The sequence below is a fragment of the Ambystoma mexicanum genome, chromosome 1q (genome assembly GCF_040938575.1).
Source record: "Ambystoma mexicanum isolate Mex_15411 chromosome 1q, UKY_AmexF1_1, whole genome shotgun sequence".
In the NCBI taxonomy this organism is placed as follows: domain Eukaryota; kingdom Metazoa; phylum Chordata; class Amphibia; order Caudata; family Ambystomatidae; genus Ambystoma; species Ambystoma mexicanum.
The window spans coordinates 1,035,579,271-1,035,723,449 of NC_090922.1; the positions used below are offsets into that span (position 1 = coordinate 1,035,579,271).

Genomic DNA, 144,179 nt, shown 5'->3' on the forward strand with positions numbered 1-144,179 from the left:
ATAGGAGCAGCAGGAAGCTTCGAGGCCGGAAAGGTAGAGTTATAAAAAGCCAGCCGAGTTAGTTAACAGCGATAGGTGTATATGTAAGGTTGGAGAGAAGGTGAAGGATGACCAAAAGTCCATAGAGGAGGGTGACGGAGCTGGGGGAGGACCTAGATTTGGGGAATTCCTGGCCTATTTCAGAGCTTCCATTTCTTGTCAACCATTTGGAATGGTTGGTAGTCAATCAACTGACAAAATCATTGGAATATGTGAAGTTGTTGGAATGAGCCCAGATGGGCTTTAAACCTGGCTGCAGCAGAGAAACCACAGTAACCAACTCTCTGTTAAAGCAAGTAAAAGTAAAAGAAGCACTATACAGTGATAGTGCTGGAGCCTTTTTTTATGTTTCCATTGAATTCATCACAGTAGACAATCAAATTTTGCCAAATCATTTATTATTGGCTGCTGTTCCCGGAACATTGTAGAAATTGATTACCTTCTTCTTAGCATGTACTCAATCAGTGAATTGCAGACCCTTTTTATTGCCTCAGTCCCTTGCCAGTCAGTCAATCATTAAAGCTTTATTCGGTGTAAACCTTTAAGCACATATAAATACAACAATACAGAAAAAAAATCAAATGTATACATTTCTGGTAAAATTCCTTAAAATGTCCACAGTGTTAAAGATTAAGAGGCCGATTCATGGAATGAATGTGCGCTGAAAATTCCCGCGCAAGCATGCGAATGCGTGCAAATCGCAGCGCAAATGTAAAAATCGCAGCGAAACCAGCGCACAGCGATTCATGGAAGTCTGTGCGCGTGTAAATCCATGGATGAGCGCTAAAATCCCGCGTGGCGCATGCTGGCGCACACGTCTTCAAACAGCATGCGCTTCGCGCACAGCGAAAGCGCACATAGCGAAGCGCACACAACAAAAGTAGGCGTAACATGGGGCGTAATATGCGCAATGGGGAACAACGTGTGAAAATGTGGGCGTAACGGGGGAAGTACAGGAGGCAAATGCGCGGATAGCCCACACGCGCGCCTACAACACGTATTCATGGAATCAAACGGGGCTAACGCATGCCCCAAAAAAGACGCGCTAATCCAGAAACACGTACGCCAGCCAGGAAGCAGGCGTACGTGGACCCGCGCAGCATAAAAGTGCGCGCAAACAACAAACAAGCTCAGACATCAAGATGAATATACCGTTCCTCGCAGCAGTGGTCGTGGGATACCGCAGGAGGAGGATAGTCAGGTCCAGAATTTTAACACCCAGAACCAGCCTTTTTGGGATGCCTGATGACCAGGTGTATGTGAGGTACAGGTTTCCACCTCACATAATACTCGACCTGGCGAGTGAGTGGGAGGATGACCTCACATCACCCACCCTGTGCTCCCAAGCACTGAGCCCCTTGGAAAAGGTGCTCAATGTACTGCACTTCTTGGCCACTTGTTCATTTCAGCGGACAACTGCCATAGTCGGGGGGGGGTTCACAGGCCACGCAGTCACGCTGCCTGCACCAGGTGTTGGCCATCATGACTGCATGCCCATCAGTCCGCAGGCACATATACCTGCCCAGAACACCTGCAGAAAGGCAGGCTGTCGTCCAGGATTGTTACGGGGTGGCACACTTCCCCAAAGTGCTAGGTGCCATTGACTGCACCCATGTGGCTCAACGTCCTCCGAGGGCAACTGAGCACATCTACAGAAACCGCAAGCACTGGCATTCCATCAACGTGCAGGTAGTATTTGATGCCAAGGGAATAATTACCTCAGTATATGCCAACTATCCAGGGTCCACCCATGACAGTTTCATTTACAGAATGTCAACCCTAAACCGGGACCTAGAAGCTGGGTGGCATGGCGATACATGGCTGCTTGGTGAGTATAAATGCTCCTGCACATGCATGCATGTCAGATACTGAGTAATGTCACAACCCCACTAATGATACCCATCATCACCTCCAGAGGAGACAGTGCCTACCCACTGAGCACCCACATGATGACGCCAATTCGGAACCCCACCACACCACCCGAGGTAAGATACAACACAGCCCATATTGCAACCCAGGGCATAGTGGAGTGCACATGCGGAGTGCTCAAGTCACGCTTTCGCTCCCTTGACCCCTCTGGTGGGCAGCTGCTATACGCGCCCCCAGTAGTGTGCAGGATCATAGTGGCAGCATGTGTCCTGCACAACGTTGCAACACGCCGGGACCTGCCGGTGGACATTGTGGTGCACCCACATCCCCAACCACAAGCACGGCCGCTGCCCATGGGAGGGTAAAGGGCACGTGGTGAGGCAGCCCGTACGCAGCTGGTGGCTAATTACTTCACCTAAAATCACACCCCTGTGGAGTGCACACAGCCCTGGAACATACCAGCTGACAATCAATGATGATGACATAAGGGACAGTCAACTGTCACAACCATACCAGCCTGAGATTGGTCACCTGGATTTGTTACATTGTGTGCATCCCTACCTGCCGAAAGACAACCAATGCTGTGTCACAAAAAAAACACACATTTATGCTGCATGAATGACTACCCCCTTGCAAAATACAACATGAAAATAGCACCATGTCACCCAACGCCTCCCCAGATCTGCCACTCAACACACCGTGGCATGTCATGCAATGTGAAAGCAAACAAAGCAATGCACAAGACCTGACACAAGTGTCACAAAGTGCACTGTCCCAAATGGAAACTGCCCACAGACAATATGCTCCCAGTTATCAATAACAAACAGCACACATGAACAAATACATACCACCAACACAAAACAGCAACACGCCATGAAACATTGCAAAAACATTACAGTACTAAGTCAAAGTAGTGGCAGTCTTATAACCTGAATAAGCCAGCACATCGACCCCTTCCAACTGTAGAGTGTTGCTGCCACGCAAACGTGTCAGTGTACTGCATACAACATGAACTCCTTCTGCAAAGGAGACGGCCTTGTGAAGACATGAGGAAGGAACCTGCAAATTAGGTGGAAGACATGGATGCACAAGCACATATCAATACACCATGCAGTGTACAATACAACAACAATACCCACTAGGGATGTACACACAGTATTGACTACAGACTGCCCACACAGCTCATGGGAGCCCAATGTCACTGTGTAAGTCACTGACACTTGGTCACACCCTTTGCAAGCCCATGGAAACGGGAAGCAGGATGGGTGTGTGTGTGTCACAAACCCAAGCATCTAACCCAAACTCAGGACAAGCCTGCATGTGCCCAGCCGGAATACAGTGGATGCCCACAGGAGCCACACAAGGCAACACATTGTAAAACAAAAAAAAGAAAATAATCAAAAATGGCCATTTGGGGGCTGGTGGGGATGCCACCCAGGAGGTTCGAGGACAGGGTACACACCAACACCCACCTGCGTGGATGTTGCAGAAAAAAAAATACCTCCATGGACTCATGGCCTGCACAGCTATGCCATTGTGGGAGAACTGCTGTCGCTCTCTTCACCCTCTGCTGCTGCATCAGGAGATGGTGGCACTATGGGAGGCAGCCCACGCAAAGCCCTGGTATGGTCCTCCATGGCAGCATGCATGCGGGTCTGGAAGGTCTGATTCTGGAGGATTAAAGTGCGGAGATCCCCATGCAGCACGTCACGGGTTGCCTGCACTTCTGCACTCATGGCCTTGCAGGATGCCCGGATCTCCTCACGTGTTGCCTGCAGCACAGCTGAGAGCGAACGTGTGAGCTTCTCCAGCTTCTGTTCTGCCCTAACAAGCCTCAAGTTCAAGCAGACTCTGCCTGAGGTTATGGAGTTCCACCCTCAGGGCTTCCCTGTGGCCCTGTGACTCTATTGATATGGATTCGCGCAGTCTCCAGTGCAGCCCGTCGGTACCTGTTGGACGCCAACATGTCTTCCCTGTGTGATTGGCGAATGGAGTCTGTTGCCTGCTCTTGTTGCTCCATCTGCCTTTCAGGGGGGATAATGGAAGTGGCCACCCTCTCCATTGCCTGAGCCATCATTTCTACTGATGCTGCCTGTTGGGTTGCCATACCGTACATGGAGTTTTCCCATACAGTATTGCCTGGTGGCGCACGGCCACCGCGTCGGCGTGCACCACACCTGTTTGGGGCAAGGCAATCTGCACCTTGCTGTGCTGGCACTACCTGAGGCTGCAGGACTGCATTCCCCCTCTGATCTGCTGGCCCAGGAACAGGATCAGATGCTGTGGAGTGTGACCCTGCACCCGTAACCTCCAAAGGCAGACCTACCAACACTGACATCCCCATAGAGGTTCTACCCCTGGTGCAGGTGGGTTGGACAGAACAGAATCCCTGCCAGAAGCACTGACCTGCGACTGCACATAAGTCTCATCATCCAACTCAGCACCTGAATAGAGGTCTGGGGAGCTGCACCCAGAGGCACCCCTCGACAGTATGGTCTGCAGTACCAAAGTGTTTTCACCCACCACCACACCACGTCCCCCACTGGTGCCTGGTCGTGGCTGAGAATCGTCCTGGGTCTGCACCATCTCATGACCCTCACCCCGGCATCAAGTGCGTCGTCACCTGCAAAAACATGAAATACAAGAAATTGAAACAGGCATAAGAACCGTAGCACACACATAGGCCTGACAAGACAGATATCCTGTACATGGTTTACACATGTACCACATGACTATAACCCTGGCATGCATGCACTATCAATGATTTTGAAGGGGAGTCAAAAAGGCAGACAATGAGGACACCAAGATGGAAAAGCAACACATTTGCAGCATGTCGTGTAGCACTGGCATCACACATCAGCCTGTGAGTGGCATGTCCAATACACATACATGACACATGCCAGCACACAGATGTCATGTAGCATAGGCATGGTAAATTAGATAACTACAGTGATATGACAGTGAATGAGTACTGTCACACATCCATGTCACATGGACATAATGAGAAGATTAATGCAGAATAGTGTTGCAAAATATGCATGTGCCGCACACTGCAACACATCCAGTGTACAATTAGACAGTGATTGTTGGCAGATGTACACATCAATGGTTGGTCACTTCACATGACAGGACACAACTATCATGTTTCACATGCAAACAGGCCCTAAAAATAAATTTCAGCAGGCCAATACTCCCTCGCCCTGAATGGTTTAATCATTCACATAACCAGGTAACTAAAGTGGCACAATGTGGGGTGTAAACAATGACAGAAGCATGTCACATATGTGGCATTAGGGATGAAAAAAGCATATGAAAAATTGGATAATCTAAACAATCAACCTGAATGAACACAGAAAAAATCAGAACAATGTTGTTGCAAGATGATAGTTCAAGTGCAACAGCAGTAATGTGGGGCTAATTGGCTACTGTGGGCAGAAGGGATACTGTCATACCCAAATCAAAGGCACGTGAATGTATTGGAGGAAGCACATGGGTGACCCATAACACTCAGTAGTACACACCCTCACCTGGCACTCAATCAGAACCCATCACCCAAACAACATACACATGGATTACACACACATGCATGGGCACTCACCGGACAATGCGTCGTAATCAGGTAGCTCTCCCACGCCTTGGATCTGTTCCTCTGTGACGAAGGTCCAGCAACAGACTCATGTTCAGTGAGTTCGTTGTCCTCTGGTGGAGACCCACCGCCAGTCACCAGAGTAGTGGCATGATTTGAGGCCAGCTTGTTCTTTGCTCTGCATTTCAGGTCATTCCACCACTTGTAGCAATCATCAGGTGTGCGCCTTACAAATCCAAGGGCACTTATGCGGTCCGCGATGGTCTGCCAGTGTGCCCTACGTTGACCAGGTGTGGTCTTACACCCTGCAGTGACCACCATTTCGCGGCTACGTGCCGACACATAGGTCACAAGTGCATCAAATTCGGCGTCATTAAAGCTAGGCTTCCTTGACGTGCCGGACTGTGTAGCCGTGTCTGGGGTCTCAGCCTGTAGTGCCAGAGCACCCTTCTTCCTCTTTTTCAAAGGTGGAGCGGAGCCTGAGTGGCTTGCGCCGCTCTGGTCAGTAGGGGCAGAAGCGCAGGTGGACTGGGTACTGAGAGTGTGCGAAGTGACCACGACCGACACTGTCCCGGCTACGAGGCTCAGAGCTGGGGTGGATAGAGCTGCAGCTGCCCCTGCAGCCTCCCCACCCTGCCTACCTGGGGCAGCAGATGACATTGCTGCCCCAGATCCATGTGGCCTGGTGACATTATCTTGCACCGGCACATGTGGCTTAGACTTGCTGACCTGGAAGTCAGCTTGGGAGTCATCCTGTGCCGTGTCAGGTGCCACAATGGGCTGGTCCAACAAGGGCTGAGCTGGGATGGTGTCAGCCACGTTTCCCTCAACCATGTGGGGGGGGGAGCATGGGCGTCCTTGATTGGTCCTCCACACATGGGGGTCTAGGGGCACCCTGCAAATCCTGCCCACGTCCCCTACCGTGCCCACCACGCCCACCTTTCAGAGGTCGGCCACCTTTGCCTCCCTTACCGCTTGGTCGCCTCCCAACCATGGCACTGATGTTGTTATGCGTATGGGAGTTGCAGTAAACAATTGTCCTGGGCAATTGGGGGTGAAAGGGGTAGGGTACTAGATGGAATTCGTACCCTAGTGCTCTAGCAAGGCTGTCTGTGACCCCTGGGGGAAGATGACGGGTCACGCAACGCACAGGCACCCCGAAAACAAAAAGTAACGTGCATGCAACACCTCGTAGATCACGTGCGTGGGAAAATGAACCCGCACTACGCTGTGGCACCCAGAAACACAAAAATAAGCGTACGCGTGTTACACGCGGCCTACAATGACCTCTGAAGGGGTACGCAACACACGGGGCAAGCACAGTTGGTAAATGCGTGCGCAACTCACCGTCTGCCTGGAAAAAGACGTGAAAAAAATGCCCGTGTGCGAGTTGGCAACACCCCAGCCAAAAGAAGAAGTGAACGCTGTTTGAGGAAACAGGCCCAACAAAAAAAATGAACGCTGTCAGAGGTAACAGGGAGTACGAACTTGAAACGCTGTGAAGTAATCGCGTGTGAACCGACAAGAAGTACAGAATTCACCCACTCGCTCTCCATGAAAAGCACGTACAAGGAAATGGGGTCCTACACGTACCTTTTAAAGCGGCCCACACGTACAACGTCATTTACGCGTGTACACGCTAAGGCCCTTTCCTCCAATTACACAAGCTGACACTTGGACATGCAGTTTTTGGACGTGTACGATGAACATGCACCCGTGTTGATGGAAACGCCCGCGCGCGTTACGTCACTTACGCGCGTAGGCCCTTTCCTCGGATTACACGCATTCACACGCGGAAGTGCAGTTTTTTCACGTGCGCTGAACCATTATGCCCACGTCATGAGGGAAACGCCCGCGTTTGTCACGTCACAGAAGCGCTTATGCGCTAAGGGCCTTTGGTCCAATGAAACCGCGTACGTGTGCTGACGAGCTTACGCACAAAGGGCCTTTCCTCGAATTACACGCTGACGTGCAAGATTTTGACATGCCAAATGTCTCTGTATCAAGCTGGCCACGCAACAACACACGGAAGACCACGCTCCTGCCCAGAAGGCCGAATTACTGCCCCCCAGAGCCCCGAGCATTCTCCCACCTGCCATCTGCTGCTGCCTGCCTACTGTCCACGTGCCCTGGTATTTGGTGCCTGCACATCAGCCAGGGTTCCAGTTGATGTGCCCACCCCTGCTGGAACAGAAGACTCCCGACTAGGATACCATCGCTCCACAGCCCAGCCCCAGAACCCAGTTGCCCACCCACGCCTGCCTCGGGGGTCGCCATGTCGGGGCAAACACCATCTGAGACCACTGGCGACCCCCAGCCAGAGAGGCAGAGGGCCACCAGCTTCAGTGTGAAGGAAGTTGGTGTCCTGGTGGAGCATGTCCTGGGGCAGTATGATGCCCTCTTCGGAACATCACGCGCCAACAAGGAAGGACGGGAGAGGATCTGGGACGACGTAGTGGTTGCCATCAACGCGGAGGGGGTGGCAACCTGCGACATCAAGCACATCAAGAAGCGCTGGGAGGACTTCAGGTCCAGGACCCTCCACAACGCCCGGCGCCTCGCGGAGGGGGGCCAGGTCAGCATGAGTGACATCCAGATGAGGGTCCTGGAACACGTATGCAGATCCTTCGGAGGGAGACCCGTCTGGAGTTGAGCGGTAAGTGGCCAAGCATTTTTGTGTCAGACAGGGCATGTTGCAGTGTGCTGGTAGTCTGATACTTGCCTGTATGTGTGACATGGGCCATGTATGGATGTGTATGGATGTGTGTGTGCAGGGACATCACGGTCATGCATGTGAGACCAGTAATGTGTGAACCACAAGGTTGGTGCATGAGTTCCAATGCAATATGGGGAGCTGTATGGCAAATGCACACATGAAAGCATGCCAGTGTCTGTTCTTGAACATGGTGGGGGTGTGAGGGATGGGTGCTGCTGTTATGTACATGTATGGTGCACATGTGTGTGTGTCTGAGAAGTGTGTCTGTGACTTTGATACACCATGAATTCATGACACATGTCCGTGATGATGTGCACATTCACACATGCAGTGCGGTCACCGTTGTATGCACTGTGTCTATCCAATGTGTCTGTGGTGTACAAGGCATGATGCATGACCCTCCGGTGATGTGTGTGTGCATGGGATCAGTGTGAGCCATGATGCATGTGAGTTTGAAGGCAACATTTGGATTAATAGAGGCCCTTGTACATGGATGCTGATGTTGATTGCAGGCGCCGTGCCTGTTCATGCATGTGTGTTGCGTGCATTCACCCATGTGTTGTGGAGGGACAGGATGGAAGTGACGTTAGACACTGCCACTCATGTGTTATTGCTTCCTGTCTAGGCAATATCATACTGTACCCTGATGCTTGTGTTCTATGTCTCCCTCTACCCAGCGTCAAGTGAAGAAGAGGGCGGAGACAGCGCTGTGGAGCCAAGCGCGGGGATGCCTCCACTGGGCGGCGAAGCAAGGCCCAGCCACCCTCCCAGGACTTGCCATCATCCGGGAGCGAGGGGGCTGGTGCCCCGTCTGCCACTAGGGGGGGGACATGAGTGGGGGCCTGCTGGCAGGTGCCCCTCACTGATGGGGGGTGGGGGTGCAAGGGGACATGTGTGGGACATGAGTGGGGGCCTGCTGGCAGGTGCCCCTCACTGATGGGGGTGGGGGTACAGGGGGACATGTGTGGGGGCCTGCTGGCAGGTGCCCCTCACTGATGGGGGGTGGGGGTGCAGGGTGATATGAGTAGGGGCCTGCTGGCAGGTGCCCCTCACTGATGGGGGGTGGGGGTGCAGGGGGACATGTGTGGGACATGAGTGGGGGCCTGCTGGCAGGTGCCCCTCACTGATGGGGGGTGGGGGTGCAGGGGGACATGTGTGGGACATGAGTGGGGGCCTGCTGGCAGGTGCCCCTGACTGATGGGGGTGGGGGTGCAGGAGGACATGTGTGGGGGCCTGCTGGCAGGTGCCCCTCACTGATGGGGGGGGTGCAGGGGGACATGAGTTGGTGATCACTAGTGCAACGTGACACATGGCCTGGCTGGAGGGCATGGCCATGGTGGACGGGCTGCCTGCGGCACATGTCCAGGGGTGCAGGTTAGTCCCCTGTGGTGTGGGCTGCCTGCGGGGGGCGTGGAGGGGGTAGAGAGGACACCTGGGAGGACCCACACTGCCAATTCACGTGTAGGACTCCCCCGGCACCACACTGGATACACGTAACCCGCTCTGACAGCAAATTCGCGTGTGAAAGTTCCCGCGCACCCCAGTAATACACATACCCCGCTCGCACAGGGCCAATCGCGTGTGAAAGTTCCTGCGCACCCCAGTAACACACGTACCCTGCTCGCACAGGGCCAATCGCGTGTGAAAGTTCCTGCACACCCCAGTAACACACGTACCCCGCTCACACAGGGCCAATCGCGTGTGAAAGTTCCCGCACACCCCAGCACCACACGTACCCTGCTCGCACAGGGCCAATCGCATGTGAAAGTTCCCGCGCACCCCAGTAATACACGTACCCCGCTCACACAGGGCCAATCGCGTGTGAAAGTTCCCGCACACCCCAGCACCACACGTACCCTGCTCGCACAGGGCCAATCGCATGTGAAAGTTCCCGCGCACCCCAGTAATACACGTACCCCGCTCGTACAGGGCCAATTGCGTGTGAAAGTTCCAAGCACCCCAGTAACACGTACCCCGCTCTCACAGGGCCAATTGTATGTGAAAGTTCCCACGCACCCCAGTAACACACGTACCCCGCTCGCACAGGGCCAATCGCGTGTGAAAGTTCCTGCGCACCCCAGTAACACACGTACCCCACTCGCACAGGGCCAATCACGTGTGAAAGTTCCCGCGCACCCCAGTAACACACGTGCCCCACTCGCACAAGGCCAATCGCGTGTGAAAGTTCCCGCGCACCCCAGTAACACACATACCCCGCTCGCACAGGGCCAATCGCGTGTGAAAGTTCCCGCGCACGCCAGTAACACACCTACCCCACTCGCACAGGGCCAATCGCGTGTGAAAGTTCCCACAAACCCCAGTAATAACCGTACCCCGCTCGCACAGGGCCGATCGCGTGTGTAAGTTCCCGTGCACCCCAGTAACACAAGTACCCCGCTCGCACAGGGCCAATCGCGTGTGAGAGTTCCCGCGCACCCCAGTAATGCACGTACCCTGCTCGCACAGGGCCAATCGTGTGTGAAAGTTCCCGCGCACCACAGTAACACACGTACCCCGCTTGCACAGGGCCAATCGCGTGTGAAAATTCCCGCGCACCCCAGTAACACACGTACCCCGCTTGCACAGGGCCAATCGCATGTGAAAGATCCCGCGCACCCCAGTAATGCAACTACCCCGCTCGCACAGGGCCAATCGCGTGTGAAGGTTCCTGCGCACCCCAGTAACACACGTACCCCGCTCGCACAGGGCCAATCGCGTGTGAAAGTTCCTGCGCACCCCAGTAATACACGTACCCCACTCGCACAGGGCCAGTCGCGTGTGAAGGTTCCTGCGCACCCCAGTAACACAAGTACCCCACTCGCACAGGGCCAATCGCGTGTGAAAGTTCCAAGCACCCCAGTAACACGTACCCCGCTCTCACAGGGCCAATTGCATGTGAAAGTTCCCATGCACCCCAGTAACACACGTACCCCGCTCGCACAGGGCCAATTGCGTGTGAAAGTTCCTGCGCACCCCAGTAACACACGTACCCCACTCGCACAGGGCCAATCACGTGTGAAAGTTCCCGCGCACCCCAGTAACATACGTGCCCCACTCGCACAGGGCCAATCGCGTGTGAAAGTTCCCGTGCACCCCAGTAACACACGTACCCCGCTCGCACAGGGCCAATTGCAAGTGAAAGTTCCCGCGCACGCCAGTAACACACGTACCCCACTCGCACAGGGCCAATTGCGTGTGAAAGTTCCCACAAACCCCAGTAATACACGTACCCCGCTCGCACAGGGCCAATCGCGTGTGTAAGTTCCTGTGCACCCCGGTAACACAAGTACCCTGCTCGCACAGGGCCAATCACGTGTGAGAGTTCCCGCGCACCCCAGTAATACACGTACCCCGCTCGCACAGTGCCAATCGCGTGTGAAAGTTCCCGCGCACCCCAGTAACACACGTACCCCGCTTGCACAGGGCCAATCGCGTGTGAAAGTTCCTGCGCACCCCAGTAATGCAACTACCCCGCTCGCACAGGGCCAATCGCATGTGAAAGTTCCTGCGCACCCCAGTAATACACGTACCCCACTCGCACAGGGCCAGTCATGTGTGAAGGTTCCCGCGCACCCCAGTAACACACGTACCCCGCTCGCACAGGGCCAATCGCGTGTGAAAGTTCCTGCGCACCCCAGTAATACACGTACCCCACTCGGACAGGGCCAGTCACGTGTGAAGGTTCCCGCGCACCCCAGTAACACACGTACCCCACTCGCACAGGGCCAATCGCGTATGAAAGTTCCCGTGCACCCCAGTAATACATGTACCCTGCTCGCACAGGGCCAATCGCGTGTGAAAGTACCCGCGCACCCCAGTAACACGCACCCCAGTAACACACGTACCCCGCTCGAACAGGGCCAACCGCCTGTGAAAGTACCCGCACACCCCAGTAACACACGTACCCCGCTCGCACAGGGCCAATCGCTTGTGAAAGTTCCTGCGCACCCCAGTAACACACGTACCCCGTTCGCACAGGGCCAATCGTGTGTGAAAGTTCCCACGCACCCCAGTAATACACGTACCCCGCTCACACAGGGCCAATCGCATGTGAAAGTACCCGCGCACCCCAGTAACACACATACCCTGCTCGCACAGGGCCAATCGCGTTTGAAACTCCCCGCGCCGGGGTGTACATGTATTCGGAGGGGTGCGCAGGGAGTTTTACTGGCGTTTTCGAGGTTCGGGGCCTGTGCACCATGTACGGGATTTGTGCGCTGTGCATGGCGCACGGGGAGGGGTTGGAGGCGTAACTGGCGCTGCTGCAGAGTCGCTGCATCACTCTGCGCCACGGCTGGTTTTGGATGCTAAAATCCATGAATACGCTGTGCGCGGAATTGGATTTTAGCGCACGCAGCTGGCACAGAAAGTCGCACGCGCACACTGTGCGCCAGCCGCGTGCAACACTTGTGCGCTGCATTCTATGAATTACCCTGTAAATAACTAGCACCTAAATATTACTACTCTAAAATCCAATACAAATTGATTCTCAGAGGAGAGCAAGCTTGCAGCCTCTTTATTTTAAATTTCAGCCAGGTGTCTCGTATAACTAATAACAGAGTCTAGACTCACTTCTCCCACAGACGGGGTCCCCAACTATTGGATCTTCCCACTGAGTACCACCAAGGGGACTATTGGGTAGCTTCCTCTCCTCCCTGGCCCCATGGCAAGGATCCCCCTCCCGGTGAGAAGTGACGACATCAAGGGATTCTTCACATCACGTAATTGATAAGAATCTAGGTCTAGTTGTTAATCACATCCAGTGAGAGTGTTTACAACCTACCAGGCTTTGAAAAGACTAGATTATGTTTGCCTGCTCATTAGTCCAAGACCATGATAATCAAGTTAAGATAAATTATGTCTGATGCTTCAACAGGACTTCATTACAATTCTTAAGTTTTAAGAAGCCTGACATATAGCCCTAATAATGAGATGGACGGGATGGGTAGTCCTGCATTACCAGGGGAATGAAGATTCTTAGCTTGAAAGAAACAGACATGTAACTTGTGTCATTAAATATGCATTCCAGCTATAAATCTGAAGTGTGCTGAAAAAAGGAAAAATACAGAATGTCTGAAACAAACATGTTAAACTTGATAGTTTCAAGAGTTGGAGAGGTATATATTTAAACCAATGTAACTAGAGAAAAATGAAGATATGGTAGTCAACTGCAGTATGAGGATTTTCAAAATGTGTTCGGCGTATATAGATTTGAGTATATTTTTGATTCATAAGAAGCATCTTGATAACTATATTCCTGCCAATTTTAGCTGAATATAAATCACATGTCAGAAAACAGCTCACTTTGATCATGACGCTTGTACTTTTTGGAATTTTAAGTGCATGTCAATGCATGTTTAGTCATATAATATGTATTGCAAGAAAATATCATCTTGGTAATGTCATTTTACTGAGAAGAGGGACACATTGAACCTTTGATCTTTTCCACAGGAAGACAAGGGCCCTCATTAGGACCCTGGCGTTAAGGGGTTAACAGCGCCGTAAAAGGTTGCAGCGCCGTTTACCCCTTAACGCCTTTCTACGAGGTGGCTTTGCGGCTCCCGACCTGAACGGCTGGTCTGGACCAGCCGTTAAAGTAGGGACCCGCAAAGGGACCTTGATGGCAATTACAGTACCGCAATTTGCGGTACCGTAATTGCCGCCTTCCCCATTCCCATTGAGCCCTATGGGGCAAAAATGGGAATGGGGAAGGGCCATGGAGAAATGGGGAATTACCGCCCTGCCAACCTTGGAATGGGGTGGTAATTCCCCCTTTCTCCATTTCTCCATGGCGGACTCCGGCATGAACCATGGTACTAATAACACCATGGTTTAGCGCCGGAGTCCTAATGAGGGCCAAGGTGGGAATCTGAGTAAAAATACACCCACTTTGAAAATGCACATTGTGGTATGAAATTAGATGTTAGGTTGTCATTTTTCATATGTATCATAATTCAATGAGCCAACCAATAGGGCATACTTACTTCCCCAGTGACATGTAGGAGGAGACAGAATAATTCCAATGATTTTTAGTTAATTTGCTTTTCAGGTTCTCCTTTCTAAACTACTAAACTACTAAATGAAAAACGCATCGGTTGTATACAACCATCTGCTCCATCATACCTAAGCATACCTATACACCTGTTACAATAAATCTCTTCATTGTTTTATCTGCTCAATGTTTGGTAACAGTATATGAGTCCTCAAAGTTTCTCACCTCTAATTTTGGGTGTCAGCGATTCAGTTGGCTCATATAAAAAACGAATCTTGGTTTTAATTGCACTTTTAAAGTGCTTTGCCTTACCCTTTGCAAAGTTAAATTAATAAACTTTGTCTCCATCATTATATTGCCTGGCTGACACCTTCATATCTTAAAGGTTCTTGGCACTGTCAGGTGATTTCTCCTTGTTATTTTGTGCAAATGAAAATGCATGCTGCCGATGCTTCCTGAGTTTATGTGTGTACTTTCTGACTGTAGAAATGCTAAAAAGCTACAAAAACAGAAAAGAGCAGGAAAACTCTAAACTCTGGACCAGAGTATTATAGTGTCACAGGAATCCGGAAAAATTTGTCCAGAGAACACAACTGTGTTACTTACAGATTGTATCAACTTTAAGAAACATATTATTACATATCACAGCAAATAGGGGGTACATATAAATAAAAACATGACTAAAATTAGTCCATCAATCAAACCATTCGTAGTGCAGCATTCAATCCATACAGCATTCATTGTGACATTCATCCAATCAACACTAGCTAAAAACAGCAAAAATTACTTCATGTGGGGAGTGAGCACAATCACAGCCCAGCTACTAATTTTAATATGTATTATTTGATTTTATAGAAGTAGAGAAACATACAGTAGAAGAAAAGTTATTAAACCAATCTATCTGAAGGGCAGATCTGAAGATGACCCTGTAGTGTAGATCACATCCCTTGAAAACAAAACTCAACCGGTTTCGACGTAGTATGTCTAATGTACAACGTCTTCATCAGGAGGTATGGAACAGAAGACTGCAAGAGAAGAGCAGAACTGCGTAACTAATTGGCAGTGCCCCTTCTCCCAAAGACAAACAAAGTGAGGAAAATAATATACAAACTGTACCCACTAGATACAACCAATAAGCAGCCAATTGTGTAGAGAGGAAAGAATAATATGGTGCTAGAAGATGAAGAGAAATCAAATCAACATCCCTGGTGCGGAGATAGAGAATACTAGAAGGGTATATTGAGCTACCCAACCACAAGAGTGCCAACTACATGCATCATGCGAAAGTGCTATTAAAGGGACGCCCCGAACGAGTCAGGAGAGATGAAGCCAGTGTAGCAGGTAGATGGATCATACCGGGCAACCTGCAGGAGGGAAAATATGTCCCATGTGAGAAAAGTAATCAAAAGTAATAAGCGAAAACTGACCTCACACAGTAAACCGAGCACTAATGTGAGGATGGAACAATATGTATGTTCTGAAGGAGTGGGCCCTGCCGGGGGCTAGGGTGGTTCTTATGCTGAAAAAATAAAATAAATAAACAGTAAATAACAAAGAAAACCAGGGAGCAAAACCACGAAAACTAATTGAAGAACAGCTACCTGTGAGACCAGAGGTCCTGTATACCGTAGTAGCCATCTTCGAAGGATCTGATGAAGGACCCAGCTGGGAACAGGATACGAACAGAAAAATCAGTTCGATACAACAAGCCTGGGTGAGCTGTGGATCCAAAGATAATGTGCATCTCATACCATGTTAGCGGAGGAGGAGGTGAACAAAATAAATTGAAACAAAATGACACGGGGGACAACACATGCAAAACTACTAGGGCTAGGCCACCTAACAATATAATGGGCTCTACAGATAATAAATGTGCATATGAGCCGACACTGGCACAATGCTCAGTGTTGGAAGCCCTAGAAATAGGGTCATAGAAAAAAGAAATGTGCACGTAGAGTGCTAGGACCAACAATATCTAGAGTCAGGAAAACTACTCGGTATAAAAGAGAAGTGCTGTAAGCCCTCAAAGGATGTATGTAATGATTAGTGGGGCACGAAGGTGTCCATGTAGTAAGAAACATCTAAGCTGACCCAAGGGTAAAATAACAGCATGAGCTGACATAAATAGTCGTAATTGGCAACAGCAGCCCCACACGTCCTGCCAGCATTAATAAGCGCAATGTTGTACGGAGGATCCGACTCACCTGATATGCAGCCAGGGTGAGCCGGTGAAAGCGACCATCAATCCGCTAGCTTGCGGGCGACGTTAATGCGTACTGCAGATGGTGCTGAGCGCGGGATCCACTAGATGTAGAACTAAGCGCAGCGTAAGTCACGTGACCAGAGCAGGTCACGTGAGGAGGCTGGTTCACAGAATAAAGCGGAACCAAAACATCCGTACGGCAACCCGTAACGCATAAAAACAAAGAAGGGACAATCCACCCACCCGATGCGAAGCCAGGGTGAGCCGGTAAAAAGCGACCAACAGTCCGCTGGCTTGAAGGCAACACTCCTGCGTACTGCGGATGCTGCCGAGCGCGGGATCCACCAAATGTAGAACTATGCGCAGCGTAGGTCACGTGACCGGGGCAGGTCACGTGAAGAGGCTGGTTTGCAAAATAAAGCGGAGCCAAACCATACGTACGGCAACCTGTAACGCATGAAAGCAAGAGTGGACGATGAATGACAATAAAAAAGGAAGCCGACTAAGGAAATGAATAAATAAATAAAGCCCAATAGGTGAATGGATAATTTATTTAAAAAACAAAGTGAAACAGAGCAAAATGCCCCCATCCTGCCAAGCAGGAAAAACAAAACCCAAAACCCAATATAAATGGACACATAAGTATCTGTAAAAGTTGGGACAATAAGAGACTCAGATGTATGAGCTGAATTACATAATAGGCTATACCAAATTGAACTCCCATATTTCCATAGAATTAAGCCCTTTTTGTAAGGTCCTGAGGTTGAAAATCCACATTTGCTCTTTGTAAGCCAATTTATTGGCAGTTTGTACCGCGCCACGGGCAAAACATTTTTCAAGGCAAAACCATCTAAGTGAGTCTGCATCATGGCCCTTCTCCAAAAAGTGGGACACCATAGGGGCAGTAGAGCAAAGCATCCTGATCTTAGAGTGATGCTCATTAATCCGTATGCCTATCTCCCTAGAGGTCTTGCCTATATAAAACAAGTTACACGGACATTGTATGGCATACACCACATTCTTGCTTTTGCAAGTAGTGAAAGTACAAAGGTCCCATTGTCTACCTTCATTCACAAAAGATGTGATTTTTTTGGAGAATCTACAGGCCATACATGTGGTGCACGGGTAGTGCCCTACCACAGGTTGTAAATTGACGTCCCTAACTGCGTGAAGTTGAGACGGCAGTCTACTAGCTCGAGTAAGCTTCTGAGCTAGACTCTTCCCTTTTCTAAATGCAAACAAAGGTTTTTTTAGGTTGATATCCGCGGAGTTCAAAATCCTCCAATTCTTAAGAATAATGCCCTTGATGGATTCACTAAACCTACAGAAAGTAGAGACGCAAACAATCTGCTCATTATCAGGGTTTTTGGGTTGAGCAATAAGCAAGGCGTCACGGTTGATATAACGCACTCTTTTTCTGGAGTGTTTGATACGTTTTTTAGGGTACCCACGAAGTTGCAACCTTGCTTGTAATATATCTGCATGTTTGTTAAACTGGCAAATAGTGGTACAGTTACGCCGTAATCGTAGGAACATGCCATACGGTAAGTTGCGTAATAAGCTCTTAGGATGTTGGCTCTTAAATTGCAGGGTGGTATTGCGTTCAGTGGGTTTTCTATATAGTTCTGTGTGGAGAACACCTTCCTCGACATAGATGGATAAGTCGAGGAAGGCAAGTCTGGAGGTAGAGTATTCAATTGTGAATTTTAAATTAGAATCCACCTGATTAAGCCAAGACATAAAGTTGTCCAATGTCACAAGATCTCCTTCCCAAACCATCAGGATGTCATCTATGTACCGACGGTACAATTTGATATGTTGAACAAATGGGTTAGTAATATTAAGTATATGATGTTCTTCAAACAAAAACATGAAAACAATGGCCAAATTGGGGGCAAAAGTACAGCCCATGGCTGTACCCTTGGTTTGCAAATAAAAAGTGTCTTTAAACTTAAAGAAACTATTAGACAAAACCAATGCAGCACAGTCAGTAAGAAATTCTGTGGGAACAATATGAGGAAGAGTCCTTCTGTCTAGCATAGTACGTAGACTAGAGACGGCTTTATCTTGAGGAATATTAGTATAAAGCGCCTCTATGTCCAAAGAGACCAAAATTTGAGTAGAGGCGTCAAAGGGTCGTGCTTCGACCAGATTGATCACATCCCTAGAGTCCAGGAGAAACGTAGACGTGGCCATGGCTAGGGGCTTAATGAAGGTATCAATGTATTTGGACATAGGTTCCAGAATGGAGCTACATCCAGACACAATTGGGCGGCCGGGTGGTCTAGAGGCATCCTTATGTACTTTCGGAGTGAAATAAAAGAGAGGGATTCTCTCCTCCGAAAAATTTATAAAGTCATATTCCTTGGAGGAAAGGAAGCCTGCATAGAGTCCAATTTCACTGAGAGTAAGTATTTTCTTTTTTATAGATGAAGTAGGGTCACTCGTGATAATCTGATAGTGGCCTGGTATGCTGAGAAGACGAAGGGCCTCCTGGTCGTATGAGTCTGCATCCCAGATAACTATCCCACCACCCTTATCAGCTGCCTTTATTACTATGGTGGAATCCTGAGCTAAAGAATTAATCGCTTTGAATTCTGCAAGATCCAAATTGGGTCTAGTTGTGTTTCTGGAATGTAGCAAACATTTGTCCAGCTCCTTCAATATTAAGGTTTCAAAAGTGAGGACTTCTGGTGGAAGTTCAGTAACACTGGGTGTAAAGGTCGAGGGTTTAGATAAGCCTGAGATGTTGTTATCATCAGTAGTATTTTCTTTGGCTGCAAAGAAAACCCTCAATCTAATTTTTCTTAAAAACTGCTGGATCTCACTAGTGAGTTGCATGGCACTAGGCGTCTGTGTGGGGACGAATGATAAGCCTCTTTTAAGCACGGCCACTTCTGATTCTGTCAAAATCCGAGAGGATAAATTAAAAATCGGTAATACCTCATTTGCTAATACCTCATTTACCACCTGTAGGACCGGTTGCGGGTTTGAAAATCCCGATGTCCTTGGCCTTGTGGTGGAGCATTCTGTGTCTGCATATGTACTTGTCTGTAGAAGCCCCTGTTCTGCTGGAAATTTCTGCGACCTCTGGGGCAGCCCCTTCCTCGAAAAGGGTGGGTCCCTGAGTTGGGGTTAGTCAAATTGTCATTATCTGAACTATTAGAAGAGGTGTCTGAAAAAGTGACCACCCGCCTCCTACCTGGCCCTCCATGTTGGTTACCATGTTGTTTCCAAAAAGTTTGGGGATTGAAATCTTCGGCCAAGTACGGGTATACAATTTCTTTTTTGAACATAGAGATGTCTTTTTTTAATTTGGTAGTTTTTTTATTAATTGTAAGGTTTTTGAACTCCAAAAAAGATTTTTCAATAAGATCAAGTTTCTGTTTGGCTTCAGTGATAGCGGAGTTAGTCAAACATGCCTTTTCTTGCTCAAGTACAGTCTCCATGATCTTCTGACTAACTCTTTGAGCGGTAGTAATAGTAAGAACTAGTAGGTCACGGCTGCACTTGGTAGCTACTTGGCTGAAGGCTACTTTATATTCTGTATCATCCAGGAATAAACAGGGAATGATCTTGACCTGTAAACCTTGTGGGATGATACTAGACTTAAGATATTCTTTTAGCACATGACCGTGCATCTCAGTACGGAATTGTTTCTTTTTAAGTCTGAGAACAGCATCGCCCGAGGTATTATTATCCTGAGTGGGCAACTGAAGATTGTCAAAAAACGACGGACCCTCAATCAAATCTGCTATTTGAGCCTCAGTAAACGAAATAGTATCTGACTCTGCCATGGTACATCTACACACAAAACAAAGAGGCACCCCTGTGTAGGGAAAAGAATCCGCAGTCACCAAAGAATGAAAAGAAAAAAAGAAGAAAAATCGGTTCCAGAGAGGAAGGATACCAGTAAAATCACAAGCAGGACCAACCTGCACAGCCAAGGGCTGAATTACTACAAAAACAGAAAAGAGCAGGAAAACTCTAAACTCTGGACCAGAGTATTATAGTGTCACAGGAATCTGGAAAAATTTGTCCAGAGAACACAACTGTGTTACTTACAGATTGTATCAATTTTATTTAATCGTGTTACAGAAACTTAGAAAATAATCAATTAATGACACAATACTTTAAGAAACATATTATTACATATCACAGCAAATAGGGGGTACATATAAATAAAAACATGACTAAAATTAGTCCATCAATCAAACCATTCGTAGTGCAGCATTCAATCCATACAGCATTCATTGTGACATTCATCCAATCAACACTAGCTAAAAACAGCAAAAATTACTTCATGTGGGGAGTGAGCACAATCACAGCCCAGCTACTAATTTTAATATGTATTATTTGATTTTATAGAAGTAGAGAAACATACAGTAGAAGAAAAGTTATTAAACCAATCTATCTGAAGGGCAGATCTGAAGATGACCCTGTAGTGTAGATCACATCCCTTGAAAACAAAACTCAACCGGTTTCGACGTAGTATGTCTAATGTACAACGTCTTCATCAGGAGGTATGGAACAGAAGACTGCAAGAGAAGAGCAGAACTGCGTAACTAATTGGCAGTGCCCCTTCTCCCAAAGACAAACAAAGTGAGGAAAATAATATACAAACTGTACCCACTAGATACAACCAATAAGCAGCCAATTGTGTAGAGAGGAAAGAAATTGATACAATCTGTAAGTAACACAGTTGTGTTCTCTGGACAAATTTTTCCGGATTCCTGAAATGCTAAAAAGCACCAGTTCATCATGTAAAATAAGTGTTGTGGCAACGCCATCAGTATGCCAGTACTCAATTACAGTGGGCTGAGATTCATGGGCTTTAGGTGCTTGGCTTATATTGCCATGAGCGCTAATGGGTAGCATAAATCCATCCTAGGCCCAGCCTGTACCACAAATATTTATACTATATCAACAATGGTTTTATTATATCCTTCATCACTAACAGTTGATGCCACTCAATAGGCAATGTGAAAACACCTCATCACACCAGAAATCTGATACATCTTCATCATTACTGCACTGGTAAAGGGACTACCATGGTAAAATTCAATTCTTTGGATTATACCAAATATGGAGAAAATGTGATTGATCATCAGTGTTGCCGCTCTCTTGAACCCAGAAACCATCCAATCCATCACATTATCAAACAGATAATAGTTCACGTTATCTTATTCCCATGTGATGACAATAATATTCACTTGTAGGTAAGGCCAGAGCAAGATCAAACCTCACTTTAAAAGTGGTATCTGTGCGTAATGATATGATATATGATATGATAGGATATGTTATTTATAACATGCTTAATACCCAGAGGTTTCTAAGAGTGGACCTGTTCAAATTCAGAATGTCAACAGTCTATTGAACAGCAGGAAGAATATGCTCCTTCCTAGTGTGAAATTGTGTCATTTCTCACAACTGTTTTTCACCCAATAAATGTTAAATCAGGAAGTAATCTGCTGTCACTAATCCTATATTCACTAGTTGGTTCGCTTTACTGTTTGCATATTTGTCATTACCATGCACTTCGGAATGCCCCCTGATCTTCTTCCAATAGTTGGCCATCTGATTCCTAGTAACAAAATCATGAATAATATGAAGAAAGATGACAGAATCTGCCTTATGGATGTGAGTAGCTGTGCCTTCCATGTGAACAAAGAAGGATACACATAGGAGGAAATTATGGCTTATTTATCCTCCATATCTGATGTCTGACTTTGTGGTTAGTGCACAGTCATGGATCACTGGTAAGACTTGATCTGTCAAGTTCTTTTTGTTTCTACTACATTTGATCTCTACTCTAGTTTGAAACCTTGCATGGGTTAAGCCATTACCTTATTCTAGACTAAGACAGGTTAGCTATTCGATTACCACTTTGGCACATGTGGGATCTTAATAGTTACTCATTGAACCTTTACTGTATGGTGTGAATGTTGTAACAACCAGACAGTGGTCTGCTATGCCTTTTCAGATTCATTGAACCTCCTCTCCACTTGTGAAAGTGCCTTGCTAGCATAACCTATTACTTAGTTGTCAGTCATGTTTTTGCTATAGTGATGTGGATATGGATGTCTCAGAAAATGCATTCCCCATCTTCTGACCTATGATGGTATGGCTCAGGCTAAGGTTTTTGGCCAGACTCAGTTTGAGTTTTGCTGCTACCTCACTTGTTTCCAGCCCCAATTCCAAGGTACCCCCCTGATACAAAATTGTCATCACTGGTCCTGCAATCTCAGCTTGTCAACCCAGCATATTTCTCAAATGTCTCTGATTTGTGGGATCCTTCAATTTTTTTAAAGTATTCAGTGGACCTACTGTGACCTAATACCCCAAGGCACTGGATGTATCTGAACATCATTGACATTTTGCAAACTTTGGCCTTTTGAAGTCTGGTTAGTACATGATGCTCTTGTGAACGTTAATAGTATGTTCCCTGCCTTTGAGTAGCATATTAGCCACATAGATGAATACCCTGTGCTCTGTTCCATTGGGCATAGCCTTATGAAGGGAAATCTCAAACTTAATTGCACTACTTGCAAACCCAAATGGCATGCAAGTCTATGAAAATTGACAACCTTTGAAGGTGAACATGAACACATGTTGAAAATCTGTGGATAACAAGACATCAATATGCTGGTTGCATGACGAATGTGGTGAAGAACTAGGCCTTTTGGATTTCTAGTAATCTCTGCTCAGTGAATCACAGAGGCATCATAACACTCTTAGTTAGCTCTCTCAAAATGACCCACAGATGTGAAAGATCATTGGATTTCATTTCCCCAATATATCAGTGTTGGAAGTGCTATGCAAAGGTCTAATAATCCCGCTAGACCCCAGGTTATTGTATAACCTCTGACAATGGGTCCAGACAAGCGAATTGGATGTTTTCACTGTCAAACAAAAGTACAACCTCATAATCTTCAGGCAATGTAGTAACATGTGAATCTTTCTGCCCACAATCATAAGCATAATAGGCAAATATGCTTTTAAAATCTATGAATATTTTCCTAGTTACTTATTCAATTTCTCACTCAGTAGAACAAGCATTCACCAGCTGAACCTGCTCTTCTACCAATTGTGAAAACTCCTGTAAGTATTCTCGTGATGATATTTCTGCATTCTCTAGTGATTGGGTGGGGGTGACTTAATGAAATATCCCTCCTTATCATTTTTGTATTGAAATACCATGTTACTATTCCATGGATGACATATCACATACATGGCCTCATTTGGCTATCAAGAGATGTGATGTAAACACCTCTTCTTGTTTGGAATTGCTCAACTCAGGGACATTGTCCTCTTTGACACAAAGTGCTTCAGGCATTTTGCGTATGGCAGCATTGCTTATTTTCGATTGGTCATGTGATTCATGGTTCGGCATTCCAACTGGAGCTCCTTCATCCCTCCTCATCATGGCACCATCTCTTGTCTACAAGGATTCGAATGAAATGTTCTTTGTTTTCAATCATTAGTCTGTAGTCACAACCTTGGTCTGGCTGTCCAATGTCCTCATTGAAACTCTCAAATGCTCCAGGGCCATTTTAACAATATTTCACATTCAAGAAAATATGTACAATCATCAAAGTCAACAGGGTTGAAAAATGGGCCTTTGTGCTACATAAATGATCCTGCACTACGCCCCTAGTGAAAACCGCGGCAACTCCACAGTGATCTATCAAAACTATCTCCAGATCATCAAAGCAAAGGAGAAAGATGGCCTGAGTGCAGGATTGAGACTCTGGACTTAATTGAGAGTCCTTCAGCCTTATCCAACATGACCAGAGTTAGGAAAGGCTTAGAAAGCGCCCTGTTCACAGAGAACTTTACCACACACCAGAGCTGGCTTGGGACTGACTCAACCCTGCTGCCCAACCAATTAATGTGGTTTCTTCAATAACCCCCACATAGAGCGTGATACCAGGAAAGAACCTGGGACACCCGATACAGTGAAGCGCTATATGGACAAGATTCCAAATTACTTTTTCATAGTGTAACTCTGCCAAAAAGCAACATGTTGATATATTGCACAAATCAAATAAATAGATAAATAAAAGCCAGAGTAATGAAAAGGGTTGTAGTTAATAAAAACACCACATAGTTTGTGTGGGTGTACATCTTCATCATTACTGTACTGGTAAAGGGACTACCATGGTAAATTCAATTCTTTGGATTATACCAAATATGGAGAAAATGTGATTGATCATCAGTGTTGCCACTCTCTCGGATCCAGAAAGCATCCAATCCATCACATTATCAAACAGATAACAGCTCACGTTATCTTATTCCCATGTGATGACAATAATATTCACTTGTAGGTCAGGCCAGAGCAAGATCAAACCTCACTTTAAAAGTGGTATCTGTGTGTAATGATATGATATATGATATGATAGGATAGGTCATTTATAACATGCTTCATACCTAGAGGTTTCTAAGAGCGGACCTGTTCAAATCCAGAATGTCAACAGTCTATTGAACAGCAGGAAGAATATGCTCCTTCCTAGTGTGAAATTGTGTCATTTCTCACACCTGTTTTTCTCCCAATAAATGTTAAATCAGGAAGTACTCTGCCGTCACTAATCCTATCTTCACTACTTGGTTCGCTTTATTTTTTGCATCTTTCTCATTACCATACACTTCGGAATGCCCCCCGATCTTCTTCCAATAGTTGGCCATCAGATTCCTAGTAACAAAATCATGAATAATATGAAGAAAGATGACAGAATCTGCCATATGGATGTGAGTAGCTGTGCCTTCCATGTGAACAAAGAAGGATTCACATAGGAGGAAATTATGGCTTATTTATCCTCTATATCTGATGTCTGACTTTGTGGTTAGTGCACATTCGTGGATCACTGGTAAGACTTGATCTTTTTGTTTCTGCTACATTTGATCTCTACCCTACTTTGAAACCTTGCATGGGTTGAGCCATTACCTTATTCTAGACTAAGACAGGTTAGCTATTGAATTACTTCTTTGGCATGTGTGCGATCTTAATGATTACCCATTTAACTTTTACTGTACGGTGTGAATGTTATAACACCCAGACAGTGGTCTGCTATGCCTTTTCATATTCATTGAACCTCCTCTCCACTTGTGAAAGTGCTTTGCTATCATAACCTATTACTTAGTTGTCGGTCATGTTTTTGATATAGTGATGTGGATATAAATGTCTCAAAAAATGCATTCCCCTATGATGGTATGGCTCAGGCTAAGGTTTTTGGCCAGACTCTGTTTGAGTTTTGCTGCTACCTCACTTGTTTCCAGCCCCAATTGCAAGGTACCCCCCTGATACAAAAATGTCATCACTGGTCCTGCAATCTCAGCTTGTCCACCCAGCATATTTCTCAAATGTCTCTGATTTGTGGGATCCTTCAATTTCTTATAAGTATTCGTTGGACCTACTGTGACCTAATACCCCAAGGCACTGGATGTATCTGAACATGATTGACATTTTGCAAACTTTGGCCTTTTGAAGTCTGGTTAGTACATGATGCTCTTGTGAACGTTAATAGTAAGTTCCCTGCCTTTGAGTAGCATATTAGCCACATAGATGAATACCCTGTGCTCTGTTCCATTGGGCATAGCCTTATGAAGGGAAATCTCAAACTTAATTGCACTACTTGCAAACCCAAATGGCATGCAAATCTATGAAAATTGACAACCTTTGAAGGTGAACATGAACACATGTTGAAAATCTGTGGATAACAAGACATCAATATGCTGGTTGCATGACGAATGTGGTGAAGAACTATGACTTTTGGATGTCTAGTAATCTCTGATCAGTGAATCACAGAGGCATCATAGCACTCTTAATTAGCTCTCTCAAAATGACCCACAGATGTGAAAGATCATTGGATTTCATTTCCCCAATATATCAGTGTTGGAAGTGCTATGCAAAGGTCTAATAATCCCGCTAGACCCCACGTTATTGTATAACCTCTGACAATGGGTCCAGACAAGCGAATTGGATGTTTTCACTGTCAAACAAAAGTACAACCTCATAATCTTCAGGCAATGTAGTAACATGTGAATCTTTCTGCCCACAATCATAAGCATAATAGGCAAATATGCTTTTCAAATCTATGAATATTTTCCTAGTTAGTTGTTCAATTGCTCACTCAGTAGAACAAGCATTCACCAGCTGAACCTGCTCTTCTACCAATTGTTAAAACTCCAGTAAGTATTCTAGTGATGATATTTCTGCATTCTCTAGTGATTGGGTGGGTGTGACTTAATGAAATATCCCTCCTTATCATTTTTGTATTGAAATACCATGTTGATATTCCATGGATGACATATCACATACGTTGCCTCATTTGGCTATCAAGAGATGTGATGTAAACACCTCTTCTGGTTTGGAATTTCTAAACTCAGGGACATTGTCCTCTTTGACACATGGTGCTTCAGGCATGTTGCATATAGCAGCATTGCTTATTTTCAATTGGTCATGTGATTCATGGTTCGGCATTCCAACTGGAGCTCTCTAAGCTTTACGAGTTAGAACACACAATGCTAAATATTTAGAGGTATGTGTTACTTAGCAATGTTGGGACATTTCATTGTTGTATGTTTGTTAGATCTATATCCCAGTCCCATACAGAATAGGGATCTACCCTCCAGTTACTTATAACATAAAGAGAATGGCAGATTAGCATGTTTAGGACAAGTTATTGTAAATATGGCATTAGTAGAGGTTTAGAGGATATGTCTCTGATGGGATGGATTTGTCCCTGTTTTCAGGTTCTCACCAATTTGTCTACAACAAAATACATCAACAAAATTGTTATATGCATGAAAATACTATTTATTGAACACATTAATATCAAGTGTTTTCAATTTCTCAATTTACAGCTAATGGTTCGGAAGAACAATCTGGATGTTGCATTGGTTTAGTAGGAGTATTAGGAATCTGTGCTTCACGATGCGCACGGCAATGCTCCACAGGAGCATGCAGTGTGTGCATCAACCGTTTCCACAACATCTTCAGCTTTCTCCAGCTTCACCTGCCCTTCAGCCAGGTCCAGAGAGGCATCTGTAAACGAAGAGAGCAATGCATTACAGAATGGAATTCGAAATCAGTTTTGAAATTCATTAAAACGTGTCATTCAATTAGCCTTAAAGATACTGTCTCAAATCAGTAAAAGCAATTTTTAGTTGAAGCAAGATGAGATAATTTAGAAAGATTAAAAGAAAAGTTGTCATTCAAAGTGCATTTATGATTGTTTATTAAACAAGCCAAATATCTTAAAGTTACGATGCGTATTGAGCCATGGAACCGTTCCAGCATGATGGGTGAATATACAAATCACCAATACATAATTACCACTATTGTTTTAACAGAGAATTACATTTTCTAAACTTCTCTATAACTTTAATAACTATGACTTTGTGGAAGTCTATGTTACGGGAAGTATGAATGAAGCTCTTCAGGTGAGATTGACTGATTCCTGCTTTGCCATTTCAACTTTGAAGCAGGATTTCTTTCAGGAGGAATCCTACATGCCATTCTTTGGAAGTGTCATTCACCCCTCACCTAGCTGCCCTGTGTTGTTGATACATTTCTTTTGATGAAATTACAACATACATCCATAAAAAGGTATACAGTTATATACTCAACGGAAAATCTATAGTTAAGGAACAGTTAAGGTGATCAGACGTAATGCAACAAATCGACATAATACAAATGTAAATAACAAAACAAATGAATAGATAAATATAAAAAACCCTTGAAATTCAGCGGGTGTGGGAAGTGATGATTACCTTAAATTGGTGTCCCCCATTGAGGAGCACTTGGATCTAATAATGTGTTATATATAGCGCTTATGGCCAAGCACTTTCCATAGAACAAATCTAGATACAAAGTTACCCAACCAGAGTTGGTACTTATTTATCGACCTTGGACGGATGAAAGGTTCAGTTGTATCTGTTGGGATTCAAACCTGCAACCTGTATATCACACACAGATCGCAGCAGCGAGCGCTCAACCCATTGGGCTATCTTGTTCCCCTCAAATTTTGTGTGTCATTATGAATCCAATCTGTTATGTATGTACTCATGAGCTTTTCAACAGGGTGAATGGCGAGTTAAGATGATCATCGCTTCGCACATCGGTTGAATTCGAAGGGTTACGTTGCTTTAAATCTTATCACCTTAACTGTCCCTTAACTAAATTTCTATTCAATGAATTGAATTTCAAGGGTTTTGTTATACAGTAGTTTAATCAAGGGCCTTTAGCCATGGTTCTCAGTCATGGCCACTGTATATGTTGACCAAACAGTTTTCTGTAGGGCCCACTAGCCGTGCTTCCGGCCATGCCCAATGTATATTTTAAGACACTAGGTTTCTTTCAAGCTGGCCTTCAGCCATGGCCGCTGAACATGTTACACTTTTGGTCCCACTGGACAGGGCCACTGGCACAAGGCCCCATTTCGCTCTACATTGTAGATGTGATCACAACAGATGTCCCCCATTTATTTATTTTTCCTCAGTTTCCATTCCCCCGATAATACGTTCCTTCCTTTTCCCTAGGTCCCCCATCCACCTTACTTGATTTTTACCTCCCTGTCCCCCTTCCATTATTCCATTTCGCTCTTTGCTTTGTGTGACCCATTTTTGTTTTTGAGCGCGTCATGCGTTAATACCAGAGTAATCTCGTGAGATTCCCCTGGGATTTCATTGATAATGCGAAAACCTCTGAACTGTAAATGGCTCCACAGACCACCTCCAACTCCCTAACTTCACATGATGTCCTCGTTCTCCCCCGCCCCCTAGCCTGATGAGATTTCATCCTTTCTCTTCCTCCAAATAGGTTTTTTGTACTTGCTTGCATCGAGCAAAAATAATAGCGAATTTTTATTTCTGAAAATCGTCACTGCAACTAAGTAAAATGGGAGAAATAGCTATATTTTTGGGAGAAGGGTGCCCACCTTTCCCTCAAATATTTTCAAATCTACTGGACAGAATAACCCAAAACCTGTCCCAGAAATTAACTCAACACTTCGTGCCTAAATTGTTTCTAATTTGTCCAATTCCCTCAAGCAGTTTTTGTGCTTCTACGTGATACAAATTTCGATGTTTTCCTCTATGGGAAAATTAATGGTAATGGGCCAAAAACAGCGTTTTGCTGCTTTCTTAATAACCTTTTCATTTTTTGACGAATCTTTACCAAGATTTCCAGTCTGGGGATGAGATGACAAACGTTTTGTTTGGAAAATGTCAGCCAAATCCTTCAACAGTTATTTGCAATCTAATTTTCGGATTTCCTAATGCTCATGTCATACACCTTAACTATAGTTAGAAAATCATGTGTCCTGCACTGTGAATAAAGTATTTCAGATGAAATGTAAGCTAATCAACTTAAAGCTGGCAATTCAAGTGAATTGATCGACATGGGTCAACTACTAATGCACCAGGCTACCTAGAATTCTTACAACTGCATGACTGTAAACTCACAGACTTTGCCTCAAGGAAACCCTGAGACCTTCATCAATCAAGTATAGATTACCAGTGGTCCATTTACAGGGTAGCACTCTTATAAATTAGGCAAACTATAAACTTACCAGAATTTAGGCAGTGGAAACCAACAGATACCGGTGCAGTTCTGATTGGAGAGCATCCTTTCATGCAGCGCATAACTGGGTTAATTGAGTAGCACTTAGAATTCTCTCCATTAATGACAATGGGTTTTTCAAGTTTGACAAGCGTGCGCTGTAGTTTACAAGCTGAAAATAAAAAGCAGAGTATTAGTCATATGTTAAATGTAAGGGGACACTTTATCAGACACTGATCTATGTTCATGCCTCATATTGGGAGCAAAGGATCATTAAAGTGCACCAGACTGAATTAAAATGAAACATTTGTGTTTATGGAATGTATTCTGTGACAGAGTGCATTTCCTGCCATATTGAATAATAAAGTGTGTAATTGGCTTCCATAAATTTACCGTAATAAGGCCTATGCTGCGTTCCCTCTATAGATGTCAGCGGGATTGACCTTGAAATTGATGACTGTGTGCATGAAGTTCTTACATACATTCAAGTACCAAAAGTGAAGAACGTGTGCTGGAAATGTGGGTTCTAGGGGTACTTCATAAGAAAAGTTGCAATGCATTATACCTCCAGAGCAGGACTCATCTGAAAGAATCCACGCATGGCCGAAGCTCTCCTCATCTTTCGCAACAACACCATCAGGCATCTGATATTCCTGTTCCGTCTCATCGTCGTGGTGACCACAAATTCCACATGTCTTTCCCTTCATCCACAGAGCTGTGGCAACCTTCATTAGGACAAAGCAAAGAGAGATCCAAGATATACATGTCTGTTTATCATCATGTGAACATGGCTGACCTGTGGGTGTTGATAAAGCATTAGAGTACCTTGGCTGTGAGTCCGTCGTAGTACAGCTTCTCAATGCCATAGTCTTTTGCTATTAGTGACAGGGCATCGCCTTCCTTTTCAATCATCACATGAGGCTCTGCAGTTGAAAGAAGAGGTGATGTCCTCTTTTACCAGAAAGAAATTGCTCATGCAGCCCATGTTGGAGTCGGCATAATGTACATATGATTGCATATCATATATGCATGTAATTATGTAGCTATTTGTTTGTGTATGTTATTGTGCTTACCTAAAGTAGGGTATACAATCCAATTCAATTCAAATTAGCTTTATTTCAGCACTAGGCCATAAAAGCATACAGTTCAAAAACATCATTTAAGGGTTAATACACACAATAATTTTAATTAATTTACAGCTGATAAACATTTAAAACAGTATTGGTAGTATGTGGCCACCACTTTTTAAAGTGCGATTGTTACCGTGCAGTTCAAATCATTTAATCATTTTCCCCTGCAGGCCTTTTGTTACCCATAGATACGAGTGGAATTTTGTTTATCAGTAATCATTTGGCAAACACATAAGGCACATCACATTTCATGGGTCGTCAGATTTTAGGTGGGCGTGGTAGGGGAATTATGCTTATTGGGTTTCAAGGGCCCCTCCTTTCTTGCCTCCCCCAGCCTTCATAACCCATAACCGTGTACACCATGCTTGGAACAGATAGGTTGACATGAAGTATACAATGTGAATATTTTGCCAACAACAAAATAACAGCAAAACGTCCCTTGTGCGACGTGTGCCATCATTATTGCACAACAACTTTAGGTACTTGTTCTTCTGCTTGGCATACCTCCGGCAGAAGAACAGGAAATGGGACTGAGTCTTCTTTGCCAAGACACAAACTTGATAATTGTCATTTCGCGCTGCATCCTATTTGCATGTACGATAGATTTATTTGTCCCTTCCTACATTTCGTATACACATAATGTGCATATTTGGGGATAACCACATCGAAATAGCTCTCAATCCCTGGGAGCAATTTACCTTCCAGGTAGAAAGCCGGCATGGCCAGCCTGCTACAAGCATTCCATATTTGATTCTGTATCCTTCCGCACCATGCTTTTCAACCTAGTAGCTAGGCCCGCTGGGAAATCTGCATGGTTATCCCAGCAGGCCTCTAGGTGGTATTTCGCCAGGAAAGTTTTGATGTGGGCAAACCACGGCAGAGATTTGCTGCCCTGGTGCTCCAACACAAGTATTATAGTGCTGCAATATATCTTGAGCTCTGGGGTTGTCCATACCGTGACGCAAAACTGGCCTTAGGGCAACATCCGCACTTATTGGCCTGCAGCCCAACTCTAGGTAAGTTTGTATACCCAGACTCGAAGATGGCAAGCCAAGCAGGCGTTTGAGAGACCCTCTCTCTACCAACCCTAAATTGTTAGCAGCTACATATCCCCAAATCTCTGCGCTGTACTTTGCCGTAGACTTAACTTGGACAGTCTACATGGTAAGGGAAGGTGTAATAGCCCCCCGACCTTGTGCACAGTAAAGTCTCCATGTTGTGCCACTGTATTTATCTATGGTTGCACTAGATTTAGCCAAATGTGATGTCCAGCCACCTCTGTCATAGAATCTAACACCAAGGTAATCAAAACTGAGCACTTGTTCTATCGGAATGTTGTTAATATAGAGTTTGACCGTGGTGAATTTTTTTAATTTGGGTTGCAAGACTAGTGTTTTTGTTTTCTCTCAGTTAACCTCCAGTTGGAGTTCTGTGCACTTTTCGACAAAGGATCCCAAGGTAACTTCCAGGCCCCTGATGGACGTGGACGAGAGGACTGCTCTTGGATCTGACATGGCGTATGACTTTGTCAATATACAGCAGAAACAACAAGTGGGCATGGACACACCCCTGCCTCACCCCTCTTGTTACTGCAAATGGTTGAGACAGTTCCCCTCCCAGGCCCCATCGCACTGTTGCTGTTTTACTTGAATTCAATTGAAAGATAATTTGCAGGAGATTTTATGGGATCCCGCTATCAGCCATGATGAACCACAGCGTGTCCCGTGACAAGTAGTCAAAAGCGGTCCGGAGGTCTGCAAAGACAGAATACAGATTCATGTTCCTCAAGGCCATATACTTCTGCGTGACCAGGGAACGGAGCAGGACCTGATTTGTAGTACTTATTTTAGTGATCAATAAAACCCTCCTGAACAACTCCTGTTTGGAGATGCTCATATACATGTATCATGGGGAGGTCTGTGGAATCTGGTATATGTCTAAGTGAGTGGGAGATTTTTGTAGCAAAATAGTGAGTGAGTGAAACCATGAACGAGTGAGTGAACAAAAGATCAAGACAAAGACACATTGAGATAACAAGTAAATGATTGAGTACACACCTTGCTGTAGAACACTACATAGCTCAAGGTTCTATGTCATTTCATCACCGTATATTTCAATGGCATTTAAACGTGTACATTGTAACGAAAATGTTCATCTAATAGTTTTTTTGGGGGGTGTCCCCCCCACGGCCCACCTTTGCCCACCGATTTTTACCTTTTCACTAACCACTCAAACCCTTATCTGCCCTTTCCCACCCCCCTAATAAACTTGAAAGACATTTTCATTATAATGTGCACATTTAAATACCAAACTTTGAAATATACAGCGATGAAAGGACGACATACTGTGGTCTTAAAAGCAGTGATATTTAGTTCTGTTGGGGTGATTAAAGGACATTTTATGAGATTACAGACACCAAACTACTGTTAACAATGTTTGCTTAGGCTATGCTGAGTGGGCTTTGTTGCCCATTACTTTTTTACTCTCTTTAATGATCATGTTATGTAATTATAATGACACTTTACTTTACAATATTAAAAGTAAAGTACAGGACTTGGGATCAGGTGATTCTAAAAGCTTTTCAGTATGAAATTAATGATTTCTCAAAAAAACAATCCTTTTGCAACTCTTAATACAGTGATGGTATTACAGTATATTTCTTTTCATCTATATTGCTACTGTGACAACATATCATGTTTGAGGTTAGAAGATGGGACAGAGGAAGCCATGGAGGGTGCTGATCAACAACCGCTATGTCAATTACATCCTGGAGGATGTAAAACAGGGTCTCCCAGTCCATGACTAACCTTTTATGTTATGTGGATGTGCTGAAACAGACAACCTATTGCTAATTTCAGAGGGACCCTTTACCCAAAGATGTGCTAGTGATCATGTCCTAAATGTGCATAGCAAGGTGGACGTATTTCCCTGTGACCGCCAGCACAAGAAGGCATATGAAACCTGGAAACACAAACCAAATACCAAAGACTTTGATTGGAAATTGCTTTGGCAAGACTTTCTTAAGGAGAAACAAATGTGAGTTCCTGCTCCTCGGAGACTGTACTTGTGTGAGCATCAGGAGCAGCGAAACAGACTGGCAGCGATGAAAGGAAGGTACAGGACATCAACATGGTGGATAGCAATAATGAGAGATACATCAGGGGATCTGGGCGCAGCCATGGAGGAAAGTAAAAACAGCTTCAGACGAAAAATGGGGAACCAGTCCCTGGGCTTAGATCAAAGAGGAGAACAGCTGTATAGAAGTCTTCTATTTCAGGAAGGTATAAGAGCTCTGAAGGAGCAACAGTGAGTAAGGAAGAAAGGTTTTGAGGTTCAGTGGGAGAGAGGTTGCAAATCAGTGCAGTGAGGAGGTAGAAAAGCAGTGAAAGAAGTAGGAGGTCGAGCAGGAGGAGAGAGAGAGAGAGAGAGAGAGAGAGCAGAACTGGTAGCGTACACTGAGGTGACGAAAGGAGAGCAGAAGCAAAAAAGGAGTTCAGAGCAGGTAGAAGAGATCAGGAGGAAATGGAAAAAAATGAGGACGATGGTAAGCAGAAAGGCAGATAAAGAGTGGAGGAGTTTGGAAAGGATCAGTTAATACTGTAGAAGAATTAGGGGCAAAAAGGAGCTGGAGGGGAGAGGAAAATTGAGAATGTTGTAGGTGGCAAAGAGGTGTAGGAATTTGATGAGGTCTAGGAGAGGTAGCTGAAGCAAGCAGTGGATTTGATGGATGGCAAACTAACAGGGAAAGTGTAGGAGAAGAGATGTTTGGAGAGGAGAAGCAGGTGGTAGGAGAGAGGAGGGAGAGTTACAAACAGATGAAGAGAGCTAAATCATTGTGGTGCTTCACGGAGGAAGAAGTACAGAGCAAGAGACTGGATGAGGAGAGAAAGAGTACATGGTTGAGTAGATGGTGGTAGCACTCAACTGGTGGAATACCTATCACCCGGTGCTGGTGAGTCTGTTATAGCATCTGTCAATAACACAAACTGGGTTCCACATTGTGAAATTCGCCTGCCCCAAGATGTCCAGTCCAATGTGTTCCGAGTCTGGAGGTTTGTCCCACGATCCATGGGCCTCATGAATACAAGATGGTGGAACCAGCTACTAAGAAGAGCAATAGCCTGACAAGTGTGGCAAAAGAACAGCCTAAAACACATGAGAGGAAATAAGGGTCATGGGCACTTAACAGCCCCAAAGACTGACTCGCAGAGCAAAAGGGGAGAGAGGGATGAACTGACAAACTATAGTCAGCAAGCAAGTTAGAATGGTTCTTTTTTGTTTTCATGAGTTCCCTATAACTTTGGTTCCAGTCTACCTAGAACCCTTCGCCAGTTTTTATTTGTAAAATACCTTCTTTGAACTTTATATTTTGTTGATATGAGTTGTCTGTTAATCCAATAGCCACGACAGTACCAAATTTCCTTCTAATAAAGGTTGGTTGCCATAACAACACACAGTCTCAGACGGATTGGACTTTCCTTCTAGTGGGTAAATACAAATTGGAGCCTCAGCTTGAAGCAAACCTTGTGCAAGACATTTCATATGGTACTAAATGTCTAAATGTGCATGTGTACAATTAAATAGAAATTAAAGTTTAGTATGTTGTTGCTATATATCTAATTCAACAAACTGGATGTTATGAGCCTGTAAACAGTTGCAAATGTTCCATATTTTTCACCTGGCTCTGGAGACCTTATTATTTATAATACATTGCATAAAACAGGGGGCCTGCTACAGCTCCATGAATTACCAAGTCACTTTTTGCTAATATAAACAAACATGTTTAGCTGTTAATCATGAGAGATATACAAATGTATTGTCCAAATTTAAACACACACATTGTAATAAATATAAAGCTAGTTGGACACATATCTTTATATCATAGCACATTTGTTAACAGTTTCCTGCCATAACAACTGCTGTTTTCAGACATTGGGGCTCATTATATGTTTGGTGGTATCCCACCAGTAAATCCGGTATGATACCACCAAACGGAATTACTGTTACCGGCACTTGGTCTGCCAGAATTACCGGCGGATTACAAGTGCCAGTAAGGGTAAATTAAATCCCCATTCCGTAGAGCCCCATATGACTCTATTGGGGGATTGCTGGTATTACCAGAACAGGTAATCCCGGTGTCAGTAATACCAGCTGCTTTTTGTCAGTGGGGTGCCTGACTTGCCTCCGGCTCTTGTCAGGAGGTAAATCAGGATCGCCACTGGCAAACTCGGAGTATGCTGGTGTGGTAACGTGCCAATAAAAGGAAATACCGGAACGTTAACACTGCAGTGGCATTCTCCCAATGAGGCCCAATTTTCATTGGAATTAACTAAACCCTTTTGTAGCTATGCATGCTTGACAGTTTTACTGGAAATGGTGGTATTTAATATAATTGTGTGCAATCAATGTGATACATGGGTGTAGTACAAGGCATGTGCCGTTCAGGTTCTCATTTAACTTACGTTTTATTAGATTTTTAAATAATATTTTTAACCAACAGTGAACTTGGTCCGTATCATGTATTCACGTACCTGAATGAGACTGATAGGGCAAACTTGTGACTTCAATTCCATTAATCGTCACCTTCTGGGAGTCACCGGATGGCGACATGGTGATGTCACTTAAAAATGAGGAATTCACAATTGTGTTAAGCATTGTCTTTGAGTTTGAGATACAAGACACCCGAATGACTCAAGCCCTGACATGGTGAGCTAATCAGGAGAAAGAACTATGGAAACTTATCAGGGCTACGAGCGAGGAAACGTGTTCTCCAGTGATGCTAGGGAAGGCAAAGCAAAGAAGAAGAAGAGGACAGAGAGATTGAGGTTTGTGGATGGCTCATATCTGTTAAGATGTTCCACATATCAGAGAGTGGATAACAAAAAAGGACAGAGAATTTAAGACATGCCCTGAAGGAATAAATATTAGATGCCAGAAAACATAGGATGACAATGAGCCCTCAAACCACTGCAAACATCTGTATGCATAGTACATTGTGTGCTAGCTGGAGCCCTTTGCCTCCTGTGAAATTAGGCTGTGAGTTATTACTCTGATGATAACACTGACCACCAGGATGATGTGAACATTTGGTCTCCCATTTAGAAGACAACAGGCAGTAGGTACAATAAGTAGGTACAATAATCTGCCTACTCTCACACATTTTGGGTGGTGTTATGTCCTGCACATTTTTTAAAACTTTTCCAGAGGTTCAGCCAAGGGTATAACATCAAGGCCCTGAGTGGAATGGAAGCAGAGCACACAACACCTTTTTTTTCAATCTTATGCACTCCTGTGTTGGCAATGTGGAAGTTTCTGAAGAAATGTATATTCCACTTGCCAGAGGAATGCTGAAGGCATTACTGGCAAGATTGGAGAGAAATTGCTTGTCTACAGGGAATATTTCCCCTATAGCACTGCTATGAAATAGACATAGTAATTTTAGCATTTAAAATAGAAATATAGTATAATGTCCAACAATGTACTTACACAAATCCCACAATAAACATCAACTTTATCCGCCTAGCGCCTCTAGTCTTCCCAGAGTAAACACATTATTGTATGTTCATATTCACATGTCTGTTTATAAGGGCACTTAGACTCACACAATCAAATAATTATTCCTTTTAAGTCCACCTTCACATTAGTAAACACAGAATGTTATAAACCTCTGTCTTTCGTATGAGGGAAACCAGATACAAAATAGCCTGAGCCACATCATACGACAATACATTATATATTTCATGTTATGTTAAGGTGTGTATTAAACTGTTTGGCCAAATAGAGTTTCTTGATCTCTTAGCATATGATGTAATCCCACTCTAAAAATATCTAGGAAATGTGTTGCTTGATCCATTTGGGAAGGTCATATATAAACCAAATTTAAAGAAATCAATGCATTAGATGCAATGGCATTCTAAAGTCTACAAAGCCAGAGTTCCATCTTGCAAGTGAGGTGCACTGAAACTATTTACTGCTAAAAGCCGGCTTAACTAGGATCTGTATTTACCAACCTCTCCAGGAGGGGGTCAGAAAATGGTGACTCCCTGGATGTTCTTGACTATGACTCCTGCGTTCCCTCACCATTGACTATGCTGGCTAGTGTTGATGAGAGTTATAGTCCAAAATATCTGGAGAGACAAAGATTCCTGACCCCCCATGCCCAGGGTGCGGCCGACTCTTTGATGACTCCTTCAATAAGTGAAATATGTAAGGTAATGTAAAAAGCTCAGATATTTTCAGAAAGATAGAGCCAGAGATAACAAGTTTACACTAGCAGACAGAGACGGGGCTGGCCATTGAGCAAGGTTCGTGGATATAATTATGCACAGGCATTTGCTAAACAGGCGCTGACATATAGTGATAAATGCTGCTGCACAAAATAATTGGAGCATGTACTGGACTCCGGTGAAACTGTATAATGTAAACCAATCATGCATGGCTGGAGCTGTGCTGGGGCACTTGCAAGATATGTGCACATGCTCCTTCTTGACTGAGTGATTTGAGAGAAAATGTAATAACTCTTAATCTAAATATTCAATTATCTCTTGCTGTGGAGCATTGTTTGATCATCTCTATTGATTTATCAGAATGTAAGATGTGAAACAAATTGGCAAAGCTCTACTTAATTGACGCAATTATGATTAGGACGACAATAGCACTGAGCAATCAGAAGGGTAATAAATCACTAAAATGTACATATACATCTATGAATTACACCAACTAACATTGCTTAAGTGTACATTATTAAGCCAGAGGAGTTCAGGACCTATTTGACAAACATTGATGCCCCTTTATGGAAATTTATGATTTAGATTCCTGACACCAGCACATTGATTTCTTAAGAAACATCAGTATAAGCCCCATTAATGTTATTTTCTATAAGAAAGGTTGTTTGATCTTATGGTACACTGCCTTCATTGCTTAAAATTGTGTGTGACATTGTTGCTTCTCAAAAAACTATTAAATGTTAGGAAAAGGCATACAGTCTTGCCTCAAGAATATTCCCCGGAAATTGATCTTTCTTTTGAATTAATTTGGTAGTTCCTACACCAAAAGAAGTAAAGAAATGTTCTACCAATGTTGATACATTGAATATTAAATAGGATACATTTGTGCTGTCTTGCATTTATGCATAGGTGATTTCTACTGCTTGAAAAAGCATTACCCATGTGCTGAGAATTTAAAGGCTTATTAGGAGATATACAATGTGAACATCTTACTCAATGGCAGTGATCTTAAAATTGTGGGGAAGGACCCGAAAGATGGCAAGGGGAGTGCAATGCTCTTCCAAAAGGGAATTGATTTCAATAGAAAACATGAGCAGATATGGCATCTGAGGTCCGGCAACACTATTTTTCATCAAGGGAGTGTTTGACATCAAAATGTTTGAATACTACTGCTCTATGGTATTGCTAAGATCATGGCCCCCTCAAAAAGAATGTACATATCAAGCAAGATGCTGGGCATGCTACCACTGCAGACATTTATGCACTGTATGATAGCTGTGGCAACGGACATAGAACTGTCATCACTTACTAGCTGCCAAGCATGACATTGATGGACTTATGTTCTGGGGACTCTTCCGCTGTCTTCATCATTACCAAGAAGTTCAGCTCAGGGCTACAATCCTGGGCTAAGACATGATAGCAACTTCCAGGCATTGAGTAGTTAAATGTAACGTCGTTGAAGGTTGTGATTCTATTTTGTGACACTGTGCAGTGACCTAAAATAATAACATGCATTATTTGCATTGACAAATATTGTTGTATACATTTCTATGTGAAAGTAATGTGCTATTCATTGTTAGTGATCTTTTCACATGTCCAAATATTAAAGCTCTTTAGTGGTTATATTTAGAGATCAGAATATTCATAGGTTGAGCACAAAGTAAAAATGTATTTTAGTATAACATTTTTCCATCTATATGAATATGTACTTGATTAATATAATATCTTTTGTCCGGAAAATAACTAATTGGTTACGGTTTTGCAAGTCAGATCTATTGAACATGCTATGAGCTATGTTCAATCGAAATTCCAATGGAAATCATACACAAGAGGACGCTGGTGAATGGCCAGCATGATAAATCTCATTGCAGGCAATGACTTGTTACTTACCTCTCAGTTTGTCTAGCAAGAGGTCAGGGACTTCAGTGAAGATATTCCAGCTGGGGGATTGAATGGCAGAGGCCTGGATATGTGGACCAGCAGGAATCGCAACTGGGAGCTCAATGGATCTGCGATATAGTGTGAGCTGCAATCGAATGAGAAGAAATACATCATGAATGGCTCTAAATGTTATCCCAGATGGTAATGCGCTATCTGTATAGGTTTTAATAAAGTATTTACCCTTGGCACTTGGATTAGGGTGTCCATCCTTCTTGACGAGCTTAGCGAGAGGATGACCTTTGCTTCTTTATGGGGATTTTTCTGGAACTTTTCATAGAATCCCACCATAAATGCTGCTCCTGGAATAAATTGGGCAGCCCTGCAAAATAATGTTCTTCTTAAGAGTGCATATTTCTAATATATGTTTAACACAAATGTTGGTCATGAAATGCATTTGTGATCATTTGCATTTGAGTATTAGTATTGCGGAAGCATGTCGTATACACTGCTCATATGCCCTAATGCTAAAAAGAAAATTGGTAAGAGATGCAGGAATTTATGAACTGGATAATTGGATGATGTATCAATTGCACTCATGGCTCGAACAGATACATTTGGAGTTATCATGGCTATCATCATTAATACTAAACTATTTGTATTTACTGAAAGCTGTGTTATGGATTTGGTTGATGAATTGGAACATAATCTTTGGAGGCTGGCTTGATTGTATGGCTCAGGAATGTCCTCATTTTTGGGAAAGTCTAATATAATGAATCTCTCCTTTTACCACAGACCTCTAAGAAAATTATTTCTTTCCTTCAGAATTTGGCCCTTTGGTAAATTTCTAGAGATTGTGGGCATTCCCTTCTCCACGCACTCTAATTGCAGTCCATGGCATCCCGCAGGGTTTCCATGGAGAAGAAGACTGTTTGCCTACAGAATATTGTAATAGGTGTATATTCATTTGAGGATGTATGGTTATATATGTTGGTTAGCTGTAAGCCCCTCTTTATCTTGAAATGTTCATCCTTATAATGTGTTTGCATCTTTGGAAATGTTTTTTGCGTGAATTAATTCAAAACCCTACACCCTTTCGAGTAGATACCTTGTTATTTTTGTTAGTTGTTTGTTAAATGTAATTATACTGATGATAGCCTAATGATCGTATTGTTTCCTTATTAGGGAGGTAAATGGTATGCTAATACTGAAAGCATTACTTATCTTTATTTTCTTTCCAAAAATCAAATATCCATTACTTACGACCTTGTATAGCCGTCTCCACTGTAATGAAGAAGCCGCATGAACAATGAGGCTCAATAGAAATTATTGGTCTCATAACAAATATTATCAATTCTAAATGTTGGCAAATATAAGGGCCTCTGTTAATGCCCCATGCAATGGTTTGTTGTGTCGTTGTGTTTTACATGACAGAGGATATTGGTGTAGGGAATGTCCTGCAAAGACTGTTTGCTGACAGTCATAATGTTCATTTGAACATTCATAATGAGCAGACACTAAAAACATAAAAAGTAGACGTGTTTTGTCCATTGCTTTCCTCTACATCAATTGACCATGCCGATCACTTAGAGGTAGGCACTGTATAAGGCCTTCATAACAAAATGAGACCTCAAATGCATGGGCCCATAACAAGATTGGTGGTATCTTGTGGTAAAATCACTGAGATGCCACCCAACTAAATTACCATTACCTCCACTTGGTCTGGCGAAATTACCACTGGATTACAAGTGATGGTGTTAGTTTCCATTATTTGGAGTCCATAGGACTCCATGGGGACTTTGGCAGAATTACCGCAGGCAGTAATTCCGTCAATGTTGCTGTTTTATTTGGCAGAAATGTGGCGGATTTACCTCCAGCTCTCAGCTGGAGATTAATCCTACATCTCTTTGCCAACCTCATAGTATGGGTGTGCGGGAATGCAACAGTAGCATGGCAGTGACATAATTACCACCACATTACCACTGAATTTGCCTGCACCGCCATACTCGTAATGAGGCTGAGATACTTTTACTTATAAAATGTAGACTTCTCAGGTCAGATGAACAAAGGGATCTCATCCCATTGAGAAGAGAAAAATATGGGCTTTAAAAATGGGGACACCGAACAGGGATTGGTCTGCACTCTTAGATCAATGATCTGAGAATGTTGTATTGAACTTACCCCTGGGGGCGAATTGCATTTTTTATGGAAAGACAGCCCAAGCTCATGACATGGTCCTACAGCCACTCATACATTGACAGGGAATTTGCCGGAACCGCGCTTTCCAGCGAAGTGGTACACTTAACGTTAGACATCGGATTACACACAACGAACAGAGAAAGCACGCCCGCGCACAGGTAGGAATCCTGATTGGGTTGTAACACGCCTACCGATACAATAGAACAGTACGCATATCAGTTTACTAAATATACTGCATATTTCTAGGAAAGAATCCCCCTTACTTTCGAGCAAGGCGGGAATTCATACGTCTTCCGTGACTGGCCCTCACAGTAAAACACCACTACTAAGTGAGGGTAAGCATATTTTTATTCAAGGAAAATGCATGAAGTCAGATTGATTGGTGTGTGGTGACAGGGGGACCCAACGCTATAGTAAGTGCCTGGTCCCTCTGCTCCACACGTATAACTACTCCTATTTACATTGATATATATTTACTTTTTAGTGATCATATAATCTCTATGTGTAGAGATTTCCTGATTGAACTCCAAATCCAGCACTGAGGTTTGTGTTATTTTGCACCTATACATGATTCAGTATATTGATTAAAGCACGACTTCCAAAGAATATTGATTTAGTTTTTTTGTCATTGATTGCAGGTGATAATTAAAGAACAGTCATCCAATATTTAAACCTGAAGAAGGGCGGAACTCGCCCGAAACACATAGTTAGATGAGAGGACTACTGTTACAACGATATCAGATAACTGATTCCTACTCAAATATTAGGACTTGAATACAAAGCTTTATGAGAAATTTTATGCGTCAACAATATAATCAAGTGATGTACAAAGAAAACATTTTATGTTACAACATTGAAGTATATTTGTATTGAAACAAAATCTGTGTATGGCATTGAGAAATACACGAATATTATGATTTCAAACATATTTTACAGAAAAACTGATTTTTTGCGACTCATGAATTATTTAAACTAGCTATATATCTATAAAATTAGTGCAATTTGTTTGCTGGTTGATGTGCCCCAGTTTATTCATCGTGATTAGCAGTGAATCTCTGCAGTTTCTATGGTCCTACAGCTTCTCTAGGATTCTCACTGCTCTTTGTTCATTCCCGACAATGCTTATTATACTCTATATTCATCCCCCACAGCACTGAAACCACTGGGCAATGATTAAGCCCATGGACACTTAAGACGAGGATGGCACAATATTTAAAGATTGAATTAGGATCCTTCAGATACAGGCGGCTTGCACAGGTATTCTGGGAGATATGCATAGCATGGAAGAATACACAATATATACTCAACTGCAGGGGAGGCTTAGTTAGATGTGAAAGAAGGGGTGATGTACAGCAGTGAAGAGGAGAGCAAGTGGGTCTGAGGGAGAGACTTGATAGATGAGGGTTTTACTTTAGTTCCTTCCTGAAAGTCTTAATTGCGGGAGTGAGTCGGGTTTTTTCTTTTTTTTGGTAACGTGTTCCACGATGAACTCCAGGGTCTAAGCATGGAATCCATCTGCTAGGTGCTGTCTTGCTTCCAAGAAGAGCATGTTGCCCCTGAACTATCCTCAAAGCTTTAACGACTAAGCACAATCCTATGTGTGTAAATTATAAGTCTTATAACTGTAGGTGAATTCTTTAACAATATACTGATGTGTGTCTTGGCTAAACTGGTGCAATGCAGGCAATGATGCATTACTAGATATAGTTATCCTTCAAAATGTTGACACTGTGTGACAGGGCAGCCTGTCATAGGTAAAAAGCTGAACACCTTTACAATGGCTTTTAAATGGTCATAAATAAATAAAATACTTATAAAAACTGTTTCTATGCATTAGTCGATTTCTAGTAATTAGGCCATCTCTTGGATTTCGGTGTTGACTAGAAACTGGCCAGTGTGCAAGAGAACATGGCACATAAATGATTAGATGATTGTGTGCCACATGCTAATGGACAAATAACAATATCTCTGCACCAAAAAGTTTCCACATCTAGGCCCCATATGTTCCATGCATTAAGAGGAAGGAAACATGAAATATTACCATTTCCCAGCTGATTTCAGTTTGGAAGGGATTCTTGGCCACTCTACTTTCACCCTCAGGGCTGGCTGACTGCCAAAGTGGCCAGTTTCAGCCTTTGCAGCAATTTTGTAGTCCTGGCAATTCTGGCCCCATTTCAGAGAAGCCTACATCATAAGATAAAAAATCAATTCAGTAAATGTAGATGGTTGGAGGAGATGTAATTTTCCTCCTCCCCATGACTTGTGTTTCTCTCAGAGCTCTTCTTTCAGCCTCACCTGAGCCTCATGAGAGTTGACGACCACAGCATTAGCGCAGGCTCGCCATTTACTGGCACCAGCGATTTCCACCACGTAGGCCTGGATCTGGGGTTTGGAGGAGTGGTAATTGGCGTATAAGATCACCTGGTACCCTTGCTTCTTGTTGTCATTTCTTACAGCCTGAGCGGTAATTGCCAACATTGGGGGCTTGTTGTCTCCCAAAAACGCAGGCTAAAATATGGGAACAAAAGTGGTACAATTAAATATACATATAACATATCAAAGTCAAATTTCCATCAGCTCAAGCTAGGAGATTTATTTGTTTATATATAAAAATCAACAGGTGAGCATCTGAGCACTTTGGCTTAAGAAGTATAGAAGAGCTACCAATTAAAACGCCTTCTCTTTATGACCCTACAGAATTTCAAATCAAAGAAACCCAAACAGAAAAAGCATGGTCCATCTACCTGGCACTTGTTCCTGAAAAATTGCAACCATTCTATACTAGAATAAGCATAGCTATGGAAAATGATTGGCCATTTTCTCAGACATAATTCTGAGGCCCATTCCATGCAGAGCACTTTTGCAGCACCAATCTGTCATGTGAGTATGAGACCAGAGCCTAATAGGCCCCCACAATACCTAACCAGCTCTACTGGATTAGGACATGCCTCTAAAGCCGCTAGCCAATACATTGAATTCCCCATGCAAGTTCTGTGGCCAAAGACAATAAGCTCTGCTTCTGATGGAGTCAACTTCAGCCTATTCTTGGCCTGCCAGTCAGCTACCTTTGCATGCTTCTACTGAACGAACATGTCGAGAGCATCTGATTCCACTGTGAGTGGCAGAGGTTTTACATTCCTGGAAGGATAGCTCAGGGGCAACACTCTGGTCTTGCAAACAAGACTACTCTGGTGAGTCAGAACAAGGACGAAGACACTGGGTGAACATTTTCACTTGTTATTTAATAAATAATAAGAAAAAGGCCTCTAACTTTCCCTATTGCTATTTGGGTGTTCTCTGCCTATATAAATAACTAAGTTGCTCGTCTGTCATCAGAAAGTCATCAAAAGAGAAAGTCCACTGTTCAAGAAACTAATTCTAACTGACCCGCCCACTGTTATACCAAAGTAAGGTCAGGAGAATGTCTCCCTTCACCTGATTGGCCTCCTGGCAAGGTTTCCCCTTTTCTTCAGACTTTTTGTTAATAGGCTCACTTTAAACAGTCTTTTGTTACCATCTGTACAAGTACTTGTCACACTTTCACAAGCTCTTTGGTTTTTACCTCCTCTTCAGGTATTTTCTTCCAGGGCTCCCTTTTAACTCTCTTTTTTCTCTTTTGTTCCATACTGATATTTCTTTTGTACTTCTGTAACTTATATTTTCTTAGATGGGATATGCTTTCCTGGTGGTTAATCCCCCCTTCCCACTCCAAGGGTGGTTGGTGTTTCGTAATGTTTCTCTCAAGGGGTTTGCTTTCCCTTTCTTTGTAGAATTCTCCTTCTTATTTGTACCGTCTCTGCCTCTTAACATATTTGGCACTTTCCCCTCTTTCAGGTGTATTTGTGCTCTGCTCTTAATGCTCCCTCTCTTTCATGTTTACTCAGGGTTCTCTTTTTCTCATTAGAAAATTTTCCCTCTCTGATTTAGACCCACTCTTCAGGTATTTGTGAGTTACTTTCCCTTTGCAGGGTATGTGTGCCCCACTCTGAATGGTCTCTTTTCCAGCTTGCGTTGTGATTCTCTTTCTCACATTATTACAGTTCCATTTCATCAACTTAACTGTCTCGTCAATTTCACTGGAATTAATTTCTCTTGTTGCATAACGATTCCTTAGCAGCCTCGCTAGCCTCCAGATCTCCCTGTTACCTTGAAATCACCTGGAGATGTCTTCAGGGCCTCGGCTTGCTCGGGTTCTCTTCCATCGTTCCAGTTATTTTCTCTTCTTGTTTTCTCTGGTGTCCCGCTTTCGGTCATCTCTCTCTCTGTGCAAACCAGTTACACTGCGCTTAAGTGGATGTTCCCTTATTTCTCTGCGTAGTGGTTTTGGCGTTGTTGGACGGGCACCATGCCCACCATGAAGTCGTTTTGGCTATGACACAACCAGAATCTAGGTTCTCTTCTCCTCAGTTTCTCTCTTCATACCAATGCTGGGCATCCAGCATTTCGCTCTCACTTTCAGAGTAGTTCTGAAAGTTGCAGGCACTGTGGCTCTCCTTGGCTCCACCTCTCTCAGGTGTGATGCAATCAGAGGGCTTCCCCTGGTTGCGTATGCATCTCTCTGCTTTGCCTCCTCTCAGTATGTGCTCTCTTTGTAGCCTCCTCGTCTCAGTTAAATGGGGGTCTAATTTTAAAGAGACAGATCCTCTTTCTTGTTTGTAGCAGTATTTTTTAGTTTTGTCTTCACCTAAGTCTCTGAATTTTATCCTGTTCGTCACCTCTGATAGTCCCATGCCACCATGGGGAATGGCTTAGATGGTTATTCATAGGAACAGGAGCCTTTGTCCCCAAAAGTGGAGTCTCTCTCAGTAATGTCCCACTTGCCTCGACCCCTTGGGAGGGTACTCACCATCCCTAGCATCAAAGAGGGGCTCCTCCTTGGGGAGAAGGGATGAATACCTGCAATTCGTCACATTACATTGAGCAGCACAGGTTCCTTTCCCAGTCCCAGTACATGAAGCACAATATAAGAAACAGATTTCATTTGTAGACACAATTGTTTTACTTGTCAACAATGGACATGTTTAATAGGGGAAAACAAAGAAACAATCTCATTGCAAGATTGAAAAGAAGGTACAGTGATAAGCTGAGATCAACCGTCCAGTCAGACACGGCAACTGATCAACATTTCCGGAAAGACACTATGGAGGATTTAATGGAGATTATTGTTAAATTCTGTTGACATTGGTGACACAAATAGTGCGTACCCATGTCCAAACTCATATTATCTTGGATGAATACTTTACTTTTATATCCCCCTTGTAGATAGATCACTCTCTTGCAAAGTTCAGCCAAATTTCTCAATTGTAAAAGATCTATGCATGTTTGCAATTTCTATTCTCATAAGACAACCGTCACTCGTGTGGAGCTATGGAAATGATTCTGCATTCTAAGCAGGACCCATGGGCCAGTAAGGACAATTTTGAATCTTGCATGATAGAAAAGACGCAAGAGGACTTCAGGACGTAGAAGAGGCTGAGAGTGGCCTTTATTGGCAGCATGTCCTTTACCTACTGCAACCCCAAAAGGACGTCATATTTCTGCACAACACTAATGTTAACATTAATCCAACAGCACTGCAAACCGCCAAAATACAGAAGCAAGGGTTACATTATTATTTATTTATAGACATATATTGCATGTAACATTAGCTCAATCATCTTGTGAGTACTACAATGGATATCATAGAGACAGTGAGAGAGAGAAAGAGAGTGAAGACCCTGCCGAAAAAGTGCTCTCTTTGGTTATGATGAAAGTAATATTTGGCCAATCTGGAATAGGTTGTTGGCATACTCAAGCAAAGAGTTAATTGGAGATATGACAACAAGAAGATGTAGAGTGTGGGAGTATTTGGAAGGGAAGCATTCATGTAAGGTGAGAAATGCACAAGGAACACAAGTTTGAAGCAGTAGAAGCTAGAATGAACCCAAATAATTTGTTTTCTGGGACTAAAGGTAGGATTTATTCTTTGGCAGTGTTCCCCTTCCACATATTGGTAATTTTTAGCGTTTACTGGAGAGAACGCATAGTGTTTCTATAACAATTACTGTTCTAAGGAAAAGCAAAATGAGGCATGGCATTCCATTTACAGTGTGATTTGTAATGGTGAATAGCATGATTCAGGTAGTACATGGGGATAATATAGTTATGTGCTGAGAAGGGCAAGGTTAGAGGTTAGGCTGGAGGGGTGGTGCAAATGTAGGTCTTTGGTGCCATGTCCCTGGATTGGATGTGCTTTTTGACACCAGTCTTAATAGCAAAGAGTAGGTCATTTCTGTGGTAGGGATCAAGAAGTGGGAAGTAGCGGACGCATGATAAAGAGCAGGGTGAAGCGGGACTAGAGAGGTTGAGAGGTGCTTGAGAATGCAAAGGAAGAACGAGTCGGGAGAGATAGAGATGGCCAGGTATTGGGTGGAAAGGATTTTGAGACAAAGAGTAGGAATTTGAAGACAAGTGGCATTTCATAGAGAGGAGCCTGCGCATAATCAGTGGGAAGAGGTAGGAGATAATCAAAGGAGATTGAAGAGTGTTGGCAGCAAAGGTGAATATTTCTTTGCCTGGCACAAAAGAATAGAGGAGAGTTCCCAGCAGGAGATTGAATCATAGCCTAGTCTGGTGAGGACAAGAGTGGAAATTAAGCTTGTAGGGGTGTAGCAGGTAAGATGGGGATGGATTTTGCAGATGTTCAGGAGGTTAATCCTAGCAGCTGTATACATGATGGTAATGCACAATTGGAGTTTAAGGACCACATTTCGGAAAACCTTCAGGTATGGTGTGAGGAGTTCTAGTGGGAGGATATAGGAGAGAGGCGAAGGAGTAGGGCTTTCACAGAAAGTAGACAGCTGATTTCAGAATTAGAAGAGTTTAGCATTAGGCAACAAAGTGCCAACCAGTGACATACGGCAGCAAGCCAGATAGAAATATGAGGGAAAGGTTCGAGGATAATGGAGTGGGAGAAGAGGATTTGTATAGAATCTTAAAAATGTGGTAGAAGATACCAAAAGACAATGTACATTTGTCTAGTGGGGAGGTGCAGGGGAATTCAAAAACAGACAGGTCCTGAACCCTGATGGACCATCAGCCGAGAGAGGGTTGCAGAGTGGGTTCCAATTTTCCAAGAGATAGAAGCATGGTAAGAAAGAAAGTAGAGGATCCGGGCCATGGCAGTGCCGTGAAAGGCAAGGATAGAGATATAGGAGAAGAATAGGATGGTCCACCAAGTCATTGGCCACCGCTGGGTCAGGAGTATAAGCACAGAGGAGCTTGCAATGGTGAGCAGTGGTGAGGAAGTTAGCCATGTGGCTAGGTGTTGTGCATGTGTAGTGACTACTGAAGACCCCAAATTGAAGGGAATCTCGGGTGCTGTTGCACTCCTGGTACTGAGTGATGCAGTTAAACAATACACAGTCATGAATTCTGTAGTAGTGAGGCAGATGCAGAGAGTCCGGAAGTAAGACTACATTGCTATATCAGCTGAAGGGTTTTTCAATGATATGAAGAACAATAACACACTGCAGTAAACATGAAGATTCATTAAGTAAATGATTCAAGAATAAAGGAAAGAGGATGTAATAGGTGCCAGTTTGTTGATTATTTTTGTTCAGTGAGATCAGACAGGACACAGCATAGCTTGGAAACATAAGGCTGGGTGCCTGTTAAGCTAGGGTGGTGAGGGGAAATGATTGCAGAGTGGATTCAGTGGGTGTGAGGGCTAGTGGAGTGGAGGAAGAAGAAGAAGAAGGGATGGTGGTTAAGGATTCTAATTGTAAAGATTGATAGGAATATCTTATTCAGAGTGAGTCAAGGGGATGGAACAAGGCACCAGGCAGCATTTTCTAGAGTGTGTGGATGGATGAAGAGAGTAAAGAGGATGGAGAAAATATAAAGAGTTTGCAGTCTATTGAAGAGAAGAGGCGAAGAAGAGTTTCCTTTTATAATTCATAGAAGGCAAGACAGTGTTTTAGTGCCACAATGCCTATGCAGTCATATGGTCACTTAACGCTTTTCGTTCAGAATGTTGTTACAGTTCGGGGTGAGGGAATGACGGAATGAGCTAGATTGTGCTAATCAAAGGGACAGACCAGTGCTGAGTTACCATGTGAAAAGCAGTGTGTGATAGACTTGGTGTAGTGAATGGAGAGGGCTAGAATGGAAGCCCTGTCTTCAAGAAACTAGGTGAACATGGAGTCAAATTGTTATTTAAGTGGAGGAAAAGGGATGCATCTGGAAGCAGGGGCATGGAGCCTGAGAAGTGAATTCAGGAGCAGTTATGTTATGTTATGTTATGTTATGTTGTGTTAATCTATAGTGCCCTCCAATACCACCCCAGGGCAGTATCCAGGCACTCACGTGGCTCTGCAAGAAAGAGGATGGGGTTGGTTAGTGAAGGATGAATAATAACATAGGTCCAAAGCCAGGAGAAACCAGTGCTGTGTCTTGGCTTGCAGATGGTAGGTTGCGTTCACTGGCTTGCTCTATCCACACGGGTAAGGTCCAATGCCTGGGATGTTTTCTCTGTGGCTGTTTGGTGTGATGGGGTGTGTCTGTGTGTTTTGTGTGGATTGCGGGTATTTATGGTTGTGCACACTGGCCTGTTGTATCTGTATGGGTAAAGTCCTATGCCTCGGATGTTTCTATGTGATGGTTTGTCATGTTGGGGTGAGTATGTGTTTAATGCGTAGATTGTTCGGTGTTAAAGATTGTGTGCACTGGCTTGTTGTGTCCGTACAGGTAAAGTCCAGTGTCTGGCTTTATTTATTGTAAGCTTGTGTTGGGTGTGTGTTCAGGTATAGGTTGGCTAGCAGTCAGCGTGTATAGTGTTTGGGTGGTGTGTTTGAGGAAGTAGGAGCTTGGTGTTAGTACTCTGGCTACTCGCTAAATTCTTCTATGTGGCTAATCTACACAATCCTATCTGTTGTGACAAAGGACTAATGTCCATAATTCTATCTAAGTGTAACACATTGTTCAAGCTAAACTTGACCCATGGCTAAACTTCAATATTCTATTTAAGTGTGACACATGGTCAATCTTCACTATTCTGTCTAAGAGTGACGCATAACTAATCTTCACATGTCACTCTAAGTGTGATGCATGGCTGAACTTCACAATTCTATCCAAGTGTGATGCATGGTTAATCTTCAGAGGGGTGTCAGAGGGAGTGGGCAGATATAATGCACAGAGTAGATGAAGGAGGAGAAATTGAAGTTTATCTCAAGAAAGTGCCCCAGCTGCAATTTGGCTAATTGCAGAGAGAGAATAGGAAGTGATCAGTGAGTGTGGAACCACTGGGCAGTCGACTGGTGTTAGACATGTGCAGCAGGTTGAAATAGCCCTTTAGAGTAACTAGATTCTCAATGGGTAAACTGTCCTGGAGGAGGGCAAGATCATAGAGGGAGGAATTGGGAGTGCCAGAAAGTCAAGTTGTGAAGAGTGATATGCCGTATGAGACAGTGGTGAAATCAGAAGGGGGGAGATGTATGGGAAGGAGTTTTTTGATCGATAGGCCAACTCTACTGACTTTTTGTTAGCAGAGTCCATGTTCAGGGTGGGGAAGAGTTGCGGTGCCATGGAAAGCAATCTGAGTATCTGTAATTGGCACTGCGTCGAGAGGAGGCCTTGTTGCACAGTTATTGGGCATTCCAGTACCCAGTGTGAGTAATGTAAGATGATGTCAGAGGGAGACACAAGGGATAAGTGAAGTGGGGCGGCTGTAGGTGAAGTTATTGGAGCAAGTGTGACAATGCAAATAAGTAGTTGTTTGGAGGAGGTGTAAGGACAAGGATAGACTCTTTGGAAGGATAGATCAGGCTACCATGCAGCGGTGCAGTTGGTAGTGCAGTTGGCGGTGATTAAGAGGAAGAGGATAGGTAGAAGCATGATGAAGGTGTGAAGAGAGGGCACTGTGAACCATAGAGTATGTTGGTGGAGGGAGACTTAGATAAAGGCAATCAAGGTGCTAATGTACATGGCAGAGTTGAATAGCGACTAGAAATAGAATTGCAGGCCAGCATCAACCTGAAAAATGTATTAACAGGCCAGTAGAAAACACAGAACTTAACACAGAATTGACATTATAGGTCAATTTAAACCACAGAAAGTACTAACAGGCCAGTATGGACCATGAGAGTTAACGTAAAAGCTGGAACCAACCACAACACTTAAATCACAGGCTGGTAACAACTAATGAATTTAAATTACATGCCAGTAGTGACCACAAACGGGACCCTAGAGTCCAGTAGTGACCACAGAAGTTAGATTACAGGTCGTTAGTGGCCAAAATTCAGTATTAGCAACAGCAGGCTTTAAATTAAAAGCCACTAGCGTGCATAGAAATTAAAGTACAGGTCAGTTGAAAATACAAAGGTAAAATGTAAGGTCAGAAACGAAAAAAGAACTTACAAGAAAGTAGCTACAATAAACATAAATTCACAGATCAGTAGCACATGGAGTGCCACACCAATTACACCAGCTTGCAATTCGAATCTGGATAAGGGTGATGTCAGTCATGTCGCTGAGGGCAAAGGTGTGTGGGTGCATTGTACAGGTTAACAGGTGTTATACTTGCGTGGCTGCCAGTTGCCTGCCCTGTTCTTCCCAACCATCAACTCCCAACTTCAGGAGAAAGGAAGGCCACATACTTATAGGTAACACTGGGCGACATTGGCCTGGGAACTTACAGGAAAGGGAACCATGTAAAGGTTGAACAGGATATGAGATAACCTGGTGCCTAATGGGACATCACGTGGCACTGCAATAGTATCAGCAACCGTAGGGATTTAGAATGTACTTTTCAAATGAATAGATTAAATGTTACATTTTAAGAATTGATTTTTTAAATTCCAAAAGTCTTGCATAGTTCTGAAGACTGATGCTGATCAAATCCAATCATTTTGTACCTTCCAAAAAGCCAAGTGTCATTCCATCAGGTTTGGAGAACTTGAACAAACCCAAAAAAGTCTGATGCTATGTCACAGTTACCATGGCAACCTTACCCGCGATGGAGATCTCCTGTTTCCAGAGTTACTGCTGCTGCTGGAAGAGCTGGAGCTGGAGCTGGACTGGGAGGAGACTCTTCGCCCTGAGGTTCTCTTGTTGGGATTCTGTTAAAAAGAAGTTGCGCATGCTACTTATTTAGAAAATACTTTAAGCTCTTATGATGGCACAGATATTGGATTATCTTTCAGACATTAAATTAGAAATCATTGAGCTAAAGTCTTTTGGAATGTATTGTATTGCAACTGATGAGACCCACAATCAACACGCCATCTTTCATCCACTTATTGCTGTAACCTTTACATAATAACAATACATTTCTATTTAATATTTACTTCCTTCTCTGCCAGTTTGTCTGATTAATAGAACCACTCTTGCACCTAGTGTCTCTGACCTCCTGTTGGGTGGTCTCCCTATTACTGATGGGTAGCTTGTGCTCTCTGTAGCCAAAAAAAATGTTCTCTCTTCTTTCACAGGTCCTTCAGTTATTTATTTATTTTTTTTATTTGTTTTGGTTTGGCTGATTAATTCAACCTTTCAAACAGTATAGTTTACATCATCAACAAAAGTTTCATACGTTTTAAATCTGATTAGAACTAGTTTTGACACAAAAGAAAAGATAAAATTGAATATGTACAAATGTGTAAATTTACAAAATCTTGCATTCTTAGCTTAATTGCTCAGGGATCACATAGTTAACAAACTGAACCAACGCAATTTGGACAGAGGAATCCGTACTGGTCAGTTATTATGTTCTGTGCTATGGAAGGTGGTTTAATTTTCGCTGGACGCCTGGAGAGACGGTTGCTAAGGCAGGCCTATCTGTGAAGCAGCTATGTGGGATTCATTTCATATATCACCATACAATCTCTTGAGTGGAACATATGTTACAGTTGCATCACAAAACATATAAACTACAGAAATGTCCAAAGTAACTTTGACTCTGCCACGACCAGGCACTCTACATGGCATTGCACAATGAGCCAACTGTCATGGAAAATAAACTTTTCAGAATAATCTTTGTGATGTTCTTGGGCCCGGTATTGTGTTGCCCATAAAAACAGATGAAAGTAAAGCTCAACATATTGACCTAGTCTATCTGGAGTACTATAGTGTTTCTTTAGCTGTGTATGTTGCTGTGAGAACTGTGGAATTGTGCATGTTATATATGATGTTATATATTCAGCTTCATGAGCAGTGCCTGATGGGGTCCAGGTTATGGATATCCTGCTAACCACAACTGACAAAGGTCTGTTTTTTAGTGTTTGCAGGCACTGCAGGGAAAATAGTGACGGTTTTTCAGCTAACAAAGGGGTTCTCAGCATGTAATTGTTCTAAACTGGTTTTGGAGGGTGCAGAGGTTCAGGATGTACTCTCAGGTTTGTGAGGGGTTAGGAGGGATACAGTAAATGGTACCTTGGGAGGTTCTGTGGTGGCACCCTGGCATCTCCCACCTTTCAACATGCTTACATGCAGATGCCCAGGCTTGTCCCATTCCCACAAATGTATATGCCCACCGAGTATATGTTGCTATGTGTTTTCTCAAATATTACAGTCAGAGGCATTTTTAAGGAAACAGAATGATATCATAGGTTCGAAAGCCAGACACATGGAATTTGTAGAGCTTTGGGATGATTTGCAATGCCTTCCATTGAAGGCTTGGGGTTTATTTTTTCCACATCCGTCCAGCATCTTGAGTAATCTTCACCCTGGTGTCTCTGTCTTTATTTCTACATTACTATATGCCATCCCCCTCCCTTTCTGCAAAATTGTACTATTTCCTTCTCTTACATCAAAAGATGTCTGTTTATTTCATGGTGAAACGTTCCTTTGCCAATCCATGAATACCTTCTTTCTAAGGAATTTCCTCAGGACACACAACTAGTGAGTGGTGGGATAACACATCTTCCCATGACGGTGTTTCATGTAACCTTCCAAGCAAACACACACTGTGACAGTGGGTACCTTTGCAGCAGACCACAGTCTGTTCCTGTGCTATGCTGCATGGTGCTAAATTGAGCTCAGACCATGCTGGTGCCGCTCGCCATTACGAACAATGGCTGGTTCTTCTTACTGCACTTGGCATTGGTAGTCCTGTACATCCTCTCACATGCTATTAACTAAAAGTCGCAAAGTAGAGCATGGACTCGGTCAGAAAAGGTGCTTATAGCCCTTCCCACCTTCTGTGTGCCTGGAGCAGCTGAAACAATTCAAAGTACCTGTTCAGCGCCCCACATGATTTACACTATTAAATCCCAAATCAGACGTGATTCACCCCAATACATGTTGAATGAAAACTTACCGCATTTCTGTTTGTTGGGTTGAATCGAAGCTCATAAATCTCAGGAGTGTTCTGAATGCAAAAAAAGAAGATTGTTATTGTTTTAGAAGTGTGTGAGGTGCAGGCCATCTAACAAATTCTGCAGACTTAAAACCAATTTCCATGGGGTCAGTAAATGAGCAAAGGTTCATGAATGCTGGCACATCTTTTTCTCTGCACAGGGGAGAAACTGATCAGCAAGTTAATGCATCTGTGCTGGGAATGGCACAGGAACATGTGACTACGCAGGGTTACGTGCCTTTCACCATAAAGGACATAGGCAGTCATTGATGATGTGTGTCATATAACCATGCACATGGCCGAGAACTGTAATGGATTCTGCCATGAAAACCATGGTCAAGGAAATCTGCAGAAATCTAGCTGGTGCACAGGGAACAGAAGAGTGATCCCCAAAGAACAGCATGAAGATTCCCCACAAGGTATCGTACACTCTACATGGAAATATGGTTAATTGGTTTCACAGTCTTTATTCACACATACTGAGCACATATCTCACAGTATTGCACTGCTCTTAAAAGATGGCAGCCCAAATGCGGGCTATCCACACTCTGTACAGGGCTCCGCTGCTCTCGAGCTAGGCCCCCGCTTTGAACAATAAAAATAAAACTGTGCAGGAAATCATCATGCTATAGAATGTGTCCATGCATTTCTTACACCTCCACCTCATTCAGACTGAAAGCTTTTGTGTTATAAATAGGTGTACACTTACAATTTCACAATATTTGATGTCACATTTTGTCTAACCCCACAAAAAATAAGTTCAAGCACACTGGAAGAATTTCCTCTACCTCATCCAAGTAAATTTCCTTTCACAGTATTATTGTCTCTAGACATCCCTTTTCCTCTTAATCACCACAAAATGCAAACATGTTTCTTCATTTGCCGAGTCCACTTATACTCCCAACAGTTCTTCCTAATAAATTAGCGTTCATTTTCAGTTAATGCCTGAGGAAGAGGCCATCTGATCATGAAGGTTAGCAGATGCAAATAGTAATGAACCTAATGAGGTCATCCTCTATGTAAGATCTTGCACCGTTTTTGATATTTTAAAAAGAAACAACAACCAGGACTTTCACAGAAATTAGGACATTTAAACTTAGCTCATAATTTGTTTATAAAAAAGCCTACCCGTTTCCTGGCAGACTCGTTGCTGCTACTGCTGCTGCTGCTGCTGCTGGCACTGCTAATGCTCCATTGCTTCTTACGGTCCTGCTGGTGCTGCTGTTGCTTTCCATGGCGAGCACTTGTTCTATGACCTCTGTGTCTGCTCTCATTGCTACTGCTACTGCTGCTGCTACTGCTGCTGCTACCACCCCGATTGCCAGGAGTCCTTTCTTTGTTGCTCTTATTTTGATGATGCTGATTCCTGTTTCCATGGCGAGCACTTTGCTGGCTGCTGCTACTACTACTGCTACTGCTACTGCTGCTGCTACTGCTACTATGGCTACTGCTGCTGCTGCTACTGCTGCTCTGTCTTCGGTGCTTATCTGCCTCTCTGTCATTTCGGTTTTTTTGCTGACTGCTGCTAGATGGGCTGCTGGATGATGATGAAGAGGAGGAGGAGGAGGATGAGGAGGAGGAGGAGGAAGAGCTGGATGAACTAGAGGAGCGCCGCTGCTTTCGATTCGTTGCCACCTCTGCCACATTTGGTACCACTTCTTTGTGAGGTTTAACGTGTTTCTGCTTCTTTTGCTTTAAGCTTCCATTTCTCACCTGTAAATAAAATGCCAATAGATTATCTGCCGTTACCTCTGAATAAAGGTGAACATTATATCTACTTGTTTTAATCTAGCTGAACTGCAGAAAACCTCATCTTTAATTGCTCTAGCAAACAAGATCATGTTATGTTTCATACAACATATTTTAAAGCGTGCTGTACAGAATAACATAATTCAAACTGAGCTTTAAAAAATAAGTTTTAGAGATTCAAACTCAGTGTTAGAGCAGCTGAGCATGTCTCACATTTTCCAATCATAATAGTAAAGGCCTAATTTGAAAAATACCTAATTATTAGTTGAGGTGTGAAAATGTATCACATCATCATATATGCAATAAAAATGTATTTCTTGAGAGGTATTGCCTATTTTGGATTGAATTCAAAGGTGCTAGTCTGTCTGGTAGTAAAGTATTGCTGTATAAACCTGCCTTAAATTAGGAATTTTATCTTTAAAAATCTGAGGACAGAATTATCGTTTTTAAGATTGCCTTTCCGAAAAGCTCCAATATTTATCAATTTATTAAATGTAGTTTGGTAATTATTTTGTTTTACAAAACGTAACTTTCACTTTCATTTGGTCAAGTGTAAGCTTCCTCCACAGGACTAGTGGTGCAGATGTGGTCACAATTCTTTTTGTTCTAAAATGCATTAATTTGCAGACCAGTTCAGGCCAATCCTAATTTATTCATGTAAGGATGTGTAGTGATTAGCAAAATGAATCCAATACAGAAAGGTGTGACGCAAATACCCTTAGGGCTCTGGTAATTGGCCTGACAAGTTGATGTTGATATTGATATTTTATTTCTATTGCGCTCGTTCACAAATGTTTCAGAGCGCGACAAGGCAAGGGAGGGGAACAGGGGAGAACAAAAATAACGATCTTACTAGGCCCAGTGGCATTGAGAACGAGCAAGTTCATGGGAAAGGGGGAGGGGAAAAGTGCATGGAAGGGGTGAGAAGTGGAAAGTGCGGGGCAAAGGAGAAACAGATAAATAATAATAAATAAATAATAAGGCAACAAACAGTGGTAGTGCAGCCAGCAATTCGCAAGTTCTGTGATTAAGGCAGCAGACAGGGTAGGTTTGATAAGTGCAGGAGGAAAAAGGGGGTGACTGTATAGGTACAGATACAGACACCAGTGCAAGGGGTAGCCCGGAGGCAGTGTGGGGGGGTGGGTGACAGGGTGAGCAGGTACCTGGGCCCAGAGGACAGAGGGTGGCCAGGTGCACGAGAGAACAGATCAGCAGGGGAGAGGGGGAGCGAAGGCAGAAGCAAAGAGGAAGGTCTTCAGGTGCTTCCGGAACCGGAGATGGTTCTCCTCAAGTTTTAGAGTGGCAGGGAGACTGTTCCAGATGGAGGCCCCAGCCAAAGACAGAGCTCTACCCCCAGCTTGTTTCTTTGAAAAACGACTGACCCTGAGGGAGTTAGAGGTAGAAGAGCGAAGAGCTCGAGGGGGGAGGTATTTATAGAGGGATAACTAAAGGTATTTTGGACCCAGGCCCCAGAAAGCCTTGTGGACAATTCAGAGGGTTTTGAATTTAATCCTTGCATCCACTGAGAGCCAATTGAGAGATATCAGAGATTGAGAGATACGATCCCAGGGCTTGAGGCCAAGGGCAAGTCTCACAGTCCTGTTCTGGATTAGTTACAGAGGGCAGAGAGTATAGGCAGGTAGATTTACAAAGAAGCTGTTACAATAGTCCAATCTAGAGAGAACCAGAGCTTGGGAGACCATGAGCTTCTGGGGGAAGGAGAGGAAAGGAAGAGTACCTCTGAAGAGGTGCAGTAGGAAGTTTGACTTTTTAGAGACCTCAGAGATGTGGGCGGAGAAGGAAAGTGTGGAGTCAAAGAAGACCCTGAGGTTCTTAGCCTTGCAGGTGGGGGTAGGAGGAGGGCCATGTGAAGCCGGCCAGAGAGTGAGGGCAAAGGATGACGAAGGAGTGCCGATGAGAAGGATCTCTGTCTTGCTGGCATTCAGACAAAGATCATTGGTGGCACACCAGTCTTGAATGGCAGTTAGGCAATCAGAGATGAGAGGAGGTTGCCGAAGGCAGCCTGAAAATGAGTTGATTTTCATCAGCGTACCACTGGAAATCTAAGCAGAAAATGGCAATGCAGTGGACGAGTGTTGCCAGGTATTGGTTGAAAAGCCAGGGCGACAGGGTAGACCCCTGGAGAACACCACAGGTAGAGAGGAAGATAGATGACAGGAAGGACCCAAGTTAGACGTGGGAAGGTCGATAAGAGAGGAAAGAAGTCAGCCAGGCCAGAGCCTGATCAGTGATACCCAGGCTATCACTGAGACGGTTGAGCCGGATGGTATGTTTGACCGTGTTGCAGGCAGAGGAGAGATCAAGGAGGATGAGGACAGAGGGAATGTTAGAGTCAAGGTTGGCGAGCAGATCTTCACGGAGTTCAGGAGAGCAGTTTCCGTGCTTCTGGAGCTCTGAAGCCAGATTGGTGGTCATGGAGACAGCCAACAGAATCGGAATGAAGGTTAAGCTGAGAGATGGCCAACTTTTCCAGCAGTTTGCCAAGAAAGGGAGAAATGGAAATTGGCCGATAGTTAGCCAGACAAGAACGATCAGTTGTGGGTTTCTTGAGAAGAGCATGCACAAGGGAGTGCTTCAGAGGGGAGGGGAAGGATCCTGAGGTAAAGGAGTGGTTGCAAAAGTCAGCAAGGGCAGGAGCGAGGGTGTCAATGTGGTCCTTGATGGTTTTAGAGGAACAGGGATGAACCTGTTTTGATGAGGCTTTCATAGATCGGACTTGTCTAGCGACCTCATCAGGGGAGAAAAGAGGAAAGGACAAGAAGGAGGGTGGGGGGGGTGGCTGAAGGAGGGTCAGCAAGCACAGACAGAGAAGGGAGAGGAGGGGCGGAGAGGGTGGACAGGATGTCCTGGGTTTTTTAGATAAAGTGATAGGCAAGGGCATTGCAAAGAGCCTGGGTGGCAACAGGAGGGGTACAGTTTGGCTGAGTTGTTAGATGCCGCAGAGACATGAGCTTGAATGTGGACTCTCTTCTTGGTGAGGACAGAGAGTCGGTATTGCCTTTGGAGCAGGCACAGGCCAGTTTGTCAGAGGATGAACAAGAAGCCCTCCATTTACTCTCAGGTGCCCTACACTTACGTTTAAGTGTACGTAGGTCAAAGTCATACTAGGAATTGCACTTGGCTTTGGACTTCAAACAGATCCTCATGAAAGGGGCGAGAGTAGAGCATAGACAGGACTGTGTCAGAATGTGAGACAGCCAGAGGTGGAGGGGGGAGAGAAGGTGGCCGCAAAAGCCTCAACTGACACACGCTTCATGGGCCGGAAGTGCGAGAAGGTAGGTGGCAGTGTTGGGGTAGGCTTGGCTTGGGGAAAAGAGAGGGAGAGATGAGAGGAGAGGAGGGAGTGATCACTCCAGGAGAGAAGAGTGGTCAGAGGGATGGAGAGGGCGAGGTCAGAGATCAAATAATTTAGTATGTGCCCTGCAGAGTGAGTCGGGCCAGAGGGGAGGATGGACAGGGAGAGGGTGTTGCAGAGGTCACGGAAGAGTACAGTTAAACTCAGTTAAACTGGGCAATCAGTTCATAAACTTCACCTGGGTGAAAGTCACAATGTAACATGTTGGGGCTTAAACATGTGACTCTGAGCATGCCCAGAACTAAGCACTGGCTCCTAAACCAGCTGCTATAGTTGGCTTCCATAACTAGCCAGTGGTTGTAGTGGCGGTCCTGGCACATGTAGAGACCAGGATGAATTGTGGATGCCTAATACCACTGCACACTCTCTCCTCAGCTATGGTTCTGCAGTAAGTCTCTACAGGAACTTCACTGAATGAATAGAGAGTATTCACAGAATTAGCACACAAAGCCTCAGCTTTGACAATGATTCCAGGGAATATTAAAAGTCATGTACAGAAGACAAGTGGTTGTATGTCACTAGGGCAGAGACCAGTCAGAAGAGAATTCCTTTTTGGACAGTTCCTGGGAGATCCTGCAAGGTCAGCAGCAATCGATGTGGATGTAAAAAACATTTACCTTATAATCCTCGTCAATTCCCAGAATCTTCTTCAGCTTCATTTGAACCACAGAGTCTTCAAGTTCGTCATCTTGGTTTCCCTCCATGGTTACCATGGTGAGAATCTTAGATGCTGCCTTTGGTCCTGCCTGGATCTCCAGCAGTATCTTGTCGATGGCAGCTTCTGTACGTGCTGGAAACAGAATGAGCATTGCATTATGTCATGCTCTACTACCATCAGCTGCTTTCATGCTTTCCAGGGTTCACATAAAGAATGAAGGAATGTGGATTTTCTTTCAGCAACAATCTTACCTGGCTTTATGATGATCTTAGCTTCATGTTCTCCAACTACTTTGTAGAGAGGTGTATTGCGAAGGAATGCTGCACTTTGTGCTTTGGTCTCAAGGCAGGTTTGGAAACCAAAAGTGGTTACCTTGGCACATTTACGATAGGCGATTTGACTCACTGCCGCAGTACGGTGACTTCCTTCCTCCGTAGAGTAGGCATACTTCTTGGACATCAGTTCTGAGGATACATCCTGTATTAAACAAAGACAAGGACGCTCACAGGTTAGACCTTTTTGGTAAAAGATATCAACTTGCTCAATATGTCTGGTGGCTGTTGTTGACATTATGATGTCTTTGGACACAACTAGAAGACCTCTGTTAAGTCTGTAAAGAGAACATCATTATTGCATCAGGTCACTGATATTTGTGTCTAACGTTTTCTAATACACTCTATTGATATGCGTACAAACAGCAAATATCTGTAAGTAAACAGAGTAATAATAAACACAGTACCCTATGTTGCCACCAAGGATTTAGGTAAACACAGTGCATTCATTTTGGCGGGAGGGACTAAGAGGTTCCCAATCACTTTTATCTGGCTGTTAAATAGTCTGCACCTAAAGCATGCAGAAATGCAAGGAGAAATGTCAGCAAATGCATAGGCATCTGGAGACATGCAAGGCCAAATCTCTTTTGCAGCACAAATGCAAGATTGACATTCTTTGGGTAAAGCAAATGGTACTTCTGTGCTGCAGCTAATTACCATAGGAATACTGCGTTCTTCTGAGCACTTTCCTACTACAGGTAAGAAAAAGGGACAGTGTAAAGTACAAAATAAACAGGTCATGATCTGATAGTTGAAATAGAACTGCCAGTACTTCATTTCTCAGTTTTTCTCTTTTTTGCTATTTTGATGCATGTGCAGAGGACGGCAGGGAGTTGTGTGCCCCACATATATACAACATAGGCAGCTGTGTCACGAGCGTGCATCGGAACTGTCATGGCTGCAGCCAGACACTGTGCCACTCATACTATATTAATAGGTGGGTAGCACAACTGAGTGCCACTGCTCATAAAGGAACTAAGCAAAGCAAACGAGACACTTTTGGTAAGGAAATAGTATGGAAGTGCACACTCCATGTGCTGACTGTACTGCTGGGCCTACAGTGGTGGTAAAAAGGCATGTGAACAACAATAATTAAGTGTACTTTTAGCACTGGAAACTATGAGCCGTGATGAGCTGAAGTAGTTATGATGCAGATTGGAGTTCAACATGACTGCCTCAGAGAGAGCTTTAAAATCAAATTGTCTGAGGAAGAAGAGCCTTTAGAATAATGTTGCATTAATCAACACTGTGGGGGGTGGGTTTTGCTGGCAATGACTCGCCCTCCTGAGCCATGGTAGGCCTAAGCAAAGCCAGGGCTTCAGCGCGGGCATAGGTCCGTTACCGACCAAGCCCACCCACCATAGCACTGATTAATGATATTAACAGTGCAAGCATGATTATCTTTGAAAAAACAAGATGGTCACCACACAATGTAGGATAGGGTATAAGTCCCTTTTCAATGTTGATGCCCACCAGGAACGGGAGTCAGAGCAGATGGCTAAAAAGGTGGCAGAATCATGGTAAGTGGGTAAGTGCTAAATTGGGATGGTAGAGATATTGGAGGTGAGCGCATGGCAGAGATGGGGGAAATTGGACAGGCTGAGTACTAAATAAATGGTGTTATTGGGTGGGCTGTGGTGCCAGAGCTCTAAAGGAACATGAGCTTAGGCCGTTGGTGCAAGTTCGTGTTTCTAGCCTCCTAATTGGTTGGGGCCATGCCCCTGTGTGTTACATTTTCCATCATTAACCATCAGTTAATTGGGCCGGTGAACAAATGGTTGGAGACTGAAGAGGTGAGCATGGGAGAGTATGGTGTGGATTTAACAATCAAATCTATATTTAGAAACGTGTCCCTCTTCGCAGCAGACAGATTTCTAACCTGGTCGAAAAGGGACAGATGCTGGATAGATCCACCACCCACTATGGAGCTTACCATCATGCTGGCAGCTTCCGCCGAGGACTTTCCAGTTGTCTCAAAGTGTTTCTTTAGAATGTTTGGCACTGCTCCTTGTGGTAAAAGGGGGGTCTTTTTAGCTGCATCCAAGTCTTCTACGTTCCTCGTAACAGCAAACACCTGAGCCCTGAGAATACAATATTACAAATAGGTCAAAAGGTGCCCGGGACATTTAAGACATTCAAATTTGGGCTTCTCAGACTGACGTCATTTTTAGTAAAATACAAAAATGTTGAGTTTGTCACATTCATAAACAACATATCCCAGTTAAACAGGGACTCCTGAAACAACATAGCTGAGGAACTATATACTAACAGACATCATAGAGAAAAATGCCATAATATTGAAACAGAACTCTTTGCAAGTTTATATACATTTAAAGTGATTGCCAAGTGCATGAGGTGTCCTTTAACCCCTTAAATGCTAAAGGTGAATATGCTTACCTTGCAACAAAGATTTCATTCTCCTGCTGGCATGGCGTGGTCTCCACTTTGATGTTTTGGGATTTCATGTCTATCTTGGCTCTGAACCTCATTGGGGCATTGGTGCGGAGTTTGGCATGAACCTCAATTCCAGTCTGGATCAGGTGGGTGTTGATTCCCATCACTGCCACTGTGTGTGCAGACATGCTGAAAGAGACATTAAAAGCACATGTGTGACATGGTAATCTGATTTGCATATAAGGAAACTATATGGTTTAATTTTGGTGGGCTGTGATTAACCTACAACAGAACCATGTCCAATGATTGTACTTTCTGGTTATGGTGATGCATACTTCCTAAACTCTCTAAAGTACACCTGTATTGAATGCCATATCATTCTGTATGGATAGGTATCATATCACTGCATACTAGAGCTTCAAACGAAAGTTAGGGCACTTTAGAATTGAATGAGTAGGGCTGGGCGAACTTCCCCAAAAGTGAATCTTGAATATTTTGCAGGTTACCAATTCAAACCTTCTGTTATCTGCAAATATGAATCTGTCATTCTAAGAGCCCCTCTGCGCTCTCCTAAAGAACCCCTCTGTCCCGCTCTGAACGCCCCCTGAGCTTCCCATGGACTGCACCCAACAGCACCCTAAGAAGAGTTTTTATTTTATTCCTTTTTACAGCGCAACCGAGCTGGAAATAGTACAAATATTTTAAATGTCCCTTTTCCCTCTGTGGGTCGTGAAGGCTCCATTTATTATTTGTATTATTATTATGGTATTTATTGAGTGCAGACCTGGCTTCGAGAAGCAACATAGCGCTTTAAAAAGGTGTACAACAGTACAGATGCATAACAGAACACTTTACAGAGGTTTACAACAGTACAGATGCATAACAGAGTGATTTCCAGAGATAACAATGCAGATATACAGTGGGGGGATTGGATACAGATGGGCACATCAGAGGGGTACAGCTGTACCATGTGGCGGGGAGGAGAGGGGCAGGCGGCCTCTAGTAAGTCGATGGCCCGAGGGGCGATGTGATGGTGTATGTGTTGAGGCAGAGAGATTCCCTGAAGAGGTAGGTCATGAGTTCTTTTCTGAATTGTAGGAGCATTGGGGCCAATCTGATGCTGACAGGGAGGAATTTCCATATTGTTGGGGTGTAGGCAGAGAAGGCTTGTTTTCTGGTCCTTTCCTTTTTGCAGCTGCGGATTTCAAGTCTGCACATGTCCTGGCTTCCTGGTGATATGCTGTCCTCCGGAGATGCTGAGATTCTCGCAAGGTAGCTTGGTGACTTATGGGCGACAGCCTTATAGATGATGTAGCAAAACTTGAAGGTGATTCGTGCCTGCAGTGGGAGCCAGTGAAGGCCGAAGAGGGACCAGGTGATATGGTTGTATCTGTGTAAGCCCTTGATGAGGTGTGCAGCCGTGTGTAGGACACTCTCAGGGGCACAAGGGAGGACGGGATGCCTTTGAGGGGTGCACTGCCCCATCCAGGTGGAATAAGACCAGTGCTTGAACGGTGGATCTAAAGCTGTATGGAGGGAGGAAGGTCTTGACTTTCTTACGGGAGGGAGAGCTGATACCAAGCTGTCTGAGTTTTCTTAGCTATGTGTGTCTTGAAGGAGAGGTGTTTGCCAATATGGAACCCTAGGGATTTGGTGTATGAGGTGAGCTCATGTGTGACTCCCTTAGAATTCATGGTTGATAGCCAGGGTGTTTGGTGTTGTTGGTGAGGAGTAGGAATTTGGCCTTGGAGAGGTTGAGTTTCAAGTATGCACTGGGCATTCCTCCCTTGTAAGGCCCTAATTTCTTATCCTATTTCCTCTGACCGTTTTGCACAGGCATACACATGAGCTATTCAAACCACAAAGTGGCAACGACTGGGCACCTTTTCATACAGAACAGGATGCTACTTCAGAAATGTCAAACTAATCGTTTTTCTGTTCCTAAAACCATTTCCCAGGCCACTTAATGATATTCAAAGGAAAGCAGGTCACTTTTTTTATGCTGCACCGAGTGGCGCTACAAAGCTTCTTTCGAAGTATTTTTTTACAGAGCATCAGAGAAGGGAACCGAGGCTCCTGAGGATATAGGGATTTGAGCACAGGTTTTCTGATCCAACAACCATCTCTTAGACATCAGACCACATCTTGGCTTATTGATAGAACACATCATGGGCAGTCACGGGTGGTGTCCAACCTATGGTTGGCTTGGTCATCATAACTGGTGAATGTGTCTGCTTTTTATTTTTTGCTCTGAAAACAAAACGTTATTTCAAGTGAAGGTTTTTCTGTGAATTTTTAAAATATTATTAAAGAAGGTTATCTATAACTCGAGTAGGTTTTTTGTTATTTGTTTATTTTGATTTAATGATCTACACTAACATACCTGCAGTGGCCACTGTAGACACTTGGTCTGGGGCATGACCTTTGGCCATGAACAGTGTACCTCAAAGAGTCATAAATTACCCACTGGATCTGGCCGTTGGCCATGCCCAGCAAACCCTTTGCCAGTGCGTGGCATCTGGCAGTGCCCTGGCCACCTCATAGAGAGCCAATGTGCCCACTTGTAATGGCTAGTGCCTCAGGCACATCAAAGTTACCCAAAGTTCCCACAGCTATGCCCGGTGGACACTATTCCAGGGGAATAACTGTGCCTGGGCCACTGCCTATGACTATGCTCACAGTACAACAAACACACCCCCATTGACCACCACCATCTAAAAGACAGGTTCACAGATCCTGATCTGCACAATTTAATTGGGGTCATAAAGCTAAGGGTGAAGACCATATTGACAAATCCGCCACCTTTCCATTAAACCAAGTCAGATTCTAGTGCAGCCCATAACCCGTTGTGTGAGTGACCCAGAGTGTTGGTCCATGCCCGTTTCCCAATCACTTTCAACATAGTACCTGCAAACCCCCAGGTGAAGTCCTTAGATCAAGATGGCAGCCAACTAAAAATGTGCAGTACATCACCAACCAATCCGAATTGCTTTCTTTAATTTAACCAAGCTGCTTCTAACTTCTGTCCACTTCAGTTCATCGATCTGCCAATCCAAATGAACTAACCAGGCTCTGCAATAGCAGCATGCACTTCTACGGGCTGGTCAGTGAGCTCAGAATTTTTGTGCCGCCTCACGTTTTCCCTTTTTTGGATAGCTTTTTAAAAAAGAAATGTCTAAGGGAAAATGTAAAGAAACACGTGTTTAGGGAATGTTTGGTGTCACTCCATCCAGCATTTTGATGAAGCTGAGTACAAACATTCCCTAAATACGTGTTTCTTTCCCCCGGAAGGAATCTCTCAAAACGTTCGAATAAATGTCTCTCAAATAGGTTTGGTAAGGGTTTCTCTTTGGAAAGTTTGTTTTCTCCTATGTCGAGTCCAACCTAACCACAACTATAAGATTGCTATCTCCAAATCTAATATATATCATCAGAAACATTCCCATCAACCTTGGTTGCCTGGAACATTCTGAGCCTGTACCATGGATAGGTTGCCATAGGCTACCCAGATCACAATGAACTCCAGGCCACTTAAACAAATACATTGCAGTTTGTATAACACATTCTTGGGTGACAGGACAAAAGCCACCATTCATATTGCATACATGCCAACCCTCTAGATGTAGGAGGGAGACTCCTGATCGTTCAATTTTAAAATATTGTTATTTTTCACTTTCTCCCACCTAAAATAATTGTTACCCCAGTGCAATCCTGTGGGAAAATGTATTTCTCCTGCTTCCCGTGATGGATTCTCCCCTCTAGCTGCATCAAAACGTTGGCATGTATTTATTGGTCCACATTTTTGTCTGCTGATTTATTTTATAGCTATGGTTCATGTCAGTATTAACCGAACAGACAATGGAAGACCCGCTGTCTATGCAAAATTATAACTAGAGCGGACATCAGGAAATGAGAACAGCCTGGATGGCTCTACATTAGTACAATAGAATACAATCATGACTCAATCAAGAGTATTAAATATATAGGAACCATATCAGGAAGTGTTAATTTGCATAAAGGCACAGGCATGTAAAGGCTCTCATTAGAGAAAATCAATCTCCCTTTTATTACATTGCCCATCAATGCCTTGATTCACCATATAATAATATTTAAGCCGAAAACTAATTTACAGTGCAAATCCTCCATGAGAGTAGGGCATTGTTCTTGCTTCCTCTAGGGGTGGATACATCCTTCATCAATGTCTGCCCCAAAGAGCACTTTGCTCAGCATATCGAGATGAAGTGGCTCCCTATCCTCATCTCCATAATGAATCTTGGGATCATCGTGGATTACAAGATGGCCTTAGATTAAACATTCATTTTGCCATGAGGTTTCTGAGATTAATGCACTAGTTTCAACACAACTCAACTGTGTTGGTAACATCTACCATGGCCTCCTTAAGTAGCCATTGTTTGGCTTTGATAAGTACAGAATAGTCTGCCAAGGTTTGTAATAACATGTTGGCAGAGTATTCATTGATCAGGAACACTGACCATTTAGCCTCCATTCTGAAATCTCTCCACCTGTGAAGCAAGAAATCACATTCAAGCCCCTTTGTTTTGCATACAGAGCCGCCAGGGCAATGGTCCAAAAAGTTTTGAGATTTTACTATGTTATAATTTATCCCAGCCCTTCTGATCTAAATATAAATGAAGCAGACATGATTAGAAATCGATTGATCTGGAAGTCTGTTACCCAGGGCCCACTCTGGACCCCCCAGCTGCTCAACCATCCAGCGTTCCATACAGGCATGAAAACAGTCATATTACAGGAAAGGGGTATTCATGTATTGCACCTGTAACTCAACAGCAACGGAGACCGCATGGACAGTCCATAAGGGTTACACCCTTCAACCTCAGTATTAATAAACTTAATTCTTCTTCTCAATTCCCACCTTCACACCAGACCTATTCTCAGAGGTATCCACATGCTCTCAACTACCTGTGTCTCCATTGTCTAATGCTGGAAACCTCTCAAACTGAATTCCTTTATCTTCCAGCCCTCAATGCCTCAACCCCTGTTTATGACCACCTTCTTCCCCCGAGCACCTCCCCAAGTGTTCAAGGCTTGCATCTTTGGGGTCCTCCAACAATAGCAATCTAAAGCTCCATCATTTCACTGTCTCTGCTACCAGAGCTGAACAGATCAACCTGCTACACATCAGGACGATGCCTGTCATGATACCCCGATGGCACCGGCAAGGCAGGTGGCCGAAACAGTGTTACAGGGTTGCCGGTAACCCGCCGCCTTCCGGACGGTTTTACTGGCAACCGGCAACCCTGTAATGAGAGCCAATGTCTGGCTTTTCCACTATTGGGGAAAGATCCCGCATTCCCTACACAGTCACTATAGCCACTGACTTTGCGATCATCTAGTCAATACAGGACTGTGAACTGAATAAGTATTATGTGCTGGAGCCATAAAGAAACTCCATATTAATTAAATAAATACATTAAAACGAGGTTCAAGTGATAAGGCCACATCACCCTAGCTTACCCTAGTGAACAAGACCCTCTGCATTTCACATTGCAATTTTCTTTGTCAAAGGCCCAGTGTGATTACTGATACATGTAGTTATGTCTGTCCTGCCTGTTCTCTTTGATCTTCAATTTGCAAAAGCTGTTCTGTAAGCAGACATCACAGAATTTGAACTCATTACCATATGAAATCCACCAAGATGACAGTTGAATCCAAGCATAAACACTAACTACACCAGCTTATCCATTGCCATATAGCACCAATGGATCTTTGCAGTGCTTAAAAGAGTAAAACTTGCATATTATATACACAAGGACAGCACTTGTCAGGGAGACTAGAGCTGACATGATGGACATTAACTAGACGTGGATAGCATTTTAATCTTCCAGCTAATTATAATGTGCTATGTTATGTTGTGTTGTGTTATGCTATGGTATGTTAATGGCGGTACTTTTAGAATTCAAGTGGCCTCATTGCACTAGGACTAAATTGTCAGCTCACATGCAATACAACTGGGAGGTTGGTCCCTTAGCTATAATGCATTGGGAATTAGTAGGTTATTCTTGTAAGTAGGGCAGATCCCTATGTGTAATCGGGGTTGAGTTACATAGGCATGGAGCCAAATAACGGAACATTCTATTCTACCCCCCTTTGTGAACTTGTTAAATCTGCCTATGTTTATTGTTATAGTTTTAGCAAGGGTGGAGTTAATCGTGGCGGGACTCCCTTTCTCCTGCGCACCTCCTCTTTTCTTGTTTCCGAATCTCAGCACACGGATTTCAGAGAACGCTCGCACGCAACGAAACCGCCGGACCCGGCCAACGATCGGCTATCTAGCCCCCCTGGCGCCCTTATCTGGGAGGACCAGCCTACAGTATCTTGAAGCCCACCCCTTAACTCAATTGGCCTTGAAAAAGACTTAAGTTGAAACGCGCGTCGGCTGTGTAGCGATTTACCATGTCAAAAACTTGTCATTCATTTCTACAATGATGTTTTCTTTGGTGCTAACTAACCAAAAATAAACAAATTAATGATTAAGACCTGACTGGACCATATAATTCATCAAAATCGCTCAACAGCGACCACTGGACCATCATACCCTACCAGCGCCCAATTGATCCAGAGTTTGTCATCCCCACACTATGTTTATTGTTAAACTGCTAGCTTATCTTAAGCATTTATTAGAAGAATACATGTTAAATCTCTCCTAATGAATGATGTACCCCTCTAAAAGGCTGGTAGGCGATAAACACAACCATAAATTACACCTTTATTCCAGTGGCCAGTGGGGCATCATCTTCCTAATTAGTCTTGGCTCCCAAATTACTTTTGAGATTGCAAGTCACACCTGAAGCAGAGAGATGCCAACACGCATAATACAGGTGAGAGGGTGGAGAGCACATGGGTTTAGTTCCTTATGTCCATCAGATGGTACTCTGTACAGAGGCCAAGCTAAGACGTTGAGTGCTCCTGAAATATGCTCAAACCACACTCACGTGTGCTACAGACTAACTCCCGAGAGCAACAGTTCAGATTCCCGCAGGTTCACTGATCTTGCAACAACATATTGATGACTAGGAAAGTGGCCACCACCTTGAATTAGCAATCACTTGATCCTACAGATCAGTAAAGCTGACAAAGATGGCGTCTTAAATCTGCACACTCGCAGACCCAAATTCAAGTAACTCTCTCCTGGCAAAAGAGAGAGGTGTGTGGACCAACCGGATTGGTTCATGAATATAACGTTTTCTGAAGTCATGCAAAGCTACTCATAGCGTGATTTCACATTCTTTGAAATTAGTTCATTATGGGCTGCCTTACATTTGGCCACATCAGTAACAGCTACAAACATGCTTCTCTTTCAAATGCATAGCTTAAGTTGCACATCATGAACCTCATAACACTCAGCAAGTCTGGCATCTAATGATCTAGCCATAGCTTCTTATATTGCTTGTCTAGAAGGCACCATATCATGGACATGTTCCTGAAACATGGTATCACTAAAATCAACACCATTGTAAATCCCACCAAACCCTCTCTTATCCAGTCCAATGCCTCAGTACCCTTAAGCTCGCTCAAGTTCCATTGAAAGAGTTTAAAGATGAGCATGTGGTATGTCTTACTCTATTTCCAACCTGTCTTTGGACTTTAATTCCCATCCTCTATAGGGTCATTCCGCTACATATTTAGGAACTCAAAGATGTGAATCTTATGGAGAGAGAACTCCTTGAATTAGCTCCTGTGGCAGTATCGTAAAGCAGCAGCACACCCACACAATTGTGCATAGAAGCAAATCAATGTAGACGAGCTGGGACTCTAAAAAGTCCATAACATAATGTCAGAACCAAGTCAGTAGTTTGTTCAACAGCAGCATGTGTACCTAAATATCACTAGATATTTACTTACCTGGGAGTAATATCTGCATGAACTTGAATATCAGACTCCAGAAGCTGAGCGACACTGAAATCCGAGGATGGAGTGGGTGCCACCTTTACATCAACTGTGAAAGACAAAGATCCACATTAAATAAAGAACAGCACTGCTAAAATGTTAACAATCTGGGATCTAACACAAAACACTCTCCTTCTCAAATCAAGGAGAAAGCACATTTCATCAGACTACCACTTTAAGAATGTGAATGACTATCCAAATTGTGATAAATCTTACTGTTAATAGCAGCATTGGCGACAGCAGCAGAATATAAGCTCAATTCCATGGGTAGACCAACACAGGTGGGAACGATGTGGCGGAGTTCAGCTGCCAAAATTGGTTGGGAGTATTGTCCAGCAACACCATTGAGAAGTTTGTTCATGGCATTCTTCACCAGGCTGTGTCTTGCTGCTGGTTCATAAAGAGCCTTTCATGGGTCAAAGAAACAGAGGGGGAATCAAACCAGAGGAACGAGTGAAAGACCAGCAATGGGGGGTGTTAAAATGTGACATGTGTTACCTTGATTGCACTCTGAATAGACTCCTTGTTGAGGTCAGCAAAGCAAATCTCCTGGCCCAATAGTTTAATGTAAGCAGAAATCAGAGGAACTTCCGAAGGCAATCCTTTCCATTGAAACAACTAAGAACATGTGAAGAAAACACAGCACTTATAGTGATATGTTTTTAATTATTGAACAAGAAAACAAATCTCCTGTGTACAACATAATCATTAAAGTTGTGAATCGTCCTGATTGATGAGTTAGCTTGGATGTAAGAGGTAGTAGTGAGGAACCTGGGTAGATGTATATTATCTCCAAAGTGATGTAAGCTGGTGCTACATTAAACTGCATGTACTGGAAAGGTTTCCATGTGTTCATATCACTGCAAAAATATATTGTGATACAAAAATATCAACATATTGACCCATGGACCCTGCGGGGGGCACTCACGCAAACCCTGCTTCCACAAAATATCCTCCCCAAAAATATCGCTTTTGCGTGGGGATATTTTGTAGGGATACCTTGCAAAGGCGAATAACGCTAGCAAATGCACTACGTAATGGCATGCCTAGGGACAATATATATTGGTATCTACTTCAGCGCATAGCTTAGTGGGCTAATAAGGAATGCACAGGAGTGGGGTATGGTAACTATCTTGAGGAGGCAGCTCCACACATTTGGTTGCCTCTCAGCTTTACCGCACCTTGGAAAGCAGCGACGTCCTGGTGCATTACCAGGAGGTCCTACTGGCCCATACAGTCGTACAGGCTTCTTTCCTGGTTGGACATACAGCGGTCTTATCAGTTGGTTTTCAGGGAAGCAACGATTCTGAACTGAAAAGATCCACAAGACTTGCCCATCTCAAGGATTCCAGTGGTGGAGAGCCAAGAGATGCTATAGAACGAGTTAGCAGCACTGAGCCTTTTCTTAACAGATAATCATACCAGAACCATCAAAATACAACAACACATCCACACATAAGGTAAAAAGCCACATTGAACTAAAATGCAGTTGAAATTGGTAATAAATAGTCTATCCTCTAGCCTCAATTTTCAGAATTCCGGTATTTAGCTAATTTTCCCATTTATGTCACCTTTGATGCTTTGCTTAGTGAAATTTTTAAAAGCCTTTCACAACAATTTCATCAATTGTTTGCTTTAATAGTTAGGATAAATGTGTAACAAGTAAAGAAGCTTTATTACGAGTTCCCTGTGGTATTTCCACAGATATACTGTTAAACTTGATTACTGCTCTTATCACTTGGTATGATGGGTTTACCACCGGATTAGAAGTGGCGGCATGGTGCTTTTAATCCCCATTTTCTGAGTCTATATGATGCCATTAGGAATTTGGCAGATTTACCACAATAGGTAATTCTGTTGTGGTAAATCTGCCAATCTTTGGCCTTGAAGAGGAGAATTTACCTCTGACTGCTGGCTGGAGGTAAACACTCTGCTTTGTGGCCAAACATGAATTTTGGCAGTGCTGTAATATTGGCAGTGATTCCATTACCATCCGAAAAAAAAGAGGGGTAATGGAATTACCACCACTACCTTAATGCATTGCCAAACTAGTAATGAGGCAAATGATTTGCTAGAGTGCATGCTTTGGTTCTCTGTCTCTATGTACTGTCAATTGTGAGATGTGCCACAGTCAGCAGGCCACACACCAGCAAGGTGGCACTCTTCCAATGCTATTTTTGGGAGGGACCTCTATTTCTTTCCCTACCCATTCTCAATTAGCTGCAGCCTCGCTCCACTCCATGTCCCCCCTCCACGTCCCTCCTCGCCCACCTCCTTCCCATTGAGGCCCACTTATTGCACTTACCATGTCCCCTGTTTGCACTCGCAGGCCGCCAGGGTCAGCCCACACACAACATTCTTTTGTGCATCAGGTTTTACCCTTGCGACCTCCATACGGCAAACAAATTCTTTGGATGCGTTATTCTAAGTATTGTCAAAGAAAACACCAATTAAGCACTCTCATCACAAAAAAGTACACTTTTTGGAGGCAGGAGTGGTTGGGGTCTCATTTGTATGTAACTTCTTAGGGAAAAAACATATTTTCTTCATTTTAAAGAGGGAATCATGCATGATTATTGGTTAAATTCAAAATGTATTGGTGTGAGATATGACAATCATGTTTGTTAGGTAGCAATGCTAGGATAGGTGTGGATACACAGAGAGAAATCTTACAGTTTTCGCTATCTGCATTATCTTTTTGCGCATTGGGTACTCAGCAAATGGGACATTCTGCTTCCTCAGAGTTTGTTCCAGGCCTTCGGCTCGGAGAGCAACCTAATGAGACATAGGAAAGAATTTCACCTTGGACGATTCCATAGCAAAACATTCACGTAGCAGCTGGAAGACCACGATATGTAGGCAAAATTAGGTTAACAGTTCAGAAACATGTTAAAATATTTATTGACTAATTTCGGGGTATCTAAGAATATAAGATCAATGAAGATATTATATATTTTGCCTCTCAATGTGTTGCCAAAAAAAGTGCCATTTTCCTTTTCCTGTGGACCTTCCAAGACAAGATTGGATAGCTTACAAAATGGACAAAGTTTAGTCACAGTTAGCATGAATTCACTCATGTATGAGTCAAATGGAGGATGGCATTTAGAAATTTAGAAATATCTTTATCTCTCTTTTATGTGAAAGATTGCAGTGACATCAGTGCGAGAAAAGGCTAAATTCAACTCTCTCTTCTTCTTCAAGACCCAATCAGCCCCCAAAACACTTCATTCAAATAATGTACTGACTGTGACATGTACTACCCACATTCAAATGTTAATGTTGGCTTTCCCTTTGGCTAACCTGGGAAAAGTGAGTGATGTCGCACTGACATCCATGCTAGAATTGTATAGATGGTGATATTCTAGCCCTGATTTTAACATGGATGTGGCTGAGACAAGCTGATGGTCAGGTGTCTGATAGTCTGATAAGAAGTCCATGCCCTTAGCCAGCATGATAAGGTAAAACATACCGTCATGGAATTCCTTGGAATCTTTGTCAGTTTGACTTTTATAAACAGGCTTTGCTGATAAAAGTCACAGGCAAGCAGATCTGAGTGAATGATGGGTGCCAAACTGGGGATGCAAATTCAGCTGATCTCATAGCGTATTGATCACATAATTCCAAAGTAAACTTAAAAAGTTACATTCTCCCACTTGTAACATACCCTCATTTGTGCGGACCCTATGTATATGTTACCTCAAGCATGTAAGCTAGAGGAAAGTGAGGGTATTTGGTACTGTACCAAGGTCGGCCAGCAATAGTGTCCAACATGTTCTGAGTAGCATAAAAGAGAAGGAACATGCCTTAAGTTAACAACTCAGTGAACATTATCTGTGGCCTTGGAAAATGTTCCTGCACTTGGAAGCAGTACATTGATTCACTGAACGATTCATAGTCTTTACCTCAAAAAGATCAACCTCCCCACCAGTGAAGTACCCTCGCATCTTAGAAGAAGCAAATACTGGAAACATAGTGTTGGCACTGTTCATTATAAGGATATCAGCAGCTGCGCCACCCATCAGTGGATCTAAAAAATAAACAATAATTGGACATTTTCTTCAAAAATGTTGTTTTACACTAACATAACATTCTCAACAATTGCTCTTCAATGCGGAAGACACTACATTTAAAAAGGATGTTTCCATTTGCTTAATGTATATTTTAGGTCCCTTGTAATGTAGAATACAACCAATACATATATACATATTTGAATTCCATCAAGTTGCATAAGAAAGAGTATGCTTGTATATATATATATATTTAAGGAAAAAACTTTACTTGCATGGACGTTAAGTTGAGAACATAACGCAACAAAACCCATGTAATTCAGCTAAAGCCACCTTAACTCCGGGCCCCTGTTGCGCAGCCTATGACCAAAATCATAACATCACAACTATTACATTGTATATAACAGATTACATCGATAACGGCATTAAACATAACGTGATTAATATGTTAGCGCATAAAAACGTTGATTTTCTTAATAACAATTTAGGCCATGGACTTGGCCATGACGAAGGCTGTGGTCACTGGCCATCACCAAACACTGTAGCTAGTGGTCAGTTAGTGTTGCAAGGTGGAAAGCTATAGTCAGTGGCCTTGGCTAAAGGCCATAGCTAGTGCCCATTAATATGTCCGAATATACAGTTGGCACAGCCAAAGGCCATGGCCACTGCCTAGTTTTGTGTTGAAGACCATGGCTAGTGGTTGGTTATCTTGCTAAAATATGTTGTTTATTTAAACAAAATAAAATGCTCTCGGCACCACGGGTTACCTAATAGCATACATACTCTATCTGGCGTGCTAGATCGGAAGTTATCGGCCCAGGGCCCCTCATTAAAAGCCCTCGCTATGCTTGGGCCTTAAAGACAGGCCCCGGGCTGATAACTCCTAATCCGATCTGCTTCTTGCTTCCTATTTCAATCTGCAGGTAAAATCGAGCAGCACAACCAGTAGCATGAGCAAGTGAACAAGTGAGCTATTAAACAATCAATGTCAGTCCCACTTAATGTTCTTCGAATGGTTGCAGTCTGCGTGCAAGAATAGGCATGTAATGCAATTGAAACAAATGCACATTGAAAAAACCTGTAGCTGCATGTATGTTTATATGTATCTATGTATTATAGAACGGCGGTCGCCGCCCTATAGTTAAGATGAGGCAGACTCCCATAGGAAACGCAAAGAAATGAATTGCTAATAACTTTTGACTCCTGTGACGGATTTGACTGAAATTGAGAAGACAACTAGGTACGCACAAAGCCATCAGGTTAGAGCTGAGGGGAGACGCAAGAGGAAACCATGTGAAATGTGGGAGTTGTAGAGGAGCTAGGGACAAAGTTTGCAACACGAGGCTCAAACATTTTTCCCATACCCTTGGCTATAACCTGGGGTATAGCCGCAAATAGTTCACATCTCAAAGCAATCTGCGTCACAGAAACACTGTGTGTCGTGGGGGGAATGGGAGAGGGCCGGGGAGGTGAGGAGGTCATCAGGAGTGGGAGGAGCTGGCACAGATGAGGGGGACACTTGACGAGGGCCTGGGGGGGCAAAAAAAATGTGTTTTGCGGCTATAAAACTACACACAGCTGCTGCTATCTGTAGTCCATACACTGGAAACAGGCATCCGAGACTCCCATCCATGCAGTAAACAGGAGCAACCATGCTTAGCTTCAAAGCCTTAGCACAAGTTTCCAGACCACTTAAAGCGACATGGGCTGAGGGGACAGGTCCCGTACTCGTTTTGAAGCTAAGCAGGGTCAGTCCAGTTACTGCATGGATAGGAGATAGTCCACAGTCCTGAATTCTGTGTGTTTTCTTAGTTTTAAATATCTCATAACACACAAAAAAAAGAAATAAACCACAATATTTGTTTTAAAACCGTGCTACTGTCAGTCTTTGAATGTATTGCACTCTAAAGGGCAAGCTGGCCAATTACCGCGGACATCTTGTTACCAACATTATAAACACAACCCCTTGTCGGGACTTTTCAACAAAATGTATTTCATATGTGATAGCATCAGTGATGTCATCAATGACGAGGGGGACACTTGGCGAGGGCCTGGGGGGGCAAAAAAATGTGTTTTGCGGCTATAACCCAGGCTATAAAACTACACACAGCTGCTGCAATCTGTAGTCCATACACTGGAAACAGGCATTGTAATATCATCTTTGATGTCCTGGGTGTTAAGTCTTAGCAGTGCATGGTGGTAGTGTGAGTTATGGTTGCTTAACTTACTATAACTGGTGAATTTCTGGAGGGGGTTCGGTTTTACTTGTAACCATTACGTCCCTTTAACAAAGTGTATTCACTGAATATATATATTTATATGGTCTGAGAGACCATTTCTGTTGCCTTTTGCTGAATTGCATTCTGGTATATGTAGTCTCCCAGTCAAGATGGGGGAATAATACCACAATTGTACACTTTTTGCCTAACATAGTTCTATATGGATTTATATTTTTGAGTGTCACTATGGTATGTGTACTTTTCAAGTTATCTTTATAGAGCAGAGTATTGTTGACAGCCAGACATTGGAGTGAGGAAGAAAAATAAAGACAGGGCAAGTAAGGCATGCGTATTTCCTCAGGATGTGGCCAGAGAGGTTGGAATCCTGGACAGTGGTGCAGTTATTCTCCCTTGATTCTGGCTGCTTTTCAGGGCCGAAGTAAAGGACACATGTCGGTGGACAGCAGAACATTTTTTGAGAGGGCAAACACAACCACTTAGTTTTCTTTGAGGTTGGCAAGATTGCTCAAGTATTTGGCTACCAGGAGTTTACTCAGGTTGTCATGTTCCCAGTGCAGACGCTTACCCACAAAACCAGAAGCACTTGTCTCGTATTGGGATTTTGTTTTCTTGGGATCATTTCACTACAGATTGCTGGGTTTATAGGTTGAGCACCATTTATACTTTGCCCGGATATTTATTTGAACATTTCCTCTCTAAGGTTCTTTTTCTTGTGTTCATTTCTTTTTTTGAAAGTCCTATGCTATTTTGTCTTGCACTTTTTCTTCTAAAGGGAAGATCAATTGAACTACATTTGTATATTTCACTTTAAGACATATGTTCACTTACTGTGTGTACATTCATAGGTGTCAGCTTTTGATTTCCACTATGAGGGCAAAAAAACCTGGGCATATGTTATTCTTGCAGCCAGTCATGAGAGATATTACCCTACGTTTGTATGCAATGTAACAATAAAAGAATACGTGTGTGTTTACAGTTGAAAAAACAGTCATCTGTGATTGTTTGAAGTAGGCACATGAGAAAACACTGATAAACAAGGATTCAGAATGTTTTGAAAATACCGGAAAACCACCCGAGAAGTAAAAAATAAACACTAAAAACAGGAAACCCTAATTATAAATATGTACGCGGCTATGGCAAAAAAGTAATTAAAAAGAGTTTCATAATTTTAACAGATACAGTGAGGTCGGGGGTGAGAACTCACTGGTCATTCAGCTATGGCCAGTTATCTGGTAGTGTTCTAAAATATACAGTGGGCACGGCCGATGGCCAGTGGTACAGAAAAAAACTATGGAATAACAAAACCCTTCAACTTCAATTAAAAACGTTAGTTAAAGATCAGTTGAGGTGAGAAACTTACTGCAAGTATACCGCTGAAATTCAATGCATCGGGAACTCAGGACCGGCCTTAGTTCCCATTCATATCCGCCCTAATGCTAGATCCCCCATAATGCTATTTTGATATTATTGTGAATCCTTCCTCTTATAATATAGATGTACTCTTGGGCTTCGGAACCCAAATGCCCTGAATTAAGCTGGTCATGAGTTTTTTTATTCAAAATATAATATATATATATATATATATATATATATATATATATATATATATATATATATATATATATATATATATAATATATATATATGTGTATATGTATATACATATGTATATGTATATATATATATATATATATATATATGTGTGTATATATATATATACATATGTATAGTGATGTTTAGGGGTGTTGGTTAGGTCCTGGTGTGATTGCGATGGGGCATCAATTTTGGGATACCCAATTGTTTTCCAATCTATGTATATAGATACTTGCATACATTCATACGTAGCTAGGGAGCAATGGAGCTCTCTAAATAGGACATGGGGTGGCTCTCTGGAGGTTACAAGTAGAGTGCAGGGTAGCAGAAGAGCCTGGATGGTAGAAGGAGCAGGAAGGATCGGAAACTGTGAAGGGTGAAAAGTAGGGTTGAGTGGAGCGAACAGTAATTGATGAGGTGTTTTTGAAGAGTCGGGTCTTCAGGTCTTTCAGGTAGGGTCTTCAGGATGGAGGGGTCCACTCTTACTAGTATTGCTCTCTTTTTCCCAGAGACAGGGTGCATATCAGGAAAAGGCCTCTTTCGTGGTTAAAAAACGTGCATAGGTGCGACTGTACAAAGGCTTTAAACCTAGAAGCCCACCATGAAGTCTTGCCGTGATTTGTTCACCTCTTACAATTTAAATGAATTAAAGAATATATTGGTACTAATGGCACTCATAACATTTTCACTGGACTTTTTCCGGTTTTCACATTTATAGTCCGAAATTCCATTATTAATCTCCTTTTTCAATATTTTCATCAATGGCATAATCAAATTTAAGAGCTTCATTAATTTTAATATAGAAAATACTGGAAAGAACTGAATCAAGGAAACCTTTAGCTTTGAAATAGACTAACCCCACTTCACCCTCCTTTATTACTCACATTTGAAAGTATCCATATGCAGAGCTTTGCTGTAGCGATAGCTCATTCTGTCGAGGGCCGGGTTGAGGATCTTAAGGGCAACACTGCAAGCAGCTGCCCTATTTGGGACGAAGATTAAACAAATAAATGAATTAATCCAGAAATAAATCATCAATGGTCATTATTCATAACTGCATATTAGTACATGCGTTGTACTTACAGTTGGTGGAGCTCTGGGACGCGACTTTTGGACAAGGCCTTCATTTGCGAAAACACAAAGCTTGCGAGCTGGAGGTTCACTTTGCTCTCCTTTGATGCAATGTTGGCAATGGTTGTCACTAGGGCCAGACGAGGCTTGGTTTGAAACAGGACCACAGAGGCCATCATTCGGACTTCAGTGCGAACTCTACGGTCCATGAAGACTTGGAGCAGAATCTCCTGGACCTGAAGAGAGAAAACACCAAAGCACTGACATGTCTCTATTAGCAAATAGAAGTCCCCAATTGTGTTTGAAATATCAGTGGTGATGTTTTATGAATGGAGCACAGGCGAGCAAATCCACCGACCTGAAGAGTGATCTAATTTGGAAACACTACATAAGCATTCTAAGTCTCTGTGTGGGAATCTTCTGTGTGTACATGTCTTTCAGATGGTCCCCAGTTGCTAATGATGTTGCCTCTATATATGAAACTTATGAAGGGCTCCACTTTGTGTAAATGTCTTTAAGTCTGTCCCTTACTGCTAATAATGTGGCATATATACGGGAAATTAATGAGGTGATCTTCTGTGTATAAATATCTTTAAGACGGTCCCTTACTGCTACTACTACACTAAGAAATCCCTAATATCAACATGCAGCCATTAGCTGTGCTGCGGGTTTGACTGCCTAGACCAAAGCAGATTCTGTTTGAAAATATGGTGCACTCAGATCTGGGCCAGTTCTGCACTTCTTTACCCCATGCTTAATCTCCCATGTGGCAGGTCAGGCACTGATGAAAGCCCAATGCTCACAGGGATCTTTCCACACATATAGCAGCACTGTTTGGACAAATATGGAAGTACTCATGCCCAGCATGAGCGTCACCCTCTATATTTTCCATTTCCACCCTGATGCATTGAAGGAACAGGAAAAGCTGTGGTTGCAGTGATGTTACCTTTAATGTCCATCGCTGCAAATGTACTTACTGACCACAGGTATGTAGGGGGTCTGTTCACTGGACCCTACAAGGTGCCCTATGGAGCTCAATGCATGTATGAGTGCCTGGATATCCTACAGCACAAAGATATGCATAGAGGGCCGGGCACAAGCCTCCTTTCACCCACAGACAGTCGCTTCCTCTGCAAAGAAATTGCTGTTACGAGCCAGGGATTTTATTGAATAGAATTGTGCTCATAGAATGCATGGCACAAAATTCATCCTCCATTTAACTGTGTGTGTGTCTAATGGAATTATGTAGGGTTGTGATTTGATTGTCATTTAAAAATATTTCCAATGTGTAGTGTTTTTATTTAAAGCCATGTGCACAATAAAAACACATTCATCCACCATGTATTCTTTGTATGGTTTTGTTAATTGGCTTAATCGTTGGCTTGCCACTCTATGTATATAGGAAACATGTTTTTCTCTTGCCTACATCCTGCCATATTTCTAGTAGAGAGGTAAAATCCTTCCAAATTTAGCAACTCTTTTGCCAATTACTAATCCAATCATTTTACTAAAGCAATTCAGGATAATGTATACTTGTGCGCAGTTAGTATGATTTAAGCTTTCCTGGCATCACATTTTGCCCAAATTGCTAGTAGGAACATTTCAAATTGCAATATCAAGCCTATCTACGAAACGCTACATTCTGGTTTTAAAATAATTACATGGGCATCAAAGGATCTTATCTGCCAATCCCAAACCATTATTTTCCAAGGCAGGAATTGATTCTTTTGCCATGCTGGGACTTACCCTCTTCTGGTCCTCCTGGGCGATGTTCCTCAGGGCCATCACTGCATCCGTCTGGATCCTGACTGGCAGCTGGAAAGCGCTGGCAGAGAATCCTGGCAGAAACTTCTGGATGCGCTTGATGCTGGCGGGCTGTCCTGCATTCCCAAGGGCCTTCAGGGCCAGTGCCATGTCATCTTGATGGCCACTGCTGGCTGCCTCTGCTGCTAGATCATGGAGAGGCTAGAAAAGAAACACACTTGTACTGATCATGTGTTTCTCCAATAATGATGTCTTTCAGTAACTTTGGAAGACATCAATGCAATCTCAATGTATCATCCTATGTATCTGTCCTTTAAAGAAGCAGCAAAAGGTATTGTCCCACAATATGAAAAGTGTGCAGGTCGTGATACATACCATTACTGTAGGGAATGCAAGACGCGTACCGTTACAGGGAATGTGCACACAGAGTGTGCATCCCATGAAAGCATGTTTCCTACAAAGAGTAAGAGTTGTTATATGAGCTCCCCTGGTAGAGGCTCAGATTATCGAGTGGCAGACTTCTTCCCTGCATCTTATAAGCTTGTAGACGTGCATAGTGGGTCCTGCAGACCTTCAGAAAACGCAAAGTGGGGGAGGAGGGTGCAGTGAAGCACTGAAAGCTCCTTGAGCCTACGCTGAGTGACACTGTAGCAGACTCTGTCTCTGCTGATGGGGCAGTGCATGCTGCATCTGCCCGCTACAATGGGGTCTATTTGATGAAAGCAATAAGTATGCCCTTTGAATTCTGACCCTAGCGGTGCAATGTGACCGACCATTCGTCTCATCTACAGCAGTTGCTTAGAAGCAACGATGCAGGTGCGGAAGTGCTACAAACTGTTGCAATATATTTGTAATACCACGGACTGTCATTTAGTGCATGTGCATTTTGCATGTTACGTCCATTTGTTCCTTGTTTTTTGTCCAAGCATTTCCCCAAATATCCAACCATACGGAAGACACATACCACATGTGTCTTAAAAGTAGTTACTCTTCAACCCCCAAGAAAAAGGAGAATTCCACCCATTATACCCAATAAAATACTCAAGAGGAAGGGTCATTAAACAGAACTTAGATTGTGGAAGTCATCTCACAGTTCTGTGGCTTTGAAGCACACGCCCTACATAGCCAGGCGCTATGTGGTCATCAGCAGTTTCTTTCCACTGACATGGTTCTGGTGACACTGCTTCACTTACTGTGGACCTCAGTTAAAATATCTACATGATTACTTATATAATATATGAATTGTAAACAACGGTCAAGGTTTACAAGAAAAGTAGTGAACCTATATTTCTCACAGTTTGGTTACCTCGATCCCCTGGCCCCCTCTCATTCCCACCCACCCTTTCCTTCCCCCAATACAATCCCCATAACTGGACCCTGCCTTTCTTCCATCCCCCCACACGTTGTTTTTATGAATGTACTAGCGAGACTGAAAGAAACACATTGAAAAAACGTGCATATTTAATGAATGTCATTAATTCAGTCATTGTCCCTGACAGCATGCAGCTTTCTATGCCCTCTCATTTATAATACCCACCGGCCACACCTCTTATAGAACATGCCAAAAACTAAATCAACGCCCACCCCAAGCCATCCATTACCTATATCCACAGCTGTGCCAGCAGCAATTCCACCTTAATCATGCAAGACAAACCTGATCACTGCAGGTGCAGAATTCTGGTTGAATTCATTTAGCTTAGTATAGGAATGGATTTTGTGTCCCAAGCAGGCTACATGCAATCTAGTGTCCGTGAGAGAGTTCAGCAGGATGTGATATAAAATCAGCCCCAGCAGGGTTCAGGTACACATCCCCAGTGAGAAAGCAGCAAAACACAAAAGTACCCTTGGCTTGCCTTCCAGGAGCAGTGATGAAGTCACTGGCAGTAAGGGAACAATGGGTGACATTCCCACCAAAGACTATAGGAATGCTGTACCCGTTAGTTATCGCCCACTTCAATCTCTGGTTTTAAAATATAATGCAGCGCTTGAACAGAAAACAAAGCAGTAGGGAGTGATTCCCTGGATCTAACGTGCTCATAAATCTTGAGCATGGCATGACCAGATTTTAAAAAATGCAGCAATTGCAGGTATTGGAGATTATATAATGAACAAAGCCCTGGATCTCAAGTGTAGCCCCTGCATGCAGGTCCCGGTCTTAACCACATGTGGTGTAGGCATGACAGTCTGAGAACTTAAATCATTGGACCCAATTTACTAAAAAGCTCAAACCGTGAGTATTCCAACATTAGTTGCTTTGGTAAAGTGTATGGCTGCGAGTCTGAACTTGTTTTTTCGAGTAGAAAACACTTCTGATGATTTAAAAAGCTTGAGCTATATTGAGACATGGGTCTACATTCAGGACTTTCATATCATCTTGCAGATTCTACTGGGATTTAATTAAATTAAGGGCAAATAATAATTTGTTATGCATATAGCACATTCCCCAAAGCATTGAACATAGAACAGTTTACATACAATTATTATTACCCAGCCAAAGATCACTAACTGAACGAAAGTGTGAGCTGGCTTTGCTGGGATTCAAACCTGCAACCTAAAGATCACAAACAGGTCTCAATGCATGCACTTCACCCACTGGGCTATCATACCAGCTAATCATGTACTTGTTCCAAGGATCATTCCTTTACTTACACCCGGGGAGGATGAGCCAACTAAATAAGTGGCTGGAATACCAGGCGAGAATATACAATCCATGCCTGCTGTCCTAGCCACCCAATGCCCTTCCCTGGGTGGGGCTTTTATTTTCTGTTTTTTTTTTTAAAATCAGGGGATTTTATCAAGAGCCTCTCCTTGTTGCCTATTCACACCCCACCCCAAAATCACCCGATTTCCCTTCAATCCCTCACTTACCTGCAGGACCGAAGCCTTGCGCTCTGGTCCCTGAGCTCCTCCTGTCTGGTGCCACTGTTGAAATAGAAAAGGGACTAAGTCCCTTTTCAGATGGCAGCTGCAATTTTGGATCATGTTTTCCAGGGCTGCCGTCACCCAAAAAGGGACCTATTCCCTTTTCAATTTCAATGGCAGCAGCCATTAAAACAAAAAAAAATCTCTTACAGGAAATGTGCTCTCGCTGAGCTAATCTCCAATCAAAAGAAAAAGAAAAACAATCTGCACTCCGGTAAATCCAGAGGCGCAAATAGCTTTCACACCCCGGTGGGGTGATGGGGAGGGGCAGAAATGGCCATTATCGGCCTGCAGCTTGGGCCTTCCAAAGCTCAGGCTATTAAAGCCCATGTGCTCCCCCTCGACTCTCACCGGGGCATGAAAGCTATAATTGGAATCACATACATATCGCTAAATATTTGTTTCAGTTAAAAAAGGACAGCAATTAAAATGGATCCACTTCACTGGACATACAACTGCCAAACAGGTACCACTGATATATTTTATTTAAATCCTTGTAGAATTATTCAGAATTAATTGGGTACGTAAGTAATAACATGGTCACAATGCTTGTAATACGCTATAGTGTCACCTTTGGGATTGCCAATTAGCTATACATTTTTTTAATTTCTTTTTCTAACTTGCTATGCAGCAATCAGCTAAATTGATTCACAATTTCTTTTGGATTCCTTCAATGGTCACATATTAAGAATAGAAACCCTTTATTAATGCTTTTGGTTTAACAAGTTGCAGTCGTCGAGTCTTGCCAGTCAACGCATGCATAATTTAGGCTTCCCTTTGATTTCTAGTTCTACTTTGATACAAACAGAGACATATTAATCTGAGTAACCCATACACTTTTATTAGATGAGTGAGTTGGTAAGAACAATAATGCTGTTATTTTTAAGGGATTTTTCAATCTTTTTTTGTTACGTTATTGATAATTGATATTATCTATGTATTTTTCGGCTTAAAAGGTTTATGCATTTAACCCAGGTGAAAACTGGTATCCATTGATTAATGAGCCCTAAAGAAACATATATGTCAAAGCACATCAACCCAAAATATCTGATGAGAACCATGCATGAAGTACAGGCATATTTATGACACCCAAGTCTTATTGATTGTGACCTATGAATGTGTAGGTTTCATGAAATCAGTGATTTTCATTTCATGAAGTATTGTGCACATGTGGTTGCCCTCTGGCAATTCTATTCAGAATTAGGTTCCTGGGCTGTTTCCCTGCTACCCAAGGTTCACCATCAGGATTGAAGCATTGTTCCAATGAACACAGCCCTACTATGGACTGCTGCCCCTAATGTGACATTGGAAGTGAGAAGGCGAGTAAAAATATCAACATTCCAGTCCAAATGAAAGCGTCTCTGGTAATATTCATAACGCGACTATGCATACTCACTGCAAGAGCTGGGTCGGGGCAGGAGGAGTGCGCCCCGCAGTACTTGTTCACCATGGACCCGTATCCCAGGACTGCAGCTTTGTACACGACGGGGGATTTCTGATGTTCCGCAACAGTCACCAAATCCTGCAGGCGTGAGAGCAAGAGTTACAACGGAGATATGTTCTTTACTGTAGCATACTCAAGACGTAACACCTCATTACCAACTGAACAATGTATGATTATCATTTGCGACACTGCAATTAGACAGACAAATTAGGGGGATGACTCGAATTCCAACCACTGTCCTCCTTGACATTCCTTGTAATATCTGCAGATAGAGGAGCGCATCAATTACTGACACATGACCCAAGACGTCACTAGATTAAGAATCAATGGCGCTGCTCCCTGCACAGCCAATCACTGGCATTCCTGTTATGGAATGAGCCTTTGGCAACAGGGAGTCTCTGCTGAGCCTGTGGCTCACTCACAGGGGGCTGTATACTGGTACTTCTATCTCTGGGAGACAGAGCATCTTCAGGAGGCGTCCAGCAATGTGGCTCCTGGGCTCGCAAAACACCCTTTAGTGGGCGCACACAGTACACAATCCCAACAAAAGTAGTGCTAGCTCTGGCACATGCCCTCTCTCGACACAGGCACTAGTTGCAAAGAGCATTCCCTTGATTCTGTGGGGCCACTTCTTTAATATCAATGCGACACTGGCATCAATGCATGGGGAGGATGCTCTGTACCTTTAACACACTTTATGTGATGAATAGGGCAGAGTGATGGAAGTGTAGTGCAGCTTCGGGCCACTGAATGAGCAGACATTTCAACATACAAATGTGGTATGGCAGGGCCTACCCACTACAGATTATTAAAAGAGGATTCATTCCTCTTCACTCTGAACACGAGGCCCTCATTTTAATACTGGAAGATTAGAAGAGAACATCTTGAGATTGGAATATTTCCAATCATGCTACACATTACAAAATGGAACCGGGGCATGCAACATGGCAATGCATCTGCTTTTAACCCTTCAGACCTAGAGAAAGCTGGAGTGATTGGATCACACTTCCAAACAGTAATTAAGGAAAACAGAGATCTCTGGGATACTTACCGCAGCTATTTTCAAGCTCTGCTGATCAGCCTTCGTGAATTGGATGGCGAGAGCTATGGCCTGGGCTGCTTCACTAGGGCTCAGCTCCTCATTGTGGACCTTCTGCTTGATAACCTTCAGCGCATCAACCGTTCCTGCCATTGAGATTGCGTTTCGCAGCCAGCGCCTGCAGTCCACATTCAAAGGGTTACACAGATACATGTCCATCATGACAGCATACGCCTATGTCCTTGTGACCAAAGCATACCTGTATTGAGGTCTATCTGCAAACTGCTTGCACAGGGCCTGGATGGTTTCATAGCTTGACGCGCGCAAAATCTGGGTGAGCTGCAGGAATTTGGCCGGTGCATCTGCGTGTACCTGTTGCTGGTTATTCTGCACCAAGTGCTGCAGGGTTTCTGATATCTAGGACAATAAACATAAAATTAAATGTTAGTCTAAAGTAGGCATTTTATTTCAGGAGGGACATCCTATAAAACAAAGTCTGTATACATTGGAGAAGCTGTGATGAACACTTTGAAGTTATAAGAAAAAATATCTTAGGATGGTCAGGTAAAGTCCTAGGCATGTTACTCATGTGCCACTCTGGATGAGGGTTGAAGAAATGGGCACTGCGCATAGCCTTCTGGAAAAGGAGAGATTTGTCATGGAACAACCCCTAGCAGAGAAGAAGGGTCACAAAGTGGTTGGAACTTGCTTTTTTTAATAAAATAATCAATATTAGCACACAGGGTGCTAATTCATTCAACCGGACGCACGCGGCGTCCCACTGAATGAATGAAAATACTTTTTTTGCCCCCCAGGCTAATGATTTGGTAACTCGGGGTGCTAATAGCATTAACCCCCTGTTCCAAGGTTTGGAACGGGGTGGTGGATCTAACGGCCCAGTGACCTTCGATAGGCCCTCGCTTAGCTCGGGCAGATAACTTGGGCTGCAGTGCCGTTACTCCCGTTCCAGCCCTTGGAACAGGAGAGGGGGCTAACGCTATATAATTCTTTAGGGAACGGACAGTGGTCATGTGATACAATGAGGCAAACTTGAACACAAGGATGGCCGTTCCATCATGCAATTGGTTACAGAGCCCTCAATCTGAAGTTTCCCATCCCATGGGGAAGAAAGTGACTAAGTCTAGGTTTTAGTTTGCACTATACCTATAAGCTGAAACTATTGTATTAGTGTACAAACTACAAGTAGGGAGAAATGGCATATGAGGAGGAAGAGATGGCTTCTAGGTGTTATTTGGTTATTTGCCCGCCCGTTGACTGCCCATGCACTCCCCACCCAAAATCACATTCGCATCTGAACTCTTTCAGCTTGCTTTAATCAAGCCTTATCAACAAACTTTGCACTCAAAGTGGCTGCCAATGATTTTTCCAAGCAGTCTTCTGAAAGTTAAAGATTTAGGCCCTGATTCATGGAATTATTTGGGTATAAAACTGGGATTTAATTGGAGCTGTAACTTAATAGTGATGTAATGAAAATCTTAACCAGGTCTACCTTCAGACCTTGATTTATAAGCACTATCTCTGTCTACTGAAGAAGTTCTAGTAAAGAAAAGCACTGGAAAAGCTAACAGTTTTGACTTGGGTATAAGTATTAGGCATTTGCCAGGCACTGCTATTAGATGCCCAGGAACTCGCACCATTTTCCACCGGCTGCCATCAATGGCCAGCCAATACCACAACGGCCCCGCCTGACAAGTGCCTTTCCCAAGCCTACACAACAGCCCAAAGTGTTTCTATTGCCCATGGCTGTTTCTTTGGATTCTGCAACTTGAAGTAGTACATTTAAAAAAGAAAGCCAAAACTACAAGAATTCAAAGAAATAAAAAAAACGGGACTGGATCGCCTTCCCACCAATGGCAAGGGGGGCCTTGAGAAATCTGCAGTTTTACAGTCCATGGTTGAGACTGTGCCCCATCTCTATAATGCGGATGTCCAGGATAGACAGCTCGATTCAGGGACTGGAAAGGACGGCTCTAAAGATGACGAGGTACAAGGGCACCGCGTGGCATTGTGGGAGCAAGTGGAAAGGAGTGCTGGTTGCTGCCACACACATACCAAATTACTGAGCAGTTAATAATAACCGTGACCACTAACATAGCGATATCATTGGTGAGCAATAGTGCCAAGCTCCAGGGAACGACCAGGCAGAGGTTGTGTGCCGCAGACCAGGCAACAACTCAACATCTTAAAGGGGGGAGTGATTTGAGCTGCGAATTACGTTGCATATGTGTTGGGCACTGTAACGATTGTAGTCTATAGCCCAACTACCAATACATTCAAACTCAATACCATTATGTCTTTAATTATAATGTCATTATTTCAGTACTATCTTTATGTCTTGTGGCAGTCGGAAGACACTATTTTACCTTCACACACTATTTCCAATCTGCGAAAATATTATTACATTGAGTGTTACGCACCTGTGCCTCAGGGCTGCGGGTCTTCACCAGATGAATTGGCATCTGGAGCACTTCGGACGCAAACCGGTAGTGGAGGCCGCCCCGGTTCTGCAGTTCCGTCTGAGGGGCGCTTACGCGATTGCTTTTAGTTTCCACAAGGGTGAGCACTTGCCTGAAAGGGAGCAGAGAAACATTCATGCATACCATTTAGCACATAATGCCCAAATGTGTCTCTGCCGTATGTGAGCGCGTTGGGTGAACGGGTGAGCATGCGCGTGTGGTTGCTTGCACTTTGGTGTCTCTGGTAATACACGGGTGAGCACAGACGCGCAAACCCTTGGACAGCTTTACAACTCTCGCGATTTAACCGTCCTCACGACTAATCTCACAAAAGCATGTCAGGTTTGCTTGATTAATATCTGCACTGGCCTGATTTCGATCCATGTGTATGATCATGTTGCGGTAGCCCAGAGGTTTGAGAAAGCTGTGCTAGAAATGTTGACCTGTTCCCATCACCATTAGGCTAAAAGCCTATTTGATGTCACATACTCTGATGAGTTGTGCATCAACGGGCAAGTGACGTAATTTCCACTGGCCCCATGTCTGTGTTGAAGTGACACCACTGGTCTGAAGTGAGGCTATCAGCTACATGGTCCGCAGATGGGTGTAGGGTTTCTTTTGATCTCAAGGCAGCATATGGCCTGAAAACAAGTCCTTTCTGCCTGGTTTGGGTTCTCTTCTATAAGTGTGGGAATCTGCCCGTCTCTTTTAATAGCTTTCTCTTGCTTCTGGCAGCCGAATCCATCCCCACTGCGCAGGCGCACATGGGACTCGAGACCCAATGTACTCTCGAGGATGGTTAAGATCTGACGGCGGAACATTCACAGTCGGTTCTAGAGCAGAAACTTTTTCAATTCCTATTTCATTCACTTTTAGACTTAATTTAGCTGTGGTGTAGAATGTCCAGATTTTTCCAAGACTGTCCAAGAATTGGACCCTCTGCCCACCCCCCCCCCGGCCCCCAACCTGAGAGTGTTTATTATATTAAATTTAAAAACTCCAACTCGGTTATGGGAAAAGAGTGGGTGACCATGACATCTGCAGCAATTATTAAACAATATAACACTTTAATAATTTTGCACTGCAGGATGGGCTGTACCCCTCAACCTGACAGATACCAGACACCTGCATTAACTAATTGTGGCACAGAGACAGGTTTCGAAACCACTGAGTAGCAAGGCCGGTAATATCAATCAAAAGCACACTTTTTAGCATTATCCACAATGAGAACTGCTGGAAAACTGTGGGAGATATCCCCTTCATGTGTTTATTTGGTTTATTTGGTAATCAAAAAAAGAGCATGCCTATAATAACGAAACAATAATAATGAAAAAGTATCGATTTAAAAACAATATATATATATATATATATGGGGTGGATTAAGGGGTTCAAACAGGTGAGGCGGGGTTTGGGGTAGGTTTAAAAGCAAGGGGCAATGGGGGTTTGGGAGGGTACCCCCCAATAAAAAGGAAAACAATTGTATATTTTTCATTATTAAAGTAAAGTTTTGTCGTAAATTCATTCTCAGTAATTTCATTCGTTAAAATCACATAGAACCATGTATTTATGTATTTATTGTGTGCAACTGTTTACATATAACTTTCACACATCACAATTCACAATATTTCCTCACATTTTACTCATTTAAAACCAACCATAAGAATGTTAAAAAAAAGCGATGCTTAATGAAATCTCTTGCGCATTTAAAATTTGATAGCAAAAAGCTTCAGTATTTAAAATGTCTTCATAATGGACACATTTACGCAAGAGTTCAATATGCAGAGGAGTTAACGCAGAGCAGTTAGTGAGAAGGTGCTATAAATACTGAACCTCAAGTGAACAGTATTGACAGAGCCTCTCCAGCCTCGGAATATTATTTCTTGAACCTAGAACTCCTCTAGTTAATAATACATTACATTTCATTCTTAAGACATCATTTTAAAAGATTGCGATGGATGTTTTATTAAATACAATGGAACCGTATTAAAGATGTGATTTCCATCCGAGAATGGTGAAATATATGATAGCTGATTATTGAGGCTCTGTTCGCTATCCAATCCATTTCCAACACTTTCTTTTTCACTTTCAGAGGTTGAGTTAAAAGCTCCTCTCTCGTAGAATAATGATTCACTAACTTGGCATCATATTTGTCCCTCCAAACCTGTAGAACTTCACATTTACTATGTGTCAGCTCTTCATGTAAGCTTGAAAACAAGCTCTCTGGTGGAGGAGATAGCATCTCAGTAAAAAGTTGTAGAATGTTCCCATTAATACGTGCTTGTATCGAAAGTATACCAAGTTCATTCCTAATAATGCCCATAGGGACACACTGTGGAAGAGTTCAAGTTTCCCTCCAAATTATTGCTTGAGTTCTAGCCCAACCCGGTGGATTAACCATGGTTTCTGCTCCATACGTAATGCATGGCACTAATTTCTGTTGATAATAAGGTAATAAAGGCAAAATCAAAAAAAAAACATAACGTTTATCTAAGAGGCGCAATTGTGTGGCTACCGCAGTAGCAGCCGATTGCAAGGAAGTAGTAGGTGTCTGTTTCAATGCTTTACCATAAAAGATCACGCCCAAATGCTTAAAGTGATCCACCACCTCCAATTGTGTGCCGTCAAGGAACCAGTTGAATTTAACTTCTTTTTTTGGGATACCATAGCGGCTTAATAATTAATCATTCTGATTTCCCGATCTACTAAATATCTATTTATAGCCGTCAAAGATCTTTGGAGCCCAATCCATCATATCACACAAAATTATGTTGTCAGCATATGCTAAATGCTTAAGGCTTAAATTCTCTAAATGAGTATGATACGTCTGAACTTGGATGAAAACGTTTCTTAGATCACATATGTAAGCATTGAACAAAAATGGAGCCAGGACACATTCCTGGTGCAAGCCTCGGGAGGTTCTCATCCATTTTGAATAAGTACCTTGTTGATCCAACCTTATTTCACCTCAGTTTCAGCATGTAACGCAATCAGGATACTCAATAATGAGGGGGGCACCCTAATGTATCAAGCTTATGCCACAATTTTGCCTTGTTGACACAATCAAAGTCTACGAAATATCAAAACACACCATGAATAGTGCCTTTTTGGTATGAAAACAGTTTAAAGAGGTGCCAACTCCCTTCTTGAAACCTGATTGACAGTGATCTAAGCCGCCCACCGCAGAAGCCCACAATTGCAATCCTCTTATGCAATGTATATTGCGCAAATGTGGCACTCATTGCAATTATACATTTCACTGTGAACAGTTGCTGGGTCTACAGTCAATGCTTGGGTCCTGGGTATTTTTAAATATCAACATCACGAGTCATCAAATGTAAATAAAGATAATATTCAACTCTTTAGATTTGGCCCATCATTCAGTTTACCTATCAAATGTATGTATGTCTGTATGCGTAGTGTTGATAAAGGGGGCCCCTAGCTGGGAAGCAACAGAGTAAAGTACATAGGAACACACCGAACGTGTTATGGGTATTGGGCGGGGATAGCTTGGTGTGCTGGAATGGGGGGTGAGGGATTAAGGTAGGGGAGGCAGCGCTGCAGGGGTTAGAAGAGAAGTAGGGGTGAGTAAAGCAATCTGTGATTGTCCAGCTCAAAAGCAATCTATGTGATTAGTAAATTCCATAACTGTCTACCTGGCTTCCATGACACATGCGCCAGATAGCTCATAGAATGGTGAGTACTGGTACACCTGTCGCGCAGTAGCCTCAGTGATCAACGCGCCTGCATCTCTGTTCTTCATCTTGTAGGTGAATGTTGAGGCTCCCCTTAGGTTCTTTGCCTTCTATAGGTGAAACAAATACAACATTATTATTGGCACTATTGATCATGGAACAATGTTTAACATTGGACAGGACCGATATTTAAAGTGATCAAACCTGCTGACAAGAATCGCATTTCTCAGCGTATGCCATGCCGATGTTCTTCTCAACCTTATCCTGACAGTTGTTTAGGTCCCGGGATTTGATGACAATGATTCTATCTGTTTTCTTGTCTTCTTGAATGACATACCTGGTGTGGCAGACACCAGTGATGCCAGTCTGTTGGAATCAATGGAGAATAATTACAGCCATTAACATAAACAGGTCACCAGAGGTAGAATTTTCCAACTCTTGCATGCAATGGCGGTGTGAGTGTGATGGATCATTCACACAAACAATTACACATGCAGGAGGAGGGAAAGACGTGCAGATATTGGGGCTAGGAGGCCTGAAGGGGCACAATATTATTGGTGCCAAGAGCCTGGACGTCAGCTTTTAGGAAAGGACCAGAGGAATTGATGGTGATGTCATAGATCTATTTACTAATACATATAACCAACCTCTTGTAGGTCATAGACGTTTTGGGTCTTCTTCATGGTGACCTGCAGCAAGTTCAGGATCCCTCTGTGCATGTTGACCACGGTTTCAGAGACAGCGTCTGAGGCATAAATGTCTGCGACGCGTCCATTGCTGTACTCAAACTTCACAGGTTTGCTAAGCTGAGCCGCGAGTGCCTGGGTCAGTTTTGAAGAGCGGGTGAATGGATCCTTAGGCCAGATGCCATTGTACTCCTTGATTTCCGGAGCTATGATCTGAAGTTAAAATTGAAAGAACATGATTACAAAATCTGATTACTATCAGTGTTCTTTACAGCACAATTATCTGCCACATGACTGGCAATGCATGAAGGTAAATCCGTGAACAATTTTAATAACACATATGACTATGTTCCTCTTGATGCACACATCAAGACACACCCAGCAGCTCCAGTACTAGACCCGGCAAAGCCTTTGCCTGCAGACTGTACTTTCTATGCATGAGGTGGGCTAAGCTTGGTTTTATAGAAATCCTTTCTGGCGCCTGTTTAAAATGTAGATTAACAATCAGCCTTTGAAAATGTAACACAGTGAAACAATGCCACATACACAGTGATCTGGTGATTTGTGATATTTGCAAATCATTTGGTGTTATTTTTATGATAGGCAATGCAATTTTGTTTCGAAGTATCAATAATAATGACAATAATAATACTCGTTTTCCAGTAGATTTCTTTTGTGACCATTTATTGTTAAAAATCAGATGTATTACAATTACTATTATTACTTTTAGAAACTTGCCATCGTCAGCATACATGGAATGAATATGTTACGCACATACACCTCTCCAAGGACATTTGAGTTTCTGTATATTGTAGTAAAACGAAAGGGGTGATGGCTGGACGGTTAAGAACTAATCTTAACCTCTGGCATTGCTTTGGGCAACCCTCCAGACCACCCTTCTTCACCTGTATATTGTAGCCTGTACCAGGAATTAGTATTTTACAAGCACATTTCAAGTGAATAGATCTGTATAACATTAAAGCTCACTCACTCAATCTTTTCTGGCTGTCAATCTTAGCATTATGCTAATGCTCCCGAGCTTCATGCTCATTGGTGTGTAATGCTGAAACAAAGCATTTGCTCCACAAGCGTCAAACCAGGTTCAAGGGAAGGTGGATACTCAGCGGTGAACCCAGAAGACGTCAATCCTTTGTCAATTAGTATTGCACTCCCTGTGGGATGACCCATCCAGGGCCCAGATTTGTGTGCATCTACAGCTAAGGTCATGCAGCTGCAATTTGTGAATTACGATATGCACAGTGTGCAATGTTTTTAAAATTACCTACACAGCAAATGGTTTGTGAATTCTAGCGGGTCAATGTGGTAGGATCATATTTGTCTGATGTTCCAGGGACTCACGCATCTCAGAATGTGAGAGTCCCTGAGATGATCCTGGTATTTTTGCAGGGAAGAGCAGCTTTCCCAGGACTCCCAGATTTATGATCCTTTGGTATCAGGAAGGCATTACTTGCTTCTTATTAAGGAAGTAGAAAGACCCAGAAGCGATTAAGGAAGCTGTTTTGTGGATGTGAGAGAGTTATTTGCACTCGCTAGAGTACTGCATTGCAAGAAAAGGAGGCCTGCAAAGAAATTCGTTATCACTGCAAACCATATTTTGGTGACTGTAATGTTTCCAAATTGTTTTAATGTCACGATAGTCTCGATTGCCCTGCAATCCATCACATTATTCTTTTTGGGTGTGTGCAAGATCAGTAAATACATTGATCTGAGTTGCATGCAGCAATCTGCTTCTGTGTAGAATTGGACCAGTAACTACTGCATGCTCTGCCTTGTCCAAGGATATTGTGGGAAACGGAAAAAACATCTATGAAACCATAAACAGTGTTCAGCCCAAAATATTCCTTATTCCTTATTTCCAAGAACGTATGTCTCTGATTGCAACTCATCGGAACTCTGTACAAAGGCCGCCTCACCTTGAGAAGATAAGACTTCTGCGCAAACCCGCTGATCTCCACCTTGCAGTTGAGTTTCACGCCAGCTCTGGCCAGGCCGCTCTCTGGGAGTCCATTCAGAATCAGGGTCTCGTAGTTGTAAACGTAGGTCTTGCTTTCAAGGAAGACAGGTTCTGAAAGAAGACAGAAAAACTCTGATGTCAGGTGTATACAGCGTTATAGGTTAGTTCCAGCCACTTACTATGAATTGAACAAAAATGCACACCACATGACTTGAACCTACCATGGTTGTACTGTTCGCTGCCTGTGGGGGAAGAGAGCAAACAGGCATATTAGAAAGAGCGTCACATCAATGCCCTAGACAGAAGGTCTTTCTCTACCAGAATCCTCAACTCATGACAAGAGGAGCACACTTACCCACGAGGCCAAGCAGAAGCGCTAGGATGATTCCCCTCATGGTGGTTGTGGATGAAGACCAGGGGACGTGCTACTGCTTTTATAGCACACGCAGGCACTGCACGTGGCCACTGACACAGGATTGTTGGCCAACTCATCAATATTTCATAAGACTATACAAACATTGCTTCCCTGCATGCTGACAGCTAGCTTTCACTTGAAGTTTAATGGACGAATATGTCAGTAGTCATGCATATGTGCCAATTATTATAGTTAAACATTAAATGTATTCACTTTTCTTGGAACAGGCTATTTTAAACGTGTGTCCCATGTTGTTATTGAGAGATGTCCATTGATCTTGGCAGGTCGCACTGTGGATCAATAAGAGGTTGTGGTAACTCTGTTCTGGTTATGGTGACATGACCTGGGCGAGATCCTGTGAAACTGACAAGGTTTTAAAAAAGAATTCCAGCAGAAATAAAAGTTGTGTTCCAAAGAGTATATTTGCTCCTGATGGCACACTTTACTTTTCTATTTTTATGTGTATGGATTTTACATGTATTAAAGTGAGACCACTACTGTATTTTTCTAAAATCTAATTAATTGCATTGACAGTAATGCACACACTTGCACTCACAGCGCAGCGCATCGCAGCACCCGGGGTCACAGGATGCAAAAAGCAGTTGTCTTATCCCTTTCTCTTTGCACCATATTCCACTGGCCCCCAAGTGAAGTATTCTTTAGGTGAAAAGGCATGTTCAGTAAATGGTTATTTGCAACGACCAAAAATTTGCTAAAATATAGGTGTCAAAACTTCCCAAAAAAGTCTTTGAAAATTGCCTCCAATGAAGTACAGGTCTTGTGTTCATTCTCAGTGGGACCACTCCGAATGATTAGAGTTACAGCATTCCAGAATGGTCTCACTCCAGTGGCTACTGGGAAACAGATACCAGCTGCCATAGGCATCTTCTGTCTACAATTAATACATGAAATGGCTGTCTACAATTAATACATGAAATGGCTCACTTTTCTTAAATTCAAAGACACATGAATGTGCTGTTTTCAACGTTATGGTTTACCATTGTATACAGAACATTCAGTAACGTTTTACCATTATTTATAGGTAGGGTTTGCAGCTCTCACGGCAGGCCTGCTGGACAAAGTCTTTCTCTCAGTGTTCAGTTTGGGCGTCACATGCAGAAGTGCCTTTGGAGGGTTTGCACCCAACTAAATAAGTAGTACCATTGTGCAGGTAACCTTGCTGTGCCCACTCACCACACATCTACCAACCATCATGTCACCATTTCGGCTACTGTTACTGGATAGTTTGGTTTTCATGTAACCTAAAAGTAATCCAGGTGTTGCCGCTATTAAACATGGCTTATACTGACCAGTCTAAACTGGTAAATGCAAAGAAAAGTATGCAGCAACCCACAAGCAGCGCCATATCATGTCCCCACACCTTCTTCAATCTAATCATGAAGCCAGGACACGCAAGTGAGTTATCAGGTGTGCCGCTCGTGAGTGATGCTCTGGGAGTTTTGAATGGACAAGATGCCAGTTTGTTTGCACTTCTAGATCTCCCTGCTGTATGCTTCTTTACCAACCACAGGCCATTCCTACTCATCATGAATGCTGGCGCTGCCATTGGGGAATGAGCGCTTCAGTGCGACTTATCAATTGGGTCTGGGTACTTCCAGTCAGTGCAGGTGGTTACCGCCAGATTCATCCAACTCCTTGTGCTTTGCAGCACGCAACCGGGGTGTTAGGGAGATTTATCCATTTTATGCCAAATCCCCTCTACCTGTGAGACCACCAGCACTTTTTGCTGGACGTCTGGGCCGTTTTCTTGTTCTCATGAATGAGGGGAGTCTTTTTCCCTCATTCATTCTTTTTGCTCTGACCATGGGAATCCTGTTCATTGTGTTTTTACTTGATTTTATGGAGTCATACTTTCCTCCATACCTTTTAAGGACATCTGTGTTTCACTTTTGCAAGACACACACCCCTATATGCATTGTTGCTGGAAGCCCTTTGGGCTCTTTTTCTTATATTCTTTTATTTTCCTTAAGAACTACTGTTCTCAAGGTTAGGGGATATTTTGTATCCTTCTTAGCTTTTTCTTTTCAGAGATCAGCACACAACACCCTATGTGGCATGCTCAGGGGTTACCTAGTATCCCTTCCTCTCTGCTCCTGTAACATATATGTTACAGTGAGAAGCATACAGTTAAGGCTGGTGGCAGTAGACGTCTTCTACCAGCTTTTGTGCAATTTGTGCTTGCAAGTTTTGTTCACAGCTGCGGCTATGCACAGAAGGGTCACCATTGACCCATCTGGTGGCGTCATTTCTTGTGTAGTTGTCCTTTATTGGTGCTTCTTCTACCATCCTGCATGGGGGAGGTTCTGGTCTTCAGCAGAAACCCTTTGTGTAGCCCGCTGAGGCTTCATTGAGTCCTCGAGGACAGAAAGCATGGAAGTATCCTGAAACTCTGCTATCCTTTGTCCTCTGGTGTGCCTGAAAGGAACCAGGTCCTATTGGGGGGGCTGGCTGTCCTGATTGGACAGCCACCCACCCCTATCTGTAAACTGCAGGTAATGTTTGCAGAGGCTGAAACACAAGTCGACCACTGGAACAGAAGATCCAAAGAAGAAGACCACTAGAGACAACTGCAGTCCCTTCCAGTAACCACAAAAACACCACAGCTAACCCGATCCCATTTTCAAATCAACAGAGGAGCTCCAAAGAGAAGACTCTGTCCCATTGGCTGGTGGGATCAACTGAACATAAGACAACTTGTAAGACGAGTCATCTCATGACATGTTGTGAGCTTCCTGTGCTGCAAACCACCAATTCCCCTGGGACCACCCGACCATATTGCAGTGCACCATCTTCCCATGAACAAATCCTCCCAGAACATTGGTGAGCTCCAGTTGGACCTCAAGAGACAATGGGGGTCATTATGAGGTTGGAGGTAATGGAAAAACGATGCCGGTAAAGGATTACCGGCGTCGCATACCGCTCCGGGCTATTCCAACCTAAGACCCCGGTATTAGAGGCACCGCTAACAACGTTGCCTCTAATAGCGGCAAGGGCGTGGGCACGTGGCCCTTCAGGCCGGCAATACTGTTATGCCGCTAATGGGAGGACATCACAAGTCAGGCGGACATGCAAATAACGGCATCATGAAGGCGCTAATATCGGATACCGGCATGCCGTTAATACCGGCATCGCGAAGGACCCGTAAACTGATATGTGCAGTGTTCCCAACTGCCACAGGTGCACACAATCAGCACAGGTGGAGGCAATGGAGTCTGGGCCAGCACAAAAGGAGCACACCCACACACCACACCCCTTCCCACACCAAAATGATTCCACTAGTAGTAGCAAAACTGGGGCTGGAGGACATGCTTGCATTGCTACACCAGCAACAACAACAGCAGGCACCACAGAGGAGACGCAGGAGGAGAAGGAGGGTGAGACAGGCCCAGCATGCCCCACCAGTGCAGCCAGTGGTACCACGCAGGAAGCCCCCAATCCCTTGCATCAGAGCCAGTTCATTCAACCTAACCCCTGAGCAGATCCACACCCCGTACCATCTGGACCGGGACACTATCACCACTATTGTGGACATGATACACAACGACATTGTCAGCCTCATTGAAATACGCATCGCCATCCCCCCTCTACTCAAGGTAGTGTTGGTGCTCCACTTCCTTGCCACAGGCACCTACCAGCACACAGTGAGGCACATGCATGGCATATCACAACCCTTATTTTCTTACATGCTGAACCAAGTACCGGATGCCCTCATGAAGCACACAAGGGACTACATATCCCTACCACGGACTCCCCAGGAGATTTGTGATACAAAAGTTGGCTTACATGCACTGGCAGGCATGCGGAATTGTATAAGTGCCCTCGACTGCACCCACCTGGAGTTGGTGGTCCCGCATGCCATGGAAGCGGTGTACTGCAACTGCAAGCAATACCACTCCATCAATGTGCAGATGGTATGTGACGCCAGCAAGATCATCACACATTGTTGTGCCCGATATCCCGGATCAACTCATGACTCAATGGTCCTGCAGAACTCCACGCTACCACACTACATGGAGCAACATGCAGGACGACGTGCCTGGCTGCTTGGTAAATTGCATGACAGGCACATGGCAGTGAAATGGGGGGGAGAGATGCACACACCACCATGGTGTCATTGTTGATGTGACAGCACAATGTGAACATCACAAAACTCTGTGCCCCAAAGCATCCCTAACTGAACATGACAACCAAATCACATAGCAATGAAGTTAGCTGGACACCTATCACAACATGCCAAACTTAAAAACACCCCACATGGCACAAATCGTCCAACACCCATCATCGTACCTCACCCTCAGTATCACAATCCAGCAACATGCTGTGAATAATCACTATGTAAATGTCAGCAGCAAATCACTACACAGGACAAGCATCCATGGGAGTGCACTAACAAAATCACCAAGGGAATCCACAGCTTGTCACCATCGTAATAATCAGTGCTGAATGCCTAATATTGCAGAGCCTACTCCCAACGCTGCCAGTTAGAAAATCATACAGAACAAAAACATCACAAATTTGACACAAAAACAGCGGTATGCATCCACAATGCATGAGCAACATCAAGGCAGTGTACACTGTGTATCATTTTGGAGATGCAACCCACACCATATGTCCATGGCACATAACACATTGAGGGCATTAAAATTGTGTGCATACAACCAGGGACATGTGCATGTGACCAGCGATAATCTGCAGGCAAGTGTGACTAGTACAGCTGTCCATCATTATTCGACTGACATATACCTTTCATTGCCTCTCATGCAGGTGATAGTGGCTATCCCTTGAAGCCGTGGCTCCTCACCCCTGTCCGAAACCCACAGAACAGTCATGAGGAGGACTACAATCGTTCCCATACCCGTTCCCATGTGGTCATCGAGCAGACCTTTGCCCTGAAGGCACGGTTTTGCTGCCTTCTCCAGTCGGGTGGGGCACTCCACTACAGGCATGAGAAGGTGGCCAAGATCATCATGGCATGTGTCATGCTGCACAACATGTGTATCCGACGGAACGTGCCCCTGCCCCTGACATTGAATTGCAACCACCTAGTGATGATGAAGGGGATGAAGAAGATGTGGGTGCACATCATCGCAGTGCCGATGCACAGGAGGGACGTGCTGTGCGTCAGTCAGTGATTACATATACAATATTTCTGACACACATGGGTGCAGAGGCTGACATGAAAGTCGGCCAGAGGGCACTGGGTGTTGGAGTACATGTACTATATGCACTGTATATCAATAAATGACACATATGCAATAAGGAATGCTCACTCAAGAATTTGTTTTCACACAACGGGTGTATTTAACTGCCCAAAAAATATTAAAGTGCTGAAACCCTCCACCTCACACACCCTCATCCCCTCACCCTCCCTCTACAACTCCCCCACACACCCTCACCCCGTCCCCCTCCCCACAACTCCCCCACACACCCTCACCTCCCCTCCCCTCACCCCACAACTCCCCCACACACCGTCACCTCCCCTCCCCTCCCCCCACAACTACCCACACACCCTCCCCACGCTCCCCCCACAACTCCCCCACACATGGTGTCCAAGCAATTGTCTATTTCCTTCATCAGGCTGCCCGTCTACATACTGCCACTCCCTGCACCAGGTGGCGGCCTGTCCGAGCGGCGCAGGGTGCGCGCTGACCTGCGTAGGGGGCTGGTTTGTTTGGAGCTTGAGGAAGATGGGGTGGCCGCCTGCTCCATTCTGGGGGCTTGACGCTCAGCCTCCATTGAATCAGCAATACGGGTGAGGACCTGCCTCAGGGAAGACACCACCTCACACAATCTATTTGTGCTTTCCACGATGATCTCCCTCAGGGAGGCAGTGTTGTTGTGCCCCTCCTGCCTTGCTTGGGCACTGTCTGTGACAAACTGTCTCACCAGGGCAGTGAGTTCCTCGTCCCGCTGGGCAGTGTGTCCTGCCTGCTGCACCCCCGCCGGGACACCAGTGGAGATGGAGGGTGCATGTGTTACATGGGCAACTGCATTTGGGACCTCTATGGGACTCATGCTCCCTTGAAGGGACCCCCCCCAGACTGCTTCAGGGTGGTGTCATAGTATGAGTCAACAGGTGTGAGCTGGGGGGATGGGGCTGGACTTGGTGTAGCAGGTAGGTCGGAGGAGTCGTCCTCGACAGGCACACACACCTGTCCCTGCACGTCATCATCTGTGAGGGGTGCTGTAGCTGCCGCATCCCCAACAGGGCTGTTATCTGCAGATTGTGGACCTTCAACTGTTTACTCTACAGGTGCCATAGGTGTTGTGGGTACTTTGGTGATGGGCCTTGGTGGCACCAGTGCCGTGGCATCCAGGGCTGGTTTGGTCTTTGTGCCTGTTGTGGCTTGTGTGGGGCTTTGGAAGTGGAAGGCATGTTGCCTTCATCCCTGGGCCTCTTCCAGGGTGTATTCACCTGTGGCGGTGAGTCCCGGGCCTCGCTGTCAGGATCTGAGCCTGTGGGGGACGAAGAGAGGGACGGCATGAGTGATGGTTTGACAAGCATCATGCAGACATTTGTATTATTGCTCATCTATACATTAGAGGGGAATGGGCAGTGGAGTTTTGATGATTAAGTTGCTTGCTATATGGGTGGATCATGCAGGCATCCGTCAGGGTCACTCATGTTGGGGCGGGCGTATGCTATGTGACATGCATTTCTGTTGTGGCCTGCGTGCAGTATGACTTATGCCATTTTCATATTTGTGTGGTGTGTGTCAGGTATGGCATTGCCATGCTGTGGGCATGTGCATGTGTCTGCGCTGCAGACAACAACTAGGCTGGGAATGTGTATGTATTGGGCCATAACCACCAACAGGAGTAACAAGGGATAACAGGCGTATCTCAGTCCTATGGTCTGGCCTGTATATAACCTTATACTAATTTAAACATCAAAGACCATAAAACTCGTGAATCTGTGTTAGAGAGTTCAAGTGCACAGTTGGTTAACAAAACTTCATTTCTTACCTATATCTAAATAAGAGGACCAAGTGTCCGTATTTCACAGCAATGTGTGAGGAGAAAAAATTCAATTCTACATAATACAATCATACATATTTTTTATTCATATATCAACACTGTATAAAAAACCTATATGAAAATCAATTATATAATTCTAAAAATTCAAAAATTCATCAGAAGTACCTATGACAGTGCAAATCTAGAGTCAATTAATGATAAAATAACCTGATTAGGTACCACACAAATATCATATCTCAAAGCCAGAATACCTCAGACATACTTCATTCATACGCACTCAAACATTCTAACCTTCTCATTTTTAATACATTCAAATTTAAACACTTATATCAAAAATATAAAACAAGTATCTAAAATACAATCACAAGTCAATATTATTTAGAATAGTGAAATAATGACATATCAACAACCTTCTGAGGTTTAAATCGCTACTACCGTTGTGATATGATCTGATTAACAATGATATACAAAATAGGATTGTTTTTCCCAACCCAACATGTTTCTTTCTGTACTCAGATTATTATGCAGAAATTCATCAGGGGTTAAGTATATCCTGAGTATTCAGAACTGAGATATTTTTCAATGTAGACCGCCGAACAGCAGCAAGAACTCTCCTATAGAAAACAAACACAGAAACACGCTCAATCAGGCTATAAATGCAATAGTATACTGATTGATATAAGCTATCTTCGTACTAATAATGGGCGAAGTGCACAATTAAAGAGGTAATTCTAACCTCTCTAATATCGTCTTCTGAACAGAAGAGGTCACTATTACCAAATGGTAAAGTAACTAGGAGACCAACTCAATTGGTCTAATCCTAACATACTCCCACAATTGTGATCACCGCTTGACTCACCCATACCACCAAGACTATATGGTTCTATTAGACACACTGTGACAGTGTCATTAATTTTTATAATCACAGCTGTAGTCCGAAATAGACAAAGAGAGGAAAGACGATTATCTTATAACCCAGTCACCAAATGTGGCTCTATATTACAGAAAACCAGCAGGTGGATAGTAAAGCACAATGTGTCATATACTTCGTAAATATAGTGAACTCACTGTTTGAGAGCAAGTCCAATTCTTTCGGGTTTACGTCTGTGAGCAATTTCGTCTCTGAGCATCAGTTGGTCACAGTCTACTATTTTATAAATAAATGTAGCTGCTATCAGGCCCCTCGTAACAGGAGGTATTGAGTGTCCAATATACTGTGGACCATCTCTACGGAAAAGAAAGAATAACAATGAAATGGCATGAAAGCCATTGAAACCCTTTTATGATGTCGAGTTTCATTTTCAAAGGGTATACAACAAGGGTCTATTATTAATACAATCTCTCTCTCAATCTTAACAAGGTGGCCGTAGCCGTACCCACCTTATCACTGACAGTAATCAATACTAGCAGTTTTCATTGTGTAGAGCATCGACACAACTATTAAATGTCGTGAGCAACCAATGGGACGTGTTCTCCTCTTATTACGTTCCACATTATGCGCCCAATCTGTGTATACAACAAAGCGGGAACTGTATTTTAGTTCGAAAGGTTCAAACTCCGACTTTATTACATTTAAGTTCCATTCTAAGTCTTCCTTGTTACCCGATAACGGTAAGACTATAAGTATTGTGAATCGATCTAGATAAGCATACGTTCTCAATCCAAAAATATCAGTAATTCCATAATCTATAAGTAAACTTACCGATAAGCGTTCGTTGTGTCCCCAGTCGGTGGCTTTACGGATAGCCGGCTCCGTCTGCAAGGCAGTACTCAGGCTCTAAATACGCTCTATGGTCTAACGTATAGTCACATGACCACCGCGTATCAAGCGTCATTTGACATAAGGGATCGGCAACAAATGCACGGTAATTCGTGCGTTTTTGACATCGATGTCTGACCCATCACGCTATCTAAAATATTCGCATAGCATTGGCGAGCCCCTCTACACTATTATTGTCAAAGGGCCCAAGCCCTACTTCATACCCTGTACGTGCAACAAAGTCGCGGACGAGCAATGTAACAGGATCACTACGTACCTCAAATATATAGCCCTTTATATCGTAACTTGTGAGTATCATAACCAGTACATATCGGACTAATATTCGTATTGAGAATAGTACTCTAGTCATTCTCGTACGGTGGGAGATAAAGAGAAATATTCAAATGGTGTAAATTATATATTCCAATTGATTAATTCTTTGAGGCCGACCACATGACTATTACTCATATAAATGAGTTTAAGTTCCTCTCTGGATAACAGCTCTGTTATTAGTAATAGGAAGTCTTTTTAGCACAGTCCACTTTAGGTCATTACAGTTGTGGTCACGCATCATAAAATGGCCAACCATAGGAGCCGTAAGGTTTTTAGTCCTAATACAGCTTCTATGCTCATTAATACGGATCTTAATTTTTCGCTCTGTTTTACCGATATATAATTTCGGACATGGACACCATATAGCATATATTACATTTTGGGAATTGCAATTAGAAAACATCTTCTGTTCCCATGGTCTAAATAACCCAATGTCAAATTCTGTAGTTCGACTGGTGAACTGGCAGCATACACAAGCCCCGCTCCCCATTTCCAAGAACATATGTCTCTGATTACAACATGACATTGATTGCAGACATTTGTATTATTGCTCATCTATACATTAGAGGGGGAATGGGCAGTGGAGTTTTTGATGATCAAGTTGCTTACTATATGGGTGGATCATGCAGGCATCCGTCAGGGTCACTCATGTTGGGGCGGGCGTATGCTATGTGACATGCATTTCTGTTGTGGCCTGCGTGCAGTATGACTTATGCTATTTTCATATTTGTGTGGTGTGTGTCAGGTATGGCATTGCCATGCTGTGGGCATGTGCATGTGTCTGCGCTGCAGACAACAACTAGGCTGGGAATGTGTATGTATTGGGCCATGCCTTGCCTCTTTAGACAGACAAATTGGTGGACTGTCATCAGACTTTGCATTACAGTGTTTTCTTATGCAACACACCTCCCTCTGCCGATGACGTGGCCCACACTCCATATCGCCCACTCCTTCGATGGCCTCTAATCACAATCGTGCTGGCACAGATCTCCTCCCACCAATCAGCTTTATTGGTGAACTTGCTCCTCCACCAGTAGCCATGGCCTGGCTCCTGTTTGCGGACAGGATGTTCCTGACTCGCAGGCGCTGGTCATTCCATCTCTTACGGACGTCCTTTGTGGTGCGGGGGGTGTTGTCTTGTACTGGAGGGCGGAGCGACTCTGAACGGGCCCATGAGATTCAGAGCTCACCCTCCGGCGCCTTAAGTCGAGATAGCTGCACCTTGAGGAGGATGGGATGCAGGATTCTCTTACTCCAACACCACTCAATAAGGAAAGGTCAAAGGTTTGGCAAAGGGAAGTCCGTTTAATGACAAGTGTAAAAAACAGGGAAACAAATGGAAATCATCAGAGCTGCGATTGCCTGTCTCGCTTCAACTTCCAAATTCTTCATGCACCAGTAACTTTTATAGCAAATTCTCGTCATCATTGAAGTGTAAAACTCATAAGTTTGACATGCAATTCTATTGGTTGGAAAAGGTAACTTTAGTATAGGTACTATATTTGTATATGGCAGCAGAGTGTGGGGATTGGATAACTCTCATCGGGTGGGCGTCTATGCCCATCCCTCTACATCACTCGTGATAGACGTCACTAAAAGTACTACGTTTCATTGGTTCTACTAGCTATGGGACCCTAGATTATTTGGTCCATTGTGATTGGGTGGGTTACACCCCTAGGCATAAATCTTCACTTTAATTAGAAGCATGAAGAATGGTTGGCTAGGTGCGGGATGGCCCAAGATTCACCATGCCTCCCTTCCATCAATCACTACCCTCAGGCCCATGTGTCAATTAGTTGGCTGAGGATGGCCTCGAAACTGTAACTTCTTATCGGGGGAAAGTTATGGCATCCTCCGGTTTTGGGTGACATCAGACGTTGGTACCTCTTCGCGCTTGGCTGGTCACGTGTCAGTACACTGCGAAGCTGCTACAGTTTCCATCTATTTGCATATTTGATTCTTTGTTCGGCCTCGCCACCTGCCTGGGCCTCCTTATCTCGACCTTCACGGGGCAGGCTTCTATGCTCTTAGGTTTCAATTCTTCGGAGTTGCTGCTCTCCTCCCTTCCTTGGGTTGACCTTGAATTCCTAGCCATGAGCTGCTTCTTGCTAAGTTTCGATTCCGCTCTTTCGTCCGACTTTGTGCTGGTACATGAGTCCTGTCCTGTTAGGCCCCTACCATCCTGGGCTTAATTCTGCTTTCGTAAAATGGAGTCGCACTTGTATAATGTGCTTCTTGAGGTAGACATATAGTTGGCGTTTGCCGTTCTATCCTCCTACTAAGCATTGCAAGCAGTACCGTTTCCTTCGCTTCTTGCGTTCCAAGTATATTTACAAGCATTTGGCCAGTTAAACATTTCCATCCTGCTCTCAATGGTTACGTTTCTTTAAAGTTCAGCATTGTTTCTTCTTCTATGTCCATTACATCATGGTTCGCAACATTTCATCTTTGTTTTATCTCCTTTTTGGTTGTCATTTCTTTCATCTGACCGTCTGTCCGGGCCATTGTGTTGTCACCATTGACCTACAATAAGAGCCCTTTGGGTCTCTTCAGGGACAGTTTGTAAGTGGTCTTCATTTCGCGTTAGCTGCTGGTATGGTTTTATTAATGGGTACCTTGCAGTCCATGGTTGTCTGGTTATTGGCGCTACAATAGGTATACAAGTCCTTCTGATGGGTACTGGACAGAGCCCCACTGTGGCTCTCTGTTGGTTCATTTGCTCCTTATACGTCAGGTATCTTGGCGAGTATGCTTTTGGTATCTCGAAATGGGTGGCTGGAGTGCAGGCCATATTTGGGACCTCCTCTACACACTACCGTGCTGACCTTTGGGCGACTAGTTTCCAAATTTCCTTCTTCTTGAGGATTGCAACCCTCTGGAGGCCGTTTGCAAATACGACATCGGCATAGTCAGCCAGGGTCTCAGCCAACATGGTGAGCTCATTCTCATTAAAGCGCTCCTTCCGCTGGCGGGAGGCACCTTTTTTAACTGCTTTGGGCATTATATATTTGTTGGAGGTTGATCTATGTACGCAGCAATATGCTCCAGGTCCTGGGTACTGAGGTTGGCAATGGATTGTGTTTTTAAAGATGGCCGCCGTGTTCTTTCCCGTTCCTGTGCGATGACGCTACTTCCGGTTCCGCTTATTTATGGACACCGCTAATAGCGGTCACCGCTCTTAACCGTCACCGCTAATAGCGGTTCCCGCTAATGCCATATCCATTGATGCCAGTAGTGCTGTCAGCGCTTTCCGTGATGCCGCTAAGGTCCTTTTTTTGGACTTTAGTGGCATGCCGGTAATGTCGTTACCTGCATGACGCAAAGCTCGTGCCCGCAAACTCGTAATAGCCCTCTATTAGCGGGCTCTTTACTACACGGACAGTTACTTACCTCCAAACGCGTAATGAGGCCCAATATCCGCTAACTCACAGTCCCCTCACTAAAGTGTAGGGCTGAAGAATCGAGGCTGATTGACTGGGCGTAAACCTTCCCTCTTGGTGTCGCTGAAACATCACCAAAACGGCAGACTGATATTGGAGCACTAAGAATTATTTGCTGGGAGTCCTTTCTCTCAACTGCTGCTCCAACATCCTTTTCAAAGTCCATCCTTTTGTCACCACAACCAAGGAACAGGAGACCTGGTACACCACTGTTGCACAGTGAAAGAAACCAGCAGCGCCTTCTTCATCACTCCTCAGGTACTATGGAACTCATGGTAGTACTTACCTCAAGTCATTGTGTCACGCCTGCATTGTGTCACGCCTGTGCTACTGAAGTGCTGATTCTGGTGTTTGGGTGTTTGCCCATACTGTTTTCCCAGGCCTAACGATTGTGCACCTATGGGGAGCTTTTCCCAATGTCCCTGAAAAATGTTTTGACCCACAAAAGCATCTTACTTACTTGTAATTGAAGAATCCTCTGGAACTTTGTCTTTTCTGCTGCTCTGCCTTACCGTCTTTCCTTCTAGCCTGACTTTGAAGAACTCATACCTAGATAGGGATGGACTGCTAAATCCTTTAGGCCTCTGAAAAGTATGGCAAGTCTTTTTAAATATTGAAAAGCTATTGCTGATGTTAAATAACCTTTTTATTCCTTCAACAGAACACTTTCTGAGTTGCTATAAAAAGTGAGTTTACTTACCATTGAACTGTGTTCATGATCTGTATACCTCCCTACTTTTGGTTTACTCACCTGAAGTATTGCTTGTGTTTTCTATTTTGTTGATTAGTTGAAATAGTACTTACTCACTGGAATATCTTTACCTTGTGTATATAGAACAGTAGCAATAGAACCCGAGGAGGTGGGGCATTACGGGTGGTGTAATCACAGGGCTTATAAAACTGAAAAAATACAAACTTCATGAATTCAATACTGACAGGGAATATAACTGTATTAATATTTTAACACAAATTGCACTAAAATGATTTGCAGGTGCAATGCTGAATTTCTAAAAGCAGAGGGCAACAATGAAAAAACTACTTTCCACAAAATGAGTTAATGGTGAAAGTGTGAGAAAATAAATAGATGAAAGAGGAATTATAATGCGGGAAACCAGGGCTTCACAAGTAGAGGCCCCCAACAACAACAACCACAACCTTTTTTAGATCCCCGCCAGACTCCAGATATGTGAGACGAACCGAGGCAGCTACGCAGCAGCCGACCCCATTAGTGAATCTTTCCTCGTATCTTCCAAGTGTGGAAGAGGTCAAATTGATTAATAGAGGTTTTGGGTTTGTCCCCACTGTCAGCTATGATAAATTTCGAACACACGCAGAAATAGAACAGTTACTGCGCAAAATCCATTTTCGACAATTCTTCGCTGACCAAAAGTTTGATATGGAGAAAAATGAAAGTGGTTTCCATAATAAATCATCTTTTAATCCACCTACAAGCAGTTATACCCCCGAAGCGGTGGTGTTCGCTAAAAGAGTGTGGCACGATTTACATCAGTTAGAGAGTTAAGGGTTAAATAACCCGTTTCAGAATATCTCTAGGTTAGAAAGAACAGCCCTCAAAAGCCTTGCTACAAATACCGACATTATTCTGCGGAAAGCAGATAAGGGTGGGGCAATAGTTATGCTCAACCGACAAGATTATATCACTGAGTGCCAACGCCAACTGCAAGAAAGACATTTTTATCAACCGTTAGAGGTTGATCCGACGAAGATACTTGCAACCTTGATTAATCATAAGGTTGCAAAAGTCTGTGCTATAGGCTGGATCTGCCTGCAAGAAAGTGAATATCTGATGGTGAGGAACCCCACCATACCCAAATTTTACATCCTGCCCAAAATTCACAAAACCATGGTTAATCCACCTGGCCGCCCAATTGTGTCTGGTACTGGTGCTATACTTGAGCCTTTATCAAAATTTGCAGATAGGTATCTGAAACCTTACGTGCATACCATGTACTCCTTTGTGCAGGACACCACTGAAATCATTAACATAATCGAAGAAATGCAGTTTGACCAGACCACACAGTTACTCGTAAATTTAGACATAATATCATTGTATACCTGCATCCCACAACAGGAAAGTTTGCAGGTGTTGCAAGAAGTGCTCCTCACTAAATAACTGAAGGGAACACACCGAATAGTTTCATTTTGTGGTGTGCAGAAATGTCACTAAATGAGAACTACTTCATTTTTCGACAGACAACTGTTTCATCAAGTTCATGGCACAGCAATGGGCTCCTTAGTAGTCCCATTCGGCAGCTAATTTATTTGTCGAAAGCTTTGAACGTAAGGCCATCTATAATTCTACCAACCCATTCTTTGGTAAATTGGTGTTATGGCGTTGTTACAGTGACAACATTCTAATAGTGTGGGATGGAACTACTGAGGAGTTCGAAGACTTTATGTCTTGGACCAATGGTAAGAACCCGTCCTTGAAGTTCACCTCCACACAGAGTAATCTTGAGATCAATTTTTTAGATATTACAATCTGGGTTGATACTGACCGGAACATCTTACAAGTCAGACCATTCCACAAATTAACTGACCTTAACTCACTTCTAGAGTTTGGCAGCTGCCATCCCCGAAATACAAGGGAGAACCTGCCAGTTGGGCAATTTTTACGGTTAAAGCGAAATAGCTCAACGAAAGAAATTTTTCTTTGAGTGAAAAACTGACTGCTAGAAAATACCCAGCTAAGTTAGTACGCCGCGCGCTAAAAAGATCGAAAAACAATGATCGTGCGGGTTTGTTGGAATATAGCACCAGAGTTAAAGAGCAAGATAGTGTTTGTAAGCACATATACCCCTCAAACAAACCATGTCATTAATATTGTTAAGAAAAATTGGAGGATACTGACAGGAGGAGAGTGTCCACTCGATCCTCCGTTATGTGCATTCAAGAGAGGTCCCAATTTGAAAGATCTTATGACAAAAAATGACATTTCAAAAAAACCGATACAACAAATGAGCATTACAGAAACATGGGGTCTCCCAAAAATGTCAGGCCATGCACCGTGTGGCCAATGTGTCAATTGTTCTCAGACTAGCAGGACCACTCAAGTAGATATTGGGCTGGATAGACCTTGGGCTCAAGTGTCTTTCAGCAACGGCAACTCGAGTAATGTTGTGTATGCGATATGGTGTCAGTGTGGAAAGTTATACATTGGTGTGACCAAAAGGAAAATCAAGATTCGCATTTCTGAACATAGGAGCTGTATTAAAAATAAGGTCATTACAGCCCCCATGGTCAGTCATTTTATGATGATGAACCATGGTCCAAATGACTTTAAGTGGACAGTCTTACTTCATATCTCCTCGAGAAGTGAAATAGACATCTCAAAGAAATTACAGTCAAAGGGACAGTGGCTCATCTTTTTGTGTAACACAGCTGTCACCGGACACAATGAAATGGTGGATTGGAATAGCGTGCAATAGTATTTTAATTATTTTTGAATAGTGTAATTGTGACTAAACAATCCCATTTTATCAGGATACCCCCTATAACCTTTGGGTTACTGGACCGGTAAGTCCATTTTACCGGACGTGGGTAGAGACGTAAGGTCGACATCTCGTAGAAAATATCGGTTACAGCTCTAATTTATACTTTGAATATTCGTGGTGTTTTTAGTGCTCTTTTCAGCTGCTTGTGATACTAAATAACCTCGTTTGAATGTGAAATGTTTTGTAACACTTGCTCTCAGGGAATACATTTTTTTTTAAAAAACAGCCGACTGAAGTAATTTATGACAGCAGTGTTTCCAACACTTGTCATTGGTTCGTGTTACACCGTTCTCCCCCCGCCCGTTAAGGGAAGAATGTTAATTACAGGCATATGTGCTGTGCGCACTCCACCTTTAAAAGAAGATGGGAAAATGCCCCTCCCTGTACCAGGTAATTGAGGCAACACGCACGCGAACACGGAGGACACAACGCGAGACGTCAAGATAATTGAAATTAAGTGCAGAGGCTTTTTGACTGTGGAACGCTTACCATTTCAACTCGCTGTATGTGATTACATTCAGGAGTTGTAAGATTTATGGCATTAGTTTGTGTAAGGCTGACAGTTAGCAGATGCACGGTCCAGGCGTGTTGTTGTGGTATTTATGGAATGTAACGCTTCTCTGGTTTGTTCACAGCCATTCACTGCAGAACAGTGAAGCGGTTCCCAACAACAGTGGCAATCTGACGCCGTAGCAGAGGGGGTTATCCCCGCTACAAGAATTAGCAAACTCGGGTCAGCAACCTTCGCTTTTGAGTGAATTTATTACTCTACATGTAAGTGCTTTTCTCGCTGTAATTTTGTCAGGCATGGCTATCACGAGGAGTTGAACATTTGTGCACGTTTGGGAGAATGCTAACATAATGCCATTAGGATAATTTAAGTGCAAGAAAGAATTCCAAAAAGAACGCCAGATAGGCGCCATACAAACAAACTAAGTTGCTTAACCTTTGCCTTTAGAGTAAAATCGATGTTTCACGCGGAAGTGTTTCTCTCTTTATAATGGTTTTATTTACGCCCATGTTAATGTGTATAGCATTTTTTACACGGTCGAGTGGTTGTGAACACCATTTAAATAATATTCAAATAAGAGAAGGAAAGAATGTATTAAAAGAACGGGGTAAAATCTGCTCCACACTAATGAGTGGATGGGCAGCAATGGCCCAATGTGGGTCTAGTGTCCAGATGTATTCTGGGGAGGGCACGAGAATAGACTGAAGCCACCTATTAAGGTGGGAATTTTTAAAGTATCTTATAGGCTGTCATCAATAGTTCTACTAGAATAAGATAGGTGGTTCCTAAAATGACTCTTTTTTGATGAATTAAAAATAGTGCATGCACAATGATGCTTGATGAGCGACATTTAGAGTTGTCGTGTTTCTTTCAGTACTCTAGCAGGACAGTGACACTTGCATGCATGGTAGTCAACTACAACGGTGGATTGTTTGATTTTGGAAACAAGCCTACGTAACCGGGAACGGATTAAAATATTGAAGTTACCACGGTGAGTCAACCATGGGAGATTTGGCACTCGAATGGTATGACCATATGTAATTAAATAGCAGCGTTATTTATAGCTGTTTTTTATGCTGTCCCCCACAGGATCCCAGAGGAACATTTCCCCACAAAGTTTAAGAAGACCGAGAGAACCTGGTTGTCGAATTTCCCCTGAAGAAGTTCTATCACTTGTCTTACATCGTTATTAGAATGAAGCATGTCGGGCATTGTGGTTGCCCTATTAATAGGCAACTTTACATACAAATGAATTTAATTAATGAGAACCTTTCATTTAAAAGGATTCATCTAACTAGGGCACAAACTGGCTGGAGGGAGCAATTTAGAATTTGAGAGCTCTCTTTTTTTGTATTTTCGACAGTAGTCTATTTAACTTTGTATGGTATGTGAGTGAGGTTTAATATAGGTATGAGAGGTTTGTGAGTAACAAGCAAGTACGTTTGCACCCTGAGATTGCTTCGTAGTGTTACGAGTTTTAGAGGTTAGAATGTTTATATTAAATAGTTTTTTAGTAATATGAAATGATTATATGAATTGTTGAATACATTTTTAATAGATTTATTATCTTAATAAAGTCATGTGTTATAATGTACTACTTTTTGAGTGCCGTGGTGTGTTTTTAGCGAACAAGCACAGGCTTTTTCTTGTATAGTGTCCCTCGCACTTCCTATGGGGTCCAGCGTAAAGGCAACAGGATTCCTAAGTCTTGAAGTTTGCACAAGCCCATGTTAGGGGGGATGAATCTTGGGGCCATCTAATAATTTCCCCTCAATCTTTTGTTGTATGCAGGTAAGTGGGAACAGATTATCATTTAAATTAAAAAACTGAATGCAACAAGAAAAAACACTAGCGGCACAGTGGTATATGAAAAAAGGCAGAGCACTTACTGTGCAATGATCAGGTGTCACATAATGTGAGGGTAAACCACCTAACAGATCCAGCCAATGAGTAGAAGATTACGGCAGCATACAAAAAAAATATGAACTGCGGTTGTGGAAATATATAACAAAGAAGTGTTCATTTGGCATGGAAATACATAGAAAACACTAAAAGAGAGTATGTTTTATTAATAGGGTTACTGTGGAGGGTGATTAAATTGAACATGTCCATGAAATGTGAAAGAACAGTTAGCAAATTGAGGATTAGTGAAAACATTAGTAAAGGAAGTAGAAGAGGCAGTAGAAGAGGCAGTAGTGAGGAAAGTAGAATCGGAAGGATGGGTAAAGTTGAGTTGTGGATTCAAGGAAGCACACTCTGTAGGAGAAGGTGAACTGGCATGATGTAGGATGGATGCCCATTTATGACGTGCATTTGCAAGAGGCTTCCAAAAGCTATCAATAGAGGAGGCACTTCTATGACCAGTGACTGACATCATTTGGCGGGCTTCTCAACCGGCATTGGCTAAACGTTGGACAGATGTTGCCCGAATAGAATGATTAGTGTAAATTGTTGGTATGTTAGCGGGTTTCCACATTTTGGGCATGAAATTACCAAGAGTGTTCTTTCATATAGGACGGTTGGTGTACCAGATATTTCAGTTGTATGCTCTTTTGCTTTGCAAGAACGGGCCATGACTAATAAGCAGGGAACATCTGATGCTAGTTTAGAGATATAAAACAAAAGAGATTTCACCAGACAGTCAGGGTCATTTGGGGCTTCATACTTTCCCCCTCCCAGGTCACTTCGGTGATGTTCAAACAAAGGGTGAATATTTTTGGTGACTTCTTTGTGGGACACAGTGGCATACTGCATTCCATTTTCATCAGATCAAATCTGCAAGGCATGAGCAGGAAGCAGCCATTGACCTTCTCGTCCACGTCAAGCGAAGTGCAGTTGTATGTCGAACCACACTTTGAATTGCAATGTGGTAGGATTATTTGCATTGAAAATACCAAAACATTTGAGAAGGTACATATAATTGGGGGAGATATGAGCTTTATGCATGGATAGGTCTTTGCCTCCACGGTGGAGACATTTAATAACACTGATGAAGACATTTTTGACACGGATGAATTGTTCATTAAGCATAATGTTATTTTTCCGGGAGTATGGAGAGTTGTTCAAGTGACGGTTTATATCCGGAGCACAGAGAAATGAGAGTTTGTGGTTGATATGATGCGCCGGATACTGAACAGACTTTGGCATAACAATTTCGGAAATAGGTGGCAAGTGTTGCTACAGATGCATTTTCAAAACATGGTGAGTACCACTTTTAGTGGCAGATTGTGTTTTAATTTCTTGTTTACACAGTTCAGTTTGATCCAATTCACAAGCATTGACATTATCATGTCTGTGGTTTTTAAGCATGGAAGTCAGTTAATTGAAAGCAGGCAATTAAGGTGAACATGAAAGCAGGACTTCATTTTCCTCTGGGCTGTCTTCAAGCTACTCTTCTATAGTCATTTCACCAATGACTTTGATGTTATTTTTAGGTGACACTTCATTTTCAAATGACTGATTAAATGAAGTGCCTGCAGTTGTTGATTTAGTGTCCATTATAATCATTCTGTGATGAGCGATCGAGTGGACACTGCTTGTTACTCAGTGCAAGACTGCAGCATTTCCGGAGTTTAGAAACAGTTGTCGGAAATTATGTGTGCAGCGCCCATGAAAGGAAGATGCAGCGGCTTTGTTTATTGGTAAAGTTCTGGGACACACGTCAATTGATTTTGCCTGAAAAGAAATCAAAATGGAGGATGAGGGCTCGGAAAAAAGCAACTTGCATGGATAATGCAGCATTTATGTCATGCATGAGATGCAAAATGTAGTGGAGCAGGAACAACGTCTTACCCTTTCAGGTAAGGACCGGACGAGGGTCAATCATGTTGCAGCTACAGACATGATTGTCTCTCGCAAGGTACTAATAAGAGTTGGGACCCGTATACTGTGAGAAACCTGAAGGTGTCTCTCTCACTAGTCCCCGGGGATCTGTCGTCCAGGTGGCCAGGATATGGCCATCGCTATTGGATACAGTTCCTGGGGGTGGACCAGTGCATGGGACCCTCCCGCGCTGATTGCCAGGGCGGGGAGAAGCGGTTGCCATCGTGGTACCGTCCTTTACTCCAGAGGCATGAGACACCAACAGAGTTCAGCAGAGCCGGTGAGTCGGAAAGAGCTGATAATAGATCAGACTGTGTTCGGCTCAAGGTTGTGAAAAGCAACATTGTATGAAGAAAGAAGACTAAAGCACACATGTCTTTTGTAAGCAAAATAGGTATCCGCTGCCATGTGGACGTTCAATCGAAGGACTCTGACTGATGCCCCTTTCCTGAACAAGGAGAATATGTTGAACCAAAAAATCAAAGTAGTCATACAAGGGTCAAGCCAAACCCCTTGTACAGTCGAAAGTCTTCGGTTGTTGTTGAAACTACCAGTACCAAGAGGCCCTAGTGGAGGCCAGCGTGAGGTATCAAAGTAGTAATACAAGGGTCAAACCAAACCTCTTGTACAGTCGAAAGTCTTTGGCACGTTGCGGAGGCAAATGTGAACCCAACCGGGGGATATAGACAGTGAGTGGATGGCCTGAGCCCGACTGAGGGAGGTTAACGTTGAGAGAAGGATCGGAGCCCAGCTGAGGGTGATCCAAGGGTGAAGAGTAATCACCTGACATGAAGATAAATAGAAGGTACTTTTGTTTTCGTTGTTTATGATAAATCAAGCCCTCTGAGGCAGAGACTGATGTATGAAAGAGACTTGGACACAGAAGGTGCTGATATTGAGAAAAGGAACTGTAACCTCATGCTGGAAAAGCCCAGATGTGTGCTGTGCTCAAGAGCCCTGCCTTGTCCCATGCTAAAAACGTGGGTATGGGAGACCCCAGCCATAACATCCTGACTTATCATTGTGTGACCACTTCTTTCTTTTGTTGTGAACACTATCCCACACTATTTTGTAACATAGCAGTAAGGATTGGCAATAGGTTTTTAGTATAGGCCCTGTTTATTTGACTAAACTTCACCAGGACTGTATTATTATTTGATGGTCACAGCTTGCTCCATCTTAGATTTAGGTTTAGATTAGGCATTAATCTCACCCATTTGACAGTTTAATAAACACCCTTGAACTGTGATCACTTGTGTCTGTCTTACTTTTATACCATATCTTCCTTACACATGGTGTCAGGGGTGGGATGTGACTCATTTGAAACAAATTGGGGATCCCTACAATTTCAAAATCTTAGTCATAGAGCTTCTAGCCCCTCTGTGGCCATGAAATAATCAATATGTTTTGATATCTGCAGCAGTATGGATGTTGTTATCCCCCTGGGAAAAGAGGAATGATTCCTACAGATTTTGTTTTGATACCCCCTCCGGCGTGTTACATAAGGTTGGCCACAAAATCTGGCCTAGAATAGCAGTTCAGTATAGACGTTTTAGCAGGCATCATCAATCCCAACTTCTGGGGAGACGTAAAGGTTCCCTTACAGAATCATGGTGAAATCCCATTTGAAGTACATCGTAGGGATCAAATTTCTCAAGGAATTCTGGAAAGGGCTCTATTTCCTCAGTTTAAAGAAAGTGAACCAGATGAAACAGAAAGAGTAACATTAGGTTTTGAGGAAGCTGATAAACCTTTTAACATCAAAGACAGTAAGGAAGAAGAGCCTACCATCTATCCCGACCTAGCCTACACCCAGGAAAATGATCCAGCTCTCGTGGAAGCTTTCCTACAAGCTATTCTGGAAGGAGAAGGTATAGAGAAGGGAAGTCCCTTTTTCTTCTTAAAGCAGGGGTTGTTATATAGAAGAGAAACATCTACAAAAGGGTTAATAAGGACACAGTTAGTAATCCTCAAGACCTACCGAAAGGTTGTACTGGAGATTGCACATTTCCATCTTACCTGGGGGCACATACGACAATCCAAAACCCAAGCACATATCGGTGGGACATTTTAGGTATCCATGCTGATATAAAGACCTTTATTCAGAGGTGTGAAATATGCCAAAAAACCAGCACAGATATCCCATTACCTGCCCCTCTGAATCCTTTCCCAATCATAGAAGTCCCTTTTTCAAGAATGGGAGGGACATCATTGGACCTCTAGAAACATCCAGACGAGGAAACAAATATGTCCTTGTGATTGTTGACTATGCAATTAGATACCCCGAAGCATTCCCAATGCAGAATAATACCACACAGCAACTCCTTAAACACCTCCTACTGTATTTTTCCAGGGTCTGCTTTCCCAAGGAAATACTAACCGATCAAGGTTCACATTTTATGAGCACGCTTATGGCGGAAGTCAAAGAGCTACTCCACATTACCACCTTGAGAACTTCTGTGTACCATCCCCAAACCAATGGCTTGGTAGAAAGATTCAATAAAATGCAGAAATTAATCCTACAAAAATGGGAATATAAGGATGGGGAAGACTGGTACCAAATGATCCCTTGGGCACTATTTGCAGTGAGGAAAACCCCACAGTCCTCAACAGTTTTCTCTCCTTTTTAACTACTTTATGGTAGAGAGCCCAGAGATGTCCTGGACATCTTCAGGAAACATGGGAAGAACAAGAAGAGGCTCCCATTCCCATCTTGCAAACCACTACCAGAATGCAAGAGCATGTGAGACTTGCTCAAGATCTATTCTGCACCCATATGAAAAAAGCCCAGAACCAACAAAAATCCACTTATGGCAAGAAGGTGAGCTTAAGATCGTTCTGCATAGGACAGAAAGTACTGGTCCTCTTACCCACCTCAGAAAACAAACTTGTCTCTAAGTGGCACAGGCCCTATGAAATATTAAAATGAACGGGAACCTGTACTTATAAAGTAGCCCAACCGGACAGAAAACAGAAGGTCCATTTATATCACACAAACCTCTTAAAAGAGTGGAAAGAGATCCCGTCAGCCACCCATGTCAAGTACTATCCTGTTTGGTTCCAGAGGAAATAGAAAGATTTGACTTAATTCCTCCAGAGCTATTTATTCAACAACAAGAAGATCTAAAAGATGTAGTTACATTGTTTCAAGATGTATTTTCAGAAAAACCTGGAAGAATAAAAGGCACATATCACTATATTAGAACACCTAAAGGAAGAATGGTTCAACTAAAACCGTATAGACTCACGTAAGTCTGCAAACAGACAGTAGTTGAGGAAGTAAATAGAATGTTGAACACAAATATTATCAAGCCTACCGCAACACTTAAGGAAGATAGAATCTTTGACAGTTTTTAGAAAACAATTTAAAACATATCTGTTTGAGTAACATCATGTTAGCAGTGACTGATGCTTCATTATTTCATATAAGATCTACGTCTAGATGTAGCTTGCCGCTAGGTTCCCCCAGGGGATTTGTGCTATACAAATTGAAATTCAAATCAAGCCTTCTTCGAGCCCCTGGTCCTGTCCTATCATATTGGTCACTAAACATGACCATTCCTGGAGGTTTTGCATCAATTTCCGTCAAGTTAATGCAATTTCTAACTTCAGTGCCTAGCCCATGCCACACATCGATTACCTAATTGATAAATTCAAAACTGCCATCGACCCTAGACTTAACAAAAGGATACTGGCAACTCCCAGTATATGGGCCTGATAAGGAAAAGACAGCGTTTTCAACGCCCCTAGCACTTTTTCAATTCAAAGTACTCCCTTTTGACTTCCACTGCTTGCCAGCCACTTTCCAACGCCTCGTGTATAAAATATTGCACCCTTATTCCGATTTCTGTGGAGCTTATATTGACGATATCGTCATTTATAGTAAAACCTGGGAGGATCCTCCTTTCCACCTTTATACTGTAATGAAAGTCCTCAGAGAGGCTGGCCTAACTGCTTATCCATTCAAATTCAGACTAGCCCAAACAGCCGTGAAATAACCTGGCTTCCCAGGGTCGGAGTGGGGCATAAAATTGTCTTGGGCACCAATGAAAAAGTGGTCCACAGTTGCAAATGGGAATTTATTCCTTTTGAGATGCTGTTTGAATAGTACCAAAAGGGGAGGTTTTTGATAAAATGTGAGGCAAAGTGTACATTTTAAAGATCAGCCGCATAGTGAAGTAACTCAGCAAACTGGCCCACATTGACCCAAAAAACTGGCCCAGACAAGCATTTTGGATTTTTTGGTTTGGCCCTGGGTCTATTATCCTATAAGCCATTCCGAGCCTGCTTCTTTGCAGGGAATGGGAATGTACAGCCACAACATGAGAAAGTGAAAGCCGTCCTAGATACACTCACAGCTTATTTTATTTTTATTTATGTATTTGTATACACTGTGTCAGAAGCCTGGGGGTATCGAGGCGCCAACAAAAACAGCCAAGAGACAACCATAAAAAGACAGGACAATTGATTGCAGTCATTCAGGGGTCAGGCAGTTTAGAGGCTTAGTTGAAGAGAAGCGTTTTCATGGATTTCCTGAACATCCAAGGTTTGCTGCTTGCCGGAGATCAAGGGACAAAGTGTTCCAAGATTTAGCTATTCTGGCTGGGAAAGATATTCCTATACCTCTTGATTGCTTGAATGTTGGACAGCATATCAGCGACTCAGCTGAGGAGCGTAGGATTCTGCTTGGGGTGTACAAGGAAACCCAGGCTTGTAAGTATTTCGGAGCAGTGCCAAAGATGCACTATGCAACGTTGAGTGATTGTAATGCTTTTAAAGACGACACGCTAATTCACTGGGTGCCAGTGCAAGGCCCTACTGTGCTCAGTGATGCTGCATCTTCTTGAAATCTTTCTTATGATGTGAACAGCGTCATTCTGCATTGTCTGACATGTTCTCAGGTTGCTTGAAGAAATTCTGATTAACAGGGAATTGCAATAGTACAATCTGGACAAAATGGTTGCCCTGGCAACCGTGGCACAGTTTTTCTCTGAAATAAATGGGTTCAAAGTCCTAAGCAGGCGCAGATGGTAGTTACAGCTGAAAGTCCGCTGGCAAACCTGGACACCAGCACTGTGAGTGGATTCAATCTGCACACCTAGAGTTTTTAACTGTTTTGGGACATTTATGGTACTTTGGCCTAAATTGAAAGCTGTGTAGTTAGGGCTCAGTTTTGTTAAAGCCAGCTGAGAACCCACCAAAAGGAGCTCTGTCTTGTTTCCATTCAGGCAGAGCCAATTAATGGACATCCAAGATTCAATGCAGTTGTGTACTCTGGTCTAAGTGACTAGGTCTTCAGCGTAGTCCTCTGTTAACTTAATGACCTCCTGGGTGTCGTCTGTGTAGTTTGTAATTACCAGGCCCAGGCATTCGAGGAGCACACAAAGAGATCTGATGTAAAGGTTAAATAAGAGTGGAGAGAGACAAGCCCCCTACGGTACTCCACATAAGATGTAAGCGAAGGAGGACTAGGCCTGGCCCCATTTAACTCTTGACTCCCTGGTGGTAAAAAAGGAATGGAACCATCCAATAGCTTCCTCTGAGCATTGCCCTAGATTACGGAGGGTGCTGAGGAGGAGATTGTGATCCACTATGTCGAAAGTTACTGACAAGTCAAGTAGCATTAGCAGACCCGTTTTCCCCTCGTCAATAATTCCTAACTGATGTGTCTGCAGGTCAACTAGAGCAGTCTCGGTATAGAAAGATGGTTGAAAGCCAGATTGTCTGTCATGCAAGATGGAATGGGTTTCGACAAGGTTTTGCAGCTGCAACGTGGCAAACTTGTCAAGGATTTTCAAGAGGAAATTGCAATTTGTGATTGGCCTGAGATTACCGCATTCTTTTGGGTCAAGATTGGGTTTTTTCAGGAGAGGGGTAACAGTAACAATCTTAATGGAAGCGGGCACCTGACTGTCCCTAAAAGAAGAGTTTACAAACCGTGAAAAAAAAAGGCGCAAAACGATCTTTGTGCTCTAGAATGATCTTAGGTGGAAGAATATTTTCAGAGCAAGAGGTAAGGCACATAGATGAAAGCATTTTTATCATTCCTGCAATGGTGATTGGGGAAAGACTAAACTTCCTTTTTGCAGAAAGCCCCTGTTAGAGTGCATCCTCCAGATGGAATTAGATTGACTGATTTTACAGATTTTTTATTTTGTTTCTATCATTATTGACTTTAGCCTCAAAGGCCTCCTGAACTCTCATGCAGTCCTGATTCGTTGGATAAAATGGGACCTGCGAGGCCTTAGGTTTTTCAAAGGATTTGAGGATTTCAAAACTTTGCCCATCTGATTGGCCAATTTGTCTATCTGAGAGTTATAAAAGTCTTTTTGAGTTCCTCAATTTGTAGCCTGTATGTTTGATCTGCCTTTTTCCAAACATTTTTGTTTTCCTCCATAGGGAGCTTCAGCCACCTAAAACTAAAAGAAATTGCAGATCCTTCCTAGGGTTATTAGTGTCAGGATCAGGATTAGGGGTTGGGGCAGACGAGGGGTTTTGAAGCATGTGAGATGAATGGTTGGCATTGCAGCAAGGCAAAGGCTGTATAGGACTAGATCAGACTTTGGAACTGCATGTACCAGCAGCATTGGGCACATTTTGTGGTTTAGCATGTTTGCGTGTTGTGGCTGCTATCCGCCCATGCCAGGTGCACATTATTTTGTGTGCATGGGTGATTATGGTGGGTGAGCAGAGGATTCCAGGAAGCAGCAGTGGCACGCCCAAGGACTGGGTAGGAGGAAAAGGATTCCGGGCTATGCGGCGCGGCGATGATTAGAACGGAGCCCGCTCCCAACGCTCAACATCTTGTAGCCCGGGTAGTCCCGTGGGGCTCCCGGACAAAAAAGCTAAGTGCATGGTGCTTACTTGAATAATGATATTTGTGTTGTGGCCAGTGTCCCGGCTGCAGGAAGCAGTTCCTCCACCACACCTCTAATGAGGGATGTGCTTGTTTCGTTTTGCAAATAAGTTACGCTGTGAATCTATGATAGGGTGGTTGTTAAACCCTTACGTTCCGAGGAGGAACATGTTATTTCGTTTTTGCAAACGATGATCGGAACTTGTGTGTGTTAAAGCCATTACGCTCCGCGTGAGGAAGGAGCACAAACTTGCAAGAGGTTATTTGGTTGGAGGGAGCAGGGGATTTTAAGTTACGGCTCGGACACGTGTGCTCTGCAAACACATGTCAGATCCACACAAACAAATTCAGGCACAATCATGTTAAGGCTGGGAAGCTGATTTAAGTTCATGGCATGTTTGCTTTTGCCTGCCCCTGGGGCCATGTGTTTGTATATTCATTTGGGAAAATCTCCCAGTCTGTCTCATTTTGCCTGCTAATTATTGTCATGTTTCCCTGCTCATCTTGTTTCATGTTACATGTTTGAATTTCCAAAATATGTGCAGTCAATAAGAAGTAAGGTACAGATTATGGTAAGAGTTTATGGTTCATGAGGTGAAGAGCTCAGTAGGGGTCAGGCTGGAGTAGGGTTGCAGGAGTGTGTTAGGTTCTTAGTATGTGTATGTATTTTTCCCTGTGCTTCCCCTTAGCCATCCCAACAAGTTTTTCCTACACCTCTTTCCGGTTTTCCTAATCTCCCTCTCCCTATCCACAACCTCTCCCTAATCCCTTGTTCCCCCCATTGGCTGCCACGTGGCTACCTGTGGGCGTGACAGTCAGGCACCCGATCCAACCACGGTGGGAGGGTCGAATCCATTCGGCTTCTGTGGTTCGGGGGAGGATGTTGCTACTCTTTCCTTGTGTATTTGTGACAAATAAGATATTACCGTAGGCTTATCCCAAACTATTCGGACAAAACAGCAAGGCTGACAGATTAACTCAAGAACACCGAACCCCAGAAACTCCATTGGACTGACGCAGATGATATATGTTATAATACCTTGAAGCAAACCTTGTGCCAAAATCCTATCCTAAAGGTAGTAGATTTCTCTACAGATTTCATATTGCAAACTAACGCCTCCCATGCAGGGTTAGGAGCAGTCCTATCATAGATTTGCGATAGACTAGAACGTCCCACCTTATTTACTAGTCACAGCCTTTTCCCATGCAAAAAAAAAATACCCCGTGCTGGAATTAGAGGCCCTGCCCATCAAGTGGGCCATTATCCATCTTAGATACTACCTCTAAAGAAGAAAGTTCACACTCGTCACAGACCATTCTTCACTAATTTGGATTAGCCAACGAAAAGACTCCAACTCTCGTGTCATGCGATGGTTGTTAGACCTGCAACCCTATAGTTTCACTGTGGAACACCGAAAAGGTAAAGACCAGGGGAATGTAGATTTCCTTTCCCGGTTCACCTGTGAAACAGTTGCAGCTATATCGCATGGAGGAGGTTTATGTGAGAAACCTGAAGGTGTCTCCCCCGCTAGTCCCCGGGGATCTGTCATCCAGGTGGCCAGGACACAGCAATCGCTATTGGATCCAGTTCCTGGGGGTGGACCAGTGTGGGAGGATCACCTGGATGAGGGGTCTTTGGGGAGTGAAGTGGGGCACTGAAGGGTGAGATGCTGTGCACCCTTCCTTATGACACCTTTTCCCCATCATACTCTGTAGGATGTCTAGAAACTCAGCCCCCCCCTCTTTCTTGACACAAACACTTTCTCACGGACCGATTACCATGAAAGACGACGGATTAACACCAAAGCTGTATACCTGACATGTCCCAACACACGGGTTAGGCAGAGTCAGGCAACTGCCGAGAATTACACACATCTGACTTCTCTTCGCTTTCCCCATAGGGATAAAAGGCAGAGCACGAAAGCACACTCTGAGCAAGGCCAAATGCATGAAGAAGCAGCTATTCCAGGATGGCACTTTAAACGGAGGAGAAAGGTGTTGAGAACTGAAAGGACGACAAGGGGGGAATTGCCCTTGCCCTTTTCAACCCAGACCTGCAGAGCCTCTGAGAAGGGAAACGTAAGAGCAGGAATTGCAGCTGGCGAATGGTGTGAAGGATGCCAGTGGTACATGGGACCCTACCGCACTCATAGACAAGGCAGGGTGAAGCGGTTGCCATTGTGGTACCGTCTTTGCCTTCAGAGGCAAGAGACACCAACAGAGTTTGGCACAGCCAGTGAGTCGGAAAGAACTGATAATAGATCGGACTGTGTTGGGCTCAAAGTTGTGAAGAGCAACATTCTATGAAGAAAGAAGACTAAAGCTCAACGGTAGTTTGTAAGCAAAATAGGAATCAGTGAGAGTGGTCCGGTGCCACGTGGGTGTTCAATCGAAGGACTCTGACTGATGCCCCGCTCCTGAACAAGGAGAATGTCTTGAACTGAGAAATTGAAGTGGTCCTAGGAGGGTCAAGCTAAACCCCTTATACAGTCAAAAGTCTTTGGTTATTGTTGAAACTACCAGTACCAAGCGGCCCTAGGGGAGGCCGGCGCGAGGTGTCAAAGTGGTCATACAAGGGTCAAGCATAACCCCTTGTACAGTCAAAAGTATATGAACCTGACTGGGGATATCCACAGTGAGTGGTTGACCTGAGCCCGACTGAGGGAAGCTAACGCTGAGAGAAGGATCAGAGCCTGGTTGAGGGGCATCCAAGGGTGAAGGGTAATAGTCTGACGTGAAGATAAATAGAAGGAACGTTTGTTTTATTGTTTATGATAAATCAGGCCCTCTGAAGCAAGAGACTTTGTATGAAAGAGAATTGGACACAGAAGGACCTGATATTGAGAAAAGGAACCAGAGAAACCCAGAAGTGTGCTGTGCTCAAGATGCCTGCCTTGTCCCATGCTAAAAACTTGGGCCAGCGAGACCAAAGCCATAACATCCTGACTTATCATTTTATGAACACTTCTTTCTTTTCTTGTGAACACTATCCCACACTATTTTGAGCTAATGGCCCTTTAGTAACGTGCATGCAATGGATGGGGTTGCAGAATAACTCTGACCCCAAATAATTGAACCAACTCAGGAAGATGGCAAAGATACTGTTAACAATTATCTAAAACAGAGACTTACAATGGACATCAACGGACATTGGCTCAAGCTCTCCACGATTTTCTCATAAAAACATCCTTATATGCAGAAAATACACCAAAGGTGATGTCCTACTACATGGCAAATAATAGAAACCCTATCAAAGGTTGGGATTGGCTAAGGGAGACATCTAAATATAATTTCTATAGGGACTAGGTTTGTAATTGGCTGGCCACTCTACAACATGTCATGTTCAACACTATTAAGTACACAGTTTATCATTGGTTTTCAAACTATAAGGCCCTTCGTTATACAACCCTCTACAACTGTTTGGCATGCTCGTGCCATGTCTGTAACATTCAGTTCACTTAGCAGCACACGTAAGCTCAGGCCCGGGTGCCAGGAGGTGGACTTCACTTTACCTCCCCACCCAATTAGCCCAACATCTCTCATCACCCATGCCTTCTGCCATAAAGATTGTCTTTGAACTTGGCCTTGCAAAATATCCTTGTCTCTGGGAATATATGGGAGTGCAGGCACTCACTATCGTTGTTCTAGGACTCCAGGCTCAACTCTACTTCCATCCTTGGTTCACGTGACAGGAGACCACGATTTGGTCCATTTTGCAGCATTTGAATGTCTTAAATGAATATAACTTGGCACACTTGGTGTTCTTTCTTTGTACCTTAACAAAGGGATGATTAATTGTTTGCACGTTCACTGCTTTCAAGAGTAGATAACAGACCTTGGCTGCTTCAGTTTTGATACCAGGCCAGACAGCCTCACCATGCACTTCCACGATCCCAGCTTATTCTTGCTGCAACACAATTCTCTTCTTTTCTCTCCATGGGTCCTGGCTTACTAAATTCATGACACCGATGTCCAGCTCCTATACAATGGCGGATTTGCCTTCAGTCTATTCACTAATATAGCCAGCTTTTAAGATTACTTAATCTACTTGCGTTTCAGCATCTGTACAATTATTGAACGGCTGATTTTCTGCAGCACATCGCACAAGTGCAATCTTCTTTTCGTATATGAAGGTTTACTCGATTCTTAACTTCGTCATCAATTTCTGTAAGATCCATGCATTCTCTTCAGCCAGGATTCTTGGGGCGTCACGCATGTTTCTTGTGACATCACTGGCTTCTCTCTTTGCTCCTTTTCATATTCCTTCAGGGAGTTCCTCCCTCAGATTGTTGTCTTTTTGCAATACATTTGATAGGGTTTTCACAGTGGGTACCTTCTTTAGAATATCCGCCGCAGTATTGGCACAACTGCTGGTGTGAAAAATGGCACAATCTCAGGCTTCCAACATATAGAAGGTAGGGGGGTGGTATTTCCTGCAGAGGCATGTAACTGTTCCTCTAGAATTTTGTAGTATAGCAGTAAGAATTAGCAATACGTTTTTTAGTACAGGCCCTGTTTATTTGACGAGACTCCACCAGGACTCTATTATTATTATTTGATGGTCATAGCTTGCTCCCATCTTAGATTTAGGTTTAGATTAGGCGTTTACCTCACCCCTTTTACAGTACAATAAACACCCTTGAACTGTGATCACTTCTGTCTGTCTTACTTTGACACCATGCCTTCCTTACATTACCAAGGGATAGTTTTGTAACATCTCACCTAAGGTAGACTTTAGTAAAAATCCCCTAATACTGGTTTTACAGCTGGTGGGATTGAATAGTGTTGGATTACATTGACTATCAGTTGTACCATTGTCCAGCGAATCCATCCACAATGCTAGTATTACCTAAACTGTAACTTCTATACAGCTGTATCACGGAAACTTTAAGGCTCTGATCAATCTGACAGTAGAAAATTATAAAGCTATATGTAAAGATAGAGGCCTCATTTGTAAAGGAAAGAAACGTGAATTGGTCAAAGGCTTGTTGGATCACCAAACTACAGTGAGTAGGCCTCTAACCCCTACTCCTAATATAAATAAGTTTAAAGATGATGTGAGGTAAAGTATAATTCTTAGTCGTCGCTTACCCGTGGGGGATGAGTCTGAAGAGGAGGATGAAATAAGAATGTCTAGTAGTCCCCCTCAAGCTCTTCAACCCATACAAATCCCTTCCCTTATCATGGCACCAGAGGTTATTCTGGAAATTGAAAAGATGAAACTCCAATGGAAATTCAGAAAACTGGAAATACAGTCAGAACTAAGAGAAAAGAACTCCCAAAAGATCTGCAACTCAGAGAGAAGGAGATGCAGCATGAGTATGATAGGAAAAGATTGTCGCTTGACTCCTTTAACCTTTCAGAGTCCTCACTGTCTGATGCCCCCAGGATCAGGAAGCTTTGTCTACCCAAAGATTTGGTGAGTGTGTAGGATGCGAAAACTGATCTTCTGGATTGGCTGGGACCTTTTGAGTTTACATTTAAGGTGAACGTTATATGTGACAATGTGCTAGGCCCCTGGGTCCTCTGTAGGCTTCCCCAGAATGGTTTTGATGTTGTGATGGAGTTGAATGATGCTAATAGAGAATATTACCATTTGGTCATGTTAGCTCTCATAGTCAGGTTTGGGAACACCCCTTTCCAATACGTGAAAAGGTTTATAGACCATAAAAAGGAAGATGGTGTATTATGTGTAACTTGGGTGTGTGGGAGCATTTTTGATGCCTGTTCGCCAGAGCTGAGACAACGTCTGGCTGACTCCAAAGAACTTGGTCCCATGAAGCTAGCAGTAGTTGCTGACTTGTGGGTAGCTAACACGTCTACTCACAAGGGGTCTGGGGCTCCTCACAAGAAGGAGGAGGTAAAAAAGCATAGGAAAGATGGGAAATATCACTCCACTAATCCCCCACCAAATGAGGCACATAAACATCATAAGATTAAATTCACCCATAAACATCATAGGGCTAGTGAACCCTGGAGCCATAGGGTGAGCGGCGCCGACTCACCGAGCAAAGCAGCAGCAGGACAGCGCGCACAAGCAACCCGTTTGGTACACGCGATCCACCCGCATTCATTTCGGGTCTCGCCCAAAAGCCATCACAACAGCCGCAGGAGCGGCAGTTTTCTCATCTAAAGGGCACCAGCAAGGAGTGCCGGTGGCCTTTCTTCTTTTTAAAGCTGGAATCTACAGCTCCATTCCCTCCCGGGGCACAGCAATACAGTGCTGCGGTCTATTAAACAGTGCGGAGCAAGAACACACATAAATGGGAACAATTAGCTTACCCACATAGGGAGTTGACACCCCTTGGTTATAAGCAAAAGTCCTGATGAAGATGACCTGAAGAAAACATGGTTATGAAACCGGTCGACCTCGATACAGTATGAGCTGGTCTCATGCGTTTTTATGATTTGTGTACAGAACAACTGGGCACAGACTCACTTAATTCAATTTGACCTGTGATATATACCGGGTCCCAAAATATATACCTTACCTGTACATTTTTTAGATGTTGGAAAAGGACCTTATAGCATAGGGTCCTTTGATGTATTGTGTGTTATTAGTACAAATCAATAGACTTTTCTAGTGGCTGGCACTACATTGGCCAATAAAGTGTTTTTACACATTGTCTTGCAAATATAGCCCTATAAAATTCTAAGCATCAGGCATTATCTAATGTAAAATGCCTATTTCTTCTCAAACATTTGGGATTGATTTTTAATTGTGTAAATTTGCAAGTGTATTAATAGGCAGAAGGCTACTTTCACCAGTTTCCTTTTGGCTATTACTCAGTGGTGGAAGGTCCATTGTTGGGATCAACACACTAAAACATAAGAGAAATAAACAGATATTAAAACTATTTTTGCTGCCTAATGTGATAGATCCTATCAGCACACATATTGAATATGTTGAATAGAATAATCCTTCTACAGACCGTGATTGTGTGTTGCAATGTATTTAATTTCTCGGTAGAAATGTAAAGCAGACCTCTTTTAGGTCGAATCAGCAATACCCTTAGTGTTACAGCTCCATGGGGCCAAACCAGAGGGTGGTTACCAAAAAACCTCATTCCAAAGGACCTTTGGCAAATGTGTGGTTTGTAGGTTGGGTGACCATGTGAAAGGGGATCGCAGATTTGAGTGTAAACCTTCAGGGGTCCCATCTGTCTCCTTAGCCATCATCCAAGAGGAAGACGCTCCTATGACCGGTGCAATCTTTCACACTACAGCTGAAGAGCCCATTGTATTCAAGCTAGAGTTTCTTTAGTGTCCCTGGGTCTGGGGGAACAACAGAATATAGATGTCTATAATTCCATCCCTGATAATACTAAGGAATTTTCCAGGTTGATTAGGGCTATCGGTGAAATGAGCTCGGGAGTTTTGGGTCTTTTCCTGGTTTGGGAAGATGATCAGTTTCACTTCATTCATTGAGTCTGTGATGTCGTTGTATAGCTTTGTCATTTTCGGGGCAAGCACTTCCCTATACCTTTTGTAAAAGTCGTCTGGGTATCCGTCTGGGCCCGGTGCTTTGTTTCTCAGGAGATTTTTGATTGCCTGGAGTACTTCTTCTTTTTCTATGTCCCTCTCTAATGCCCTTTTGTCTGCATCTGAAATCTGGGGGAGTTAGAGGTTGCCTAAGTATGCCTTCTGATTGTCCTCTATGGGTGCTTCTGACTGGTAGAGGGACTGATAGTAAGCTCTCATTATTTTTCCCAAATCCCAAATCCTTGTTAGTTGTTTTCATCTGTCCATTGGTGTCCCTTAGTTGTTGTATGATAGTTTTGTGCCCCTTCTCACAGAGTTGTCTCGCCAGTAGCTTGTCCTCTTTATTGGCGCTGATGTAGTACTTGTGCTTTAGACTTAATAAGGCTATTCATGCTTTCTTATTCTGTATCAGTCCCGATTGCCTTTGTATATGCCTCAGGGCTAATTTCATCTTTTTACCAGGGTTTTTTTCCCCTTCCAAGTCCTCCTCCCACTTTCTTCTTTGCTTGTCCCTTTGTGTTTTCATTGCTATCAGGTCACCTCATAGCACTGCTTTAAAGGCATCCCATACCACCCTCTGGGGAGTTTCCCCTGTATCATTTCCTGCAAAGTATTGCTCTATCTTCCCCTTAATTGTTTCCGCTAGAATATTGTCGTGAAGGATCGCTACTGGGAATCTCCAAGACTACACCCCTCTCCCTGGCCTGTTAATGCTAAACCATGCTGTTAATGGGGCATGGTCTGAGAGGGATATTGGACCTATTTCTATATCAACCACCTCCCCAACTAGGCCCACAGATGACCACACATAATCAATTCTGGATTGGGAGCTGTGCACATGTGAAAAGTGGGTGAATCCCTGCATTTCCCCCTTCTTTGCGCGCCAGACGTCCCGGAGCGCTAGAGTTTCGAGGGCTTTCTTCAGGGCCCCTGAAGGGGCTGCCACCCCTGGCCGCATCTATAAACTTCAGTCCCACTGGGAGTCCCATGCTATGTTGAGGAACCCCGAGTATTATTTCCCCTGTGGCGAATCCTTCAAGTACCCCAAGGGTCGTTCTCAGGAAACCCTCTTGTCCCGTATTGGGCACATAGATTGAGGCTATGGTAAATTGCTTGCCTCCTATGTTGACCTTAAGGAATAGGTAGCACCCCTCCCCATCTGCAAGGGATTTTGGCACCTGAGCATTGAGTCTATCTTGTATAGCTATAAGGACCCCTGCTCTTTTCTCCCTGTGTTCGCCTGGTAAACTTGGGAAGCCCCCCTGATTTTGACCTGTGCCCTGTTTTTTTTCTTTATATGGGTTTCCTAGTACGATATTGTACCTGCTTGCAGTCTCCAAGCCTGACGCTCAAGGTTCTTTCTTTTAATTGGGTGTTCATTACCCTAACATTGTATGATAGGGCATTTATCAGCGTTCGGGCCCCCGCTATCCATGTTCCGCTAAGTGGGTTGGTGAGTTGTCCTGGTGTCCATCCCCCTCTATTCTATTTTCTTGACCCGGCCCGATCCCACCACCTTCCCCATCTTCCCTCTCCTCCTTGTCTCCCCCCTACCTCCTCCCTACCCAAACTTCCCCTTCACCCTGATGAGTGGCTAGTTTCCTAGGAGCGCTCAGACGTAGTGTCCGTCAATGTGTTTCAGGTGTGTGTGATTGTGACTGAATGTCTACCTGGCCTCATTACCGGGACAGGATCATTGCATATTATTAGGTAATCTTCATAATTTCAGTCTTCCTCGTCTCAGTATTTGGCCTGACACAGAAAGGAGGGGAAATATGGGAGTTGTAGTATCCCATAAATGTAGAGGGAAAATGCGGTAAACAATTGGTAAATGGGGGATACCATGTCTCGCTTTCCAGTGTTTCTTCTCCGCTCCCAAAAGACCACCTACTTGCGATGGCCCTTCACTGGCCACCAGAATAATGGATCCCCAGGGCTTGAGTAGGGAAACACCCTAAGGTTTTTCACACTAAGGAGATAGTATGCGACAGGGGTCAAACTTTATGCCCCACTACATGCAAGCCATGTGGAACACCTGTTAAGGATTTCAATCAGGCGACACACACCTTGGTCTCGGCCTAGTATGCAGCGCACGACTGAAATGCTTATCTTTTTTATGTTATATGGATTCCATATTGAGATGGTACACCACTCATATCTCACCCCTTTTTCAAATACCGCGGGTCACAATTGACCATAAACCAGGCTGGTTGGTATAATGCAGTATTTATTTATTTATTTTAAAATTCAAAAGAAATTATACACTTTTAATATGGGGCAGCAATCACCAATGGGGTGATAATTACAATGAGAATGTGAGCAATGCACTGTGTTTAACTTTCTAGTGGAACATATACACAGTACAGCAGAATAGGAGCACTTTTTGATTTAGGAAAGACAGCACCCAAGTTTGAATTTCCCCCTGCAATGTTCTCTCAACCCACAAATAATCAATTCTGAGTGAATAAACAGAAGCAGCAGGTAATCAGAAATAAGAAACAGGAAACTGAATTCAAATCTGACCTTCTCTCCCCAAATAAGAGAGAAAAATGGATTTTAAACCCCTTGCAATGTTATGAAATGACACTCAGAAATGGACAAATAAATAATGAATGTGTGTTAAAAACCTTGGAGCAAATATAATTCCTCACTAAAGCAACAATGCAAAGACGCTAATAATGACAAATAATGGATTACCAAGAGCATACAGTTAGAAAATGAGTGGAAAGTTTAAAACAGATTGCAGCAAAATGACATGTTGGAAACTTTGCAATTTTTCAATTCCCGCCTGAAATTACCCAAATGTTTTTTTAATAAATACAGGTGAAATAATACACTGATTTGGAGTGCGTTTTTTTGGTTGGGGTGTAGAGGTATATCCTAGGGGTATTCTATAAGTGAAGGAGTTATACAAGACATAAAAAGGTGTGCTTTGAGTAAAATGGAGCTGTGAAATAGGAAAGGAAATCAGTTGTGACAAGAACAGTTTGACTTTACACTAGAGTATGCAGGCTAGGTCACCAAAGAGGGACACAGTAAGAGCCAGGGTTGATTCGCGATTTCAACACCGTCACCCCAGCACCCAACCCTGGCGGAAACCAGTCCGATCACTCAAAATAGGACTAATGACTTAGGATTACACAAAACAAAATTACTAAAGAGATGGTGCTAGCACTAGAAATCAAGGGCAAGATTGCAGGGATAATTCTGACAGCTCTAACAAGTTACCAGGATAAGGATGGGATGGCTTAGAGAGTGGGATAAGGACAAATACAAGATATGTTATGGGTTTCTATAGGGTGGCGATTATACTCACAGTCCACATTTAGTTTGAGATTTTTGGACCGTCAACCGTTCTGGTCACTACACGGCAGCGCGCCTTGCAAACATTTGGGCAATTCTGGTCACCGGATGGCACTGGACTGGAATGGCAATTCTGTTCACTGGATACTAAAGGTCAGCTGGATGGCAGGATGGCATGCAGTTAGTGGTATCCGGATGCTTCCCAAAAACCCCAAAGCTTTCCCCTTTTTAATGGGAGATTAGTGGATTTTCAGATTTGAGGCCTTGCTGGGAAAAGGATCAGCACTGCTTGGGTTTTGCAGTGGGCCCTGGAATAGGGTCAGCAATGCTTTGGCCTTGTAGTTGGGATCTAGAATCTGGATGGATAGAACAGGAACGCAGCGCAGGAACGTCGGGAAGAGTGTGTGTCTAGAGTCTTGTCAGGGACTCTTATTTATAATGCATCGTGACATCATAGACTATATTGCTGGGCCGGCTTAGCTAAACCCGCCTCTAAACAACTGGATTGGACAATCAATGTTGGTTCCCTCAACTGTCATGTGACTCAGTTCAGGAGATTTCATTTTATGATGTAAAAAGACTTCTTACAGAACTTTTTGCAAATCTGTCACACCAGAAATTACACATTTGTACAGTTGTGGCACCTTAATAAATGAGATAATCAGGTTACATAATTCCTCCACATGTTACATTTGCAATACTACTGAGCCAAGGAACTTGAGAAATAAGGTCAGTCAGATTACCTCCCCTGACTTGCACTGGCTCTGTCCCTGTAATGAGGCCAGGCAGAGTCAGGCACGTAATCCTTACTGTGTACATCTGCCACTTGTTAACACACCCGTTCAGATGAATAAAAGGTGGCGTGCACAGGCACACTGAGCGAGGCTGGGTCCAAGAAGCAATAGCTCTTTCGGGGCTGATGCAAACCAGGCAATGGAAGTCGGAACTCCAAGGGGCTGATTTGCAGTTATGAAGATCGAGAGACAGCCAGGCGAGAATCCCCCACATTCGGGAAGCCGTAAGCATTCCAAGACTGAAACTGAGTGAGCAAAAGAAAGAAACCTTCAAGGTACTTGAAAGCAGCCTGCCACCCTCCCGGTGAATGACAGAGTTAGAGAGGAGCAGAGGAGGCATTGGCAACGGCCAAGACTGCGGCATGAACAGCGTTGATGAGGGAAGGCTGATTAAAACAACTAGTGAATTATCGAAGGCAACAAAAGTCTGGTTTGTGTTGAAAACAAAAGTAACTGTAACTTCAAAGTTGAAGGTTGCACGTATGTTGATAAAATGCGTAATGGAAAGGACAATTGTTGAATTGCAAGAGGAATTAATACAAGCTAACAGAGTGGTCCTGTGAGGGGAAATCACACATTCGAAAGTCTCTGTGAAGTGTTCTGAGTTGATTGGGAATCAAAGACAAGAAAGCAATCACAATCCTGCAAGAAAGTGGAATGACTAAAAGTCAAAGTATGTGAACACTGAATATGCCAAAGGGCAAGATGTATGAACTATGAAAGAAGCAAATTAAAAAACGAACAATACCAAGAAGTGTTGGTGTCACATATTAATTCTACAAAATTAAAGAAAATAAGAAACTACAAATACCAAGACGTATTGGTGTTACATATGAATTTGGGAAAGGGCCAAGAAGTGGGCAAACCGAAGAGAATAGAAATCTACAAGTACCAAGAGGCATTGGTGTTGTATGAGGAGGAAGATTGTGGATGGTAGAATTATTGAAAGAGAGAAGTGGTCATGCTTAGCTCTATGTAAAATCCTTGCAGTTTCAAAAGTCTTCGACAGGCAACGGAGATCTGAGACAAAGCTTGGGGAAGGAACCCCCACAGAAACACAGACAGGCTCGAGCCCGACAGAGGGAAGCCTGTGCAGAACTGTGCAATAAAGTGAAAGCTGAAAGACAGGCTTGAGCATGGCAGAGGGAAGCCTATGCAGAACTGGGTAATGAAGTGAAAGGTGAAAGACAGGCTCGAGCCCGACAGAGCGAAGCCTGTACAGAAAAGGTCCAAAGTGGAATGTTATATTTATGACAAGGCAGACAAAGCCCAAGGAAGTAATTGAACTACCAGAAGTTTGAAGCTAATGGAACTGTAAATTATGGCAAGGCAGGTGAAGCCCAAGGAAGTGATTGAACTACCAGAAGCTTGAAGCCAGAACTGTTAAAATTGTACCAGTAAGTCAAAGTGTGCAAAACTGAAAGAACTGTGCCATCCACCTATACTTTTTATGAAACTCTCTAGACCCTGTGGTGGGAAAGGGAGTTGTTATTTAGAGCCTTTCTGACTTTCTTTTGAGACACTATTTTCCTTTTGAATTCCCTTAACACGTTTGTCATTTTGAGAAGGAGGGCAAGGTTAGGTTTTCTTAGTATAGGCCTTTTTATGTTGACTGGACTGACTGGGAATGTTTTGTTATTTATTTAATGGTCGAGATTACTTCCATTTTAGAGTTAAGGCCAGTCAGGAATTCTACCAACCCAACCAAATTACCAAATAATGGTTTTTGAAACTTGTATCCATTGTGTCTGTTTCTATTATTGATATGATGCCTTCCTTACAACTGCTTAGTGCATACTTACGCACCCAATACATGAATTAGGGCAGTCTTGAGCTAAATGGATGACAAAGGCAGGGAGCAGCCCATCTGCTTTATCAATAGAAAATTAGAAGATAGAGAGACAAGTATGTGGGAATGCTTTGCCATTGTGTGTGCATTGAAGAAGCTACAACCGTACTGAAGTATGACCGACTGGAACCAGAGATCCATCCAGGAGTGGATTAGATCCTCCTGTCCCTTAGTCTGACGGGGACGAGTGTTAGGGGGATTAGGGAGAGTTATCAGTTTAATGTCAAATCCCCTCAATCTGTGAGACCTCAGCACTTTTTGCTGGACTTCTGTATTGTTTCTTGTTCTCCTGAATGAGGCAAGTCATGTCCTCATTCATTCTTTTTTCTCTGACCAGGGGAGCCTTGTCTATTCATGTCGACCATGTTGTTACACATCTATATTTAGCCAATGGAAAATTTGGTAATTAGTTTGAGTGTCTCCATCCAGAAGTGCTCTGGCCTCACTCAGGTTTATATTAAAGTTCCATCATGGGTGGACATCAATCTCTTGAGGGACTGCATGAATGTCACCAGAAACAGGATGTCCGGTCATGGCCTCAGACTCAATCCCTCGAATACAGAGTGTGTACCTGTTTTTTCTTTTCCATCCACACATCGAGTGACACAACTGGATCTTGACTCTTTCTTCCTTCGATTTAATTCCCAAGTAAGCATATAGCACACACACTTTCGGCCTGATGCTGGATCTATCCTTATATTTAAATTGCAGATTTCTGAACTAGTTCACTCTTGAGCATGCTTTTCTCTCGCTTCAAAAATGGATGAAACCTTTTTTTAGCTCTCCCTATTGTTGCTACACTGTCCAGGCTCTAGTCATATCTAGACTGGACATGATAAACGAAGACTTCACAGGTTGTCATCATATTCACTCGGTCCTCCAAAGAGTGTTCTAGACATGTATATCTTATTTCTGCTATCACAAAGTCCTGTGGCCCCTATCCTCACAAAGTTGCATTACCAACCAATACCCTCACAAAATTAATTTGAACTTTGTCCGCCTCTCTTTGAAAGTATTGGTCAAAAGTACTTTTTTTTTTTGTGGAAAATTGACCATCCCCAGTAATGGGTCTATATTCCAGGAGCCATCAAAGCAGCAAAATCCTGGAGAACATTTTCCTTTGCCAGTCCTAGAGTCTTGACTTCTTTGCCATCAGCTCCCCATTTTCTTCCCAGCCTCTTGCCTTTCAGAAAAAAAGCCTTAAAGACTTATTTAGTGTTCCTTATATTGCCACTCTACCTAAAAGGTGATGAGTCTTTTTGTTATTTCTTCAACTGTTTCTTGTTTAAGGAATTGATTTTCATCCCTGCGTGTGTTTTTAGCTTTTTGGTTTATTTGTATTTCTATTGTATTTTTACTCCCGCTTCACAATGCCAGAGGTTTTGCAGCTGTGTTATGGGGGTAGGCTGCTTACTGCTGTAATATCTAGTGGAAGTATACCTCCTTCTAGCCCTTCAATAACTCTGATGAATAAACCGTGAGAGAAAACTACTGCCAAATATGTGCTCATTGGTTCCGATACCCTGGTCAATTTAAGAATAAAAAGTATATTAAGTCTTACTCAATGTTCCTGTCACTTAACAACTGATGACTCCCAATTCCCCTGCAGGCAGCTCATACCAAGTCCTCCCCCGGGCCAAGGAACAGAAAGGTAGCAGACATAAAAACAGGACTGACCTTTCACTTATGAATCTGCTTCTTTCTATAGAAATAAACTGCCACGCTGAAATGTTTGGGGTTTTACACCCGGTCCTTCAAAACCCTTGTGTCTATGGGTTTACCACCTCTTTGGGTACACACAATAGCATGTAACATTTATCATTCCACAACAGTGGTACATTCCACCAATGTTGTGCATAACACCTTGGATTAATTACTAACACTGTACAAGTAGTAGAAGACCCCTGAAATCCTCTTCTGATAGCTTCCAACTATTCTCCTGGCACATCGTAACTCAGCATTCTCACCGGCCTTACTTCTCGTTGAAATCGCCGCAGTTCACAAGGTCAGGGACGTCATTTAGTGGTTGCCAGAGGTGTCAAGAGCGACCGCTGCTGATTGGCCAGCAACCTCTGTCAATCTCTTGCGACCTCTGGCATCCGTCCAATCAGAGGAGGGGGCGTGGCCACAGCTATCTTCATGCCGTCGTGCGTGCCTTTACTCGTCCTCCATTTTGCACAGGGATTCTGCGTGGCGCTCCTGAGCTCAGCTGCTCCTCTTGGCTGTGTCCAATAAAGGCCCGGCCGTGAGGTGAATACACAGTTTCGGGGTGGGGGTGCGAGTGGCTCTGTGTAAGTCTGTCCGAGAGGTGGGGGGTGGGCTGGTGTGTGCGTGGGTGTTGACTTGCTGCAGTTTGTGTGTGGTCGTAGGTGATGCCTGCCCAGCCGTCGCCTGCGGGTGCGGCGCCACCACAGGCCCAGGCTGAGGTAGCTGGCTGGTGCAGCCATCTGAGCTTTGTGAGCCCTCAAGTCAGCAAAGCACCAAAAGGCTGCACATTTTTACAGCCTACTTCATTGGTAGTGGCCACTGAAGGCTCTCATTCACGTGCAGACATTGCTGTGATGGTTTTACGTGATGCTGACATAAGCAATACTTCAACGTTCCTAGATAGCGCTGAATGGTCTTTCAATCCTGATATTGAGGATTGTTCTTCCCGTGTTGGCATGTTTGATGATCCCCCCAGTGTTGCTTGCTCTGCTGACATTTCGCTCCTCGGGAAGAGCAAAGGCAGCTCTTGGTTGCTCAGCGATGACAGTATGCAGATGCATCAAGCTGAACAGGGCATTCCAAGAAGATCTCCAGCTCCCAAGTGTGGTGTCACTAAATCAACACAGTGAGCCTGTACAGCAAAATCTTCCTACATACCCTGTAACTGGTTCCTGTACGTTTAACAGAGACTACAAAACATATCCTTGGGTGGAGTATTCAGTTCTGAAAGATAAAGTATACTGCTTTGCATGCAGACGTTGTGGTTCTACTTCTGGAGGAGGGGGGCGTCCACGTGGCAATATTTCATTTGTAGCAAAAACAAAGAGTGATGGCTGGAAGGTTTAGAATAAATCTTAACCACTGGCGATGCTCTGGGCAACCCTCCAGACCACCGTTCTTCGCCTGCCAAGCCATTACAGAAGGGAAAGACCATATGCAAATCAGGCTTGGCCCCACCCCAAAAGGGGCAGTCCAGCCCGAACTGCTAGGCCACATCCCTTCTGCACGAGACCACAAGCATCCCCAAACATGTTTCGCCCTTGTTGGGGCTCATCAGTGAGGAGTAGCTTGGGTCTCTAGGCCCAGCAGGCACGGGACCCACGTCTGGGCATACCCGTCCCACTCGGGGTGACATAGCAAAAACAAAGAGTGATGGCTGGAAGGTTTAGAATAAATCTTAACCACTGGCGATGCTCTGGGCAACCCTCCAGACCACCGTTCTTCGCCTGCCAAGCCATTACAGAAGGGAAAGACCATATGCAAATCAGGCTTGGCCCCACCCCAAAAGGGGCAGTCCAGCCCGAACTGCTAGGCCACATCCCTTCTGCACGAGACCACAAGCATCCCCAAACATGTTTCGCCCTTGTTGGGGCTCATCAGTGAGGAGTAGCTTGGGTCTCTAGGCCCAGCAGGCACGGGACCCATGTCTGGGCATACCCGTCCCACTCGGGGTGACATAGCAAAAACAAAGAGTGATGGCTGGAAGGTTTAGAATAAATCTTAACCACTGGCGATGCTCTGGGCAACCCTCCAGACCACCGTTCTTCGCCTGCCAAGCCATTACAGAAGGGAAAGACCATATGCAAATCAGGCTTGGCCCCACCCCAAAAGGGGCAGTCCAGCCCGAACTGCTAGGCCACATATATTTCATTTGTTGACATTGGCTTTGATCAATGGGAAAAGACAGGTTGCGTTTTAAAGATGCACTCAGATTCTGATAAGCATAAATCTTTGGTTGTAGCTTCAGCAGACTTTAAGCGTGTACAACAGACTGCAGGCCCTCAACACTCAATTGTTTCCATGCTAGAAAAGGTTGGGGACCAAGAGATTGAGGAGAATCGTCAACATGTGCTGCAATTACTAAAGATTGTATGTCTTTTAGGTTGTCAAGGACTTGCTTTCCGAACCACAGACGAATCACAACTGTCACCCAATAAGGGAAAATTCATAGAAATATTGCGTTTGCTGTCTGATAATAATGAACTTCTTAAAGTAAAAAATATATCGACACTACACATCTCCTGAGTAACAAAATGACATGATCTCAGTTGTGGCAAATCTTGTACATCAGAATATCGTTAGGAAAGTGACAAAGCACTTTGCAGTGTTGGTTGATGAAACCAAAGACATTTCACATAAAGAACAGATGAGCTTTATGATCCGGTTTGTTAATAAACATGGGAACATTCAGGAAAAAGCCATGGGATGTTACCACATGGAGAAGTTGGATGCCTCCAGTTTAGCTGCATCCATTGGCAAATCTGTATGCATTGCTGGCCTTGACTGGAAGAACTGTGGGGCACAATGCTATGATGGGGCATCAGTTATGAGTGGCTGTTTCAATGGAGTGCAAGCGAAAATAAAAAAAATTGCTCCACAGGCAGTTTACATTCACTGTCATGCACATCGTTTAAACCTCGCGTTAGTGCAAACTATCACTAACATACAAACAGTGAAAGATTTTTTCTCAACTTTGCAGGCTGTGTATGTGTTTGTTTCACAGAGTTCTCCTCGACAAAAACTCTGTAAAAGCTCAAAAAGAAAGCGGTCTGGCAGTTTACGAATTAGAAAGACTTTCTGGCACTAGATGGTTTTATTGGTGCGCTTGTGTTAAAAAAATACAGGCTCGATTTGAGACCTTTGTAGCTGTTCTCAATGCAGTAGAATCACAATAACGTGACAAGCAGGCTTGTTCAGAAGCCGGAGGACTTCTCTGAAATATGCAGTGCTTTGGGTTTTTGCTAACTTTGCTAAGTATGTCAGCAATTCTGAGAAAGATTCATGTGTTATCTGAAGAACTTCAGAGAAAGGATCTTGATTTGCCAAATGCGAGTGAACTAATTCAAGTGACAAGAACTGCCCTCGTCAACCTTCTACAAGAATGCCGTTGGGTGCAAATAGTCAATGCCGCAACGGAATTGGCAGAAAAATGTGCTATTGAAACAGTTGAAGACCACGACCAAAGAGCTTTACCATTAAGGCAGCACCAACTGAGCAGCAAACTAACAGAATACTTTGTTGGTACAACTATAGGGAAGAGGCCTGGACATTATGAGCACTCTGAGGATAGAATGCCACAGACTGAACAGTTAAAGCGAGAGGTATTTTTCTCCACCTTGGATAGGTTTGTAAGAGAGTTGGATGCTTGTTTTATAAATGACATGGGGCTCATCAAGGCTGCTGGCATGTTTAATCCAAGGGCTAAAAATGTTTTGGACGACTCGTCTGCAGATGTTCTTGCTGAGCACTAACTAGGGCCCCAAGTAATTTATGCTGCATTGCATTCAGGCATTGACACCGCAAGGAGCTTTTTATCTGACAAGACTTTAGCAGGTATTCACTCTATCAGGTACTATCTCCATACAAAAACAGGAGGCTTTTCTGAGGTCCTAAACCTGTTGGATCTGGTCCTTGAATTGCCAATTACAACTGCAACAAATGAGAGGTTCTTCTCCTGTTTGAGAAAAGTTATAAACTATGTGCGGAATAGATGTGGATACAAGAGACTTAGTGATTTGTTGACAATGGCATGTGAACCTATGGAGGTTGACGAGGTACATTTTAGTGATGCCATTGACTGATTTGCTGACATGCGGCACACAAGGTATCCTCTGAAAAGATGAACCATTATATTCCTTGACACTGCTGAGTTATAGCTCAGTTTTCCAGTTAGGTCCCTCTTTTCAAGTCACGCAGACCTAATCAGCACCACATACAGTCTTCAAAACCATCTGCTACTCTCCTACACTACCAAGCTCTTCTCCTCATGAAGTTAGCCATGATACATCGCTCATGCACTACATCCAGTTTGTGTCT

General features: G+C 43.6%; 1 protein-coding gene and 1 long non-coding RNA gene across 3 annotated transcripts; one reads left to right on the plus strand and one right to left on the minus strand.

Annotated features, from left to right (window-relative positions):
* Positions 1-27,197: 27,197 nt before the first annotated feature.
* Positions 27,198-97,496, minus strand: LOC138540857 (vitellogenin-A2-like). Of its 2 annotated transcripts, none has more exons than XM_069641715.1 (35): positions 97,433-97,496; positions 97,299-97,319; positions 97,037-97,188; positions 95,064-95,315; positions 94,621-94,782; positions 94,378-94,526; positions 90,686-90,836; positions 88,507-88,664; positions 88,260-88,425; positions 87,161-87,286; positions 82,825-83,043; positions 81,091-81,314; positions 80,892-80,989; positions 76,070-76,194; positions 74,841-74,942; positions 72,666-72,785; positions 72,384-72,573; positions 72,123-72,216; positions 64,242-64,427; positions 63,778-63,925; positions 61,764-61,989; positions 61,472-61,644; positions 56,858-57,442; positions 55,691-55,741; positions 53,388-53,495; positions 44,695-44,907; positions 44,441-44,583; positions 40,444-40,582; positions 40,213-40,348; positions 39,632-39,818; positions 36,628-36,716; positions 30,792-30,889; positions 30,532-30,691; positions 29,977-30,138; positions 27,198-27,449 (listed from the first exon to the last, which is right to left on the minus strand). In XM_069641715.1, the coding sequence occupies exons 1-35, from the start codon at positions 97,470-97,472 to the stop codon at positions 27,334-27,336; spliced, it is 5,469 nt and encodes a 1,822-aa protein (XP_069497816.1). In that variant the 5' UTR covers positions 97,473-97,496; the 3' UTR covers positions 27,198-27,333. The 2 variants fall into 2 exon arrangements, with proteins under 2 accessions (XP_069497816.1, XP_069497815.1); XM_069641714.1 differs by having other exon boundaries at positions 63,724-63,925.
* Positions 97,497-114,179: 16,683 nt separating this feature from the next.
* Positions 114,180-115,634, plus strand: LOC138522005 (uncharacterized). The gene is made up of 3 exons (XR_011283209.1): positions 114,180-114,312; positions 114,924-115,040; positions 115,139-115,634. It is a non-coding gene; the product is annotated as an uncharacterized lncRNA (long non-coding RNA).
* The last annotated feature ends 28,545 nt before the right edge of the window (positions 115,635-144,179 follow it).

Bases quoted from the DNA above. Each gene is read 5' to 3' on its own strand.
- LOC138540857 (XM_069641714.1), bottom strand. From the start codon at position 97,472: ATGAGGGGAATCATCCTAGCGCTTCTGCTTGGCCTCGTGG. The intron at 94,783-95,063 runs GTTGGTTATATG...TGATTCCAACAG, and splicing joins ACGTCTATGACCTACAAGAG to ACTGGCATCACTGGTGTCTG. The intron at 44,584-44,694 runs GTGAGGCTGAAA...CTTATGATGTAG, and splicing joins TCAACTCTCATGAGGCTCAG to GCTTCTCTGAAATGGGGCCA.